A 141576-nucleotide genomic window follows, 5' to 3' on the forward strand; every position below is an offset into this window, starting at 1 on the left:
TGGTGTCAGGTGGAGAGTACATGAAGTGGCTACTAAGAAGCTTCAATGAAAAAAATGGCAATGCCTATGGCATTATTACCAGTTACTGTATTTTGCAGCCCTAAAATTTCAACTTGATTCTCCTGTCTCCTAGTTTTTGATGAATTTCTACTACTTCACTGAGATTTTTTGAATTTTACATTTGTTTCATGCTCCTAAATGCTCATACTAATTTTTAAAATTTTATTTTTATGAGGTTGTTTTGATTACATTCAATATTTCAACACCAATCCCACCACCATTATTCCTTCCCATCACCATTATTTTGAACTTTCTCACCACCATTCCAGCCTGCCTGCCAGGGGCAGATGCTAGAAAATTTATTTTCTATTGCCTATTATGAATGTCATAAGAGGTTGTGTAGCTGCAAAAGTGGCCATGAGCTTCTGGAATTCTAAAATTGTAAATGATTGGGGTCCAGAGATATCTCTATAGGGAGCTAGTCCATTTTGAGATTCATTTGTGAGGCTCTGAATCAAGGCTGTAAATGATGGCGCCCAGAGGCAGTTCATGGGCGTGACAGACAGGACCCCAAGCAGACAGGGAGATGGGAAGGGATGGGCCTGTCCTTGGTGCCACAATGGGGCCTGGAGACTTAGTCCCTGATCCAGCATATCTGGGTTTTTCTTCTGGAAGCTAGTGGCCACTGGGATTTCATCTGGAGTGGGCGGAGCTGGAACACCTGCTCCATCTGAGGTGACTGACTCACTTATTTTTATGTTGGATACCTTAAAATGTTTACCAGTGGTGGGGGGCTGGAGCGATAGCACAGCGGGTAGGGTGTTTGCCTTGCACGTGGTCAAGCCGGGTTCAATTCCCAGCATCCCATATGGTCTCCTGAGCACCGCCAGGAGTGATTCCTGAGTGTATGAGCCAGGAGTCACCCCTGTGCATCGCCAGGTGAGACCCAAAAAGCAAAAAAATTTTTTTTATCAATGGGGGCTGAAGAGATACCTCAGCAGGTAGGGTGTTTGCCTTGCACAGGGTCAACCAGGTTCGATCCCCAGCATCCCATATGGTCCCCTGAGCACCGCCAGGAGTAATTTCTGAGTGCAGACCCCTGTGCATTGCCGGGTGTGACCCAAAAAGCAAAAAAAAAATCTTTATCAAGGCTTGCTTTTTCAAGCTAATTCCCCTTATCCCCCTGCAACCCGCTACCCTCTCTCCCCCTACCCCCACGGAGATGCTCTGGCTCTACACTCAGGAATTACTCCTGGAGTTGCTAGCAGGACCATATGGGATGCCAAAGATGGAACTTGGGTCAACAGCATGTAAGGCAAGTGCCCTACCTGCTGTACTATTGTTCTGGCTCTAAATTTCTTTCAATTAAAACTATTTTGTGTCACACACACAGTCCTTGTTAATTCTAATTATCTTTCTAATCTTGGTGTTGCTGTTTGTCGATGTTTTTCTTTCAAGTTGGAATACTCATAGTTTATGGAATGATTATTTTTATTGTCTCTTGAATTTTTAAAAAATAAATCTAGACACTATTGTGTAATCAAAAACAATCCAAAATCACGGTGCTCTCTCAACGCCTGCGTCTGGTGGTCTTGGGCCGCTTCCCACACGTGGGATGGCTGATGGCAATGGGTGAGGAAGGAGGAAATGAGAGCCAGCAGGCCGGTTGGTGACCAGTTGCCGTTTATTCCATTCTCCCCACACACCTGTTCCAGTCCCACTATGCGCCCATTCCAGTCTCACACGGCCCCTCATTCCCGTGCTAGTCTCTCTGCACTCTGTCTCTCCGAGTCAGTCTTTCCCCCAACCTCCAAGTATTCTAGTAGCAACTACACCTACTTCTGGAAGCACCATCAACATATGAAAGTCCTTCCTTCCCAGGGAAGCTCTTCTAAAATAAGACACAAATCTCCAGCATCTAGAAGATCCGCTTAAAGACAAAACACCATCTAGGGGTGTGTTTCTCCTTGGTACAATAACCATTTAAACATTCATCTTAACTCTACTTCTTAATATTAGTCATTTTGCATGGACACAGTAAGAGATGCATTAAGCTTGTAGGGCGGCTCTCCTGGGGACATCTCACTATAGCTCCCAGACTACAGTGTCTAGGCCAGAGTAGTCTTTCCTAACCCTAGCAGGGTCCTAATCCAGTTGCTACTCTTTGGATCATGATAGAATTTGTCCATGACCATGCTGTTCACTTAAGTATCATGGCACTTGGCCTCGCCCGCTTTGATGCCAGAGTTGCTCATAGCTTGCCTAGGGTCCATCGAGTCCCTCGGCTGGACCCTGCCTTGGGGTGCTAGGAAGTAAGGGCAACTGAGGCTTAAGTCAGGTAAACAGATGTCCAGGAGTGAATATTATTTGGAGTCAATTAGCTCCCAAGTTACAAAAGCAAGTTACAAGTTACATTAGCTGTCTTCCTTTCTATACAAAAAAGGACATTGCTCTAAAGTAAACTATGCAGAAGGACATAAGGGAAGGAGAAAAGCGGTATCTCATTTACAAACACCAATGCAGAGATTTCTGAGTAATTTGACTTTACAAGTCACTGCTTAGGGAAAAATGAGTGATTAACTGGTTGGGGAAGAAAGCACAGAGAAATTAAAGATAAACAGAGAGGAATGCGGGCGCCTTGGGAGAACTGTGAATGGTGTAACCCAATACACCTAAGCTCCTGTGGCCAGGGAGAAACGACAAACCAATGTTATCCTATAATTATGATACTTTTGATCTTAAGATATGTTTTAAGTATTTTCCTCTGATATTAACCAACAGAACTATTAAAAAATTGATGTTAAAAGATCTCCAGCCCAATAACTGGGCGTTGAAAGTAGGTAAAGAGATACACATGATAACCTTTAGTACCTGTATTGGAAACCATCATGCCCAAAAAGGAGGGGGGGCAGGAGGGGTGCACAAGGCAAAAATGACTTTGGGGAGAAATTCCTCAGGAATTTAGGTAACAGACTTTTCGGCCAGGCTACAGGGGCACGTCACTAGTAGATTTAAGAAATATTTGTTAGCAGCTGTGTGCAAGGCACGGGGAAGGCGGTAAAAATAGAACATGGTGAAGCTGACCGAGTGCAGAGGGCTCAGCATCAGCAAAACGGGGAGGGCTGCAGGGCCAGCTCAGGGTCTGGCGCCCAGGAGACATCAGCAGGCGCTGGCTGAGGGGACTGGCCAGTGTGGAAGCGCGGGCACCCCAGTGGGTCGGACCCTGTCTCTTCCATGCAGCCCCCACAAGCCTCCTCTCCGTGAGCCGCTTCCCCAGGAGTCACCTTCTTGCAGGTGACAGGTAATTCGGCTCACCCAGACTCTACTGGGAACAGACAGCAGGGGATGGACAGTGGTGAATTAGACCCCGGGCAGGGTTTCCGCGTCGGCAAGGGCTCCAGGGGGGCTTCCATTCAGTGAGGAACTAGCGCCCACTTCCACAGGTGAGACGGGAGTCACTGCGAGAATATTCCTTCTGCCATGGCTTCTCTGGTGCTGGACGAGGTACGAGGTCCGGGTGAAGGCCTCGCCGCAGGCCCCGCACTGATGGGGCTTCTCGCCCGTGTGGATTTTCTGGTGCTCCCGGAGGCTGCTGTCCTGCCTGAAGCTTCTCCCACAGACACTACACTTGTAGGTCACGGGCGCCTCCAGGGTGGTTCCCCACGGGCTTTCCCTCGTCCCCTGGCTCTGCCCTGCCTCGCCGGGCTTGGGCTTCTGGGCGTTTCTCTGCCCGTGGACGCGCTGGTGCCGGAGGAGATGGGAGTTGCGCCGGAAGGTTTTCCCGCACGCGCCGCAGCCGTACGGCCTCTCCCCGGTGTGGATGCGGTGATGCTCCAGCAGGCTGCAGCTCTGGCTGAACGTCTTCCCGCAGCTGCTGCACGCGTAGGGCCGCTCACCCGTGTGGGTCCGCTGGTGCTTGATGAGGTCGGAGCTGTGGCCGAAGGCCTTGCCGCACGCCCCGCACTCGTACGGCCTCTCCCCCGTGTGCACGCGCTGGTGGATGATGAGGGCCGAGCTGCCCACGAACGCTTTCCCGCAGTGCTCGCACTCGAACGGCTTCTCCCCCGAGTGGATCCTCCGGTGCTTGCTCAGGCCTGAGCTCTGGGCGAAACTCTTCCCGCACTCGCGACAGCAGTGCCTCCTGCTCCCTGGGGCGTTTCTCTGCCCCCTCTGGAGCCCGCGCCCTGGCTCCCCGGCCTCCGTGCAGGGAGCACCCTGGCCCGCTGCCCGCGCATCCTCCGGCTCTGGAACTTCCTCCTCCAGGGCCACGTCTCTGACCTCGGCCAGCGTCACGCCACCTGCAACACAGACGGCGACAACTGTCACTCACGTCCTGCCACAAGAGAGAGCTCGGCAATGTGCCCCAGGGAGGCAAGAGTCAGAGGCCTCCAGCAGCTGGGTGAGGGTTTGGGTGAACACACGAGGCTGGGGCTAGAGGGGGACCTCAGGGGTGCCGGGGAAGGGGCCCTGAGAAAGGAAACAGGGTGAGAGGCAGGAGGGCTCACACTGGGAGTGGAGGAAGTGGCGGGACGGAGGTGAGGACCGAGGACAGTGCTGGGGAGACGCGGAGAGACCAGGGCCGGCGGGCACCTGGGATTCCACACCAAAGGAGGGGCAGGAGGGGACACTGTTCAGGGTAAACAGGGTCTGCGAGGGGTTTCTGGAATATTCTGTAAGAAACAGGGACCATAGGACTCAGAAGCGGATCTCTCCAGTGACCGGGGCGGTCACTCTTCTCTGGCAGAGGTGGAGTCCCCAACACGCTGCCTTCAACCCTGGGACACGGGGGTTGGGGTCCCAGTGCCAGTAATGGGCTGTGGAACTCAGACTGCCGGGCCGTCCTGTGTCCCCGTACCCTCACGGGCCAGGCCCTGTTGTCCTCCCCGGGTCCCATGTAGCTCTCACACGCTTTCCAATTCCCGGAAGAGACCCCGCAGCTTCGCTCCTGTCAGGGTGGCTCAGGTGGGGACTCCGCATGTCCTGAGCCTGACCAGGAGCCAGACCTTCCTGGGGCTGCCCCTGCTTCAGCCCACTGAGCCGCACCGGAAGCTGGACACGTGCGAAAGCCAGTCGGAGAGGTAAGAAGTGGTCAGCCCCCGGGCAGACACGGGATGCCGTTAACCTCTCTACAACGACAAATCCCCCCGCAGGTGAGGGATCAAACCCAGGCAGGCCTGCCCTCCAGTGTGGGGCCTCTACTCTGGCCTCTAGGACAGCGACTGAATCCGGACATAATGGGACCGACAGCCTCCAAAGGCCCAGAAGGTTCTTAAACACAAAGGAAGCCAAGAACCTTCTGGAAAAGCAGCGTCCCTGGCTGGAGTGATAGCACTGCGGGTAGGGCATTTGCCTTGCATGTGGCCGACCTGAGTTCGATTTCCAGCATCCCATATGGTCCCCTGAGCACCACCAGGAGTAATTCCTGAGTGCAGAGCCAGGAGTAACCCCTGTGCATTGCCAGGTGTGACCCCAAAAAAGGAAAAAAGAAAAGGCTAATGAAAAGCAGCGTCCCTTACCTGGGGAGGCGAGACTGCCGTGCTTCTGTCTCTCCTCTTGGGCGTCCACCTGAGACGGCTCCTGCTGCCTCTGTCCAGGGGAGAGGGTCCAGGCCACGGCTTCCACTTTCAGCCCCTGAAAGGACAGTGACCAGACCTAGAGACTCTTGTGAAGGACCGAATTCCAGTGAGGAGTGAGAACAGCGATGGAGTCACTCTATAGGGCTCTGCAAACACAGCCCATGTGGTACTCTTGGGCCAACTCCACCCTGTCTTGTTTTTTTTTTGTGTGTGTGTGTGTGGGGGCCACACTCTGCAGTGCTCAGGAGTGCCCCCGGGTGGTGTTTAGAAGACTTCGGTGCCTGGATCTGAACTGGAATCAGCAGCATGCAAGGCAAGTACCTTAACCACTATACTATCTCTCTGGCCCTTCACCCCATCTCTTAGACAACCTCTTTCTGAACCAGCAGCCAGAGGCAGAAATAAAGGTTATATCAGGATAAGTATTTTCATGCAACTATACGGTGTAGAAAGAAAGGATATGGAAAATAAAGGTGAGCACAGCGAAAGGAATGGAGCCCACCCAGAACTTCACAGATAGCTGCTCCTGGGGCATACCAGACTCATGGGCTCATTTACGGCAACAGTGATCAAGGTAAAACAAAATTTAGGATGAAGGTAAGAAAAATCAGAAAAGAAAATGAACATCAAGAACTGGGTAGAAAACTAAAATCTAGGCGCCAGAGAGATAGTATAGAGGGTAAGGTGTTTGCCTTGCATGCAGCCAGCCAGGTTTGATCGCTGGAGCCCCCCAAGGTCCCCCAAGCACTGTCAGGAGTGATTCCTGAGTGCAGAGACAGGAGGAACCCCCGAGCATCACAAACAAAACAAGAAAACTAAATCTAGTCTAATACAGATTGCTGTGATTAAATAATTAGTTTTGATAGAAGGACATGTTTTGTGGGTCCCCTCAAGTAAGTTCCTCAGGGGCAGAGACTTTATTTCCCTACTAATAGGAGATTCAGGGAAACTTGAAAAATGAAACTAGGGCCAGAGAAATAGCATGAAAGGGGTTAAAGCTCTTGCCTTGCATGATGCTGACCCAGTTCAATCCTGGCACCTCACAGGATCCACCAGCACTGCCAGGGGTGACCCCTGAGCACTGTAATTCGTGGCCCAAATCACAACCCCCTACTTCACAAAATGAAATGGAACCAAAGCTTTGGTCTGTATTTGCTCACGTGCCCCTCTTCCAGATGACAACTGTGAGAAGGAGCTGACCAAGAGACAGGGCAGGGACAACGAGGGGTGCACAGACAGCCCCAGGCTAGGAAGCAAGCTGGGAGGGGCTCTGAAGAACAAATAACCTGGGCGAGAATGAGACATTTCCAATCCCAGTGGGAGGGATGTACCATAATAGTAAAAGGGCTGGCTGCAGAGCCCCCAGGGTCTCTGTCTCTCTCTGTCTCTGTCCCTCCTCTTTCCTCTCTCCCTCCCTCTCTTCATCTCTCCTATCTCCCTCTCTTTCTCTCCCTCTCTCCTCTCTCCCTCTCTCCTCTCTCCCTCTCTATGTTGGGGAGGAGGCTCCAGCTCACCTGGAACTACGGGGCTCCCCACCCCCTCCTGCATCTTTTCTGTCGGGCAAAGGCCCTGAACAGACTTTCTGACATCCATCGTCCCTCTCCTGTGGACTCGAAACTCCAAATTCCACTCATGAACTCCAGTGAGAACTGGATATAGAGCGCATTGTCTCAAATACACTGGACCCCCACCAGCTCCAAACTCTGCTTGCAGACACAAAACCACACACCAGGGGCAGGATCCTGGGTGACAGGGGGTCCTGAAGGCCACGGACACGAGCTTTTCATCCAATGACCCTGAATCTTGTCAGGGAAAGAATAGGGCCGGGGAGCCTGATTGGGTCCAAATGGCATTAGTGGCAGGCAGGGGGCTTTATGCTTCAGTTTTGAAAAACAGAAAAACCAGATGGCAGGGGATGTGGGAATGGGAGAGCACAGGCCTTGCGTGGGGAAGGCCCTGGGTAAATTCTGAGCCCTCCTGGCCCCAATGACAGGGTAGCTAGCAAAATTGAAGGGAAAAAAGTTAGCTAACAGATGAGGCCAGGTTTGGAACAGCATGGATTCTGGTTATGGAAAATCTGCTTTGATTCAAGAGAGAGAAAATAGAGAGAAATGAAAAATCTCATGTTCCTCAAGAAGAAGCAGACTTGATTTTGATTCTAACACTCTGGCTCTCACTATTTTACTATTCATTTATTTCTTTTTAGTGTTTGCGCCACACCTATGGTGTTCAAGGCCTACTTCTGGCGCTGAGCTCAGAGATCACTCATGCTGGTGCTCAGAAGACCATATGAGGTGTTGGGGATTGAACCGAGGTCAGTCACATACAAGGCAAGCGCCCTAACTGCTATGCTGTCTCTGCCTCCCCCAACCCCCAGGATTTTAGTAACAGATCTGAGGTTGAGAAGATGAACGCTCTTTACCGTGTAGGGCCCCTACACTCCGGCAGAGTGTGACCTTAGAGGCTATCCTGCTCCTTCTTGGCACTTCCTGCAGTCTGGAACCATGTGATTAATGTGCTGATCTGCCTCTCCCGGGGAGAAGGTTAAACTCCATGTGGCAATGACTCCCTCACACCCAAATTTTAGTTAACGTTGATTTATTATGTTCGGGCTTGGCGGAGAAAATTTTCCCGTGGCCTGAAACTCGCCCTGAAGAGAGTCAGCGGGCTCGGGCCGGGTTGAGGCGCTCGCCTTGCATCCCACCCACTGGTTCAAACCCCAGTACCACAGACCAACTCCGACCACACACCATGGGGCCCCCTGAGCACTGCACGGTGTGGTGGGACATGCAGATGTTCCCACATCATATTACAACCAGGAAGACACCGTTCAAGCTGCTCATCGCCCCTTGCAAACTAGAACCGGTTCTTGCGTCTGGGCCCGGGCTGTTCTGGGCCTCACTGGAGAATCCCCATCTCACAAACTGGCTGCGCGCTCTGTTAACCCTTTCAGCAGCGCCGCGTTCCTTCACACCCCGAGCATTTCCTTCCCGCGAGTCAAAATACTCTTTATTATGAGGAGGGGCCCAGGGTCCTCGCCTCACTGCCCAGGGCGTTCTGGGGACAGAAAGCGCCCGCGACCTTCCGGATCCTCAAGAGACCCGAGCCCGAGCCCCGCGAGCCCACCCGGCCCTGGCACCTGCGGCCTCGGCGCGTCCAGCTGCCCCTCCAGGGCCTCCAGCAGCCGCACCGCGTCCTCCCCGCTGGCCGGCTGCCGCGCCCGCACCCAGGCCTGCAGCTCGGCGGGCAGGATGGCGAGGAACTGCTCCAGCACCAGCAGCTCCAGCATCTGCTCCTTGCTGTGCACGTCGGGGCGCAGCCAGCGCCGGCAGAGCTCGCGGAGCCGCCCCAGCGCCTGGCGGGGCCCCCGGGCGTCGGGGTAGCGGAAGGCTCGGAAGCGCCGGCGGCAGTGCTCGGGGCCGGGCCCGGGGCAGCGGGGCGCGATGGCCGCCTCCAGGCCCGAGCCCTCCTCCGGCTCCACCTTCACGCGCAGGATGCCCGTGCCATCGTCTGCGGATCGGGCGCCCAGCGCGGTGCCCTCCTGGGGGTCTCTCGCCATCCTGGGACCCGGCCGTCCAGGGCTGTGCGCTGGCTGGGGGCTGTGTCTGTAGAAGCGCCTGAAAATGGAAACCGCTCTTAGGCAGTGCAATCGCGAGTGTGTAAGATCACCCCTGTGACGCCCAGGCGCAGCAGGAACGTGGACACACACACACACACACACACACACACACACACACACACACACACACCACTGAGGAGCCGTGTAAGAGTGTAAGATTACCCCTGTGACACCCAGGCTCAGCAGGAACGTGGACACACACACACACACATACACACCACTGAGGAGCCATGTAATAGTGTAAGATTACCCCTGTGACACTCAGGTTCAGCAGGAACGTGTACACACACACACACACACACATACACACCACTGAGGAGCCATGTAAGAGTGTAAGATTACCCCTGTGACACTCAGGCTCAGCAGGAACGTGGACACACACACACATACACACACACACACACACACACACCACTGAGGAGCCTGCAAGATCTCTAGGGCTGACAGAGGTGGGGTGGGGGGAGGGGGATGGGGAGGGGGGAGGGATACTGGGAACATTGGTGGAGGGGACTGGGCACTGGTGGAGGGATATAAACAAAATGCAAAACATGAAAGTTCACAAGTTTAAAACTGTAACTCATGGTGATTCACTAATAAAAAAATAAAAAATAAAAAAAATGCTGGAATAGAAAAAAAAAAAAGATCTCCAGGGCTGACCTGTGGTGGGAACCTTAGCTATTCAGACTACAAAAACCCCAGTCTTGGACTGGAACTCACCAAAATGACCCCAGATTCCTGTACTGACCTAGACCTTTGAACAGGAGGGAGCTAGCTTTGACTTCATGAGGAACAACAACAACAAAACTGTAGACCCTCAAGCCTCAGTTGCCCGGGTTTGCAGTCACCTGCTAGGCGACCTTGCTGAGTCGCTCACTACCCCTGTGCCTCAGTTCCCCATTTGGCACAGGCTATGTCTAGGGATGTGCTGAGCATAAGTAAGCACGTTTATAAAGTCTTTTCCGAAGTTCCTGGCTCATGGGAATTACTATACTTTTATGAAAATACATTTATACACATGGAGTCACTCACTAGCCTTTCTCTTTCTTTTTTCCTTTTGGGGCACACATGGCTGCACTCAGGACATCCTCCTGGCTCTGTGCTCAGGGGACACTGCAGGTGGGCTCAGGGGACCACAAGGGATTCTGGGGAATCACGCTGTGTTGGCTGTGTGAAAGGCAGGAACTGCACTATCTCCCCGGCTTCCCTGCTTTCGTCGTCCCTGTGTCCTGCCATGTAATCGCCTCAGTGAAAGGACAAATGCACGCAAAGCTCTTCCTCTAACGCCAGGCTTCTCTCAGCTCTGATGACTTTTGGGTGGGTCCAGTTCCATGTCAGGGGGGCACTGGTCCACTACTTGTCCATTACTGAGCAATTCAAAGCCTTTGGTACTGACCTTGTGTCCAGGCAGAGCACAAAGGCAATGGCTGCTGTTTTCAAGCCTTGTCTGTGGGTGCGACACAAGAATCCCCAGTGTGCAAATACCATGTGGCATGGGTCGTACACCCGGGCACCAGTGAGGACCCCTACTCGGGACCCTTGGACCCACCAGGTCTGGCGACAACCCTCACAGCCTCTCCCAGGGATTTCCCACCTCCGTCAGGGAGGGACTTGTACCCATTCACAGACAGACACGGGACGAAAAGGACGGCCGGGCAGGGGGAGGAGAGCCACCAAAGGGGACCTAAGCCACACTGGGATCTGAGAAACAAGCATGAGCCCCCGCTCACCCCGTACTCACAGTCTCCGAAACTAGCAAATCACCCAAGGCCGGGCGCGGGGCCACTTCCGGCCGCTCTAGCCGCCGCCCCGACACTCTATGGTTCACTGGCGCCCCGGCCACGCCCCCTTCGCCTGTATAGGCCGTCAAAGATGACGTTTGTAGGGTCGCTGAGGGCAGGAGGGGAAGGGGGGCACCTGTCTTGGTCTGCAGTTTGTTACACTTACTACTAGACTGATGAAAGGAATTTTAATTATATTTTCTAGTAAAGTCATATAATAGTGGGAACCAGAGAAAGGAAGTGTCAGAGAGTACCGGTTGACATGAAGAATATTCCTGTACGCATCTTAATATATTTTGATTTAAACTTTAGAGCTGATTGTATTATCTAATTAAAACAATTATGAAAATATGGTTATATTAAGGAGAAAGCTGAATTGTTTACAGCTTTCTAAAATAATGATTAGTGAGTTGAGCAAAGTTGTAGAGTTCATATAAATTTTTACTCACAATTGCATTTCTCATGATTAATACAGGTAAGAAAATGTATGTAGTTTTTTAAAAAACAGCAATTAGAGAAGCAGATAAATACACAAGATATTTGAATAGAAACATACTAAGCATTTAAAAACATTAAGACTAGATTATGGAGACACATCACATGTCTATGTGTAGAAACCCAAATCTTAAATATGTTCTTACTTCCTGTGTTAATATACAAATTAAGTGAGAAACCTTTTAGTATCCAAAAAAAATCTCACAGAACTTAAAAAGCTGATTCTAAATTTATATGAAATAAATTTATCTGGAATAATAAAAGTGAGGTAGATCCAAGTAATATTTTGAACAATATTTGAGCCTTCTAGCAGGGTTATTATATGAATAACATTTAAGACATATTAGGGGTTGGAGAGATAGCACAGCGGGTAGGGCTTTTGCCTTGCACGTGGCTGACCAAGGTTGAATTTCTAGCATCCCATATGGTCCCCTGAGCATCCGCCAGGAGTGATTCCTGAGTGCATGAGCCAGGAGTAACCCTTGTGCATCGCTGGGTGTGACCCAAAAAACAAACAAAAAAAGACATCATATTATTGGCAGAATTGCAGACAAATAGGTAAATGGAGCAGAATATTGGAGGACAGAAGTGTGCATACGTGAATCTTTGATATCAGACAGATGTTGCATTAGAAATCTGGAGGAAGAAGGGGCTGCTTGACAAATAATCACTGTGGCGACTGGATATCCAAATGGAAAAATAAAATGAAATTAAAAAATCAATTCGACCTTATTAACAGTATATAAAACGACACCAGAACTAGTGGGAAAACAGGAAAAGGAGCAGGAGAAGATATTTATAATAAATAAACTAAACATATGATAAACATGTATCTTAAAAGAGAAAAAATATTCATGTAAACAGGAAAAAGTGGCAAAAAATACACACAGAGACGTCATATAGAAGCAGTCTTTTTTTTTTTTTGCTTTTTGGGTCACACCCAGCGATGCTCAGGGGTTACTCCTGGCTTTGCACTCAGGAACTACTCCTGGCGGTGCTTGGGGGACCATATGGGATGCCGGGGATCGAACCCGGGTCGGCCACGTGAAAGGCAAACGCCCTACCCGCTGTGCTATCGCTCCGGCCCCTATAGAAGCAGTCTTAAATAACCAACAAATATAATCATTAATAATCACTTGTAATCTAAGAAAGGCCAGTCTTATACACTTATAATTTTTAAGTTGAGATAGCAGCTTACAGTTGGATCAAGATAGTTGTCCTGCATCTATCCTGCATCTTATACTTGTCCTATATCTACCCCATCCCTCCTCCAGTGTGTCGCTAACCCATTACCATCTTCCCATGGCTCCACCTCCAAGCCTCCTAGCTTTCTCACTTCACAGTTCTGTTGATTATGTCTCAGATTTATTTACATTGGGATTGTCGGATCCCTTTCTTTATACTTTGTATATGAACAAAATCATCTGGCATTTGTCATTTACTTTCTCACTTCCCTTGGCAAGACACCTTCCAAAGACAGCCAATTTTGGGAAAAAAAGCCAACTTTCATCTTTTCTCATGGCTGAGTAGTTTATATAAACTGTTTTTTTTAATCCAGCCATCCATCGTTGGGCACTTCGGTTACTTCCAGATCTTTGCTCTAGTAAATAATATTGTGTTTCGCATAGATGTGCAAATTTCCTTTTGAAAAATGCTTTGTGTTTTTTTAATTAAATTTTTTTTTATTGAATCACCATGTGGAAAGTTACAAAGCTTTCAGGCTTAAGTGTCAGTTACACAATGCTCAAACACCTATCCCTTCACCAGTGCACATATTCCACCACCAAGAAAAAAATGTTTTGTGTTTTTGGAATAGATGCCCTGGAGTGGAATTTCTGAGTCAAATGGAAGTTCTATTCATCATCTTTTGAGAAGTCTGCAAACAGGTTTCCAAAGAAGCTGAACCAGGCAAAAGTAGATAAGTGGTTAAAAAAAAGCACAACAATTTAAAGAGATTTCATACCCACACCTCAGTAATAACATGTGTGAAACTCAACTCTCATACACAAATGTGAGCATAACTTATTTTGCTTATCTTGAAAGAAGAGATGACGATATTATACACATAAATGCAGCAAATTCATCCCCTCACGATAAGATCCCAGGTTGAGGACTCAATATTCTTTTCTGTAGCCAGTAATTTGAGCTTTCAATAGTACCATTTCACCTTTGATAAGTCAATGCTCTTGGGCTTAAGGATACCCTTCCTTTCTATCACATCTGCCCCATTCATGATTCTTTTGTGCTAATTTTGGGGTGGTCAACTGTTATTGGTAGATAATTTCTAGTTCAGTTTGTGCATTGCCTCTTCCCCAATGAATATTTTGTGATGGCTTTAAAATATCTACTGCAAAGATTTTCTGGTTCTGTGCTTAGAGGAGCATTTCTTTCGGACGGGGAGTGATGCAGGTGAGGCGGAAGCAGTGGTGGTGAGGCTCTGTGTTCGTTCACAATTCCCCGGTTCTTAATATTTTCAGAATAAAAATATTAAATAATAAAAATGCTCAGAGTTGAAAAGTAGCAAAGTTTATTGGAAAGTAAGAAGAGCAAAGAAAAGGAGGTCCCCAAGTGGGGAGGAACTTAGTATAGGGCTAAGTTAACTGTGGCTCTTTTTTGTGAGTTTTTATAGGGAAACGGGGTCTTTGTGTTACAGAGAATGCAGGGACTACATTCTGACACTCTGACTACAGCGTGGTCTGGCTGGTTTGTCTTCCTGGCCATCTGCCTCAGGTATTTTCCATTAACTTAGACTCCCAGTGACCCTAAGCTCTGGGGCAGGATTTTATGATTGATGTCGGTGGGCCCCACGGATGGCTTATGTGAAGCAGGGAGGAGAAAGATGGTCGAAGTTTATTGCCATAATGTGTGTGTGGGGGGGTCTTTCCTAACCCACCTACCTGCCTGCATCATGAACAAGTGTTAACTCCCTGTTTATGAGGAAAAAGTCCAGGAATTTTCAGAAAACCAAAAATGTAGGATGGGCCAGCCAACAGCGGGGCTGCTCACAGAGGCTGGCAAGGGTAAACTGAGGCTTCCTCTTTCAGGATCGTGAAGGCCAGAGTCGAGTGGACAGAGGCTGAGGGGAAAAAATAAGTCACCACCACAACAAAACCTTGGTTTTCTCTCGCCCTCTACCCTTCTCTCTTTTGTGGCGTCAAAAAGACGAGGGGGAAGAGGTCGGACGCAGGAGATCAAGGACGATGAGATGCCAGGCGCCACGAAGACTCTTCCGCCCTCGCGCTGAGCGTATATCCAACTCCCAGGGGGCGGGAATCCCCTCTGATGGCTCCACCTCGCCCCCAACGGGGCTGGATTTGGGACTCCGAGCCCAGAAACGGGGCATCACCAAGACGCGAAGCTTGCGCGGCTCCTAGAGGGGCCGGGACAGGCCGCTGAGCCTCCCCGACGGACGCACTTCCGGTCTGACGCACTTCCTGTCGGACGCACTTCCGGCCTGGAGGCTTCCCCCGTTGGCTGCCGCTTCTCCGCCGGGAGCTGACGCGATCCTGGGCCCCGTAGCTGAGTAGCAGCTCTTGAGCGCGACCCGCCGGGCTCGCGAGAGATCAGTTTGAGTCTCAGAGTTGGCAGGGAAGGGACGTCGGTGCCTCCCTCCTCGCGGTGGCCGAACGCAGTGGCCTGAAGTGTTCACGGAGGAGGTGGAGGAGCCCGGCTTTGCTGGCTCCGGAGATAGGCGTCTCGTTCAGGGTCCAAAGACGAACCCTTTTTATTCCCATCGTTTCCATGTCGCATCTGTTGTTTTCTTTAGATGTATTAAAAATCGCCTGCAGGTAGCATGGCTTGTCACTTGTAAAAAATTCCATGTATACGTCTCTAAAAATTAGGGACATTTACACAGTCATAATCACGAAACCACTGAGAGTGGTAGAAACATTCCTTGCTATCACTTAACAGTTTATATGCGTTTTGCTTTTGGTTTGTACCAACTAGAATTTAAATTCTAGTTATTTAGAATTTAGAATTTAGTTAAATTCTAGTATCATCTCTCGAGCCTGCTAGGAATGATTCCTGAGTGCTGAGCCAGGAATAATCCCAGAGCACCTCTGAGTGTGACTCAAAAAACAAACAAACAAACAAACAAACAAACAAAAGTAACAAAAATAAAACCCATAAATTAAAATATATATATATATATATATATGATCAGGAGAGATATCAGACTGACTGACACATATAGGAGAATGGTAAATAAATTATTAGCACAAATGACAGCATAGTATTCATATTCTTATACTGGAATTTCCCCTTCATTACTGTTCTACTTCTGTTAACATATAATATTTTGTCATCAGGTATATTCTGATGAGACTGAAGTCAGAGGGAATTCGAAATCACCCTGAGCTGGAGTAATAAGCTTTCTAAGGTTATCCCAGGATGGTTTCAATAAGAGTATGAAGGTAGAGGAAGATTTTTTTCTGAGACCAAGAAACATACGTTCAAGGTAGTTTCATTAGTGGCCAGGAGGCTGCTGACAACTTTTTGGCACTTTTGTTATCAGATTTCTGGTCCCTGAGAAGCCCTGAGTGGCGAAGCCCTAGGAACTGCCACAATGGTTACAGCCAGAGACCCACACCAAGGAACAAATCTTGGAGGTGCTGGTGCTGGAGCAATTCCTGACCATCCTGTCCCATTAACTGCAGGCCTGGGTGTGGGAGCGTCACCCAGAGAGTGGGGGAAAGGCGATGGCTGTGGTTGAAGATCTGGAGCGAGAGCTGAATGAGAAAGAGAACAAGGTGAGTGGGAGGATAGCACTAGCCCACTGAGTACTAAATGAAGGCTATAGCCACCAGCCTTCATTTTCTCACTGCATAGCAGACGCGGCCCAAATCTTAAAGCCAGACTAATCCCGGAAGCCTAGACTGAGCCTGGAGATCCCCTTCCAGGATGACTCACTCCCAGGGTTGTTGTTAGCGGGCCTCAGTGCTGCTTACTGGCGTGAGGTCTTGCGAGGTCTTAGTTCTTTGGCTTCAAAATTTCTGCCTGGGACTCATTGTGAGTTCTTTAACTTTTCCAAGCTTCTTCCTCTGGCTTCTCCAAGAGAAAGTACAGAAAGAATGATGGAGTCACAGTGCTTTTCATGACTATCAGAAGTTATCTATCCTTACTTCTGACCCACATTCTGTTTAGGAGAAAGGAACTGTTCAGGGTTGGAGAGAGAGTATAAAATGTGTTGCATGTGTCCAAACCTGCTTCAAATCCCTGTGCCATGTATGATTTCCCCAAACACTGTCAGGGGTTACTCTTGAACATGAAATAGCCCCTGAGCATCCATGTGGCCAAAACAACTTCCCAATGTTTGGTCCATTTCCATTCTAGGTGGTGAAAGTGAAAACCTAAAGTTGGCAGCAACACAAGAAGTTTTAAAAGAAATGGAGCACTTTGGAAAAAACAGACTCCAAAGAGATGTTCTAGATTCTCAGTCCAGAGAAACTTGTAAAGGGGAGAGTAGAGTAGAAAAGCTGAGAAGATGCAGTCCTGGAGAGCAATGTCACCAGAGCAGTGCATATGTGGGAAAAGCTTTACTCAGAGTTCACTCCTCAGCAGCGAAGACTCCACACTGGGAGGAGCCATATGAATGTGAGGAATGTGGGAAGACCTTCAGCCAGAGATCGGGTTTGACTGATAACTGGAGAGATACAGTGGAGCCACACTGGAGAGAAACCCTCTGACTGTAAGGGGTGTGGGAAAGCCTTCAGTGCCAGCAGTGCTGTCATTAGACAAAGAAGAATCCACACTACAGAGAAACCTTACAAATGTGAAGAGTATGGGAAAGCCTTCCACCTGCACTCGTACCTTATTCAGCACCAGAGGACACACACTGGAGAGAAGGGCTATTTCTGTCACTCTGTCATGAGTGTGGGAAAGCCTTCAGTCAGAATACAGGAATCTTCCAGAACCTCTGGATCCACACTGGGAAGAAGCTCAATGAAGTGTGGTCAGTGCAGTATAAGTTTCAGTAGGCAAATACTCTTCATCAAGCATCTGAGAAGCCACCCTGGACAGAGACTGTATGTGTGTGACTAGTGTGGGAAAACCTTCAGTCATCATTACAACCTCATTAGGCATTTTCAAACCCATACTGTGGCCACACTGGACTAATTCCATGGATACCCCCTGCCAAGAAAGCTAAGTGGGACCATCTTGGAAAATAAGATTTCCAAGTAGCTTACTTTGCTCTTACCTAAGTTTTTTGCTTTGGAATGAATTAGCTTGTCTATACACCAGATTTTGGCCCCCAGGAGAGTTGAGATGGGTAGTTGCTCAGTTGCCTCAGTCTACCTCCTTTGGCTCATTTTCTAATGATTTCCCTTGAAAGGCACAAATCTTAATGGGAAATAAATTGGTATGAAGGGGCTATTCTTGAATAATACCGAGTATTGAACAGCTCTACCAGGCTAGTAGCTGACTATGCTTTTTTTTTTTTCCAAGTTGGGGTAAGTTCAAAGGAAATATTAGAATGAGGGATTATTTTTTCTGTAAAAACTGCATGTAAAAACAGTTCATCTTTGGGGGACCAAGAATCATTCACGTGTTCATAGGAAATCATATCTTTGAATATGATGATCTCAGGTTCTTCATCGGAAGGGGTGGCACACTCATTAGTTCAGAGTATGGCCATGATGTAAACCTGAAGTCCTTTTTCTTTTTTTTGCTTTTTGGGTCACACCCAGTGATGCTCAGGGGTTAGTCCTGGCTCTGCACTCAGGAATTACTCCTGGCAGTACTTAGGGGCCGGGGATTGAACCCGGGTCGGCCGCGTGCAAGGCAAACGCCCTACCCGCTGTGCTATCGCTTCGGCCCCAAGCCTGAAGTCTTAATTTGCTAAACAGGTTTAGAAATCTCTGGCCCGCGTGTGTAGATTTTTTTGCCCTCAAGTTCTAAATTTGCAGTGCAGGCCTACACTAATTATATTAAAAGGTTTCCATTGCATGTGCTAGTCTGAGTAAGACAGGGTCTTGCCACGTACCTCTTGTGCGTAGCCTTTTCTGTAAGCATTATTCCTCTGCACTGCCTTTAAATGGGATAGTTCAGTTTTGAACTGCTGAGGTTCTAAGGAGAAAAGAAGCCTCTGATCATAGTAGCTGCTTCACTGGGGAGACCAGCATGCTTGGGCCCTTCACTGTTGGATTAAACACATCAGACCACACAGGTTCAAATCATGCCTCTCCATATGTGAGCGCTGAAACTTCAGGCATCTACTTTAAATGTCCTTTCCCTATATAGTGGTGCCATTCTCATAGGGTAAGGTTAAATTAATTCAGACTTTAAGGGACTGAAAACTTATTTCTTAATAAGTGTGCAGTTATTGGGCCAGAGCAAAAGTACAGTGGATAGGGTGTTTGCCTTGCACGCGGATTACCTGGGTTCGATCCCTGGCATCATCCCATATGGTACCCTGAACACTGCCAGGAGTAATTCCTGAGCCCAGAGCCCAGAGTAAGCCCTGAGAATCACTGGGTGTGGTACCCCACTCCCCATCCCCTAAGAAGAATACCATTTAATGATGGTATGTGGAATTTTAAGTACGAAGTTCAAATTGAATAGGGTATTAAACCTCTGCTGATTTTTTCATTACATTTTTCTCAAAGTCTAAATGGGAATTTTCAGAGAGGAAATAAAGTTCTGCCAAAGAACAACAATTAAAAATATATTGCCTTGCACGCGGCCGACTCGGGTTCGATTCCCAGTACCCCATATGGTCCCCTGAGCACCGCCAGGAGTAATTCCTAAGTGCAGAGCCAGGAATAACCCTTGCGCATCGCCAGGTGTGACCCAAAAAGAAAAAAACCCAAAATAAATAAATTATATATTGCGATAAAGGCTGGAGAGATAGTTCAGTTGAGTAAGGAACTTGCCTTTCATGTGGCTGATCCTGGTTCAACTCCTGGCATCTCATATGGTCCCCCCGAACCCTGCCAGGAGTGATCCTAGAGCTGAGTGCCAGGAATAAGACCTGAGCATTGTTTGGTATGGTCCAAAAACCAAAGGGAGACAAAACAAAATATATTAAATCTTTATTTTCTTTCTTTTACCTTGAACTTCCAGTCTACTTCTGGTTCATAGTAGTTCACATCATTTACATCATTCATTGTTTTCAAGTATTTCTCCTTGTTAGCTTAGCTATCTCAACGATTTTGAATCTAAATACATCTATTTATCTCCACAGATTTAACATGGAGTTAAGGTCAACTCAACTGCTACCTTTTCTTTTGCATAATTCTGTTGGTATTCAGTTTTCTTAACTTCTGACTTCTGCCACCAATTCTTAATCACAATAGGTCACAGCTTTCATTTCAGTATTCAAAGGTATTGCTTATCTCCATGTTTTTTTTTTTTAATATCCTCTCCTCAATATTCCTGTCTGGCCAGTCTCAGCTACACTCAGAGCTGATGTAGTTCTGCTCCAAAGTTGAAGTCTTCAGCCTCTTCACACCTACATTCTGTCTAGATCATCCTTACCTCACTGTCTCAACTTTTGCCAAAGGATACAGTACCATTTTATGCTTAACTATAAAACTTCCTACATTTAAGAAAAATGGCATTATTCAGAAAAAAATTACCAAAACCAAAGGGAGAGGATTTCTTTGTTAATAGAAAGCAATTCAACAAAATGACTTTCATATGCATGACACCAAAGTTAGATATTAAAAAAGTATTGCTGGAGTTCAGATATTTTCAACATTGTTCAGGTATTTTCAACATTGTTATAATGATCTTGAAATTATGTATGATTAAAACACTACCTGTTTCATTTCATTACAAATATCAGCTTTGCTGGGCTGGACGGATAGCACAGCGGGTGGGGGGGGGGGGCGTTCGCCTTGCACGTGGCCGACCCAGGTTTGATTCCTCCACCTCTCTCGGAGAGCCCGGCAAGCTACCGAGAGTATCTCGCCCCCATGGCAGTGCCTGGCAAGCTACCTGTGGCGTATTCAATATGCCAAAAACAATAACAACAAGTCTCACATGGAGACATTACTGGTGCCTGCTCGAGCAAATCGATGAGCAACGGGATGACAGTGACAATGACAGTGACCAGCTTTGCTTAGGGAGGGTACAATCTGATGTGCAATTGTGATGTGTCTTCTTAAAATCTGCATTATGTCCATTTTATCTGCCTTAATCTTAATCTTAGCATGGTGCTCCAGGTAGAAATGTGCAACATTTCGGGGCTGGAGTGATAGCACAGCGGGTAGGGCGTTTGCCTTGCACGCAGCCAACCCAGGTTCGAATCCCAGCATCCCATATGGTCCCCTGAGCACTGCCAGGAGTAACCCCTGTGCATTGCCGGGTGTGACCCAAAAAGCAAAAAAAAAAAAAGAAATGTGCAACATTTCTCTGAAAATCCATGAGTTCTAGAGAGGCACCTGGGTTACAAGCTCTGTATAGCTGCCATGCATTGTTCATGGCTGTATCAATCATGCAGTTCACCAATGTTAAATACCACTTCTTGCTTCTTATCCTCACTCTATATTTGGAAATGATTTGCTCCATTTTAGTGATACCTTCTCTGCATTCATTATACAATCTCACTAACAATAGTTGATTTATCTGAGGGATCTCATCACTGTAGGCATAACAACTTAGTTCATTCATTGGTTCTATGCCAACAGCATTGGCGCAAAGGCTGATAATTCCATACCCAATAATTGACAGAAATTTATTTTGTTTTCTTCTATTTGGAAATCAAAAGATCCTCTTTTCATATGTTCCTCATTCTTTTTTTTTTTCTTTTTGGGTCACACCTGGCGATGCACAGGGGTTACTCCTGGCTTTGCACTCAGGAATTACTCCTGGCGGAGCTCAGGGGACCGTATGGGATGCTGGGATTTGAACCCGGGTTGGCCGCATGCAAGGCAAACGCCCTACCCGCTATGCTATCGCTCCAGCCCCCATATGTTCCTCATTCTTAAGGGAACATTTTTTCATTCTGTTCTCCTGAATTATTTCTGTTGCCCTCACCCCTTTCTACTTCAAGGCTGAGACCAATTTGACACTTGCAAAGGAGCTATCAAAGCATAGATGACAGGGAAATCAACCTCTTTCTAAAAGAACATCAGCAAAATTCATCATGAGATTTCCACCTAAACCAAAACCTTATCTGCTATAATCGTTGTTTCTTGATAGGGTTCAAACCAAACCAGATAACCCTGTGTAGTAGTACCACCAAATTTTATAGAAAATTTGAATAATTTCACACTCAGAAATTGATCACTATCAAAGCATTCACACATTGTCTTATCAAAATAATACTCTTCTAGGGGAGGATACAGGAGGAAATTTTTACTTATTTGTTTTATGAGAGGCCTCACTTTTGTAAGCTTATCTTTTTGGTCTAGTTGAGTAATATCTGTAAAATGCAGGTAAGAGAAAATCAATTCAAATATGCCCCTCCTGATAGCTATCTCCAACCTGATTCTTCCTGGTATCAGAAACTTCCCAATACATTGCCCTTTTGGGATGCCTCAAAATTCCACTGAAAAGCGAGGCACCAAACACACACCTTATTTCTTGAGCTGTGACTTCCAAGTTGACATTTTTCAGAGAAGAAATTTATTATTTGTTTCACTGACAATCAATCTGAATATTTCATCAGTGAAAAAATAATTCAAGAACTCTACAAGATTCAACTTTTCACTCTTGAGATTCAAAAGTCCGGAATCCAAAGCTGACCAGTTTGGGAAGCTGGGCTTAATGTCTCTGTTGGTCCTCTTCTTTGCTGGAACATGTGACATCTTTAGCATTTTTTTTTTTTTTGAGCAAGCTGGGTCTCAGTCTCATTATGTTCTCCCACATCTGAGTCACCAAAAAGGCAAGACCTTGGGGCAGTTCACTCATTTGGGCTTTGTCCCTTTTTCTCCTTTTTCTGGTAATGTCTCCTGCAGCATATTCCAATGATGAGATGTGCATATGGGCTCATGAGTCACCCTGGTGATGGTCGTTTAGGTTGTTCAAATGTGCCACTGTCCTTTTAGGAGACAGTACTACTACAAGGGACCTGAGATGCATGAGCTCTGAGAAAGGAAAAGAACATTTGTGATGGAAATTTGCAATTTTATTAGTACACAATAAATCCACTAACACATGATTCTTTTAAGGATTATTTTAGCTTTCCATGGGAGGGAAGACCTATGGCTAGAACTAACATTTCTGCCTTCTTCCCACATCACTCATCTGTTGTGATTTTACTGTTGAATCTAAGAGATTCAAGGCCTCTTTAGTTCTTCACTCATGTGGCAGACATAGCGGAGTGAAACAAAACAGAAAATAAGTATTACCCTTGAATCCATTTTTATGGATTTTACAAAAAAGTTAGTTATCAAATGAAAAGTGCTATTTCATAGCTGGGGGCAAGTTCAGTGGTAGAACAGATGCTTTAAAAATGTGAGACCCTGGGATTTATTCGGGCACTTTCCCCTCCAAAATGTATTATGTTATAGATTCCTCTTTTGGGGTGTTAGATAGTCTAGTGGATAAGGCACTTGCCTTGCATATGGCTGACCCAGGTTTGATCCCTGGCATCCTAGATGGTTCCTGAGCCCCACCAGGAACTGTGCACCATCAGGTTTGGCCTCCCTACCCCCACAAAAAAATAAACAAGAGATACCTCCCTTTTAATTTTAGAAACTTGCATTTCATTGCATACCGTCCTTTAGACAGAGTTATGAAGATGCATGTTATATAAGAATGTGTGTAAACTCAAATACACTTATTTGAATTTAACTTGAAATACTCATGCTATTGATATGTGGTAAGACAAGCAAATGTGAATAAAACGGGAAGAAAAAGGACAGGGGAACAAAAGCAACCTGTGCTGGCGTGGATGCGGGGGAAAAAGGGACTCTCTTTCACTATTGGTGACAATGCCGACTGGTCTAGCCTTTCTTGACAACAATGTGGACATTCTTCCAAAAACTAGAAACTGAACTTCCATATAACCCTGTAATGCCATTTCTGGGACCATATCAAAAGGGTGCAAAAAAGCACAGTAGAAATAACACCTGCATCTGTATGTTCATTGCAGTACTGTTCACAATAGCGAGAATTTGGGAACAATCCAAGTGCCCAAGGACAGACGACTGGCTCAAGAAACTTTGGTACATCTGCACAATGGAATACTATGCAGATGTTAGGAGAGATGAAGTCATGAAATTTACTTATAAGTGGATAGACATGGAGAGTATCATGCTAAGTGAAATGAGTCAGGAAGAGAGGGACAGACATAGGAGGATTCACTCATTTGTGGAATATATAATAACATGAGCCTGACATCCAAGGACAGTAGGAAGCCTGTCTTATGAGCTGGGGGGGAGAAGGCAGCCAGAATAGAGAGGGACCACTAAGACAATGACAATTGGAGGAATCGTTTGGGATAGGTGATATGTGCTGAAAGTAGATAAAAGACCAAACATAGTGATCTCTTAGTATTTGTATTGCAAACCACAATGCCCAAAAGTAGAGAGTGAGTATGGGGGAAATTGTCTGCCATGGAGGCAGGGGGAGGATTGGAAAGGGGGGTATACTGGGGACATTAATGGTGGGGAATGTGCACTGGTGGAGAGGTAGGTGTTTGATCATTATATGATTGTTTTTTTTTTTTTTTTTTTTTTTTTGCTTTTGGGTCACACCCGGCGATGCACAGGGGTCACTCCTGGCTCTGCACTCAGGAATTACCCCTGGCTGAGCTCAGGAGACCATATGGGATGCTGGGAATCGAACCCGGGTCCGCCGCGTGCAAGGCAAACGCCCTACCCGCTGTGCTATCACTCCAGCCCCAGATCATTATATGATTGTAACTCAAACACATGAAAACTTGTAATTATATCTCATGGTGATTCAATTAAAAAACAAAGAGAAGAAAAAAAAAAAGAAAAAGGACAGGGAATAAGAAAGTCTATATGTACAAACTTATAGACTTATGGGCTGGAGCGATAGCACAGCAGGTAGGGTGTTTGCCTTGCACACAGCCGACCCGGGTTCAATTCCTCTGTCCCTCTCGGAAAGCCCGGCAAGCTACTGAGAGTATCCTGCCCGCACGGCAGAGCCTAGCAAGCTACCCGTGGCATATTCGATATGCCCAAACAGTAACAACAAGTCTCACAATGGAGACATTACTGGTGCCCACTCGAGCAAATCGATGAACAACGGGATGACAGTGCTACAGTGCTATATGTACAGAGAGTATACACATGGCCCAGTAACACTTACAATTTTCAGGATTTTGTATTTCTTTAGCATTTTTTCAAGAAGTCTGATGAAATTTTTGTACCGTGTACTGTAACCTTTAATTTTGCTCAAGAATTCATGGAATCATTTTCCAGTCTTTATCATTTTTATTGTCACCATCACTGTCACTGTCAATTGTAATTATAACAAACATGGAAACAATATTTTCTTAAATTTTGGAACATTGTGGTTTGAATTATTATATTTTACAATATTATTTTTTTCTCATTATGAAATGTTATTTGAGGATTTGCTACTTTAAACTTCTTATTAGTTGCTTTCCTTTTGATTCTTGTTCAGGCTACTTTTTAAAAAAAATTGGGGGGGCCATACCCGGCATTGCTCAGGACTTACTCTGACTCTGCACTCAGGAATTATTCTTGGCAGTGCTGGCGGACCGTATGGGATGTGGGAGATGAACCCCAGGTTGGCTGTATGCAGCGCAAGTGTCCTATCCGCTGTACTATCTCTGCAGCTCTTGTTCAGGAAACTCTGGAGGTTGAAAATTCCCATTTGTTCTACATGTCATGCAGCTCTGAGAGTTCTTTCTTAATTACAATGGCACCTCTCCTGTAGTCTCTCACTAAATCCTTTCAACTGTCTTCTTTTGCCTCTATTGACTTCATAACTTAATTATAGGTCCACAAAGACATAAGGGAATACGGGGAAGAGTGAGCAGGCAGAGCAGACTAGATCAGGATGGATTCTCAGTGGCAACTGAACACACTGAAGGTTTTCTAATCACTTTATTTGCCTGAGGCCTGTTAGGATCACAGGAGTGAGTAGTACTCTTCCTGTAATATCCCAGGGGAATAGTTTGGGGACAACCAGTTCTCTGTGTCCAATCCAATTTTCCTATCAGTAGGCTTGTTCCACTTAGGATCAAAATCACTTACCTACTGGGTACTTCTGAGGCCTCAGAGACCTGATGCATTTCTTCAGATTCTTGCTTTGCATTAAACAATTCATCTTTAGTGTTAGCTTTCTCAGCTAAAATAAAATAATAATTTAAATGACATTTGTTACCTGAATTTAGAAACAAGATACTCCACAGTAGAAAATGGAATGTTCAAATTTCAAACAAAATCAAAGGTGTCCCCAAAATGTTGCTCACTAATCACACAAAATGGACAGTATGGGAAGAAAATAAGGAAGATCAAATAGCAAGATTATGAAAGGATGTTTCAAAATGGCAAACTACCATTGTCTTACAATTTTAGGATTTTAGCTTTACTCATGTAGCGATAGAACAGCAGGTAGGGTGTTTGCCTTGCATGCAGTCGACACAGGTTCGATTCCTCTGTCCATCTTGGAGAGCCCGGCAAGCTACCGAGAATATCTTCCCTGCACGGCAGAGCCTGGCAAGCTACCCGTGGCGTTTCCGATATGCCAAAAATAGTAACAACAAGTTTCACAATGGAGACGTTACTGGTGCCCGCTCGAGCAAATTGATGAGCAACGGGATGACAGTGACAGAGACATGTACATGTATATGTGTCACCAACTCATGAATAAAAAGGAAAAGAATCTCATCTGAGATATAACAAAACATAGTAAGGGAAAGACAAATGGTCAAAGCCATTGGAAGTTGAAATTTTGTCTCCAGAGCTGAGATTATAATCTAAGAGACTGGGGAGGGCTGGCTGGTAAGGGCCCTTAGGCTAATGGTAGAGGGAAGCGTTGGACTGACAGAGGCATGGAAAGTATAACTGTATTGTATGTCACGGTATATCTATAAAAGTGTTTTTAAAAACATAAAACTAAATGACAAAGAGCACCATGAATAGATGAGTGCAAAATCACAACTGAAGGGTTCGGGGAATATGAAGGAGTAGCGAGATAACTGGAATTAGCAAGTGATAAGCAGCAGAAGATAATGACCCAAACCCACCACCCCAAAAGAAGTCTGGAGGCCGAAGCCAGAAGAGGAAAGAGGGGGTTGAGGGCCTATGAGAAATGTGATCCAAGGACCAACCTTGGGTTAAAGATGGGAAAATGTGAGCCAAGACATGACCAGCTGAGTCTCCTTACATACAGGCGGCGGTATGGAGCCTTCTCAGCTGAGCTCAAAGAAGTTCCTCTGGGCCAGACTTATTTGTGGCCACTCCTCTGGGACAAGAGCCTGGGATGCTTCATTTTCAGTCTTCAGTGGTGTCTAAAAAGGGTAACATACAGCCTCTTAGATTTCACCCTGTGATGAATAGGGCTACAGTTGTGAAGTGGGTTGAAACCCATACTGTAAAACAGTAGTTACAGCCCCTTGGCAGGACCACAAACTTTTTAAGGCCTGGGAAGAGGGGAGTGGACAGTCCGTGCATCTCACCCAGCTCCGGGGGGCTGTCACTAGTCCACAAGATTCCTTGATCTGCAGAGGCAGTTCTCCAACCTCAGGCTCTACTGTCACTGGGCTTTCTCTCTGTGTGCCTGTCTTCACGCAGTATTCCAATAAGGACACTAACCGCTGAATTTAGGCCCCACCAGAAACCATATTCTCATTTTATTTTTATTTTTGGAAGCCTCCCAAGCGGTACTCAGGAAACCTGGGGGCCCCATTTGTGATTCTTGGCTATTGGCCAAGGGTTCAATGCAAGGGCCCCGGAATGTGCTGCTGCTTGGATTCCACAGTGCTGAAGGACTCCACATGACCAGAAACCAAAACCAGGTTGGACATATGCTAGGTAAAACCCTAACTGCCTAACTGCTGTATTAGCTCCTGGCTTCCAATATAATTTTGCACTCCAAATTTACCTTCTTGCAAATCAAATTTAACGTACTGACAATCAAAACTTTCCCATAAAATTTTTCTCATTTTTAAGCTTTGTAATACAAATAAATCTGATGTAATTATTAAAATAAAATATTTTATTGCATATATATAACAAACAAAATACTTATTTAACATAAGAAATATTTACTTATAGTCTCAACTATAAAGGTTCACTTGCCACTGCTCACAGTAATTTTATTTACATACATTCATAATTACGACAACCTGTAGATATATTAGTTGCCACAGAATGATTAATAACATCTACTATGTTTGTGGTTTGAAGGTCAACCAAAATATTCCTCATGCAAAGCTTAATTTTTGAATAAACTTCTTCAGTGGGGGTCAACTCTGGAGAGTATGGAGGTAGAAGTAATAAAGCATGTCTTGTCTAACCAACAAGATCACAAACTTCCTGGGTTTTATGGAAGTTTACATTGTCCACAACCAATCATACATACTCCAGACTACCAACATTCAATTTCCAAGGCAATTTCCAAAGAAATTCACAAAAATATATTTTAAAGTAACAGCAGAATGTGCAATTTCTTCACACCACATCATTCCTTAAATGTTTATTACCAAAACTAGAGACACGGATTGCCCTCTAATTGTTGGCATAGTCACGAGTTGGTGTATTAGCTTTGGATCATGCCTTAATTAAATGGCAATTAAACCACAATAAATAAATATTAGTTTTGCCTTGCTTTAGGGCATTTAAAGAAAAATTCATCTCTTACATTCTAGGAGTATATCTCAATTGTTCATTCTGGGTTTTGATGATGAACCTGTTAAGATATACAACTTACTGTAACCGTTTCAGTCCATTTCTAATAGAACTTGTGCTTAATTCGGTATGTTCAGATTCAATAATCTTGTCACGAATTCCCTTTAAAGTTATGCGTGGATTTTCTTCAATTATTTGGCCAATTCTGTTTAATATTGAAGCATTTAATTTGATATTCCTCTTGCCACCTCGTTTTTTTTCTATTAAAACACCACCATTCTTGTTATATCGCTTAATGATGGATTTTGCAGTATTTTTATTAATGCCAGAGATTTTAGCTGATTCGTTCACTGTTCTACCATCTTCATAACATTTGATTAAAATGCTTTTTTTATCATGACTGATACGATCATATTTAGGTGGATTATTACATCGAATAACTGAATTTCTTGATGATGTCGATGATGTGGCTCGCATTCGCCCACACAAATGTGTTGGACATGGACTCCCAGAGCTTGATTCAGTGTGTGATGCTGTCTCCATTTTCAGGATCTGAAAAAAAATCCTGGATTTATATAAAAATCTCTCAATGGAATCAAAATATGTAAAATGCTGACTAACATCACAAAGTTAAAGATCAGGTTAAAATGAAAATATGCTGATATGATACAGTATTTTTCTCTTTGTACTCAGAATGTAAAATTAAGTAAAACTGAAGTAATTTTATTTCTCCCTAAACAGATATACTCTAGACTGATTAGTTATGTACACATCCTTACGAATTTTTTTTTTCTTTTTGGGTCACACCTTGTAGGATGACATTACTTTGCCCTTTCCCTCCTTGCCACAAGTAGCTTGTCCCGTTTTACCCAGAGTTTAGGCTTACCCCAGTCTCAACCATCAAGGTGTTCCCGAATCTCTCCCATCCCTTTGTTTAGCTATAATCACTTCTCCATGTTCTCTTCCCCAAAACAGTTAATCCGCGGCTTTCCCTTAATCTGACTGCTAATTTGCAAGGTCAGACCTTCCTAGGATACTGAATTTATATTATATAAGTTAATATTGCCTTTCTCCTCTTCTTGTGCCTTTTGAATAATTTACTTTAAAGCTATGTCTGTTTTGTATAGACACAAGAAGACAATATTATGTTTTTATAACTTGGGAATTAATTGGCCTCGAATATTATTCCCTCCCGGGCCTCTGCTTTCTCCACTTAAGCCTCAGTTGCCCTCAGTTCCTAGCACCCCAAAGTAGGGTCCCCGACGTGGGACGGGAAGGATCCAGGGTGAGTTATGTGCTACCCTGGCATCAAGATGGGCCTGGCCAAAGTGTCTAATTCTTAACTATAAGTTAAGAGCTTGATCATAGACAAATGCTGTCATGATCCAATAGTAATTATGAGACTGGGACCCTGCCAGGATAGGAAAGACTGATCTGGCCTGAGCACTGTAGTCTGAGATTGAGATGGCCCCAGGAGAGCAATTCTATAAGCTTTAATGCATCTCTTATTGTGTCCATACAAAATAATTAATATTATGAATTCTTATATGTTTGCTGGCTGAGGAGAAGAGAAACACATTCATGGGACTCTGCCCTTGGGTGGATCCTCCTGCTGAAAGAGAATTAAGTCCTAGGAGAAGCATCCCCTAAGGGAAAGGAACCTTACCCTATTGATGGGGACCACACCTATGTGTATGCCCCAACCCCCTCATGCTGTGGAGATTTAACTAGGCTGTAAGAGTGGGTTGGTGGGCCAGATCCACGGGGCAGATCCATGGGGAGAGATCCAGGAGAGCGGGAGAGAAGCGGAGGGAGAGAATGAAATAAACGGATCGAGAAACCAGTTTGGCCTTCTTCCTTCTTCCTTCCATTGCCTGCCCTCGACTGACAGCACACACAGCGGTTCTAGGGCACCGGACGCGGGCAGTGAGACAGAGCCGCCTAGAGAGCCCGAGAGTGCACTCGCCCCTCGGCGAGCTTTAGTTTTTTACAACACCTAGCAATGCTGAGGGGTTACTCCTGGCTCTGCACTCAGGAATTACTCCTGGCGGTGTTGGGGGACAATAGGGGATGCTGAGGATCTAACCTGGGTTGGCCGCATGCAAGGCAAATGCCCTACCTGCTGTACTATCACTTTGGCCCCCCATATGAACATTTAACTCATCTGGAATTTGTACAATTTATAGGAAAGAAAATTTTTGTAATTATTTCAAGGTTTAAAGTCATGATAGTCTTCCTGTTGGATAACATTGATCAGTCTTTTCTCCTCCACCAACCAGAAGTTGAGGTTTACTGAGTAACACCCATCACAATGCTCCCAAAGCACTCCCATCTCAATATTCATCTTTAATTTCTCCTTTGTGCTCTGCTTTCCCTTTCTGTTAATTACTCATTTCCCCTAATCAGAACCTGTAATGTACAAAGTCAGATTGAATTTTGTATTTGGAAGTGAAATGCTGCTTTTCTCTTTACTTTATGTCCTTTGCAGTTTACTTTAGAGCAATGTCCTTTTTGTATAGACACAGGAAGACAGTTAATGCTATGCTTTTGTAACTTGGAAGTTAATTTTTTCCAAATTATATTTACTCCTGGGCATTTGTCCTAATTATTAGACTTAAGCCTCAGTTGCCCTTGTTCCTAGCACCCCAAATGCAGAGTCCTAACAAAGGGACTTGGATGGACTCAGGGCAAGTTGTGAGCTACACTGGCATCGAAAAGGGAACAGGCCAAGTGTCATAAAACTTGGTCATGAACAAATTCTGTCGTGACCCAAAGAGAAGTGACTGCTGGGGTTAGAAAGGACTAATCTGGTCTGAGGACTAGGATTTACAGCGAGATGTCCCCAGGAGAGCCAGCCTATAAGCCAGCCTATGTATCTCTTACTGTGTTCATACAAAATGACTTGAAACATTGTTAAGAAGTAAGTTTAAGATGATTGTTCAAATGGATATGAACTAAGGAAAGGAGAAATATGCCCTAAGATGAAATTCCGTCCTTGAGTGGATCTCATAGCAGGATGAGATCTTAGTCTTAGAAGAAGCTTCCCAGGAAGGAAGGGCTTTACATATGTTGACTGTGCTCTCACCTATGTGTAATTGCTACCCACAACCCTGTTCTCTATAACTAGGCTGTGAGACTGGCTGAGGGGGAGAAAGGAATAGGAGACTGAAGGAGATTAGCATGAGGGACAGGCAGAGTCTGGAATGAGAGGCACAGTGAGTTTGGAACAGGGATGGAGATGGGAATAAAAGGAGACTGATCACTAAACATCTTGGCATCCCTGTTCCCTCCTTCATGAGTCCGGAAGCTGCAGGCTGGGGTTTGGAAGCAGCTCATGGTCACAGAATGCACGAGGCGAGAGCACCCATACACTTTTGTGAATACACATATTTTCCAATTAACAATAATATGTTTATAATATAGATTAATGTATATACTTGCCAAATGATTGGCTGTGAAGTGCTAGTCAGAACAGATGTTTGACTGCATGAGTTAACTAATAATGTCAATAATAATGTCAAATTAAAAAATTACCTTATACTTACTTCACCAAAAAAATGACATTATTACTCATTTCAAGTATTGAACCCAATGTGGATGATTTACAAAAGAATGATTTTACTTTGCAAAAAGAGTGAACCTGGAGTTAAAACTTGCACATCCTCATTTTAACATAATTACATCACAGAGAGGCTATTTCCAAATCATCACATTCATACTTCTACATATCTTTTTTTGTGTAATACAGTTCAACCCACATCATCTTAGCCTAATTTCAATTAAGGCTATTTCTCTATTACTATCTGGTCTTTTATTATTTAATACTAGTCTTTATTTTACTGTCCACCTAAGCACTGTCCTTTCTTTTCTTTAAACTTGTTCCTCCACAAATCAAGATATTGAATATACATGGGTGCGAGTATTTAGCTATACTGTTACCTTTCCTGGTATAATCATGTCCATAAATTTTCATTAGAAAAATATACTTTTGGGGCTGGAGCAGGCAGGGCTGTTGCCTTGCACACGGCCAAACCGGGTTTGATTCCCAGCATCCCCTATGGTCCCCTTAGCACCACCAGGAGTAATTCCTGAGTGCAGAGCCAGGAGTAACCCCTGTGTACTGCCAGGTATGACTCAAAAGCAATATATATGTATATATACTTTTATTTATAGAGGTAACACCCAGAGCCACTCCTGATGCTTGGCCTGGTGGAGTCATGAAGGATTGACGCTAGGAACCTGTGGTGCCCAGGAGTCATCAGATCACTCTAAGGGCGCTGGGGGGTCATTCATACTAGGCACCAAACTAAAGGCCACACACATGCTGGTTACATGCTCTTTACACTTGACCTATCTCCCCAGGCCACGTACTACATTTTTTGAATTGTTTTTTCTTTGTTTCTCCATTAGAGTACACAATAGAAAATTATGCTGATTAAAAAGTATGTATAGGCAAGTTTTATTTTTAATACCTTGTTGAGAGCAGAAGGAATTGGATCCATAAGGTTAAGGACCATTTAGAGGGGCCCAGTAGATTGGCTTAGTGGCTAGCTGATGGTCTAGAGTTCAAGCCCAGGGCTGCCACGTGCACCCGGCACAATCATAGCAGCTCCTCCCTGTGAGCCTCGAATCACTGCTGTGTGGATTTCCAGCACAAGTGATTTGCAGCTATACTGCAGCCAGGTGTGTGTAAGGACCACAAGGGGGTATGATCCTAGTGAGGACCCAAATTAAAAGATAGCCAGGAAGTACGACCACTGCTGGGCGTAAGAGACAATCAGAATGTCCATGAGTACAATTAAGGACTGTGACCTGCGGTAAGCAGCACAGCAAGTGTGCAAGCACAGTGAGCTGATAAGCAACACCAGCGAGTACATCCAGATGCAAGAGCACCAAGTTGGCATGTGTGAGACCCCAGTTATGGCAGCAACATCAGCAGCGCGAGGAAGGGAGGTGAGATGGAGAGAATGGTAGGGAGGGGAAAGGAACCAATAAGAAGCAACAGGACAGGACTGAGAAGTCCATGAAAACTACACTGAGACAGCTGATGTGACTGCAGAGGGCTGAAATGGGAGTCACACCCAGCCAAAGGCACTCGAAGAGCCAGGAGCCACTCTCATCAGCTTGACCCACTGATACAAGCCTGAAGGGTCAGCACTTGGACCCAAAAGGATAGTGCTTGGGGGCCATCTGGGCCACACCTGGGGGCAATTCAGGGAGGCCATGTAGCTCTCAGGACTGAATTTAAAGCTCTGTACATCCTAGGCATAGATTTTACCACTTGAATTATCTCCCTGGTTCAAGACTTTCATATATATTGTTTTTCTTTGGGGCCACAGTATTGCTCAGGTACTTCCAGCTGGGTGCTTGAGAGTTCACCTGGCAGTGTTTGACAACTCATGCAGTGCGCAAGATAGAACCCAGGACTCTCACATGCAAAGCTTGCATTTCGGCCTTTTGAGCCATCACCTAGCCCCAAAGTGATTAAAAAAATAAACACCAAAAACTAAAAAACAAAGCACTAGGCAAAATCCTAAATCGCGGTAAGAATAAGGGTCAGGGAGATCAGAGGGGTGGGGGTGGCATCAGGGCCCATTTTGTGAGAAAGAGATAAATTTTTGTCTTATATATGCTGAATTTTTATCAATATTAGCAACCAATATTAATTGGCTATGTGCCAAAAAAGAAACTATGAAAGAACAGATGGTAGTCCTGGTTCTCAGGCTGGGGAGGAAAAAAATAGAGGATTCCCCTACCCCCAAAGATAAAAGATCAGTCACCAAGCATCAAATAATCAAACTGGTGGAGGCAATTTATGGACCCAAAGGCAGAAACCCAACCTCTCACTCCCACACAAGATCTAGATGTGCTCCTAAGAGAGACCAGGAATGAAGCAGTAGCCTGCCATTAACATGAGCTCCTTGGATGGGGCACATGTGATCACGATATTCTGAACCAGGCGGAGGCAGGGGAACATTCCTGCTACTGAAACACTCCCAAGTTTCTTGCTCTGCTGCTTCTTATTGTGCCACCAAAACACTCCCAAGGATGAGGAGTCCAGGAGTAGGTGGTGAGGGAGGAGGAGCCTGGGGAAGCTGCTCACCTGGCACCTGGCCGAGTTCAACTCCGCCCCTACAGCCCAGTCTGTAAGGTTTTCTTCCTGAAGAGGGGCTGGTCCCAGGCTGGCAGGCCCTGAGGAGAGAGAGTCCTGATTAAGATACCACAGCCTTTAGGAGTGCCCTCTGGGGGAACCCAGGCCCGGACTCTTACACTCATTAAACATCTAAAAGCTATGACAGATTTCACTCTCTGAGACAAAACATCACACTCTAAGTGCTGGACAATTCTCAACGTTTGGGTCCCCCACCCACAAAACTGAGAAGTGTTTATGAATTAACGAAACATGCTTATAGTGTGATCTGATCAAACTAACATAAAGAAAACATTTTGAATCATTGATGAAAATAAAGAGAAGGAAAGAAGCAGCTGGTGATAAATCACAGGTCAAAGAAGAGAACTGGAGGACTGAGACAAAGCAAAGAAGACACAGGAGGTGAAAAAAGAAAATAAAGATACAAAAAAATGAGAGTTGGGCCAGAGATATACTACAGCAGGCAGGATGCTTGTTTTGCATATGGCCAACTTGAGTTCGTCCCCAACAGCACATCTAGTCTCTGAAGCACCACCAAGAGCGACCCTGAACACAGAGGAATAAGTCCTGAACACTACAGGGTATGGCAGTTAAAAAAAATAGGTAATAGGGAGCCTTTGTGGGGATACAGGAAATCTCTGTGTCTTTCTTTAAAATTTTCTGTAAAACTATTAAAAAAAAACATACTCAGTAGGGACATACTTAATAGGGCTAAAGAGATAGTGCAGTGAGTAGGACACTTGCCTTGCATGCGGCTGACCCAGGTTGGATCCCTGGCATCCTATAGGGTTGCCCGAGCACCACCTGGGATAATTCCTCAGAGCAGACCCGGGAGTAATCCCTGAGCACTGTGGACAGATGGCCCAAAAACTTAAAAAACAAAGCAAAACAAACACAAACAAACCAAAACAACCACACATAGACAAGATATTGGTTGGAGAATGGGCCATTGTTGGAAGCTGGTGGTCCTATGGGAACTAACAATGATCACCCATCCCCCCCAAAGCTACTGTGTAGAAAAAGATAGATTTGAGTACAGCTACTAAGGAAATATCTGAAACATGCACAAGTGTAAAATTAGAAAAGTAGAACAGAGATACAGGGGAAGGAGAGAAGTGAGTGAGACCGCAGGTGACTATAGCTCAAAGCTTCTCTTCCTGGATAAGCCATTTAAAGTTGAGTTTTGTTCCTTTCCAACTCTTAACTGCTCGATAAAAGAATCTCAGAATTATGAGACTGACGGTTTCCAGTCTCTTAAGAATACTAAGATACGGGGTTAGAGAAACAAAACAAACTTGAGGCCCTTATTAACATGAACATGCTTTTACTGAAAGATCGGGCACTTGTCTGGGATCTGCACCTACTGTCCTCACTAAACTCATCCTCTGGCACTCACCACTCACTACGTGGGGCTTTTCCTCAGGAAGCTCTGGGGGTTCACACTTCAGGGTGGTCACCCTAGGCAGGAGTTGGAGGTTCTGATTTGCCAAAGAGGCTCCTTGATATTTGTTCACCACTAGGTGCATCACCTGTTCCTGGTTACAGTTAGAGACCTGAAGACAAAAGATCCATTTTGAAAAGGCGTCCTAATAGGGATTGGAGCAAACAGCCAAGACACATGCTCCAGGGACTGCCAGACTAGCAGCAGTAACACGAGGAGCAAGACTCCTACTCACTGTGCAAACACAGACAGCATGCCTACGAGGCAGGCTCTGGGTCGTGTGCCGGGAAGAGATGGCAAAAAGGGAGAAGAGACAAACACAGAACTGCCGCTTCGAGAATCAAACAGACACACACCTGCTGTTTTGTGTCTCCCGTGTCTGGCACCTCGAGATTCTCCAGCACAGTCACCACCTCGTCCCCACTCTGCATCGGGTAAGCGGGCACCCGGGCCTGCAGCTCCCCGGGCAGGATGGTGAGGAACTGCTCCAGCACCAGCAGCTCCAGGATCTGCTCCTTGGTGTGGGTGTCTGGCCGCAGCCAGCGATGGCAAAGCTGTCGAAGTTGGGCCAGAGCCTCACGGGGCCCGGCTACCTCCTGATAGCAGAACTGTCGGAAACACAGGCGGCAAAGCTCCGGAGTATGGGTGCCGGTCTCCTGGGCGCTGCGTGTCTGCTCCCATGTGGCCTCCTCCTCCTTCACTTTCCCAAAGCCAACTTCCTTTTCAGGCTGGGGGCGCGGCTGAGCTTCATCCATGTTGTGCTTAAAGCCTAGGGAGAAGTTCACATGTGCTTTGGGGACTGGAATGTTTTTGGAAATGTTTTTACAAATGTACATGGAGGCTGAAGAATCGATCAGTAAAGGAGGTAAAGGGATATATATGATAACCATGATACTTTGGGCTGGATCGATAGCACAGCGGTTGGGCATTCGCTTTTCACGAGGCTGACCCGAGTTCGATTCCTCCGCCCCTCTCGGAGAGCCCGGCAAGCTACCGAGAGTATGGAGCCCACGTGGCAGAGCCTGGCAAGCTACCCGTGCGTATTGGATATGCCAAAAACAGTAACAATAAATCTCTCAATGAGAGATGTTACTGGTGCCCGCTCGAACAAATCGATGAGCAATGAGATGACAGTGACAGTGATGATACTTTCAGAACCTGTATTGCAAAGCATAATGCCCAAAAGGAAAGAAAGTGAGGATGAGAGCATGAGAGGAAGGGAGGCAGAGCAGGAAGGAGAGGGGGGGGAGAGAGAGAGAGAGAAAGAGAGAGAGAGAGAGAGAGAGAGAGAGAGAGAGAGAGAGAGAGAGAGAGAGAGAGAGAGAGAGAGAGAGAAGTAGTATCTGTCATAGAGGCAGTCTGGGAGAGGTTATATTGTGGTGGGAGTAAAACTCAGGACACTGGTGGTGGGAAATGTACACTGGTGAAGGGATGGGTATTGGGACACTGTATAACTGAAACCCAATCATGAACAACTTTGCAAAATAAAAAAAAAGAACTGCTCAGTAATCTGAAAATAATGAGAGCCTCAGAAGTCTATGTAACATACTGACATGTTTTGTCCAGACCTCCACAATAGTCAAAAACTGAGACAACTGCTCATACCACCAGAACAATCAATCAGAAGAATGTAGTGAACCCAAAGTGGGTGCAGCACAGGAGGAAGGGATGTAAAGAATATGAAGGAAGGATTAGCAGTTATACTAAGCTGGGGAGGAGGGATAATGGTACGAGAGTGAAGCCAGACCGCCGCCTTCATAGACAGGTAAGACACTCTCAAAAGGAATTTCTGTGTTTCTCTCATTGAAGATTTCCCCTTCAACATAGGTGAGGTAGACCGTTTCCAGTCTCCTATTCCCAACTCCCTTTTCTGATGAGATTTTGCCCTTCTCCTCACCAACAGATGGGGTCTATCAGGCCTTCCCTGGAATCTGCGCTGGCCTATAGTTTGCTTTAATCAACAGAGAAAGGAGAAATGATAGCAAGCATGCCTATGGACCTTGGCGGCTGCCAGGAAACTGCCATGCTGTGAGGAAGCTCAAACTCCTCACCCAGCAAGGGACGAGGGTGAGCACCAGAGGCCCCAGCTAAGGACGAACTCGGGTCCACCTGCTGGATGCAGGGATATGGGTCACTGCGGCGAATAGCAGCACCGAACGGCTGGGTCAACCCTCAGAATCGTCAGCAAATAAAAAGTCCCGTTGGTTTTAAGGCTGTTTCGAGTTTGCGTGTCTTTTTTCATGAATGGAACAACAGATAAAGGGGGCGGCAGACGCGGTTCACATCCTCCGGGTTCCCTCGCGCCGGCATCCCCGTTCCCGGGCTCTCTGGCTCGGGTGGGCCTTTCGCGTCCCCTGCACGTCATTCCCCACCCCCCTTGCCCCCACTGGAACCCGCGCCCGGCCAAGCGGCACCAAACCCGGACCGCGCCGCTCCCAGGCGCGGTTTCAACGGCTCCGGGTCGCACCAAGATCCGATTTCCCGGGCTCTCCTCGTCCCCGATCAGTCACTCGAGTCACCGTGCGCGCGGGCGCGTCCTTCTTTCCGGCCTGAACGCACGAACCTCGGGACACACAGGAGACACCAAGCGGCCGGTCTCGTCTTCTCGTTGGGGGGGTTGGGGGTCCTTGTTGGCGAGCTGGGCGCCAAACGCCTCCCACAAACTGTTTCCCCCCATCGGGGTCAATCCCCAAGGCCCAGGGCCCGGCCCCCTCGGACGTCAACACCTGGGAGAAAACGGTCCACGCGGGAGGCCGCGGGAGGTGGGCGCCCCGCTTCCCCGTCACCCGCGCCCCGTACCTGAAGCCAACAAGCCCGGCCCGCGTCCCACAAAGCCGGGGCCGAGCCCGCACAGAGACGCCTCGGACGGCGCCGCCCGGCCCCAACAGGTGAGCGCCGCTGCCCCGTCCGAGGCCCGCGAGTCTCGCGAGCTCTGCGCGCCGCGGGGCTGGCCTCGAGGCCTCTCTTCCAGCCGCCAGGGCAGCCGAGTGCGGCCCCTCGGCGCCTCTCTAGGAACGCGGCCCCCAGTCTCTGTGGTGCGCTGGCCAGATTCCCCCACCTCACCCCAATCCCCGCCCAACTGTCATCGCCCGCCTCAACCATTCCTGTCGCCGACCCCTACGCCCACGACGCGTCTATCTCTTTCGGTGCCTACAGGTGGTGGATGAATAATTACAGTGGATGAATATTCCCAGATAAGTGTAGATTAAAATCAACACATTAATTGCATTTAATGAGATGATATATGCACTCAAGTTGCGTAGAGACTATAAAATGAAGTGCTACCTATGTTACAACCTGCCACATAGTAGCACTCGATAAACATTTGTTTCATTGAATGACTATGTATCCACTCTTAGTGACTGACAGGATGACAAATCCAAGCTCTCAGCTTTTTCAGTGAGGAAAGCTTGAAGATCTGTTCATATCTCGTTTTTTTTTTTTTTTTCCCACCCCGGGTCCGCTTGGCAGTATTCAGAGCTTGCTTCTGGCTCAGTGTTCAGAAGTCACTTCTGGTAGTGCTCAGGGGAACTTATGCGGTACTGGGCGTAGAACCCAGGTTGACCTGTGCAAATTTGTACTATCTCTCCAACCCCTAGCTGATTCTTCAACAGCTAACAGGACTCCACTGTACAGACGAAATGTACAGTGGAATGTACTACTTATCGATGTCTATTAGGTTGTTTATCTTTTTTTGGATATTGTGCCATGCCTGAAGGTGCTCAGAGCTTGCTCCTGGCTCTGAGCTCAGGACTCACTCCCAGCAGTGCTTGCGTTTCCATATGCAGTACCAGGGACCAAAATTTAGTGCCTAGGATCAAAACAGGGTTGGTCACAAGCAAGGTAAGTACCTGCTGTAGTTTTTCTCCGGTCCCAGAAGTCTCTTAAGAGTCATTACTTTTTAAGAATAAAGGTAACATTCTATGTTCCTTCTTCATATAATAGACCCATGTATATACAATCTATAAACATGGAGCTGGATGTTTAAGTGCTGACCTTACTGCTTCGGGTTCAGCCTTCAAACCTGGGGGAAATCCTTGTGATACACTTAATTGTACTCAAAAACAGAATAAAAGATGGGGCTGGAGCAATAGCACAGCAGGTAGGGCATTTGCCTTGCACGCGGCCAACCCAGGTTCGATTCCCAGCATCTCATATGGTCCCCTGAGGAATCGCCAGGGGTGATTCCTGAGTACAAAGCCAGGAGTAACCCTGTGCATCGCCGGGTGTGACCCAAAAAGCAAAGAAAAAGAAAAAGCTTTCTGGCTTCCTCAGTGATAGAATATGGCTGACTTCTTATGAGCTTCTTTTTTTTTTTTTTTTGCTTTTTGGGTCACACCCAGCGATGCTTAGGGGTTACTCCTGGCTTTGTACTCAGGAATTACTCCTGGCAGTGCTCAGGGGACCATATGGGATGCCGGGGATCGAACCCGGGTCGGCTGTGTGCAAGGCAAACGCCCCACCCGCTGTGCTATCGCTCTGGTCCCCTCTTATGAGCTTCTTTAGGAACTTAAAAAGTTACAGCTCTTTCTCATATTTAGTTTTCCTCTAGAAAGAGTTATTAATTTGCATCTGGTTGGCTTGTACTGAGTCAGAGTAGGAAGGAATAAGTGGGTTAAAGACTGCTAAGTGCCTATCTGAGCCTTCATTCTCTTTATTCTTGTGACAGAAAGATTTTCAGCTGCAATCCAAAGGTATACTTTCTCGTCTCCCTTGTTAAGGTTTGGGTCTAAAATGTATGTATAGAAGAAACTTACAGGAAGGCTGCTCAAAAGGAACTGACTAAACATTTGCTCTTCTGCCTACTCTTTTGCATGTGATGGCTGGAGCTTTAGCAGCCATGGAGAACCACATGGCCTCAAGAACTGGTGGTATGGAGTAGGGTGGTGGGAAGCTGAAAGGAACAAGCCAAGGTCACTTGTGATGTCGTGGAACCACCTTACTAGACTACTACTCATTTCTGGCCTTTCCGGTTTCCTATAACTTTGTTTTAAAATGATATGCAGTTGAGCCAAATCCTTTGGAAAACCATGAGTCTTTTTTGGGTAGAGGGGTCACATCTAGCAATGCTCATGGGTTACTCCTAGCTCTGTACCCCAAAACAAGGGTCTTTACCAGCCTTTATACTCCCATGGTGGACTGAGAAGCCTGGTTTAGGTAGAAGCAATTTCCACCAGTAAGAAAACGGCACTGTTTGGGGATGGACACTCTAGCCCAGTGCTCTTCATCATTGGCATATTTGGCATATTCATGATATAAAGATACACATTCACAATCTCTGCAAAGCTAGCTTTAATGGCTTTCAAACAATTCCCAAACAAGAAACAACTTAAAATTAACTTTCAGGACTGAAGCGCAAGTTTGAATTTCTTTCCTTGGGTGTTCACTGAAGAGGGTCAGACAGCAGCCATGGCACTGTCCCAGGAGTTATCAGGAGTGTTGCTCTGTGGGTAAGCTTGACAACAACATTCAAATGACATAAGTCTCTTTCATAGTCCAAATAAAACTTTAATTTACATCTTGAGTCAAAGAGGTCGATTGTTGAGAATGGGGTGGGAAATGTCAAAATAGATTTTTTTTTTCCAAAATGCTTCTGTTCACTGAAGGTGGGAGTGGGTGGGGATTACACGAGTTGGGGCGTGGCTAGGTTAACACAGCGGGGAGTAATGCTCAGCACTGACCTGCACATCTAGACCCTTTAAGTGTATTTCCATACCTCATTAGTTGGATTGTATAGGAAAGACTGTTGCGGGGTCCAAAGCAATAGTATTGTGGCAGAGCAGTGCCTTGCACTCAGCCAAACTGAGTTCTATTTCCAGCACCCTATAAGCACCCCAAGCCTGCCAGGAGTAAACCCTGAGTGCAGAGCCAGGAGTAAGCCCTGTGCATGGGTGTGGCCCCAAAACAAAACACAACAGCAACAAAAATGTCTGTTGTATAGCATAGAAAAAATATCAACCTATTCATACTTGACTTTGGCTTGTAAATCTGTGCAAAACCCTCACTCCCCAAGATGCTAATATTTAGAGAGGCAAAACCCGCATTCATCATATTACAGGTTCTAGAATTCCACAAAGAATGCGGTTTCCCTTTGATCCCACAGTATGTTCTAGAACCAGATTGTTATGATCAGAAGTTGGCTTCAAGAAAAATAAGGAAGAGAGGGTGGAGGGGGCAGATGGCTTCCAGCATGACCCCCATGAGCTCTCTCAGGCCAGAGTTCTAAAGTGCTGCTCGTCTGTTAGTGTCCTGTCTTGGACCCCCCCTCAAGCCAGTTTGTCTTTGTGGTGATAGCCTTGATATTGAAAAAGACCCGACTCCTGCCTGACGGTCTTCCCACATTCAATACACTCATAGGGTTTTTCCTTGTTGTGAATCTTTCCATGCTGAGCGAGGTATGAAATCCACCAGAAGGCCTTCTGGCGTATGCCACACTTGAACAGGTTTTCTCCAGTGTGAACCTGGTGATGTTAAATGAGATTGGAGGTCAGGCTGAAGGCTTTCCCACACTCGTTATTCAGATGGCTGTTTTTTCTTTTGACTTTTTTTGGGTCACACCCCGTGATGTACATTGATTACTCCTGGCTCATGCACTCAGGAATTATTCTGGGCAGTGGTGCTCGGGGACCGTATGGGATGCTGGGAATCAAACCCAGGTCGGGAGCGTGCAAGGCAAATGCCCTACCTACTGTGCTATTGCTCCAGCCCCCACAGGTGGCTTTTGGAGTGACTGTGGATGCTCTGATGGTACGTGAGAAAAAGGGCATGACTGAAAATTTTCCCATGCTGCTTGCACTCACAGGCTCCCCCTGACTGAATTCTCTGGTGGTGATTAAGGTGAGACCTGCGTTGAAAGTTCTTTCCATGGTGGATACACAGAAAAGGTTTCCCTCCAGTATGGATTCTCAGGTGTTCCAGAAGGCCAGTATTCCGGCTAAAGACTTTCCCACACTCCTTGCACTGATACAGCTTCTGACAACGTCTCTGAAAAGCCTTCCCACACTCTTGATACTGAAGACCTTTCTCTCTAGTGGACTTCCAGATGTCCGGTCAGAGGGCTCTGATGGACTTGAGGCTCAGAGCTTTCCCTCCGTGTGTACACCTTCCTGTTTAGTCAGGTCTCGGTGCTGAATGAAATTTCCTCCACCTTGTGAGCACTGAAATTCAGTCTTCTCCTGGGGCTTGGTTGGCTGCCTTTCCAAGCTGGAGCCCTCACAAGGAGCCTCCCTGGGTTCCGGGACACTCCCTGATACTTCCACTCCTCCGAAAGAATCCATGTCCATAGCAAGTTTCCCATTTTCAGTCCTTGTCCCTTCACCTGAAACATTGAATTAACACTATAAACCAATAATTTTTGATATCTGAGGAAAATGATGGGCAATTAAGAGGGAAATTTTACATCAAGTCATGTGTGCAAAGTGGAAATACTATGGATGCTTGTTTTTCACAGAATATATATGGTCTGACACAAAAGACTGCCAATAGTGGTGGCCTTTGGTGAGTGATGGGGGAAAATAGTGGGAGGAGATGAATTTGAAGTTTGTGAGATCATACATACATACATACATATAGTCAGCAAGCAGGCAAACTGTCTTTTCACAGGGCATGGCTGGATACTCTTTAAAAATGCTGAGCCACAGAAAAATGAAAGGCTGGGTTATTTGAGAACTCTGGACAAATGAGAAAGGGACAGAGGAACAACATTTTAACTAGAAATTGAGAAATGTGGGAAGGTTTTATCATTAACTAGTTGTGGAGACTTAGAAAGGAACTCTCCAGGCTCTGAGCTCCATGTCCTCAAATAAATTAATTTTGTCTGGTGGGCCACACTCAGTGATAACCTAGGCTTACTCTTGGCTCTGAGCTCAAGGATCTCTCCTGGCAGTGCGCAGGGAGCCATACAGGGTGCCAGGGATCAAACCCAGGTTGGCCACATACAAGGCACATGCCTCCCCCCCTCCTGGCCACTGTACTACCACAAGGCCCTTCAAATAAATGTAAAGCATTGAATATCAGACCCTTCCTGGTCTCCTTCCCACAGAGCTATTTATTTTGACATGACACTAATTCTCTTGTGAGCACAGGCACAGCCCAGCTGGACTTGGATTGTTCTAATGCCCCGTACAGACAATGCAATGGACAATGCAGAATAAAACTTAAAGTCCAGACACACAGGACGAAGGGAAGGCCAGGTGCATGGCTGGAGATGAATGCCATTTTAAGAGCACAAACGGTGGAATGGTTAGAGAAGAAAGAAGGCCGAGAACCTAGGAAACATATTTGTTATGATGGGGGGCACACTCCTGGCTCTGTGTTCAGTGGTGACCCCTGGGCATACTCAAAGGACCATACGCAGTGGTAGGGATTGAACCAGGCCTGATCGCATGTAAGACACATGCCATTTAACACCTGTACTCTCTTTTTCTGGTGTCTGTAAGCAACATTAATAACAAATAAGTAAGGGTTACTAGGTGTGGGCGAGATAAAAGTTACAAAGAAGAGACTCTGGCGCGATAGTACAGTGGGTGAGGCAATTGCCTGGCACCTGGCCAACCCGGATTCAATCCCCTGCATTCCAGATGGTCCCCAAAGCACTTTGGGATGCTGCCACCGCCAGTATTGCTCACGGAGCCACCCCAGTGCCTCTCCAGGTCCTGGGGTCTCTTCATGGCGCAAATGCCGGAACTGTTTGCACCGTAGCTCCTGGCCGGGGTCCGCACTGATTCCAGGCAGCCTAAAGCCCAGCCTCCCAGTAGGGCAGGGTCCCTCCACGACCTGAAGCCTCTCCCTCTTCAGATTCAGAGGAGCTGGCCAGTGAGGGCTCGCCCACGCAGTCACCTTGCCAGCCACAAGACAACTTTTTCTGGGGACGCTCCTGAAAATGCAATAGCAAGACTCACAAGCACAGTGAAATAGTTGTGTAAGGGGCACCATAGTGAAAGAGCAATATCCCTTTGTAGGTTTTGTTCGTTTCCAATACTAAATCTCTGTCCCAAACCACTCTCCTTTAAAAAAAATACACATGCAAAAGAAGAAAGCAGGGGCCAGAGAGAGAGAGAGAGAGAGAGAGAGAGAGAGAGAGAGAGAGAGAGGGAGAGGGAGAGAGAGGGGGAAAGGGAAAGGGAGAGAGAGAGGGAAAGGGAAAGGGAGAGAGAGAGGGAGGGAGAGAGAGAGAGAGAGAGAGAGAGAGAGAGAGAGAATAATGGGTAGGCGCTTCCCTTGCACATGACTGGCAACCGGGTTCGATTTCCCGCAGCCACGTGATCCCTGAACCAGCCAGAAGTGATCCCTGGGCCCCGCTTCCGGTGGGTGCCTCCCCAAAATGAAATCATTTGCCTCACGTCCCAAAAAGAAAAACAAAATCATTTAGCCCAAACCCTTCTGAGTAGTGCACTGTTTAATACACTTCTCTACACTGTCTTGTCCTTGGCTGTTCCAGCACCCTCATTCCCCTGAGACCCAAGGGTTGGCCTCAACACCTCCTGGGCCTCTCCTTTCGAGGCGTGTCTGTGCCTCCAGGCAACCAGCTCAGCTCACTCTCGCCACTCACCTGGCCAAGGACCTGCAACTAGGAGTCCCAAGCGCTCCAATACTTGGGAGCCCTGTGCATAGCTGCCAGGCCCCTCTCAGGTCACCAGTGTTGCCACTCTAGGAATGCGGGAGGACCAGCTCGATGGTTTCCTCGGTGGTCCCTTGGACTAAACCCACTTCTGAGTGGGAGGGGCATCTCGGGGACAGCTAAAGACTTTTTCTTTTTTTGAGTCACACTCAGCAATGCTCAGGGGTTCCTCCTGGCACTCTGCTCTCAGTTCCTCCTCTGCACTCAGGAGTTACTAATGGCAGTGCTCAGGGGACCATATGGGGTAGTGGGGATTGAACCCAGGTCAGCCAAGTACAAGGCAAATGATACCCGCCATACTACCACTCTGGCCTGTTTTTTTTTTTTTTTTTGCTTTTTGGGTCACACCCTGCGATGCACAGAGTTTACTCCTGGCTCATGCACTCAGAAATTACTCCTGGCGGTGCTTGGGAGACCATATGGGATGCTGGGAATCAAACCAGGTCGGCCGTGTGCAAGGCAAATGCCCTATCTGCTGTGCTATTACTCCAGCCCCAGCTTTTTCTTTTCATTTTTTTCCTTTTTTTTTTTTTTTGTTAAATCACCATGTGAAAAGTTACAAAGCTTTCAGGCTTAAGTCTCAGTTATATAATGATCAAACACCCATCCCTTCACCAATGCACATGATGCTCCACCACCAAGAACCCCAGTATACTTCCCATCCCACGTCCACTCCCCCCACCCTCCACCCTCTGCCTGTGTGGCTATAATTTTCACTTTACTTTCTCTTTACTTTGATTACATCAATATTTCAATGGAAAACTCACTACTATTATTTGGAATTTCCCCCCAACAATCAGACCTGCCAAAAAGGCATCATTTGATAATTTGTTTTACATTGCTGAGAATGAAGAGCATGTGCTGTTGTGGCCATGTGGTTTTGGATTTCTGGTATTTTAGTAATTAAGTCCAGAGAAATTTCTGCCAGAAATCTCATTATTGTAAGCTCGTACCTCTGTTTAGTGGCCTTAAAAGATGGCAGTCGCCACGCTGCCGCCGGGGAAAGCAAAGGCCGAGAGAGAAGAACCTTTCCCCTCCCGAGGCAGCATGGGGCCGTAGCTTAGTTCACAGTCGAGGCATTTCTGCAAGAAGATGCTGGGTGCCGAAAGTAGTTAGTGGGCCTCCAGAATCATGGGCATTCAGGAACCCAGATTTTTCATTTTTAAGCTTTACGATATCCAAATAAAAATGGCCCCACTCAATTTATGATTGTTGCTTACTGCCAGCAGCTCAATCACATAAAACACACACAGACTTCTCAATCTCTCTCTCTCTCTCTCTCTCTCTCTCTCTCTCTCTCTCACACACACACACACACACACACACACACACACATACACATTCTCCCTAATGTAGAGTCAATCAGCTCAATGAGGGGTGGCCATGTGGATTGAAGATTAAATTGAGCAATGAACTGCTCAATTTACATGAATTGAGTAACATTGAATTATTAAATGAATAACATTGGGTAAAAAGATCACTTTGCAGAGGTTATTTTCAGTCAACCAAATAGAGAAAAGTCCTTTCCTTTTAGTGAGGACCAGCTGCCTTGCCTATATCCTAGGGCACCATGTTGCAAATCAAGGAGCCAAACTGACCATTTAGCTATAAAGGGCAAGACCAATGTCCGTCTAACCAAAAATTTTGTGAATTTTTATGTAACTTGCCTCAAATTTAGAATGACTTCTGACTCAGAGATAATCTCAAATTAAAAAACACACATTTTCTTGAAAGTCAGTTGATTCTTATAAGCATTAATAAATGGTCTGACTTTAATGTAATTTTCCCCTCTGTTAAAAGGAGACTATTGTCCCAACTGCATTTTAAGTTGGAGCCTGTCCTAGGGCAATGGGGACGCACCTATCCATAACTCTTCCTCTGGGCTGTCAGAAGAGGTTAAAGTTACATTTTAACTCTGTAAAACAAAGGTTTTTTCCCCTCTGTGCAGTATTATCTTATTATAGTTAATAGACATGCATTTAAATAGTTTAATGTAATAGAAAATTAAGTCTAGGAGTGTGAGAGAGAATCATCAAGCCAGACTTGCAATATAGCTTTAGGAAGCAAACAAGCACTGGTTATCACTTTTGTAAAATCATTTCTACTGAAGAAAACAGTAGTATTCCTACTTTTGGTCATCCCATTGAAAACTATTTTTACAGATTTTGAATAAAATAAACCTTTATCGATCTGAATCAGTTTAAGTTTTGAGTCATTAAATAGCACACCAACCATTCTTTTGCAAGAAAATGTACTTTATTGTGTTTCAAGCACTGAGATTATCATTGTAGAAAAGGAAAAACCAAGGAAAACAAGTTTCATTATCACAGGAGAATTTTCTCGTGGGGTATCAGAGCTTTAAAATACCTTCCAAAAGTAAAAATAAAATATATTTTGTCTTGAAACTTTTCCTTAGGCTAACAAATCCAATCAAAGTAATTATTTTATTAATTAGAAGTTAGTCATCTGTCTTTAAAGGAAAACTGCATAAATGATTTTATCTATTTCTAAAGAAGGATTCCCCCACCCCCACCATAACATACCTCAGCATGTCTGAGGTCCTGAATTTAATCATGGCTGAATTTTCATGATTCAGTCACCCCCATGACTGATTTCTTAAATGTGGCTCAGACAAAAATTGGCATTGTATTGATTACCCATTGAAAAATGAGATGAAGCTTAGCAAATAAATGTTTTTCTAAAATTGAAGATGTACATTTTAAATTTAAGTGTTATTTCACTTTAGACTAGTTTATTTTTTAATGTAAAATACTACACAATGGTAGCAGGAATTGCCTAACTTATACCTTAGTTTATTTTCAACACCTGCCACAATGACTAGTACACAAAAGTGCCTAATACTTCCTCTTTGACTTAATCTATTTCTAAAGTGAACTTTTAGATAACACAATTTCTTTTTCATTCAACAATATTTCTTGATGAATATGTTTCAGATAAAATACACACCTACAAAGATTTTCACTACAGTATCGAGTAACAGCAAAATATAGGAAACATCTTAAACATACAATAAAATACAGTCCTTCCATACAATAGAATGAAAGAGGAACTCAGAATAGGGTAGTGCAGGTTAGGCACTTGTCTTGCATGTGGCTGACCCAGGTTCAATTCCTGGCACTCCCAATTGTCCCCTGAGCCTGCCAGGAGTGATTCCTCAGCCCAGAGCCAGGAGTAAGTCCTGAGCACAGCTGGGAAATCTAAAATAAAAAATCGAAACAAAAGTCATTTAAAAAGACCAAGGTAGGTAGGGGGGCTGAGCTGGTGCCTTGTACATGACCAACCCAGGTTCTATCCCAGCATCCCCTGCCAGGAGTGATCCCTGAGCATAAAGAGCTGGACAAGTCCTGAGCACCACTGGGTGTGGCCCAAAAACCAAAACAGAGAAAAGCAAGGAGGTAGCATAGAAACATCTCCAAGTTAGTAAATAAATAAATAAATAAAAGTGTAGAGTCATGTGATAATGCGGTGAGGTTTGCTCTTTTTAATGCAATTCTACATATGTAATAACAACATATTTTACCAGTGTTCTTTGATCCTCTTTGGAGGAAATGTCGAGGTTTTGGCTATCCTTAAGGATTCAGTGTCAATCAAGAAACATACTGAGGTAGGGGGCCAGAGTACTGCACACTCACTGCAGAGGCTTCAGTTTTATGGGGCTCCTTACCATGGTCTTGAACCTTGAAAAGGAGCTTATCCAAATGAGATTGGTTGGTGTTAAACTTGAAGTTTCAGGGTTCAGATAGGTATCACCAGAAATTACCAACGCCTTATCGTAGATCATGAGTGGAGTCCATTCTAGGGTTCTGTCCCCAACACTCACTGGTGCTAGCCATTCTCTTAACACTCTTGTCCAAGTGTTCCCTTCTAATCTGATCTCATCACCACTACCAAATGTCTCCTTTATAGTTTCTCAGTTTTGTTCTAGTCAGGCACACCGGTTATATAACGTATTATTTTCATATCAGTTTTTGGGGGAGGGGGATCTGGATCACACTTTCAAAGTGCTCAGGGCTATTCCTGGCTCTGCTCAGGAGTAACCCTGGCTGAGCTGGGGGGAAAAGGATACAACCATATGCAGTGCCAGATATTAAACTGGGGAGCACCGCATGCAAGGAGAAGTGCCTTATCTCCTGTACAATCTTTCCAGCTCTTCATGTCAATTTTTGTGGATAAGTTCAATGCTTCCCTCAATTTAGCTTTTTGATAGGTAAAACTTTATTTTCAAAAAATCCTTTTTGGTTTTCAGAAGTCTTAATTCTGTTTTTAAATTATTCAAAACCAAAGTAGTCAATTTTGTTGTTGCCTCTTCCCTCTTCCCATCATCCTGGAATTTTATTTAGGTGCCTGCTTTCCCCTGTAGCACATGGGCAGACTGAACCTACAGCTCCAACTCATTGTATATCCCTGGCTTGAACTTTTGGGAGACAGGGAGTGGGCAGGGGTTTGGGCCAAACCCCACTGCATTCAGGGTATACTCCTGGTGGGTTTATTTTGTTTTGCTTTGTTTTGTTTTACCTGTGCTATCTCTCCTCCTGGTACATGTGTATGACCTAAACTATTCCAATTAGGCTAAATCTAAGGATTCTTGTTTGGAACGCCAAAACAGTCTCTTCACTTGTGGATCAGGAAATATACAATCAAATTCAGGAGACTGGGTAGCTCTTTTGTTCTATGGAAGAAGATTCACAATTTTGGGCACAAAAAAATGAATTTTCAGAGGTTTCAAGTCATCCACGGGAAAAATCAAAATAAGTCTTTCCCTTTTGACTGTAAAAAACCCTCTGGCTGCTGCTGCAACAAAATGAAATAACCTTCCAAAGCAGCCATAAAGACTGTCAAAATATTTCTTTACTAGATTTTTCTCTTCATCTGCATATCCTCCCAACCAGAATGGCTTCTGCCTTAGAGATACCGATCTCCAGAGTTCAAAATATGTACCTTGCTTCTGAGTTTAGGATATTTAGAATTACCACATGCCATCAGAACAAATTAAAATGCAAAAAGTATGGCACTTGCTGCCAACCCTGTTGATCAGGGCACTGCATATGCCCCCGCTCCCCCAGACCCTGCAATCAAGCACTGCCAGTGGTCACTCCTAAGCACAAAACCAGGAACAGCGCCTGAGTATGGCAGATGTGTGACCCAAACTCCCCATCTACTGCCAATAATGTAAATACTGGAGCCAATGAGATGACACAGGGGGCAGGAGCATACATATGCCTTTACATGCCGAGACAAGTGTTTGCCCCAAATCCAAAAAATAATAGTAAGTGAAGCAGATAAAATATTGATATGGTAAAACGTCCCTCCATTGAGACTGACCCATTTATATGGCAGATGTGTGACCCAAACTCTCCATCTACTGCCAATAATGTAAATACTGGAGCCAAGGAGATGACACAGGGGGCAGGAGCATACATATGCCTTTACATGCCGAGACAAGTGTTTGCCCCAAATCCAAAAAATAATAGTAAGTGAAGCAGATAAAATATTGATATGGTAAAACGTCCCTCCATTGAGACTGCCCCATCCATTTCAACGGTATATTAAATGGAACTTACTTGCGGAGGGAGCAGCTAATTAGAGCTCTGGAGTGTCTTTCCCTCAAGGCTGGCCCTCAGTCTTAACTCTGAAAGATAAAGTTCCTCCATACACTGGTGACTATTTTAGGCAACAATGACTTAAGGGAAATAAACCTGAAGAAGAAAATTGCTTATAAATAAACCAAAGTTCTATTAAAAGGGCCAGATAGATAGTAGAGTGGATAAGTTGCTTGCCTTGCACACAGCAGACTGGAGTTTCATCCTCAGCATCCCATATGGTTCCTCAAGCCCACCAGCAATGATAGCTGAGCATGGACCCAGTACAGTGAGGAGTGGGCAAAATTAAAAAGCAAAATACTGTATAGGAAAATTGCCTATAAATAAGCCAAAGTTCTATGTTAAATAGCCAGGCACAAAGCCCAGTTATAAACACTACAACCCTTTTTTCCCCTACTCGGTTAAGTGCAACCAGAGTATATTTTCTGTTTTGTTTGTTGTTGTTGTTGTTGTTATTATTGCTCTCCCTGGGGTAAATAATGGTCCCCATGAAGAAATGAAGTCCTCAGAGAGGGACAAAAGTCTGGGAAACAGTGATTTAAAAAATAAAAACAACTTCAAGTTAGTATCTTCAACCTTTATCCTGAAACATATATGCTTGCGATACATAAATTAATGACAGATATAGAAAATGCCAAAAATATTTCTTTGGGGATAAGGAAGACTTACATTTCACAGTTTAGCACTTTGACTATTTTAAGGGCTACGTGTGCTTACTACTAAGCTTTTTAAAAAAAAAAACTGAATCAGTTATCTTGAGACGCCAAGACACTGTATAGTCAATGGAAAAAAGAGGACAGGCACGTTGTGAAGATCAGAGGAGTTTTCAGTTCTTTAAAGGGAACAACTTAACTGTTTCAAACCTTAGTTGAGGCAAAGTCTCCCAAGAATTCACAGACAAAATATCAAGCCCGTGCTAAATCTTGAATTAAGGAATAAATTCAGCAACACTACCCTCAAGCCGCTCTTTCTCTGCTTCTTCAAGAGACTACACTATGCCCTTTATAAGGGCGGAATGTTTACACATAGACACGCACAGGACAGGAAGTAGGGGGTGGGGCCATCTATTTTCCCCCAACACTGACTCCTGTTCCACAGCTCTCGTTCCTTTGAACAAAGTTGCATGTGATGTATTAATCTTTATTGTAGTATCCTCAAATCCTGGGTGAAGGAGGATCAGACAGAACAGTTTCAGTGCATTATGGTGTCAATAGGAAAGCAAGAATATAAACTTGTCAAACCTGCGCTGGAGCAATAGTATGGTGTGTAGGGTGTTTGGCTGGCACCCAGAAGACCTAGGTTTGATTCCTGGCATGTTATCAGTCTCCTGAGCCTACTAGGAGTGATTCCTGAGTGCAGAGCCATGTGTAAGCTCTGAGCACTGCTAGGTGTGGCCCCAAAGCAAACAAAAATATTTTTAAATAAAAAATTAACTTGGCAATTCTTCTATCTGGTACCAGGCTGAAGTTGGCATTGAGTGGATCAATGTTTGTATATCAGTTCGTCAATATCCCTTTCCACTCAACAAGGAAAAATCTATTGCTATTGGTCCAGATAGCTGCAAAGAGAGTGCAATACTACAACATGTATATGATTTTCTTGAATAATTCATGGATTGTTCTTATACTGGACTCTGATAATTACAAGCTACCATATGAAGCAGAATTACAGGAAAAACTAGGGCATAATTTTACTATTCAGAAACTTTTCTTCAACTAGCCAGTTATAAGGATTATTTTAAGAGTTTCAAATCTTGCCACTGCTAAGCCGTATTGAATCAAACAGAATAAAAACCTTTCTATGAAGCATATCTTAGAGGCAATTATCACCATACCTGCACCACCAGAAGCTGCTAAGATCCATTGTAAGAGTTTGTGAAGCAGGGACAACTCTATGCCACATATTGTGACATCCTTAGCGGTTGTTAATAACTGGCAATGAGTAATTGAACCCATCATCTTTTTAAAAAGTTGCTAAAGATATGTCAAAAAGCAGCTTTTTTTTTTTGAGACATTAACACAGTAGGCATAGTAGCACCTATAAAGCCTTTTAGATACTATTTTGGTTATATCAAACTGTTAAAACTCATGCTCCAAAAGTCGTTATTTGTCATCTTTTCCTTTTGTTTTTCTGTACACCATCTCTCGGAAGCTGGCTAGGATCTTATTCTCTCTCTTCCGCCTTTCTTCTTGGTTGAAGGACGCAAGAGCTCTCTTCTCGTCAGCACTATAGATTTGATTTTCCTTTCGCAGTCGGACAGCCTCCATTCGGCGATGCCTGCTACCACTCATAACATAACCTGAGCATTCAAAGGAAGCAATCTCTTCACTTGTCAGCCCAATTTCCCCTCTCCGTGGAATACGCTTACCGGCTTTGACATACTCAGCCATAGCAGCACCTTCACCTGGGAGCAGAGCATGGCCATAGTTCAAAGGTTTCTCATCTTGGGAAATATGGATGATGGGTGCTTCTGGGCCTATTAGATCCATGGTATCTGCAACTTTGGATTGGCCAATCCAGATATCTTCTGGCAACTCCCCTTCTGAGTCCTTAGAGCTTGAGTCACTAGATTCCTCTTTAGTCTTCCTATTCTTCTTTTTCTTGTTCTTTTTATCCCTGTGTTTCTTTTTCTTCTTGACCTTCTTGACCTTCTTGGCTCTCCGTTTATCATCGAAGTTATAATCAGCGTCAGAGTCTGAATCACTGTCACTGTTATCAGAACATCTCCTATATTTCCGTTTGGGTTTTTTCTTTCTTTTCTTCTTGTTCTTGGAATGGCTGGTCTTCTTCTTCCTCTTTTCTTCCGAGCTGGAATTGGAGCTGCTGCTCTTCTGGGCCTTTACCTCTGCATACTCAACTGGGCTGTACTCATCAGAATCGGGCTCTGGAAACCTTGGAGACAGTCCCCACACCTCAGGAGCACCCAACTCCCCGATCCTTTCCCTCTCCTTCAACCTCCTCTGCCGATAGCTCTCTTGCTTCTCCTTCTCATAGTCCTCCGCCCAGTCCCGGTCGCCTGCGTGGTGGTGGTGATGGTATCTGTATCCACCATAGTAGACAGACGCGGACGTGAAGCGGTAGTTGCGGGACACGGGGGGCCGTGCTCGCGACCCAGAGGAGCTAAGTGAGTAACCAGCACCGAGCACCGACCCACCCCATGGAGGTCTGAGGCCCTCGCGGCAGTGGGAGTGGGAACGGGACCGCGAATGGCCACCCCAGGAGGAATGTCTGTCCTGTGTGGAGGGCGGGCTCTCTGACGAGCTGCTGTGGCGCTTTCTCCGCGAGTACGAGGTGTCTGGATAGCGGGACCGCGACACTGGTGCCATGAGATGTGCTTGCACAGGCGACTGAACCGCCACAGGCTGGCAGTTACTCAAGGACCGTTTGATGACTGATGGCGGCCACTCCTGTCTCGCGCAGGCGCACTGCAACGGTCAACGACCCAACTTCCGCTTCCGGCCTGACACAGTTTCTGTTTCCGGGGGAGACCCAGCCGCTTGTGGCTGCTGGACACACTTGCCCTGACTGGGAGGAATAGGTAAAGGAACGTGACCCGGCCACTGTGCGCCTTTAGGTCAGAAGAAGAATTTGCACCCCAGAATTCTTCCACTGTTCAAAAAACTGCTTCTGTGCTTGCAAGTTTGCTGTTCCCCTACTTCATTGCTTTCATTCACACTTTTGTGCAAACTTATCTTCGCCCCTTGGTGAAGGTTTCCTGTTGCCCATGTTCCTCTTGTTTTTCTCTTAGAAAGTGGAGTGTTCATCATCTCAGTAGAAATGTATTTATTAATGGCATTTATATCCCATTTTCTACTGGAATTTGGAACCAAAATTTCTTTTGAAATCGATGTTTAGGTCCACTTTTACTTTTTTTTTTCTTTTTGGAGTAGCCCTGGCGATGCTCAGGGGTTACTCCTGGCTCTGCACTCAAGAATCACTCCTGGCAGTGGTCAGGGGACCATATGGGATGCTGGGAATCAAGCCCGGGTTGGCCACGTGCAGGCAAATGCCCTACCTGCTGTGCTATGGCTACAGCCCCCCTTTTCCATCTTTTACTGGATGTAAAAGGGCTAACTCTTGGCCAAGCCTAAGTTTCGCAGCTTCTGAGGTTCAGAAACTAATAAGTAGTTAGTTAAGGTAGCAGGAACTAATAAGTGGTACAACAATGAGCCGGTGAGAATTAAAACAAAAGCCTCCTACCCCCCTACTTCCTTTTCCTTTTTTGATAGGGCTCACAGACAGTGCTAAGGGTGGTGCATGCGGTGCTTTGAACCAACTCAGGGTCTTTCACGTGCTAGGAATGTGACCTATTTGACAATTTTCCTTTCCCCACCCAACCTTTAAGATTTATTTTTTAAAAGTTTTTCACAGTAATTTATTGCATTTAATATTACACCAATCCCACCATCATTACACCTTCCCACCCCCTATTTAGAATGTTTTCACCCCAAACCCCAGACCCTACCCCCAAGCAGAACCTGAAATTATTTTGTGTTGTTACGAATAATCCGTTAAAAATGATCCAAAAAGGTTTCCTTAGGGGAAAGTGTGTGAATATTGCTGTATTTCACCCTGGAGCCATTAAGCCCTTCTATAAAATATTACTAACATGTTGTTAAAGTTTGAGCATGTATACATATATATACGAAATATATATTATATATGTATGTATGTATTCCCCCTGAGAGTGATTGCTTTCTACTTTAAACCCCATCAAGTGGTGTGCTACTCTTGGTACATCGGTGGTGTAAAGTATGAGATATTGCATGGCTGCATTTGTGGCCGTGCATTCCAGGAATTCTAAAATTTAAAATATGGTTATAAAGTAGATTTACTCATGGGTGAGGCTTGTCGGAGCCTGTGGAGAGTGGCTGAGAGCATGGCAGTGATTGCGTTCTGGAGTTTTCAGCTGCTGGCAATCTTTTGTCCTGGGGAGAGGAACTCACCTGCCCACCTCTGGGTTGCCCCAATGGGGTAGGCTGGCATGGCATCTGGAGGCATCTCTGCGGCATGTTGTTCTATGTTGCTCTCTTCCAAGAGTTTTATTTCTGTGTCTCTCCCACCTTTAAGATTTTTAAGAAAATAGTCATAGCTTCCAGAGCTGTGAGAAAATTATTTAAGTTATTAAAAAGAGGAGCTGGAGTGATAGTACAGTTTTGGTAAGTGTTTACCTTGCACATGGCCAATCTGAATTCAATTCCATATGGGCCCCCTGAGAATCACCAGAAGTGATCCCTGAGTGCAGAGCCAGGAGTAAGCCCTGAGTATTGCCGGGTATAGCCCAAAGCAAAACAAAAATTTTAAAGAAAGAATGAAAGAGAATGGGGTTCATGGAGCCAGAGTGAAGAGTTTGTGTTAGCAGGGAGCCTGTTTCTTATGGTCTAGAAGAGACCCTGGAAAACAAAGAGGTAACTGTTGTGGAGGTAAAATCTGCATAATCCTAATGGCCTCCCTGCCCTGTGTGAAGTGCATGGAAGGTGTGTGGAATGAGTTGAGTGCAATGTGATGGCCAGAGCAAGAGGTAGAAGAGTTTCCCTTTTCTTTCATTTTTGACCTCAGGGGAGGAGTGGGTGGCAATCAAGGAGACAAAACCCAAGAGCTGCCACTGTTCTCTCCAAGCCATTCCTCCTGAACTTTCCTGTTGTTACAGATGGCGGCTCAACACCCACCCACCCCCCACCCCAAACCAGTTAAGGGGTAGGGTTTCCCCTCTATTGTGTAAGGGAAGTGGGAAGGAGGGAGATAGAAGACTCAAAAAAGAAATCTATGGCTTCCCTCTACCCGCCTCTGTTGCCCTGCGAAGTGTCTGGGAAATCTAGGACAGACAAAAGTCTGTGATGAGTCTGCATGAAACAAATGCTCCCATTTCATGAGGTAGCAGTCAAACTGTGCCTGGGTTCTGCTTGCTCTGCATAATGTGGGACATGATCCCTGCTGAAAAAAGGAAGCCTCAGTTTCCCCTTGTCAACTGCTGCAAGTAGTCCCATATTAGGTTTTCATTCCACACCGGAAAATATTCCTGCAAAAGTGCTGGCTCTTCCTAAGAAGGGAAGTTGGCAGTTTCCCAAAACCACGATTTCTGCCCCGGAGCTTAGGTGCAGGGAGACTAGAGATAGTGGGCAATACCTAAGGCAAAATGGTCAAATAGAGAACCCAAAAAATCTAGACCAGCCAGACCAGTAAGATCCCTGCATTCTCTGGACAATTAACATAAAGACCCAATACTCATAAAGTCCCACAAAATGAGCTATATTTAACTTAGTCCTATACAAAGTTACTGCATAAGTGGAGAGTTCTTTTCCTTTCTCATCTACTTTCCAATAAACATTTCTGTTTTCTAACTGAGCATGTCTCAGCATCTTTAGCTGAAAATATTGACAAACCTGGGCACTGTGGACGGACACAGAGACCTGCCATTACCACTGCTGCATCACTGCCACCCTGTCCTGTCATCTGCAAGCTGGACTCAGTTGAGAGCAAGGAATTATTGTGGCAGGAAAGGAAAGTCAGTCCAAAATCTTACCCAGGCTGTTCTGGTCCAGCACCTCTCCCCCACAGAAAGGAACTTCAGGAAGTGACACCAAATAGATTTATTGAGAAGTAAAAATACTTCTCAATATAATGAGGGAAATATAAGGAGGGAGGTAGAGCTAAAGATAAGTGCTCAGGAGAGAACATGGGAGCTGGAGTGAGGTAGGACAGCCAATCCAGGCTGGACACCTGGAACCCCATATGGTTCATGGAACCCTGTATGGTTCCCAAGCCCTGCCAGGAGTAATCCCTGAACTATAGACAGAAATAAGTCCTGAGCAGTGCAGGATGTACAACCCCTCAACTCCCCCCCCCAAAAAAAAAAGAGCATAAGGGAGGTTAAGTAAGGATTTGTCTCAAATTCTTTTCTAAAAAGTTTTTTTACAAAATATTTTGGCATATTGAATACACCACAGGTAACTTGCCAGGCTCTGCTGGTGGGATACTCTTGATAGCTTGCCAGGGTCTCCGAGAGAGATGGAGGAATAGAACCCATGTTGGCTGGGTGCAAGGCAAACACCCTATCCATTGTGCTATTGAACAGTAACAACAAGTCTCACAATGAGACATTACTGGTACCCACTCGAGCAAATCGATGAACAATGGAATGATAGTGCTACAGTGCTACAAAATACTTTGGGCTGTGGATTATGCCTCTGAACTCAGGATTACTCCTGGCAGTGCTCATGGGATCACGTGGGGTGCTAGAAAATCTAACTCCATTGATTGTGTGTAAGGCAAAAAGCCATACCTACTGTACTGTGGCTCAGCCCCAGTCCCAAATTCTTTACACAACTAGCAGTTAAAGGGGCTCCTGGGCAATGCACTGACTACCCATGGTCCTTTCTTGTGCTCCTTTACAACCTTAGTCTGTTAGAAGCCAGAATCCAGAATGCTGGAATTCAGATATGAAAAGCTGCCCTGGAATGCTGACTCCCGTGGGGTTCCTGTCTGCTCTAACTCTGTCCACCCCTCCTGGATGAATTTCCCCTTAAGAAAGCACTTTACATTTATGTTTATCCTGAGAAACTAATGCCCTGAATATGTAATAGTCAAACCTGGATAGATCAAGATTGTTAGGTGCCTGATCAAAGAATGTTATTCTTCCCCTTTTAATGATTATTACTTCTAAGCAATAAATATTGTTCTTGGAGGACAGCTGGGGCTCTTAGTCCAAGAGGCCATTAGCCCCCTGATCCCACGCTTTTCCTCTTATTTCTGTCTCTCTTTTCTTTTTTTTTATGGTCATCCATAATTCATTTATTTTTACTTGCTTCCACACAAAAATTTGTTTGAATCTCTCTTTTTATTTTAACTATACATATGAATAAAATTCCAGTATCATTTAATAACAACACTAAAACTGTATGGAAATATATTATTTTACCTTATTAATGAACCATTTTTAAAATTTTTTTATTGAAAAAATAATTTTTTTATTGAATTACCGTGAGATAGAGCATTACAAATTGTACATAATTGCGTTTCAGTCATACGATGTTCCAATACCCAATCCCCAACCCGTGTAATTTCCCAGCACCAGTGTCCCCAGTTTTCCTCCCATCCCTTCAAGTCACCCCCACCCCAGCCTGCCTCTATGGCAGACACCTCTCTCCTCTCGCTCTCTTTCTCTCTTATTGTAGGCATTACGGTTTACGAGACTGATGCTGAAAGACCACCATGTACATCCTTTCACCTGCTTTCAACACTTTGCAGAATGATCATTTCCAACTAGTGTTATTATCATGGATGTCTCTCTATCTTAACTACACTTTCGAGATGCTGAAAAATAAGTGCAAAGGAGATATAATATGGTCTGTCTCTGTGTCCTCGAGGTACCCCCGCCTCAGGCCTGTCCAGGGGGAGCCTGTCCCCGGGCATTTGTCCTAGCATTCTATTCTCAGTGACTTTCAGGGGTCCTGAGATGGTCTTTTTTTTGTTGGTTTGTGTTGGTTTGGGGCCACCCCCGGCGTTGTCAGGGCTAACTCCAGACTGCGCACAGGGCGGTGCTCAGAGGAGCTAGCGCCCTACCGGGGTACCCATCCCGAGCTGGCTCTTTTGTGTCAAAGGCTCCCACGCCTTCGCCTCGGGCTGGTTTAGGTTCCAAAAGTGTACCCCAACTTAACTCTATCAGCCCCTTGCGCCCCCCGCAACCTGATAACATGAAGCCTGCAGCTAGGGACGCTGACATCAGAGATGCGAGGCCGCGGCAGCATCGGTCCAGGACGAGACATTTCGGTCGTTTCTTCCGTGGGGGCCGGACCCCCTTCCTTCCTCCTCCCCTGAACTGCCGGGCCCGGAGGGCTTGCTCGGGGTGGCTAAAGGGTTAACTCGTGGCGACCACCGAGTGGTGCTTCCTAGAGAGCCAAGGAAGTCGCTCGGATTCCCGTGGCGGCTCGGGGTGGGCGCGCCTGGGCGGCGGGGGCACGGACGCGCGCACCCAGGGGAGACTCGGCCCGGGGCTCCCGGGGCTGCCGAGGGACCCCTGCAACGGGCACGGGCTGTCGCGAAACCCCCCCCCCCTCCCTTACTGGCAAGTAGGCATTTGCCACCTTTCGAGAATTTTCTGTAGAAACGCAGCCCCCCCGGCCGCCTCGCGTGCTCCGTCCGGGCACGGTCGGCCTCGGCCCGGCCCAGGATGGCGAGAGACCCCCAGGAGGGCACCGCGCTGGGCGCCCGATCCGCGGACGATGGCACGGGCATCCTGCGCGTGAAGGTGGAGCCGGAGGAGGGCTCGGGCCTGGAGGCGGCCATCGCGCCCCGCTGCCCCGGGCCCGGCCCCGAGCACTCCCGCCGGCGCTTCCGAGCCTTCCGCTACCCCGACGCCCGGGGGCCCCGCCAGGCGCTGGGGCGGCTCCGCGAGCTCTGCCGGCGCTGGCTGCGCCCCGACGTGCACAGCAAGGAGCAGATGCTGGAGCTGCTGGTGCTGGAGCAGTTCCTCGCCATCCTGCCCGCCGAGCTGCAGGCCCGGGTGCGGGCGCGGCAGCCGGCCAGCGGGGAGGACGCGGTGCGGCTGCTGGAGGCCCTGGAGGGGCAGCTGGACGCGCCGAGGCCGCAGGTGCCAGGGCCGGGTGGGCTCGCGGGGCTCGGGCTCGGGTCTCTTGAGAATCCGGAAGGTCGCGGGCGCTTTCTGTCCCCAGAACGCCCTGGGCAGTGAGGCGAGGACCCTGGGCCCCTCCTCATAATAAAGATATTTTGACTCGCGGGAAGGAAATGCTCGGGGTGTGAAGGAACGCGGCGCCGCTGAAAGGGTTAACAGAGCGCGCAGCCAGTTTGTGAGACGGGGATTCTCCAGTGAGGCCCAGAACAGTCCGGGCCCAGACGCAAGAACCGGTTCTAGTTTGCGAGGGGCGATGAGCAGCTTGAACGGTGTCTTCCTGGTTGTAAAGTGATGTGGGAACATCTGCGTGTCCCACCACACCGTGCAGTGCTCAGCGGGACCCCGTGGTGTGTGGTCGGGGTTGGTCTGTGGTGCTGGGCTTTGAACCAGTCGGTGGGGTGCAAGGCGAGCACCTCAACCCGCTTCCAAGTTCGGTGACTCTCTTCAAGGTGAGTTTCAGGCCACTGGGGAAAATTTTCTCCGCCAAGCCCGAACATAATAAATCAATGTTAACTAAAATTTGGGTGTGAGGGAGTCATTGCCACATGGAGCTTAACCTTCTCCTGGGGAGAGGCAGATCAGCACATTAATCACACGGTTCCAGACTGCAGGAAGTGCCTAGAAAGAACAGGATAGCCCGTAAAGTCACACTCTGCCAGAGTGTAGGGGCCCTACACGGTAAAGAGCGTTCATCTTCTCAACCTCAGATCTGTTACTAAACTCATGGGAGTTGGGGGAGACAGAGAGAGCATAGCGGTCAGGGCGCTTGCCTTGCACGTGGCTGACCTGGGTATTTAACCCCCAGCACCCCATATGGTCCCCTGAGCACCACCAGGATCCAGGAGTGATCCACGTGTGCAGAGTCCGAAGTAAGCCTTGAGCACTGCAAGGAATAGTTCAAGTCTGGGGCTAAGCCTAAGAACTGGTTATACAGTTTGCAAGTGGTGGCGGATAACTAAGATCATCTACTTAGTACACCCCTTGGTACTCAGGACTTATTCCTGGCAGGGCTCATGGGACCGTATGTGGGACGCCCTACCCACGGTACTATTGCTCCGGTCCCTGATAGAAATGATGAATAAATGAATGGTTTGTAGGTCCCAGGTGGTGACCAGGAGCAAGAACTACTCTGTTGCAAGATGGCCATGTGGAAGCCAGCTCAGAGGTCACGAAGTAGCCAGCTGCAGCCAGGGAAGGCCCTGCCCAAGCGTGAACGTCTGGAGACGCAACTCCTACCAGACAGAGGTGAGGTTTTCCTTCCATGAGTAGCCTTCATTCTGTCTCACAGAGACGTCACCTAAAAGCCAGGTCTGTGGAAATGGCCTTTATAGTCATCAAATGTTCTGATTTACTTTGAGGCTGAGACTGAAAGGCAAATTTTATTTATTTTGTATTTGGGCCACACCTAGCGGTGCTCAGGGCCCACTCTTGGTTCTGCGCTCAGGGATCTCTCCTGGCAGGCTTCGGGGGAGACCATATGGGGTGCTGGGGATGGAACCCGTGTCAGCTCCCTAACCACTGTACTATCGCTCCGGCCCCTGTGTGACTTTCTTGACTAGATTCCCACAGAGGATTCTGTCTTTTTGTGTGGTTTACTCCACATCTCCTCAGGCCCTGGAATTTGGAGCTGGTCGCAATTCGGCATTTTTTGAGAAAGGAACACTCTGTACATTTGTGTACATTTATGAGACCAGTTTTTATTTGGGGGGGCAGGGTGGGAGTGGGGCACTGCCATGCTGTTTCCAGCTGTGAATTCAGGCCTTCCCTATGCAAAGCATTGCTCCAGCCCTAGGAACCATCGTCCTGGCTCTTTCTTGTTTTTTTTTTTTTTTTTTTTTTTTTTTAGAAAAAATGTTAGCATAGACAAAAGCCACAACTGTGATACAGCTTCTAGAGTTGAAATTGATTAGATAACAAAAGCTTCAATATTAAAATCATTAAATTCAAAACATCAAACTTTTTAATGTGAAAATTGTTATATGTCATCACGGGGCAGTTAAGTCCGTGTCTAAGGGTTTACTAAGCCGCTCGCTGCTAGTCCAGCCTTCTGAGTTTGTGCTGCTGTTTACTGAGGCATCTAGTTTTTGAGCAGGGCACGCCGAATGCCGGGATGGTCTCATCCAGAGCTTTTGTCTTCTCAGGCCTCCAGGCTCCTGGACTTGCCCCAGAAGGACGCAGAGATGTGGGGGTTGCTGCCAGGCCCAGCCCAGAGTCCCAGGTGAGCTGGAGCTCCTCACTATGGGGGCTCTCCTGAAAATATCTCTCCCTGCTCCTCCACCACCCTCATTCCTTGATCCAGGTGGGTTTGGAGTTACGGTCTATCCTGACATAGTTTCTCCTTGCTGGTCTGCTTTTGGTTCTCACTATTTCCCTCCTCCTGGTCACCTGTGTGTGCTTCCCACATATTACCCACCATCGGGTCAGCTCCGTCATACAAATGAAAGAATTAGCTGTCATGGTGGTTGTGTTCTGTTTGCCTGTAGCACTGTAGCACTGTCATCCCGTTGTTCATCGATTTGCGAGAGCAGGCACCAGTAACATCTCCATTATGAGACTTGTTGTTACTGTTTTTGGCATATTGAATACGCCACGGGGAGCTTGCCAGGCTCTGCTGTGCGGGCAGGATACTCTCCGTAGCTTGCCGGGCTCTCTGATAGGGACGGAGGAATCGAACCTGGGTCAGCCACCTGCAAGGCAAATGCCTTACCCACTGTGCTATCGCTCCAGCCCTTTGTTTTCCTAAGTATCAGAAAGTCCTGTGATCGCCTGCCCTTGGGGACCTTAAAAGGGAAGAGACAGATGAGATGGGGCCTTATACAATACTTTGAAGTTTTTTATATTTAATTTTAGTTTTTTGGTTGTTTTGGTTTGGGGGCCATACCTGGCAGTGCTGAGGGCTTGCTCCTGGCTCTGCATTCAGGAATCACTCCTGGCTGGGCTCATGGGGAGGGTTATATGTGTTGCCAGGGATCGAACCCAGGTGAGCTGCGTAAAAGGCAAGCACCCTCCCTGCTGTACAGTCGCTCCAGCCCTAGGGTAAAGTTTAGGGTTACAATCTGAACAATAGTTCTATTGTCTGGATTTTACTTGGGGAGCGGGGGTGTTCTCCCAAGCCCCATTCAGGAGGTCGCAGGGAGCAGACCCGGTGAATCTCAGTCTCTTAGGCTGGCAGTTGAATGTTAGGGTCAGAGGGTGTGGTGCTGCTTGGGAGGCCACCAGGGCCATACCCAGCAGTGCTAGGGGTGGGGGGACGGGACATGTGTTGCCAGGGGTCTAACTGGGAGCTGGCACTAACTGCTGTAATATCTCTCTGATCCAGGTGAGTTTCGAGTTTCTGGTCTATCCCGAGATAGTTTCTCCTTGCTGGCCCTTTAATTTCTTTTCTTCTTCTTTTTTCCTTTTTGGGCCATTTCCGGAGATACTCAGGGGTTACTCCTGGCTCTGCACTCAGGAATCACTCCTGGCGGTACTCGGGGAACCATATGAGATGCCGGGAATCAAATCCAGGTTGGCCTCGTGCAAAGCAAATGCCCTCCTTGCTGTACTATTGCTCTGGCCCCTAGATTTTAATTTCTTATCTTCCATGCCTTGATGCATTTCTCAATGTTTAAATCTGTAGTATCTGTTTTCCCTTAGTTTTGCTCACCTCCAACCTAAATTTCTTTATATTTAAAAGTTATTCACATAGGGGGGACCGTACCTATAGTACAGCGGGTAGGGTGCTTGCCTTGTAGGAGGCTGAACTACATTTGATTCCCAGCATCCCATATGGTCCCCCTAGCACCACCAAATGTGGCCTAAAAAGGCAAAAGAAAATTATTTTTTAGTTATACAAGCTTGAACTGCATATATGACCATTTGAGCTATATATTGGAGAGAAAATGAAAAACAGGTTAAAGTCATTTAGGGCTGGAGCGATAACACAGTGGGTAGGGCATTTTTCTTGCATGCGGCTGACCTGGGTTTGATTCCCCTGACCCTCTGGGAGAGCCCAGCAAGCTACTGAGAGTATCTCACCTGCACAGAGCCTGGCAAGCTACCTGTGGAGTATTCAATGTGCCAAAAACAGTAACAAGTCTCACAATGGAGACGTTACTGGTGCCCGTTCGAGCAAATCAAAGAGCAATGGGATGACAGTGACAGTGATACAGTGATATTGATATAAATTAGTTTCTACCCACACCTCCAGCTTTGATCAAGCTCAGAACTAATTGAACACATTTGCTGTGATTCTGTTCTTTTCATTTCAACTTTTCTTGGTTTGACCACACCCAGTGGTGTTCAGAGCTTACCCCTGCTCGGTGTTCAGGAATCACTCCTGGTAGTTCTTGGGATACCAGGATTCAAACTCAGGTCCACGTGTAAGGCAAGCACCCTACCACTGTAGCGCTGCTCTGACCCCTTAGCCTCGTAATATGCATCTCTTTATCTTCCTTTACTGCAAGGAACGTACACATTATAGTGTGATTCAGATTTTCTCCTAATTTCAGTTCTGTGGACAGTGATGTTAGCATAGGAGTGAGTGGGTCAAAGTGTCCCACGTTCCTGTTTAGCCCCTACATTTGGCAGTCATTTGGGACATGAGGGTCTAGATGGGGGTCACTGTCCTTTCAGGGGCTGAAAGTGGAAGCCGTGACCCGGACCCTCTCCCCTGGATGGAAGCAGCAGGAGCCATCTCAGGTGAACGCCCGAGAAGAGAGGCAGAAGCGCGGCATTCTCACCTTCCCAGGTAAGGGACGCTGCTTTTCCAGAAGGTTCTTGGCTTCCTTTGTGTTTAAGAACCTCCTGGGCCTTTAGAGGCCATCGGTGCCTGTTATGTCTGAATTCAGTCACTGTCCTAAGGGCCAGAGCTGCGGCCCTGCGCTGGGGAGCAGGACTGGGTTCGATCCCTGACCTGCAAGGGGAAATTTGTCGTTGCAGAGGGGTTAACAGAATCTCGTTTCTATGCCTGGTGGCTAACCACTTCTTAACCCTCTGATTGGCTTTCTCACATGTCCTGCTTCTGGTGCTGCTCAGTGGGTTGAAGCAGGCGCAGCCCCTGGGAAGGTCTGGCTCCTGGTCAGGCTCAGTACATGTGGATTCCCCACCTGAGGTCACCCTGACAGGAGCGAAGCTGAGGGGTCTCTTCCGGAAAGTGGAAAGAGTGTGAGAGCTAAATGGGACCCAGGGAGGACAACAGGGCCTGACCTGCTGACTTCACTCAGCCTGATATCATCTAGTTCCATCTATGTCACAGCAAATTGCATGATTTTGTTCATTCTTAGAGTTGCTTAGTATTCCATTGTGTTTATACATTCACCACAACTTCTTTAAAATTCTTTTTTTGTTTGTTCTTTTGTGTCACACTGGCAATGATTGGGAATTACTCCTGGTGGTGCTCAGGAAACCATATGGGATGCCAGGGATCTAATCCAGGTCAGCTGTATGTAACACAAATGCCCTCCCTGCCGTACTATCTCTCCAGCCCCCCCCCCCACACACACACTACAACTTCTTGATCCATTCATCCTCAATTGGGTTATTTCTATATCTTGGCTGTTCTACTTATTGAACTCTTATTGTACTCTGGCCACTGCAATGAATTATAGGTGTGCGTATATCCTTTATCCAATTAACATTTTTGTGTTTCGGCGACAGATGCCAAGAACTGATATCATTGGGTCATATGGGAGTTCTATTCCTGTGTTGGGGGTAGATATTGCTGTCTATAGAGGCTGGAACAGATGACAGTGCCACCAACAAGTGGATGAGGGTTTCTTTCTCACCACATCCCCACCAATTCTCAGACTTTCTGATGTGTGCCATTCTCACTGGCATGCAGTGGTATCTCATTGTTTCATTTGCATTTCGCTAATCATGAGTGATGATGAGCACTTTCTCCAGATGCTTGTTAGCCATCTGTATGTCTTCTTTCCCATCTCAGTCTTGCACCTGTGCCCTCACGGATGTGGCCAACAGGCCTCTGTGATTCGGTGTGCGTTTGTGTGTGGTTTTAGGCCACACCTGGCAATACTCAGGGCTTACACATGGCTCTGTGCCCAGGGATCACTCCTGCCAAGCTCAGGGGAACCATCTGGGGTTTTGAGAATCAAACCTGGGTCATCTACATACACAACAAATGCCCTTCCACTGTTCTATCACTCTGGCACACTTCTGTGATTCTTGCCTCCCTGGTGGACGCTGCAGAGCTCTCCTGTGGCAGGGCGTGAGTGACAGTTGCCGACCATTTGTGTTGCAGGTGGAGTAATGCTGACTGGGATCAGGGACATGCCCCTGGATGAGGAACTTCCAGAACTGGAGAATGTGCAGGCAGCAGGCCACCTGGGTGAAGACACTGTCCAGATTTCTCCCTGCTTAGAGGGTGGGGAACTAGAGAACAGATTACAAAGAAAGCAGAGAAATACCACAGGGAGTAGAAGGTACTTTTGTCATGAATGTGGAAAGAGTTTTGCTCAGAGTTCAGGCCTAACTAAGCACAAACGAATCCATTCAGGGGAAAAACCCTATGAATGTGAAGACTGTGGCAAGACTTTCATTGGGAGCTCGGCCCTCGTCATCCACCAGCGAGTCCATACAGGGGAGAAACCGTATGAATGTGAAGAGTGTGGCAAGGTCTTCAGTCACAGTTCAAATCTTATCAAACACCAGAGAACTCACACTGGCGAGAGGCCCTACGAGTGTGATAACTGTGGGAAGACTTTCAGCCAGAGCTGCAGCCTCCTTGAACACCACAAAATCCACACCGGGGAGAAGCCATATCGTTGCAGCATGTGTGGGAAAGCCTTCCGGCGGAATTCCCATCTCCTCAGGCACCAGCGGGTCCATGGGGATAAAAATGCCCAGAATCCTAAACCTGGAGAGACCGGGCAGAGCCAGGGGAGGAGGGAAAGCCAGTGGGAAAACTTCGAGCTACCCATGACCTACAAGTGTAGCTTCTGTGAGAGAAGCTTCAGGCAGAACAGTAGCCTTCTGGAACACCAGAAAATCCACACGGGCGAGAAGCCCTATCAGTGTGATGCCTGTGGAAAGGGCTTCACCCGGACTTCGTACCTTGTCCAACATCAGAGAAGTCACATTGGAAAAAAATTTCTTTCTCAGTGACTCACGTCTTACCTATCAAGAGTTGACACTCGTTCTTCCTGAAACAGAAGCCCGCCTGGAGCCCTTGCTGATGCAGAAATCATGTCTGGGGTCTAATTTACTACTCTTCACCATCAGGTTTTTGTTACACATCTGGATTATCTCCTCCTTCTAGAATGTTATTGGAAAACAACTCGTTGATAGGAGGCTGTTGGGCCTGGAGGGGTAGGACCTGAAACCATTTGTTTTACCCATGGGACTTCCATGGGCTTCCAGACTGGCTGATCTGCTCAGCCAGCAAGTTGTAACATCTCTGGGCAAGGTACCAGATGGCTGTGTTGTGGGTGCTGCAGCTTTGACCGTTCATTTTACCTCCAGTGAATCCTGCACCATTTTACTGTACTGATGGATCTTATACATGCCACCTCCACCCCTACCGTGCCTTCCATACAGGTGCTGTAAACACTTATTAAATATACCACTGTCATGATCTTCATTGCTCTGCAAATATGTCCTCCAGACTTTTGTCTGGAGGGTTTTTGCTTGTTTGGGACATACCCAGTGGTGCTTAGAGATCGCTCCTGATGGTGTGATCACTCCTGAATGCACAACCATATGGGCTGCTGGGGATTGAACCCCAGGTGGCTGCATGTAAGGCAAATGCCCTTCTCTGTACTAGCTCTTTGGCGCCTATGTTCTGCAAACTTTGAGGTATTTCTTTGTTTTTTTTTTCTTTTTGGGTGACACCCAGCAATGCACAGGGGTTACTCCTGGCTCTGCACTCAAGAATTACCGTTGGCAGTGCTCAGGGGACCATATGGGATGCTGGGATTCGAACCCGGGTTGGCTGCGTGCAAGGCAAACGCCCTACCTGCTGTGCTATCACTCCAGCCCCCTTTGAGGTATTTCTAATTAAAGCCACTTGTATTTCTAATTCTCTCAGAATTTTAGATTTTGGCTTAGTCCATGTGTTTATTGCCAAGTATGTAGGATTGCTAGAGTTTAGATGGAGGAATCCATATTTCTTAACCAGCAGGTGTTCTTTAATGTAAGAATGCCTTAATTATCTTTATCATTAAGACACTGTGAGACTGCTTCACCCGTTGAATTCCTTGTTGATCAACAATAATTATGATAGCTTTGTGACACCAAATCAGGCAACCTTTCATTGTTAGGTAAATAAAAATCAGTTTTAATTATAAGTACGGAGGTGATAGGATAATAGTTAGGGTACTTACCTGAGTTCTATCCCCAGTACCACATATGGTCTCCTAGTCCCACCAGGAGTAATCCCTGAGCACAAACGCAGAAGTAAGCCCTGAGCACTGCTGGGAGTGGCCCCAAACAACCACTCCCAGCAGTGGTTGGATATATAATTATATATATTGGATATATATATGTGTGAAAAAATATAGATATATATACCCTCCCACCAGGAGTGATTCCTTAGTGCAGAGCCAGAAGTAACCCCTGAACATTGCTGGGTGTGGCCCCCAAATTAAAAAACAAAGAAGCTGGAGTGATACTACAGTGGGTGTTGGCTTTGCCTGCAGCTGGCCCAGGTTCGATCCCCAGCATCCCATATGGTCCCCTGAGCACTGCCAGAAATGATTTCTGAGTGCAGAGAACCAGAAGTATCCCCTGAGCATCTTCAGGTTGAACCCCTAAGCATCTTCAGGTTGTGCCCCAAAACAAAAATTCAGAAAAGTTTGCTTTCTCTGGGGCCGAAAAGATAGTAAGGGGGAAGTGGTTTGCCTTGCATTCCACACACCAGGGTTTGATCCTAGGCACCCCATATGTCCCCCCAATACCACCAGGAGTGATACCTAAGCCAGTCAGGAGTAAGTTCTGAGCACCACTGGTTTTGCTCCTGTGCACTACCCCCCCATACACACATAATAAGAATTTGCTTTTTCTTCCCCCACAAAGAAGTCCCTTGAGCATGAAATAAGACAGCAGCCACTTACAAGTCTCAGAAAGAACTCCCTTGCCAGGTACTTTGGTCATGACCAAATATCACATTTCTTCAGAAATGTGAACTGTGAGGAATAAATTCCAGTTGAGTAAGTTCCTGTGGTCTTTTGTTACCACATCTAGAGCAAAGATAGAGTAGGGTGGGCAGGGAGGGAAAGAAGTTGGTATAGGAAAACTTGTGTATTGATTTTGATAAAGAATAAATGTATATGGATTGGAGCTATAGTACAGCAGGTAGGGCATTTTGCCTTGCACGCGATTGACCTGGGTTTGACTTCCAGCATCCCATATGGTCCCCTGAGCACTGCCAGGAGTTAATTCCTGAGTGCAGAGCCAGGAGTAACCCCTGTGCATCGCTGGGTGTGTCTCAAAAAAGCAAAAAAAAAAAAAAGAATGTATAAACTGAGGGGCTGGAGCGATAGCACAACGGGTAGGGCATTTGCCTTGCACACGGCCAACCCGGGTTCAATTCCCAGCATCCCATATGGTTCCCCGAGCACCACCAGGAGTAATTTCTTGAGTGCATGAATCAGGAGTAACCCCTGTGCATTGCTGGGTGTGAACCCCCCCCCCCAAAAAAAGCAAAAAAAATGTATAAACTGAATTGTGATCTCAGACTTCAGAGATAAATACAGAAAACAATTTCAGTCAATGCTTTGATTTTTACTATTTATTTTTAACCCCCCTGTAAAGATGTGTTTACTCGTATTCTTGGAGGGGTATTTGGCCTCACTGTGGTACTCAGGATCCCACGTGTTGCTGAAGATTGAGCTCTAACCTGTCCCACATGTCCATAGGCTGGATCTTGTAATATGACTTTTTAAAATTAATTTTTCTATTTAGGCACTGTGATTTATAAAATTATTCATAGTTGACTTTTTTTTATAGTTGACTTTCAGGTATACAGTTTTCCAGCATCTGTCCACAAAAGCTAGATAGAAATAAAACACAAACACAGATCTTTCAAGCATGTTGGCATCAGAAGTATCATTTATTACAATCAAAAGTGTAGCAGCTAAGTGGGTGAATAAATAGTAAGAATGGGGGTGGTATAAGACAATAGGGGTGGAGGAGGCAAAGGTAAAGTAGCAGCTTAAAAATAACAAATCTTCCTTTAGGATATTTGTTCCCAAACACAGAAAGACAGCAGCTAGTCCGACAAGATCCCATTCATACTGTTTTTCCCCCCTGGGGTGGGGATCATACCTAACTCATTTCTGCTACTGGATTAATTCAGTTAATCCATGCACAACCTGAAATCAACTCTCACAGCACCCTGATCTTGGGTTTCTGTTGTTTTGGGCAATACTCAGTAAGCAGGGCTTACTCCTGGCTCTGTGCTGAGAGATCACTCCTCGTAGACTCAGGGAACCATATGGGATGCTGGTGATTGAACCTGGGGTTGAAACATATGGGATGCAAGTGAAGTGTCCTACCCTTTATACTATCTCTCCGGCCCACACATTCCAGCAGGTAACTGAGAAGGCTTGCACACAGCGAGGATTAGACCACGTTGCTCACTTTGTGGATCTTCTGGTGGCGGATGAGGTTGCAGTGGCGATTAAAGCTTTTTCCACACTCAGGGCACTGATGAGGTCGTTCTCCTGTGTGGCTTCTCTGGTGCTCAATGAGAAATGAACGCAGACCGTAGCTTTTCTCACACTGGTTGCACCCATAGGGCTTTTCTCCTTTATGGGTTCTTTGGTGCTGATTCAGCCCCGCACTCTGACTAAAGGCCTTCCCACACTCCTGACAATGATACCGTTTCTGTATATTGTGGATGCCGCGGTGATTAAACAGCCCGGAACTCCGGCTGAAGGTTTTCCCACACTCGTTACACTCATAGGGTCTTTCTCCAGTGTGAATTCTTTGATGTTGAGTAAGAGCTGAGCTCTGAGCAAAGCTCTTCCCACATTCCTCACATTTGTGGGATCCCTCTATTGCTTGGGGGGTTTCCAGTGGGTCTCTCCATGACCAGCTTCTCCACATTGGGGATCCTGATGGGGCAGCATCCAGCTCTGTCCAGACCATGTTTTCCCATGTGGCTCCACTCCTTTAGGACATTCCTTCCTTAGCACTGATTCCCTGTCCTCAATCTTGGTCATTCCATCTGAAACAAAATCATCAGGTCATCCCATCAGCACACAGCAACACTACTGATCTGATGTGACCTTAATCAGAGTAGGAGAACGGTCCAGTGTGGAAACATCTTCCTCTAAGCCGGTATTCTTCAACCTTTTCCACCGTGGACTGGCACCTGTCCTGTATTCCTACCACAGACCAACCCTTCTAGCCAAGGTAGTGGACCAATGGTGTGCAGTTTTTCTATTCCTACCAACTGGCATCAGATCTATGGACCAGTAAGTGAAAAATATTGCCTCTAGGTGGCACTAAAAGTGAACTAAAGTCCTCTGAAGAGGAGACACTAGAACTTCTTTTCCCTCCCTTGAACGGTGCACAAAAGCATGCTGTTCATGAGAGATGACAAAAAAACACAGTGATCTCCACTCTAGGAAGAGACACAAACAAAATCCAACTCTGATGACAGGCTGATTTTGGATTTTTTATGGCCACATTTAGTAGTGCTCAGGGCTTACTTCTAGCTCTGTGCTCAGGGATCACTCAGAGCACCACAGGTGGTGCCCAGGGTTGGCTGCATGTAAGGGACAGACCTTAATCTCTGTGTTATCTCCCCAGCCCCAATTTTGGCTTTCTAAGACCTGAAACAGAAAATTAACTTCTGTTGTTTAAACCACCCATTCTGGTATTGTTATGGCAGCCTGAGTCAACTCTGACAATACTATCAGTCCCACGTTGCAGGTGAGGAAAGGAAGATCAAGAGGCTGAGAGAAACCCACCCAGCTACAAAAAACTGAGTCAGGATTTGAAGCCCACCCTTTAGAAGTTCTCCACAGCAATTCCTGAAAGTGTCCCTAAAATAACTTAAATGCCAGGACCAGAGAATTTCCAGGAGTGTTTTCAGGGGCATCTCTAAGCATTGCTTCTCTTAGTTGTCTTCTCATCCATTTCCTACTTTTGAATTTCTGGGTTTTTTTTTGGGGGGGGGAAGGGGACAAAGGTGGGATATGTTCAACAACACATAAATCCCGTCCCTCACCTGTCTCGTGAGTGGGATGGGGTTCCCAGGCAGGGTCATGTGAGAGCTGGGGCTCCTTACGCTGGAACTGAAGGTTTAGGAATTTTTGTTCTCCCACAGCCACTTTATCTTTACAGAAAATTACTTGTCCATGTCTGTGGGTTACCATCTGGGGACAAAGAAACAAGACTTGACTTCTGAAGATATGAATGGTGTTTCTGGGGGGAAGGGAAAAGCCACACATGGAGTGCTCAGGAATCACTCCTGGTGAGGCTTGGGGACCACATGTGGTACTGGGGATCAAGCCAGTCTCTGTTGCATACAAGGCGAGCGCCTTACCCTCCGTACTATCTCTCTAGATCCAGAAATGAGTAGATTTTCCCAGAGAAAGCCGGAAGGGTTATATTTAATCACAGGTATTAAGCAAAGCTAAGGCAACAGATGTCCTTTGTGGCCACTGTCCACCTTTTCCCCTTGCAAACTTTCCATCCTACCTCCTGGTGTGGCTCATCAAGTTCTCTTTCCAGGTCTTCCAGTAGAACCACGGCCTCTTCCCCACTCTCTGGACAGTGTTCCTGCAGCCAGCCCTGCAGTTCCTTGGGCAGGATGGACAGGAATTGCTCCAGTACCAGCAGATCCAAAATCTGTTCCTTTGTACTCACATGTGGCTTCAGCCACTGGTAGCAGTGCTCCCGGAGCTGGGCAAGTGCCTCCCTTGGTCCAGGGGTCTCCTGATAGCAGAGTTGCCGAAAGCGCCTCTGGAAGATTTCCCTGGCCAGTGGGTAACTGCATTTCGGTATGGGCTCCTGCATTTGGAGGTGACCTGCAACCTCTACTTTCTTGCTAAGTTCTTCTAGTACCTCCGGAGCTGGCATGTCTAGGGATAAAGCCCCCTTGGCATCTGTATTCATCTTGACTTTGAAAGCTTTAAAGGTATCTGCCAGCCACCACTAGAAGTTCCTTCCTAAGCAGAAAGAAAATCACTTTTTATAAAGGAAAATGACAATAGCTGAACTGATAATAGAAGCAACTACAACCCTACATTCAAAGGACAGTGACTCAGTGACACAAGAATGGGAGAAATGGGAACAGTAATTCCCATGCAGAAAGCACAAACTTTCAAGTCCCTAAATCTGCTTTGTATTCTGGTTCCACTATGTACTGATTATTGGACTTTGCACCAATTTTTCTTCTTTCTATTTGAATTTATTTAATTATTTATTGGCTTTTGAGCCACACCCAGCAATGTTCAGGAGGTACTCCTCGCTCTGCACACAGGAATTACTCTTTGTAGTTCTTGGGGTACCACCCGGGATTGAACCGGGTCTGCCAAGTGCACAGCAAATGCCCTACCCACTTATACAATGGCTTTGACCCCTGAATTTCTTTCTTTTTTTAAGGTGGGGTACATTCCAGTCCTTTGAGCTATCTCCCTAGCCCTCAATTTCTGTTTCCGAACATGAAAAAGAAATAGCAATAATACTGTTCAGGGTTCGTGGAGGTATGAGAGGCCACACAGCTCACACAGGAAATTAAGACAATATCTAAAAATCAATTATGATTTTAAGAAAATATCTAAAAATCAATCTAGAGAAAGAAGGAATACCTTATTCCATCTTTGACTAAATAGAGTAACTTTTATTGAAATCTTCACCTGAGGTTGTAAAATAAGGCTTCACAACAACCACTTAGGATATGGTAACATTTTCACTCAACTTACAGGAGAGAAAAACTTTAGACTGATTCCAAGTCCTAAAGACTTTCTACAAAGTTTCGCGGCTCCCAAAAATAGAACCATCAACACTTTCCACGTCAGACACAGACAGCATTTATCTTACTACTGTATCATTCATTACTTGACTAGGTAACGTAGTTAGAATACAGTGAACGCTTACAGACAAGACTATATTTAAACCTAACGGTTACTCTCTGACACTTGATTACCCATCACTGTGAGGCCGGGGAAGATAGTAAGTCAGTTGGCCGAGGTCGGATTATTTGTGAGGGCAGCGCTAGGGACCCACAGAGGTCTCAGGAAGAAGCTTTCGTTTCTGACCACGCAGGACGCGGGGACTGTGTCTCTGAAATGTCAAAGGCAGCTCGATCCTGTTTTCCAGATCCTGTGGCAGGCTGCCAGGGAACTGGAATCCGAGAATTGGGGTGAACAGGGACCCCCTGCGCCCCCCGCCCAACAGGCATCTTTAACAGGCTCGCAGTCTGGGCCTGAGGACCGAGGAGTGAAAAGGAATCGGAAACTCACGTTCTACACTGGCCAACTAGGTCCATTCCTTGCCTCTCGGTCCGCTTTGAGAAGCTCCCGATTAAAAGGATCCCCAGGTTCTGCAGAGCGGCGCAGACGCTCAAACGCGCCGGTAACCCCCACCCGGGAGCCTGTTTCCCCGGAGACCCCCGGCCAGCAGCCCGAGCCGCAGTTCCGAGGTCGTCAGGCAACGCAGGGACGCTTCAGTGCCGCAATCTCCACAGCCCGACGGGTCGGCCAGCCAGGAGGGCCTCGGCGCCGGGGCACAGCCCACCGCCCCTGCCCTCCGCTGCCTCCCCTCCCGCACCCCTTCCCCAGTCGCACGCACCCGACCCCTGCTCCGGGGCCGACTCACGAGGCGTTAAAGGCGAGGAGCGAGAGGGCGCGATTGGTTCCGACCGGGCTGACAGCGCCAGCCACAGCATCGACTCGCGGAAGTCCCGCCCCCGCGCCGCCTGGCGAGCAGAGGCACTTCCGGCCTCTCTAGGGCTCCTCACCTCGTTCTCTATGGGCGCCGGCCTCTACTAGGGACCAACGCCTGATTTCCGGCTCATTGAGTTTTTACCTGAGATTCGCGGGGTTGGGGGCGGGGGGTATAGGGACGGGACTTCGTTGGTTCTAGTTTGAAAACGCAGATTAAACAAAAACCTTGAAAGTATTGAAAATGCTCATGCCAACAGTAAAGTATGAAACACTATCCTATCCCTTCTTAACGCCATTGTCCTGAGGAGCCACTATTAGCTTGTAATTTGTGTGTATCATTGTATAGATCATAGCGTTTTAATCGCAGCGTGTATAGCTGTGTGTATCTATGTATTTTTATATTTAGTTTTTTCTCCACTTGTTTTAGCGTTTGCATCTCATCTTAGACATCTATCGGTCACATAAACCTCACGCATTTAAAGGCTGCATAATGGTACATAAAGAATATGTATGACCACTTATCCTGGCTTATCATCTGAATAAGCACAGGCATAACTGTATAGAAAAGAGGGGTTATGGAGCTTGTATTGGCATGCGCATGGGTCAAAGCAAAGTGCGTAGGATGCTTGCCTTGTCTGTGGACAACGCAGGTTGGATCTCCAGCATCCCTTATGGTTCCCAGAGCACCACCAGAAGTAATTCCTGAGTGTAGAGGCAGAAGTAACCTCTGAGCATTGCCGATGTGGCCATCCTCCCCACCCCCAAACAGTTACAACTTGTCTCAGAGTCAAGAGACTGTAAGAGAACAGCTTCTCACAGAGAGAAGTTATCACACTACAAACCTCAGTCCTGTCTGTTTTGATTTTTCCTGCCTCAGAGAGTCCTTCTAAGATTTCAGGGGGAAAAGAGAAGAGGTAAAGTTGTAGAACGTTTTGACACCCTACATATTGATAGATATCTTCCTTCTTCTCTCCCACTCTCCTTCTCTCCATCTCTACTTCTCTTCCTTTTTTCCCTCCTTTAGTTCTTCGTGCATAAAAGCTGTATGATTTTTTTCCTGATTTTGTTTGGGGACTGTTCTCAGGTTACTCCTAGCTCTCAATTCAGGGATCACTCCTGGCATGTCCTAGGGACCATATTGGGTGCCCAGGATAGAAACTGGGTCAGCCACTTGTGAAGAAAGTGCCCTAGCTGCTCTGCTATCTCTCCTGCCCAAAGTCTTTCCCCCCCAATCATCGAGTAGTATTTTATTGTTTTTTATTTATTTTTTATTTTTAAATTAAAAAAAATTTTTAAATTTATTTTTCAATTGAGTCACCGTGAGAACAGTTACAGGGCTTTTAGGATCGAGTCTCAGTCATACTATGCTCAAACACCCATCCCTTCACCAGTGCACATGTTCCACCACCAAAAACCCCAGCATACCCCCTTCCCACTCCCTCTCTGCATGTGTGGCAGATGATTTTCACTTTACTCTTTCCTTACATTGATTACATTCAATTTTTCAACAGGAAACTCACTATCATTATTTGGAGTTTTTCCTCCAACAGTCAGACCTGTCGGAAAGGCATCATTAGATTGTATGTTTTCTGTTGTTGGTAACAAAGAGAATATGATGTTGCACAGTTGTGAAAGCAGCCGCCCGGATTTGGAATTCTGGTGTTGAGTCCAAAGGTATTTCTGCCAGCAGCTGCTGCATTCCAAGATTGGTTTCTGTGGTGCTGGGATCCTGGCTGTTCAGGAGCGGAGGAGCTGTTCATGGGCGACTGTTTGGGGTCTCATTTGGGCAGGTGGCAGGGCCGGTTCTGTCTCCCCATTACAAGATGCATCCCATCCCATCCCATCACTGCAAACTCCTACCTCTCTGTCAAGTTGGTTCTGAACGGTGGTGGTTGCCATGCTGTCCAGGGGGGAAAAGGCCAAGGGACAGAAACCCTTTCCCTCCCAGGGATACATGGGGCTGTAGCTTAGTTCAGAATCCAGGAGTATATCTGCCAGCAGCCGCTGCATTCTGAGATTGGTTTCTGTGCCTCTGGGATAATGGACGCTCAAGGGTGGTGGAGCCATTCCTGAGCATAGTTTTTTGTATATCAGGAAAGGTTTGGAGATGTCCCAGTACCGCATACTGGAGTCATGTTAGTAGAAGCTCAATGTTGCCGGGGCTCCATCTGGAGAAGGCGTGCTGGCTGTACCTTCTCCATCTGGCAACCTGCCCAAAGTCTTAAGAGGTATTTTTTTGCATAATCTAGATGCAAGTGTTTTCATCAGATGTGCAATTTTCCGAGATTTTCTCCCAGTCTGAGACTTGCTCTTTCATTTTAACCAGTCTTACAAAGAACAGACTTTTAATTTAAGTAAAGTCCACTTTATCTACTTGTCTTTCATGGTTTATGTTTTGGTGTCTTAAAAGTACATAACTAATTCAAAGAAATAAAGGTTTTTCTCTTAGATATTTATTGTGTGTGTGCCGGAATGGAAGTTAGGTCTCTGAATGCAAAGCAGGTGCTTTACTGATGAACCATCTTTCCTACTATCTCAAATTTTCTTTTAGACAATTTACACTGACAATTTACATTGACTCCTAGGTTTGAGGCTGTGGGTTCAACTCCAGCAGCACAAAACTAAATGAAATGGAAAATTTTGAAGTTTGAGGTTTCACTGGAATTGATGAGTCATTGTAAGTTTGTGTGTGGAGCAATCGGAATGAAGATCCATCCCCTTTTCCCACCCCCCACAGCTATATCTGGTTGTGGCAACAACACTTAGAGGAAGACTCTTCTCCCCTTCAGGAGATGCATTGAATTCTTTGGTGTTTGTGTGGCCAGTCAGCCCAATCCTGTATGTGTGGGTCTATATGTGCAAGTGTGACATTTAGTGTTTTTCAAACTGTGCTCTGGACCTGTACTAGAGGGTCAGTCCTGGGAGGGGCGGGGCAGGAGCAACCATATGTGCTGGGGGAGGGGGGCTGAGGGAGATCAACCCATGGCAGTCTTAAGCAAGGCAAGCTCCTTAACCCCTGTACTATCTCTCCAGCCTCCAAGCTCTTGAATCCCAAGAGATGCCACTCACAGCTGGTCACAATACTAAGAGTAAAGAATTTTGAAACAAAGGCATTTCTGGTCTTATTGAATGTCTCTTCTGTGATAAAAAAAAAAATAGGCTGGGCCTTGGAGAACTCAGAGATGACCTTTAACCCTTTGCATGATGTGAGGTACTGGGGGAACGCTAGAGGGAGGGCACCCCACCACTGGCCTCCCATCCTGTGTGCGGGAATTCTCCTCCTCCCCATCCCCCTGCCCTGAACCCCACAGCTCAGTTTGCCAAACTCATTTGTAAAAAAAATATTTGTTCATCCTGTGAAACATCAGTTGTCATCTGACAAATCCTACCACCCCAGGAGTCGGAGGTTGTGGAGCCAATTCATTTTGCTACTTTTCTTTATGGCGGGAGGAAACACACCTGCGACGCTCAGGGGTCACTCCTGACTCTGCACTCAGGAATCCCTCCTGGGATGCTCCTCCAGGGACCACATGGGACATCCAGGATCAAACCCAGCTCCGCGGTATGGAAGGCAAGTGCCCTCCCCGCCGAACTATCTCTCCAGCATATATTTTTATTTCTTAAAAAGGGAAAAAATATTGGGCAGGGGGTTCGCAAACAGTGCTGGATGGGGAGCCACCCTGCATTCTTGCTCTTAACACCTCGAGGATTAGTGCTCAGATCCCGTGTTCCGGGACTCAGACCCTGGTCGGCTCTGGCACCTAATCCAGGACAGAAAGTTCAGGGGTGCACCCAAGCGAGGCTCTAAGGTTACTCTGGGGGTGCTAAGGATCCAGGCGGCGTTCGGCCAGCCGCTGCGCGGATCCTGTCACACCCCAGCTCCCGCCCGAGCCGGGACACACCCCCACACCCCGAAACTCGCGCTTGCAGGACCCCGAAAGCGCGATTCCTCCCGGCAGTAGGGGTGGGGGACGAAGCGCCCAGTGTGGACGGGGTGCCCGGGGGGCCGGGGTGCTAGAGTCTGGGGTGAGTGCTAGTGCAGAGCGGCTGTCCTCGGAATCGGGGGTGTTAACGACGCAGCTAAGCCCCCGGCTCGGTACTGGAACGGTCCCCAACAGTGACCGCACAAGGATCGAGCGACGCGGCCTCCAGGCCCCCGGTGGCGCCCATCAGGGATGGGGGATACTCCAACCGGCCCTCGCTCGGCGGAGACCCAAACAGCCACCAGCCGAGCGTTCGGGTCCTTAGCAGAGTCACTTCTCTACAGACCGGGGCTTCTGGGGGAAGGGAAGCGGGGAGGGATGGGCTGGGGACAGGACTCTGGGCAAACGCTGTCTGCAGGTCACCTGTCGCCAACAGGGTCCTGACCCGCGGTGCTTCAAATGCAATGAAAAATATATAGTTAGATACATAATTTAAAACATCTGTACACACACACACACACACACACACACACACACACACACACACACACACACACACCACATTTCCCGGTGACTCTGCAGTATATCCTGGCACTGCATTGATCCAGCAAACCGCTTTTACGTTTGGCCACTGCCTGCAGTTCTCTTTAGCGTGCCCAGCGCCCAGCTCTGAGCAGCACCCCGCGGGGTGGGCGCCCCATGCACCAGGGCGAAGCCGGGCCGACCAGCGTCCCTGGGACGTTGCCCACCGCGAGGGACCCGCCGGCGGGATGGACGGAGCCGAGGCTGATCTAGTCCCGAAACAAAACGAAACACAGCTGGAGAGCCGCTTCAAACTTCGGCCGGCCGGCCGGCCGGAGTCGGGATTATCTGAAGAGCTTTTAATGAATTTTATTCTGCCCTTTTGGGTTTGGGATCACACGGGCAGAGGCGCCGGGACTGCGGAGCGTTTGCGCTCAGCGGGTTCGGCTTTCTCTCCACCCAGAGCTCTGTGAAGCGCCCTGGGTTGGGCCTGAGCCCTAAAGTTCTAGTCCCCCTACTTTTTTTTTTTTTTTAAAGAAGAATGTTATTTCGTTCGGGTTTCCGGGTGATGCCTTGGTATTGCTCGGGGAAACTATAAACCAGAGCAACCTATTTCTTGCACGAGGACTAACAATGCTTTGGACCCAGGGATTTAACCTCTCGGCTGCTTTAGATACTGACAATGTGCAAATTCAGAATAAACGAGGTTTTAGCCTCAAAAGCATAAAATTTCAGGCATCTTTAAAATCCATGAAATCTTTTAAATAAACCAGTTTAGGAACTGGGAAAACTGTGTGGAGAGCACTTTTCAACTTAGTCATATTTATAAGAGACAACATATGGCTTATTATAAAAATAAGGATCCTTGGACAATAATGTTTGCCTTTATCGTAGGGGGGGAGGGGATGCACCCCCAACAGTGCTTAGGGCTTACTCCTGGCATAGAGATCTCTCCTGGTGGACGCAGGACCATAGAGAGTGCCTGGGGATTGAACCTGGGGTGGACAGTGTGCAAGGCAAGTGCCTTACCCCTGTACTACCTATCTGGCCCCAGTGTTTGCTTTACACAATTGCATAAAGTATAGATTAAAATTACAGTTGAAATACAATTACCCTAAACAATCTTTTAAATAAACCATAAGGTTCCGTGTCCTTTACTTTGTGTATTGTACTTACTTGATAGTGTTTTTTAATTAAATTCTTTAAATTTGTTAGACAATAATTATCTGCCATCTCCAACTAGTTTTCCATTGTCTGTGAACAAATTTAACTGACACATACCTTCAGCTTCCGAGAAATCAGAGCCGGAGGAGTAGAGGAGCTCACACCAAGGGATGGTAGGTAAGGAAGGCACCCAACCTCTTAGCAATGTTGACCGCAGAGCCAGGAGGTTTCATTGGAAGGCGGGGAAGCTTTCGGTTCTTTTGTCATTTATTGTCAGGGCTCAAAGGGCCGCTGGGGTGACCCAATTCTGGAGTCCCAAGTACAGGTTGCAGTGAGTAGTGGTGTGGCTTAGCAGAGTCCCAGCTTGGACCTGCACCCCGAGTTCTGTATCAGGATGCTGAGTACCGAGAGCAGTAACTCGAGCCCATCTGGCTCTGGAATACAAACTTCCCCTCGGGTCTCCGGTGCTTCTCGACTTTTCGCCAAACTCTCCTAAACGTTGCTAATTCCGCGTACGGATCAACGGCGAGTCTGAGAAAAGATGTGAAGGGGGACTCCAGGGCGTCTCCTTGCTCTTGGGCCTATTTCACAAGGAAAAGGAATCGCAAAACCAGTTTTCTGGTTGCATTTAGGAAATAGAAATCCCTGGAGGGCGGGGCAGAGGGCGGCTCTTGGGCGAAAGTGGGATCCAAGTTACCGCCCCTCCCCCCGGCGGTGCAGGACCGCGCAGGTTGGCCTGAGCCCAAAGGATTTGCCAAGTCACTTAAGCTCTCCCTTGTCAGGTTTGTGCCGGCTGAGAGACAAATTTAAGGATACCTGACTCAGGCTATGATTAAAACGATTAGGACAGGGAAAGACTCTGCTACGAAACGCCCAGGATTCCTGCAGGGAGGAGGAAGTTGCAGGAAAACAAAATACTGTGTGACGAGGTGGCCGAGTGGTTAAGGCGATGGACTGCTAATCCATTGTGCTCTGCACGCGTGGGTTCGAATCCCATCCTCGTCGACATCAGCTTTTGTTCCAGGCTTCGTCATCCTCATAAAATACTTTTATGAAGAGTCTACACTTTGGTTTCCCACGTCATTTTCAAAGGATTACTATGAATGTGTATCTATTATGGCTTTTAAAAAGTATTTTTCTTTTTAAGGATTAACCAATGGCTTTTTTTTATATACCCCCTACCCTGTCATTTTATTTTATTATTTTTTTACCCTGTCATTTTAATAAGATGTTTGTTTTTATATCTTGAGAATGAAGTCAAACATGATATTTTTTGCAATTCTGAAAAGATCGATGTGAAAAATTAAAATCCTCAAGGATGCATACCAATTGTTAGAAGTTGTTAACCAAATTTTTTTAGCTTTCTGTGTTGTTAAACATATTTTTCAAGATTTTTTTTCTTTACCACAATTATGTTTTACATAGTAACTCAGTTTTCAAAAGAAGATAGAGCTAAACAAAAAAAAAACTAGAAGTTAAGGAAAGGACATCAGTATGAAATGAAGAAATGGCTACCAACTCTTACAATGTTTATCTATTACAGGGCAGAGTTTCGTCTTACCATCTTTATAAACCAAGTGGACAGATATTGCTGAGAAGATGTCTGATTTCAAGTAGATCATGCCAGTGGAAAGTTTCAGTGATAATAATATAATGAACTATAAAATAGTGTGGAGTTGGGAGGGAGAATTGACAATATCTGCGTGATTGGGAAACACGTCTTGGAAGAGACACCCTTTGGATGAGGAGGCGGATGCCTGGTGTCATTTTCCTTTTCGCCCCTTTCTCAGGGGATTGGGGGGGGGGAACTGTGAGGGAGCTGGAGAGTTCTGGAGAGTTCTGAAGAGCTAGTGGGGGCCCCAGAGGCTGAGCAAATCAAAAGGCACCGAACCGCATGTCCGGGATTTGAAATCTCAATTGCAATCGAAATCTAGTGAGGCTTTGTTAGTAGGGGGGAGTGGATCCGTTCACATCTTTGGGCGGTCCTGGCAGGACAGATGTGCGCAGAGCACAGTTGGGGAGCCCAGGGGGGTTCGGTCAGCTGGGGCGGGGCTGGGGAGGTGGGGGCAGAGTGCCTGCGGGAGGGGAGGATGGGATCGGAGGGCTGTTCTCAAAGCCGTTGAGACCCCTTCGTTGCGATCTGAAGGTGATTCGGAGACACTGGGAGGGACAGGTCGTAGGGTGTGACTCGTCCACCGCCACCTTAGACGTCGTTCTCGGGAACGCGCAGGAGATTCCATCCGCGCACAGCGGGGCGCACGCTGCTGGCGCGGCCCCTAAACCAGACGTGGCTCCTCGGGGTCGGATCTCTAGTTTAATCTAGTTTACCGTCCAGAATCCCCAGGGCTGAGTCCTCCTGAAGCCCCGCAGCCAGCGCTCTTTCTCCGCTCTCCGTTGAGGAAAGCGTGAATTTGATCACCAACGGCGGTCTCAAACGGGCAACGCTTGCTCGTTCTTAATTTGCACAGAATATTCCCAATGTTCCCGCCCTCAAGTTCTTTGGTGGCGACGCTTTGGCCTTTGAGGGGGTTGTCTAAGGCTTGCGGGTTGCAGCGGGAGGGAGGAGAGGGCGAGTCACCCTCTGTCCCCGCTTCTGGAACCCAGAGTCAGCAGTGTCCGGGAAGAAGGGTCCTACAGGGAGATGGCAGGGATTTTGGAGATGGGGTTTCGTTGAGCCGAATACAGAACCCAGAAAACCGGACGAATCTTCCCTCCCCTGCATCCCTCACATTCTTTCTGTAGCCTGTCACACGGAGAGGAGAGGGCTACCCTAAACAGAGAAAGCCAAGTGAAAATAGAAAAAGGAGTGTGTTAGGGTGGGGCACTTAGGGGGTTCCAACATACCCTTGGGTTAAGATCTAGATCCTAGAAACACTTGTAAAAAAAAAAGGAAAAAAAAAAAGAAACTGGATCTGTATCTCATGCTATACACAAAAATTATTTCAAGTGAATTAAAGACTCAGAGATTAGACCAGCAACTATAAAATGCTTTATGAGTGCTGGATGATTTATGCAAGCAACATTACCACGAGTCGTATTTTAAGCCACGATGCTGAAAATAAAAGTTAAAAACAAACAAAAAAAGACATCGAAGAAAATGTAGGCAGAAAGCTTCAGGATCTGGACATCAAAATTCCACTGGCAAAGATAACAAAAACAAAAACTAAGCAAGTGGGACTTTTGTAAAATAAAAAAGTTTCTCTGTAGCAAAGAGACTGGCTAAACCGTAAAAAAAAAAAAAGGCCATATAATTAGCATATAATGCTTCAGATAAAGAATTCAGAATCTGTAAGGTACCCACTAAGCTTAGCAACAAAACCCCTCCAGTTACCCCATCAAAATTGGGGAGGAGTGATAGATAGGTATTGCCGCAAAGAAGACATATGATAATACTTATATATTTGCCAATATGCAAATGAGTCACACAGTATCAAGGAAAGTCAAATCAAAACAACACCCAGGTCACATCTCATGCCTCCTAGCAAAATAAATAAATAAATAAATAAATAAATAAAATTGAAAATAGCAAGTGTTAGTACGGGTTAGTAGGGGTGTAGTGAAAAGTGGAACCGCCATTCACTGCTATTGGGACTGTCACCTGGTCCAACTTCCAATATACCTATTTTATAGAATTAAAATTTTTCACTTAAAATTTTCTCTGGGGAAAGCCGCCGCTAGTGAGAAAAGTTTAAGCCTAAAGTCAACCTACAACCCCTTTCATTCCAACGGGATCGCTAGCTAGTTGAAAGCAAATTCACCAGCTTCGTGGACTCCCCCTCCCCCCAAATTTAGAGCGAATTTGCCGCACAAAATATCCCCCCACCTCCGCGACCCCAGAACTTAGAGTTCTGAAGATCGAACTTGTAGGAGAGGCAAAGTCTGGGATCACGGTCGGAAAAAAACCCTTTATCCTTGGGCCAACGCAGCCTGAGATACCGCTGGGATGCCCCAGCGCCAAGCGCTCCCGTTCCTTTCACGCGCCACTCCCCAGGACCCTTGAACCCGGCCCGCTACCCTACTCCGCTGGCCGCCTCGGGACCCTTTGTCTCTCCCCAAGCGCGGCTCCCCTGGGAGGGAGCGGTGCTCGAACCCGAAACCCGAGCGCCCCGGAACCCCGAACCGCCGCATCTCCGCCCCCTTCCCGCACTCCCAACCGCCGCTGTCCAGTTGTCGTTCTGGCAGTTGAAGCCCAGCGCGGGCACAAACTGCGGTGACAGGTAAGGAGAAAGGCGGTGCCCGAGCCGCAGCCGGGGACCCTGGGGACGAGGCTGGGAGATGAAGCCTCTTTCTTATGTCAGTAACGAACCTTTTCCCTTTCTCAGTGCCAGTTGTTACAGTCGTCTCTGAGGGGCTGTCTGCTCATCTCTGCATTGCTGGTATGGGATGGTTTCATTTGTATGGAGCTTTGAGAAGAACGTCTGATTCGCCCTCTGATGTGTGATGTTTTGGATCATTTCTCCCAGTCAGCGGCCTTTGTAGTGCAGAAGCCTTTTAGTTGGATGTATAGCTGAGATGGGAAAAGTCCAGTTGTCCCACAGATAGTGGACAAAGTCACTGTGTTATATACATCTATGTGCGCATCTGGGCACACACACACACACACACACACACACAATGGGATACTACTCAGAATTAAGGAAATAAATATTTTGGATTGCTCTGACTTAGAATTTTTTTTTTCTTTTTGGGTCACACCCAGCGATGCACAGGGGTCACTCCTGGCTCTGCACTCAGGAATTATCCCTGGCGGTGCTCAGGGGACCATATGGGATGCTGGGAATCGAACCCGGGTCGGTCTCGTGCAAGGCAAAGCCCTCCCCGCTGTGTTATCACTCCAGCCCTGACTTAGAAAGAATTGAAGGGAGTCAAACTAAGTGAAATGGGTCTGAAAGAAAAAGATTCAGTAGCAGATGATCTTGTCTGGAGAGTGTAAGGGAGGAAAGGAAGCCAGGGGTTAGACAACCTGGAGACAGTCAACAGCACTGTGATCTGAGGATGCTGGGAGAAGTGGGGGTGGGGGTCTAGGGGGTGGGTGAATAGGACCTAGGAATAAAGGTGGGGTGACCCAGGCTCTTTGGTGGGAGACGTGGTGTAGCAGTGCTATTGTTGAAATCAGTTAAAACTGTAAGCAAAAGTCTTTTTCCCCACCAGTCTCCCAGGGCTGATTCCCTCCACTCCCCACCCCCTCATCAAGGATCTGATCGTCTTAAATCTGGTAAGACTTTCTTTTTTTTAATTTTTATTTTATCACCATGTGGAAAGTTACAAAGTTTTCAGGTTTATGTCTCAGTTATACAATATTCAAACACCAAATCTGGTAAGACTTTGAATTTAAAGGACAGAGAAAAAATTCAATAGTTTTCTGTAGGCCCTTGAGTCAGTTCATTTCTTCCCCTCAGGAGCCCGGGGATCTTGCTCTGGACGAAGTTCCCTCTTCCCCTCACCCGACCGGGACCCTCCTCCACAGCACAAGCTCTCCAGGTCCGTGACTGTAGCTCTTCTTTCAGTTTTCTAATTCAAGTTTCAGCCTCTTCGTGGCCTTCAGGGTCCAACGGTTTCTCAACTCAAGATTAGCGCGTTTTGCAGAGGTTGTTTCCCCAGCGGGGTCCACAGCACGGCCCAGCACAAAGGTCAGTGGCTAATTTGACATCTTTGCCACCAAGGCTGCTGCTGCTTGTTTTTGTTTGGGGGCGGGGGGGGGGTGCGGTTCAAGACATAGCAAGCCGTGCTCAGGGTCTACTCTCTGCTCTGCACTCAGGGATCATTGCTGGAGGGGCTCAGGGCACCCTTTGTGGTGCGGGGGTGGAAGGGGGGGAGGTTGAATCTAGGGTGGCCGGATGCCTGGCAGTGCCCTAGCCCCTGGATTATCTCTCCAGCCCACACCGAGATTTCTTTCCCCCAGCCTGAGAACTTCCTGGAGGTTTGTATGATCCAGCCTTACTCCACATATTATTCTTCTGCAAAGTCTGTGCCTTCCTTCAGTTTCCTGGTTGATTTGCAATTAGTTGGGGACAGAACCCAGACATCCTGGCTATAATCTGAAAGTGCCCCCCGCCTGCCTCCCCAGCCCCACCAGCAGCGACTCCAGATTGGCAGGCAGCCATTTCTAGAGAAAATGACACAGGAGTCATTGTTGGGGGCAAGCAATGAGTTACCCACCCGACTCCCAGCAAAATCTCAAAGTGTTGCAGAGAAATTAATTGCATTCAACTCCAAGCCATTCCCCATGATTCCACTGCAGTTTTTGTGCAAGTGGGTGGGGGGAGATAGCTCTGGCTCTCTAGGCATTTCCAGAGGATGGAGCTAAGGCAGGGCCCAGCTGGAGGGGTCCATGGGGCCCATGTGGTTTCGATGGCCCTCCCCCATTAGAAGAGCTGCCAGTAATGGCTGCCCCCTTGCATCCCGCAGTTCCCGGAAGTGGGCCCTGTGCAGTTGGCAGGTCAGTAGCACACCCTCCCGTTTCTCTTGTCCTTCCCAGGGACACCTCCTTTCTCCTCTGCCCTCTTGAAACACTTCCTTTCCCCCCCAGGAACAAGCGTGACTAGGCTTGAGGATTCCGGTGTGGCTTCTCTCAGGTTGTTTGCTTGTCACATTTCCCATGGCAGGAAGAAGACTTGCTTTCCCCTCTTGTTTGCTCCTTCACACGAAGTTCTGAGGACTCTGATGAAAGAAGGTAGATCTTAGTCACATTTCTTTTTCCTGGCCCTGTTTAGACTACTGCCTCCATTATATTCTAAGCATAGTGTTAGAAACAAGAAATAAGAATCGTATATACTTGTCTGTAAAATATCGTATAATTTATCATTAAAAACAAACAGTTGGGGGGGCCAGTGGACAGTATAGTGGGTAGGGCTTAGCCCTTGCATGTGACCAACCCAGCAATCCCTGGCATCTCAGGTGGTCCCCTGAGCGCCATCAGGAGTAATTATTGAGTATACAGCCAGGAGTAACCCCTGGGCATTGCCAGGTGTGCCCCCCAAACAAAACAATCCCCCCAACCCAAAAATGACCAATAGCATTTGAAATGTTTAGCTTTTCTAGATCTCTTACTTTTGGTCCCATATAATGAAATTTCACTTGGTTTAGACAGGAGGATGCTAAACTACTAATTTATAAATGGTTAAGGAAAAAGCATTTTGTTTGTCAGTAATATTGGTAGTAATAATGTTACAGATCACACCAATTCAGGGACTTGCAATAAGGATTTCTTCACAGGCAGTGGATATGTTTTTGCTGATTCACAATGTATTAGGCTGAGTATTAGGGTTTCGGGGATAATCAGCCCGCAGTCCACTTTAACAGTAGGTCCTTGCTCTTCTGCTTGACTTGTGAGCACTAAGGTGGAGCAATGTATCTTGACTTTAAGGCAATTCCTTCTGCTGGTAGAGCACAAGATCCAAGGTATGTAAGTCAAGGTTTAGTTGGAGTAGGGAAACATTGGAAACACTAGGTAATGGATTCGTTACAGAAATTTGACATTATATAGTTGTGGGAGCTGGCTCAAGCCAGACATCAACGGAGCAGAAGTCGGGAAGATACGATGGAAGATAAAGTGAGACAAAGACAAGTTACAGGATAGAAAACATCTGTCCGCACCTCCGGCACTGCAACTTGGATAATGAGGGGTGGCTAATAGGAGAATTCAGACCCCTTCGTGGCTAAACCAATGCTTAACCCTGAAACCAGAAAAGCTGAAGATATAACGAGGAAGTCAGTAGATCAAAGGCATGTGAGCTGCCACAGGGCTCCATGTCCTGCATTCCTCCTTCACTTGTCCTATAAATCTCGAATGTCTCTTGCTATCCACATTAATAATAAATACTTGAAAATTGAGCTGGGCCTTAGCAAAGTTGACAAATACAAATTTAAGCACCTTAAAGACTACTACTGTCCCTATTTCACAATGGCCTCAAATCAGCATGGAAACATATTGTGTTCCGAGGGACGAGAAGTGAAAATTCATTGTACAATAATCACACTCCCACATTTCCACATAACTAATGAAAGACATAATATTCTGAAGTAGGAGTATTCATATATGTAACAGCTACGTTCTCCTGCCTAGCACAAAGAGATCTGTATGAGATTGAGGCTGAGATGAGGAAGCTGTCCCTAGGGCTCAGGGATAAAGCCACAGCTATGGTCAAAGACTATGATTACTTGACAGACAAGAGGAATAAGGGAGCTGGAGATGGAGTGCTGGAGTACAAGGGTAAAGACACTCACCTTGCATGTGGCCACGCCTGGTTTAATCCCTGGCACCACATTTGGCCCTCGAAAGCACTGCCAAGAGTCACCCCTGAACACACAGCTAGAGGTAGCCTGAGCATCACCAGAAGTAGCCCCAACTCCCTCCTAAAAGGAATACTGCCAACCTAATGCAGGCTTGAGGAAGGCAGCAAGAGGAAGGTCTTCATGGCTTCACTCTCTTCCCATGGTCTCCAATGTCCTTCATCTTTTACTGGTTGTGGGTCTGTTTCTGTGGAAGCTGGTAGTGGTGGAGCAGAAGGGACAAAAGCTTAGAGAAAGTAAGAGATTCCTGGAGGATACCCTAGTGGACATTTCCATCACTTGTAAACACAGGGTTGGTCAGTGGAAAAGGGTAGGAGCTAGACAATGTGAATGCAGGTGTAAACTACACAAAGATAAGACATGAAATGGCCGAAGTATGAAAGAAATGGACGGCATTGAGATGGAATTTTGAGTCCCTGGGAAGGAAATGTGCACACACAGGGGACACAGATTACAATCGCAGGGTTTAAGGAGGGCAGTGGCATCTGGTGGGAGTCATGCTAACACTCAGCTAGGAAAGAATTGTGACCCTTTTATCATTGGTCTTCTGATAAGAAGCTCGGGCAATTACCCAACAGTCCAAAGCGCTCTTTACTGACAAAGGAAGACAAGAAATTCTAATACTAGGATATGTCAAAGAGGCGGGGTTGGGGGAGGTGGGTAAATCAAATTCCAAATAAAAGGAAGTTGAATTTTCCTCTAACAGTTTTAAGACACCTGGTAAATGACAGTAACGGTTTTCTAACAATGTTATACAGAGTAATTTGTGCTTTTTACATTTTCAGATTTTCCAGCAATCAATCTTCATGGAATCGTTTCGTATGGTATCACTGACATTGAATGAATACTAGGGGCATTCTGTCTCTCAGAGAAGACCCCTTAGGTCATAGTTGAATTTTACAGTTGTTGCCAGGCACCTCCCCAGATTGGTTCCTGGCCTGATTCGTAGCAGATTCCCGGCCTGAACTTCCGCTGATTTCCTCCCAGTCACTCATTGAATGTGATGGAAGTTGTTCCGTACACGAGGTCTTCCGAAATAGTCTTCACTTTTGGAGGGCTTTTGAGTAAATGCTCATGTTCACCTGACCTAATTTTTAGTTAAGCACTGGAACAAAAATGCTCAAATTCTTCTCCAGTGTGGATTCTCACGTGGGGATTTAAACTTGTCTCTGCCCAAACAAAGGGTTTGCTACACTCTACACTAATAAAGCCTTTTCTTGCCATGAAGTCACTGGCACTGTGTACATGGGGTGTGAGGAGGGTTTGTTCCATATCTTGTACATGGGGTGTGAGGAGGGTTTGTTCCATATCTTGTACATGGGTGGGGAGTATTTCCCTGTAGAGTATATGCACTTTAGGCTATAAGCAGCATTTCCCCATAATCATATTTATGCTGTCTCAGTAACTATATTGATTTTCAAATTCCAGTCAGATTAGATCATTCTGGCCCCATATCCTTTTTTATGAGCCACACCCGGTGGTACTCAGGGCTTACTCCTAGTTCTGAGCTCAGAGATTACATCTGGTGGGACTCAGGGGACCACAGGGATGCCAGGGACTGAACCTGGGTCGGGTTGGTTGTGTGCAAGACAAATGCTGTACTATTGCTCTTGCCCCTGCCACATTTTTATGTAACTTTTCTCCATGATGATTTCTCTGATGAGATCTGGGTTTACACTGAAAAGCTTTGCAGGTTAAGGATACTTGGAGGCTTTCCTCCAGTTGGAAACACTTGTTTAGTCAGGAGAGCCTCCTGCCAGTTCTTTTTCCCCCTGGGGTTTTTGGGGCACACTCCTGGTGATGCTCAGGCATTACTCCTGGCTTTTACCTAACACTCTTTATTCATGCCCCTATGCTAGGCCTTACTCAGGAGGAATATTTTTGGACCAGTGACTTTCCCGTTCACTTCATATTGAGGGGAAATGAAGGATAAAATCATGAACTGTGACAGGACTAAACTCAGGGTATATTTTATTAGATGTCTGAGGTCCTTTTATTAGAGCGATATTCTCTGAGGCTTGATGCAACAAAAGTTGTGTTGCAGACCCCTTCCTCACTTGGGTTAGTGATTCAGAAGCTCATCACACTGTCCAGCTCGAAGTCCGTAAGAATGCTCCCATTTTGATCTCTGGGCATCTTCCTCTGTGTTGAACTTCTAGAAAACTCTGCTGCATATAGACTCCTGCTCAGGACTCACCATCTGCAAGAACAGGTTGGTCATGCAATTAGCATCATTTGCCCAAATGCAACGTGAGAGTATCCTATAAAGAGACACTAGCTAGACACTGTCAAAGTAGCAAGACACACTTGTTCTTTCAGAAATTTCTGCTCTCCAGTAATTTCTTGCTTGTTTTTGCCTTTCTTTCAAAATTTCTCACATGAAAATACCTAGAAGAGTAGTCTTAATGCATAGAAGGAAATAGGAGTAGTAGTAGTAGTAATAATAATAATAATAGTATCACTAAACTAAAGCTGAAAATATAAGGGACTGAGATCTCCTGTAAACAAAACATATAAAGTGGCAGATTTAAAAAGACACTATCAAGGGACGCAGAACAGAACCTGCCTCCTGCCCAAATGAGACCCCAAGCGGTCGCCCATGAACAGCAACTCCGCTCCTGAACAGCCAGGATCCCAGCACCACAGAAACCAATCTTGGAATGCAGCGGCTGCTGGCAGAAATACCTCTGGACTCAATACCAGAATTCCAAATCCGGGCGGCCGCTTTCGTGATCGTGCAACATCATACCCTCTTTGTTACCAAAAATAGAAAACATACAATCTAATGATGCCTTTCCGACACGTCTGACTGTTGGAGGAAAAACTCCAAATAATGATTGTGAGTTTCCTGTCTAAAATTGAATGTAATCAAAGTAAGGAAAGAGTAAAGTGAAAATCATCTGCCACACAGGCAGAGGGGTAGTGGAGGTGGGGTATGCTGGGGTTTTTGGTGGTGGAACATGTGCACTGGTGAAGGGATAATATGATAGTTTGAGCACAGTATGACTGGGACCCGATCCTAAAAGCCCTGTAACTGTTCTCACGGTGACTCAATTAAAAACTAAATAAAAATAAAAATAAAAAGACACCATCGCATCAACAAAGCTTTTTACTGTCTACTTAAAAAGCTATAAAAAATCTCAAAGCTGAAAAGGATGTCAGTGAATATCTGGTCTGCATCCCCTGTTTATTTAGTTTTGTTTTTTGGGCCGCCCCTGGCACGTGCCGTCCGCCTTCCCGCTTTACTATCTCTCTGGTCCCTCCCCTATTTTTAAGAATGTACATACTTGGCCAGAGAGATAGCACAGCGTGTAGGGCACTTGCCTTGCACATGACCAATCCCACCTGGTACCCAGGCCCCAGCCAGGAATGATCTTTAAGTGATCCCTAAGTGCAGGAATTAGCCCTGAGTGCCACTGGGTGTGGCCCCCAAATAAAAACATTTGATCCTGGGCTGGAGCGATAGCACAGCGGGTAGGGAGTTTGCCTTGCATGCCGCCGACCCGGGTTCGAATCCCAGCACCCCATATGGTCCCCTGAGCACCGCCAGGAGTAATTCCTGAGTGTAGAGCCAGGAATAACCCCTGTGCATCGCCAAGTGTGACCCAAAAAGCAAAAAAAAAAAAAAAAAAAAAAACCCTAAAAAAAAAGCACATCTGATCCTATTAACCAAAACAAACTCCTTTATGATATGATTTCTTTTCCTTCTTGGAGGGGGGGTCACACTAGGTGGCACTCAGGGCTTCTTCCAACTTGATGCTCGGGGTTCACTCCTAATGGCACCAGGGCCCCATGCACTCCAGCCCTTTCAGCTGTCTCTACTGCGCTCTGATGTTTAAACGGCTTTACCTTACAGACGTCAGAGAACTGCATCCTCGGAAGGAGATGGGATTTCAGACCCTTGGCCAGTCCTTAGGCTGATGGAGCAATTTTCATTGACTTGTCACATCTTACATTCCAAGGGACACACATCAATTTAAAACAGTAACGTTTTCTACCCCCTTCTTTCGGTGCTAACTTGTGACACACATAAAAAGTCCTCTCTGGTCTAACTGCCCCACTGGGGTCACTGCTGACACTTCTCTTTGGCGTGGACTTTCTGGTGCTTCGTAAGATTTGAGCTGCCTCGGAATGCTTTTCCACACTCGTCACACTCGTACGGTTTCTCTCCCGTGTGGATTCTCTGGTGGTGGATGAGGGTGGATATCTGGCTGAACGCTTTCCTGCATTCTCCACACTCGTAGGGCTTTTCTCCGGAGTGAATCCTCTGGTGGTTAACCAGGGCGGAGTTCACGTAGAAGGCCTTCCCGCACTCCTTGCACTCATACGGCTTCTCTCCCGTGTGGATTCTCTGGTGTTTGATGAGGGCGGAGCTCACGCTGAAGGCTTTCCCGCACGCGTCGCACGCGTAGGGCTTCTCTCCAGAGTGGATTCTGTGGTGTTTGATCAGGTCCGAGCTCACGCTAAACGCTTTGCCGCACTCGTTACACTCGTAGGGCTTCTCGCCGTTGTGGATCCGCTGGTGGATGATGAGGTGCGCCCTCACGCTGAAGGCCTTCCGACACTCGTGGCAGGTATAGGGCTTCTCGCCAGTGTGGATTCTCTCGTGCACGGTGAGGGTGGAGCGCACGCTGAAGGCTTTCCCGCAGTAGTCGCACTCGTAGGGCTTCTCGCCCGTGTGGATTCTCCGATGCCGCACAAGGCCCGAGCTCTGGGCAAACGTCTTCCCGCATTCGCTGCATTTGTACCGTCTTTCTCTGGAGGGTGCGTCCTGATGGCCTCCCAGCTGGCCCACTGACCCAGGAATCTGCAAAGGGTCCCCATCGTACATGCAGGGAACCTTGCCTTGTGGCTCCATCCTTACAAATACCTCCCCTTCAGAACGGATGCTTGTTCATCCCTCTGGCCTCAATTCCTGGGGGAGAATAAAAATAAGATCTCTCAACTGTTATTTCCTGCCGCCTAAGCCATCTGATGTCGCAGAGACTTACCTGCCACTCACACACTTGCAGCCACTCCAGGACACCCCTATCATGTGTCAGCCAGGTCAAATGTTTGGATTCAGTCTGGACCAAAGCAACCTCGCAAATGTCCCTAACTTGAATGGGAACTTAAATCTACTTTTTGTTGTTTTTAGGCCACACCTGGCAGTGTTTGGGCCTTATTCCTGCACTGGCTCTTCACTCAGGATCACTTCTGGTGGGCTCAGGGGACCATATGGGGACTAGGGACAAATCTGGATTAGCTGCATGCAAGGCAGTGCCTTAGGCACTGTTTTATGGCTCCTGGGCCCCTACATCCCGAATACAGAATCCAGGATACAAATGTATACAAAAATAATATATAGTTGCAACTTTACACAGCCTGGGGGGGGGGGGGAAGAAAAAGAAACCCTGCCTCTTGCTATGATAGTATCTGGGCAACAGGGCTGAAAACTCAATGGAATAAACCGCCTCCCCACCAGAGGGTCCCACCAGCCCATTCCAGCTTTAGAGTTGAGATCAGCACATGGATGAATTGTGGGTCATTGTCACTTTCTTATCCCTGGGGAACAAAATCAATTTCTGCCTGCAAACTTGATGAAACTTTTGCTCCAGACTCAAATTACATATAATATCCTCCTCTCATTTAAACATCCCACTATGTCTACAGAGTGATAAGTGAAGTTGACAATATATCTCTGGATATGGTAAGGCTGGACTGGAGCGATAGCACAGCAGGTAGGGCGTTTGTTTTGTACGTGGCCGACCCGGGTTCAATTCCTCCATCCCTCTCGGAGAGCCTGGTAAGCTACTGAGAGTATCCCGCCCGCACGGCAGAGCCTGGCAAGCTCCCCGTGGAGTATTCAATATGCCAAAAACAGTAACAACAAGCCTTACAATGGAGACGTTACTGGTGCCCGCTCAAGCAAATCGATGAACAACGGGACAACAGTGCTACAGTGCAGTGCATAGTAAGGCTTCCTCCCTGTGGCTGTCCTCCCAAATCCTGGAGCCTCAGTATAATAATATAGAAGCATTAATTACATCACCGAAGTGACAGTCTAAAAAAAACCCTGACAAATATTCCTCAAAAGGGTTATGGTTAACAAAAACAAGTGTCGAAGCCAATTCACAGGGAGCAGGGAAGCCTCGATGGGCTCCTGGCATTAGGCATTAGGGGGAAAGTGACGACCACAGGAATGAAGTATGGCCCTGAATAATAAGTACTAATAAATGTGACACATTAGAACCGGGCAAACCAGATTATGGAGTAAATATGACCTTGGGGTTTGAGCTTTACAAACTCTGTATACAATTCTGAGCCCAGAACCTATTCAAGAAATTTCATTTGAAATCTTGTCTACAGGGCTTAATGGCTTAATGATAGCCTTGCAGGGGGAGCCCTGGGCTGGATCCCGGCCACCCACACACACACACACACACACACACACACACACACACACACACACACACAAAACTGTGGAGGGGGAGGAAGGCGATGTCTGTTTCGTGTAGGTCATAAGCATTCAGAAGTCAGTGAGCAAAAAAGAGAAGGTGGGCAGACAGAGAGCTTGGACAGTTCCTGCCTCGCGTGCTTCCGACTGGGTTCAATCCCGGCACCTGATAAGGTCCCCTGAGCATGACAGGAATGCCAACTCCCCCCACTCCCCAAAAGAGATACAGAGGGACTGGAGTGATAGCACAGCGGGTAGGGCGTTTGCCTTGCACGCGGCTGACCCGGGTTCGATCCCCGGCATCCCATATGGTCCCCCAGCACCGCCAGGAGTAATTCCTGAGTGCAAAGCCAGGAGTAACCCCTGAGCATCGCTGGGTGTGACCCAAAAAGCAAAAAAAAAAAAAAAAAAAGAGAGAGATACAGAGAAGTCCTGCTCCCAGCAGACCGCCCCCCTCCCCCCAGGTTTCCCACCTCGACAGGAAGCTCTTCTAGCTCTTGTGATTGTAGAAACAAACTGAGTGCAGCCACTTATGTCAGGAACAAAATGAAAAGAGTCCCTGTAGATGCACAAAGACGGAGGCGAGAGCACTGTGACCCATCCCCAGAGGGGTCCAGTCAACTCCAGACACCACCTGTCCCCGTCCCTAACTCAGCTACGTGGGTCCAAGGAAGATCTTGGCGGCACTCAGTGCGCCGGACACACATTCATGAATTCTTGCTCAGAGCCCAGAAACCGTCACCAACGGATTCAGGGGCCACACCTGGAAGTTCTGAGGGGCTACTCTTGGCTCTGTGCTCAGGAGTGACCCGGGGCACATGCCGTGGCCAGGATTTGGACAGGGTCACGGTGTCGCAGCTGCATGTCGGTGCCTGCCCTCCTGCGTGCTATCTCCGCAGTCCAGACACATGTGCATTTTTAGTTTTTGTTTTTGCTCTTGGGCCACACTTAGCTGTGCTCAGGGCCTACTCCTGGCTCTGCCAGGCTCAGGGATCCATCGGACCAAGTGGGGACAGCACAGTGGGGAGGGCGGTTACCTCGCATGGGGCCTGACCCAGGTCCATCCCCGGCATCCCATATACATCCCGCCAAGCGTAACTCCTGAGGGCAGAGCCAGGAGTAACCCCGGAGCATCGACCGGGTGTGATTTAAAAAAAAAGGAAAAAAAATCTATCTTTGGCTTAACATTTTCACTCTTTAACCGCGCTGGGCAGCGCAGGGGGAGCGAAGTCTGGGAGTGAAGCCTGGGCTGGGCGGGGTGGCTCTCTCCCGCCCCGGCTGGGCTGCCGTTTGTTTAAGTCACAAACGTTTAAAGATAAAGAAGCGCTGTAGCCCTCGGCGGGGCGGCGGCCACCGCAGCGCAGACCCCAGAGAAAGGATGGGGCGTAACGGTGGCTTCCCCGGTGGGGCAAAGAAGCACCCTCAAAAGATCTGTGGGTCGACACAAAAGAGGCCGAGCACGCCCCTCCTCCCGTGGGGCCCAGCCCTGTCCCCCAGGGTCGGACGTGGGTCTGCACGACGGGGAAGGGGCGAGGACAGCTGAGGCCGTGGGGGGTAGGCAGGGGTGAGTGGTGGGGAGGAAGGGTGCAGAGCGCGGAGATCGGGGTGCCCTTCTCCCTCCCCTACCGCCGATCCCCTCCAAACCTCATCGAAAAGACCAGAACAAAAGGGGGGGACTCACCCCAAAAGGTGACCAGGCGAACCCACAGACCTGGGCAGGCCAGCTCGGGGCCCCGGAGGTCAACTTCCGGGGAAGCACCCTTGGGACACTGCGGGGAGGGGGGGGGGGGCCGGAGGGAGGGACGCTCTAGGATCTTGGAGGCTTCCCTCTCAGTGGTTTGGAGGGGACAAGGCAAGGATTCTATTTACTCCCAAGGCAAATGGTATCTATTTTTACTCTTTTTTCCCCCTCCAGCGACTTATCACTGGTTTACGATATGGAATTTCAAGGGCTTAGCATCCCACCTCTACATGGGTGTCATTGTCACCAAGGCACCAAGTTCCAGGGCTATGTACGCCCCCCACCAAAGAGAGCTCTATGCTCCTTCCACACACTGGGGCTGTCAGCTTTCCTGGAAGTTAGGACCGAGCGTTGCTGTTTCTTGCCAGTGTTCGCTGTGGTCAATGAGATCTCACCTAAGAGTGAAATCACTTGCTAATTGTCTTGCATTTCCTTTTTCCTTTCGCCTACCCTCCTGAAGAGCCTTTGCTGTTTTTGAACCGCACCTGACAGCCAGTGCTCAGGGCTTGCTCCTGACAGCTCAGGGATCACTCCTGGCAGTACTGGGAACCAAAAGGAGTGGGGCTTAGAACCACGTCAGTGCCTTACCTCCTGCACTATCTCTCTGGCTCCGAGAGCCACTACAGAGCTCCACGTATGGGAAGGGTTAGAAAATATAGAAAATGATGTCAAGTAATTTTTAAGGTGTGGACCAACACGAGAGCAGTCTAGTTCTTCAGCCTATACATATCAAAATCGATCAAGTCTAGGGTTGTTCCTTTTAAATCTGTTTAAGTACCACTGAACTATGAATCAGTTTTTTGCTTTTTAAATAAAACAGGTTTTAAGAAAAATAGAAATCACTTTTCCTCCCCCTATTTTTATCTGGCAAAGTACGATATGGAATCGTACTTCATACTTTGTACAGAGTACGAAAAGTACTCTGGCTTGTGGTTTCCTTGGGGAGTTATTATTTCTGTCTACTGGCTGCCCAACAAAGCTGAGTGTCACGGGTCATTTCCCTAAAGTAAAAAATCTACCTTCCCCCCCTCCCGGCTTTCCCCTAGAGCCAAAAATCTTTGATATGCTACAGGATTCCTTTTAAAGGGACAACCTTCTTCTTCCCAGTGTCCAATCTTTGACTCTATGCGCAGAACCAAAATACAGTAGTATAAGGATGTAGTTGGGATACTGAAATCAGCCATTCTTCACCATCACCCTGACATGTACGCTGCTGCCAATTCCAACATTAAAGCTTTTTCTTATGTACTATAAGACATCTACACACCCTCTCAGGATTTGCTGAAAGTTTGGCGCTAGTAATTCTTGTTAGACCAGGGCTCTTCAGTCTCAGCCCCACAAAGCATTTCTTGTCATGGGGCCATTGTGGGCAGATGTGTAGCAACACGCCTTGCTTCTACCCACGAGATGCCAGCATCATCCCAGCCATCCACTCATGGCACATCTGAACACCTCCATCAGCTTCCAACCCATCTCATATGGATACAAAAAGCTGCTCTCAAGCACGTTTGAAATGGTAATTTTAACACAAGAATATCTGCAGTTCCCTATGCTATTATCCAACAAAGCTGGCCAAAAGGATGGAATAGAAGGTTTGTATTTTAACTTTCTACAACCCCTCTTGAGTTAGACTTGGAGGGTAGGGCTCTTTACCTTGGGCATTTACTCAGGACCTATGGAAAAGGTCTGTGTACAAGTGGTAGAAAATCTTTCTATAATGGGCCAGGAATGTGGCTCAGTGGCAGAACCTGTGAGGACCTGGGTTCAATCCCTGGCACAGCAAATACACACACACAGACACAGACACACACACACACATATATATATATATATAGAGACACATATACACACATACATATGTATATAATGTATACCACCAGTAACACACAACGATTTGACAAACATTTATTAAATGCCTACTGTGTGCTCAGCACTGTACTAGGCACTAAGGGGTGTAGAGACACGACCGTTATTCCTGCCCCCAAGGAGCTTACAATTTAATCTTGGAAATAAATACAAATGTGGAACTACAATGCAGAGTGCAAAAAAATAATCGCAAAGCAATGTAGTAGCAAAAGGTTCGGGGCACAGTACAAACACAAAGTGCTGGGGCAGCATGAAGCTGGGGTGGCCTCTGGGGTTCACTCAGGAGGCGTGCAGGAAGCCAGGTGCGGGGGGCGGGGGCGCAGAGTGGTCTGAAAAGCAGACAAAGGCACCGAGGAGGGGGCATGGCGTTGGCCAGGAAAGGCAACAGGCAGGTGGGGGGGTTGTGGAACAGGGAGGGTGAGGTGCTGGACCCAGGGAGACTGATGGCACCCTAGGAAGGTCATCTTGAAAGCATCGAGATGGGGATCTAGAGAGAGCGGGGAGCCCCGGGGTTGGGATCTGCATAGCAAGTTTCCAGAGAAATGGCAGAAGTGTAAGATCCAGCTTGCAGCAGACGGACAGCTTGGAACAATTTTGGAATGACGTGATGAGGGAAGGATGGAAAGACCACTCCAAACTGGGCTAAGACAATGCAGTGAGTTGGCAGCAGGGACAGGTAAACAACAGAACTTATTGGTAAGAACGGGGCTGAGGGGCTGGAGTGATAGCACAGCAGGCAGGGCGTTTGCTTTGCATGCTGCTGACCCGGATTTGATTCCCAGCACCCCATATGGTCCCCCAATCACTGCCAGGAGTAATTCCTGAGTGCAAAGCCAGGAGTAACCCCTGAGCATCGCTGGGTGTGACCCCAAAAGGGGAAAAAATTAAATAAATAAATTAAAAGAACAATGGGGCTGGAAGTTCTGAGGGCTGTTTCCAGATTGAGTTTTGTAGAAGACGCCCACAAGTCAAAAGATGACCAGAGGATGGGAAAAAAGTATCAAGTTTCTAAACGAGTGTAAATGATAAAATATGTATATATGCAAGAGCTCAGGGGGAAAAGGGTGATTAAAATGAGGACATGAGGATCATCAGAGGGAAAAAAACGACCAATACAGAAAAGCTAGAAATAAGGCAAAAAGTCTCATAGGTCAAAAGAAGACAATTCCTGAGATGTAGGGCAAATACAAGAGTCTGAATGAAACACAGGAAGGAGGGCAAGAATATGGCAAGGTCTCGATATTTATGGATGATTGGAGGGCACTTCACTGGTGTGCCAGAGACAGTAGCCAGTATTTTTAATAACAGCTTGTGAGGAACTGGGGCTGAACAACAGACATCTTGTTTGCAAGCCCGGCAACGCCAGGGGAGAACAGCACCGCAGCTGGAAGTGGGCAGGAGACTGAGTGGTCCTCACATTTCACGCTGGAGAAGAACCAGCTCAGTGCTGTCATTCTAACTGGCCAGCTGCTACCCTGCTCTATGGATATTTTATTTGTCTTCATGATTCTAATTTTCTTGGGACAGTGTAGCGAGAAAGGCATTTGAATCTGTCATTATCCTCCCAGTTCCTCTCTTAGATGTGTTCCACATGCATGATTTAGTTCTTTTCCTCTACAAAGCATCAGTATAAAAAGTATCAACATCGGAAGTTGATGTAACTATAAACCAAAATGGTACCTGCAAGCAAATGCAACTACAAACCAAAATGGGATCTGCAACCAAATTTCATGGATTTACAGTATCTTCCAGTCCCGTTCCCGGAGGCCTCTTATGACCTCCTTATGTGTTCTTTTCAAACAGCTGGCCAGGGCTGTTTGTTGGAGGGCGACAGTGTTAGTATGGGCTGGAGGAGCAGAGTAAAAGCTGCATCACTTTCACTGTGTTACTCCTGCGAACAGCTTGTGAGGAACTAGGGCTGAACAATAGACATCTTGTTTGCAAGCCTGGCAACGCCAGGGGAGAACAGCACCGCAGCTGGAAGTGGGCAGGAGACTGAGTGGTCCTCACATCAACATCAACTTCAGCTGCCTAAGCCTGCTTTCCTCTGAAGAGCTCTCACAAGCGTGAGAAACGCTTAAGGGTCTGGCACACAGTGAGTGCTCAGTAGATGTCAATGATTATGCTCTAGAACCACAGAACTAAGAGTAAAGCAAGAACTGCTCCCTCTGGGAGCCAACTAACATTCCAGCACTGCCACTGGGCTGCTTGGTGAAACCTTTGACACCTCACGTGCCCCATTACGTAGCATGGCAACAGCTACGGAAGAACCACCGGAACCCATCAGCTTTGGATCCAAGAGGCTGAAAGCTGGGATAAAAATGCACTGAACGTTTCACTTCAGAGTGAGAACAGCCACACGGGACCTGTGGGCTAGAGAGGACAGCGGGCAGAGCTTGCTTTACACACACATCGCTGGCCCTGGTTTGATCCCCAGCATCCTATATGGTCACCCAGGGCCCACCAGGAATGAGCCCTGAGTTCAGAGCCAGGAATAAGTCCTAAGCACAGGCAGGTGTGCGCTCCTCCCCACCCACCCCCCAACGAACATAAAAACAGAACCTGCAGGATAAAGAAGCGTTGTGCAAACGTTGCAGTTAGGAGGGTCCTAAGGCTCATCAACAATATTCTAAAGCTAAGAAAACTGTTGACCAAGAACGGACATCTATTGCCCTCCAAAACCAACTCTCCTGTTATATTTTTCCTGTTCTACAGTTTATGTGACTTGGATGCTTGCACAAGAGTGCTGCACCAGCCATGAGTTTGTTCAGTTCAATCTCTTCTCACTTTCATCCTAAAGTAACTGGTCGTGTGTATATTTGCTTTTGGACCACACCTGGCGCTGCTCAGGGCTTACTCCAGGTCCTACTCAGGGATCACTCCTGGCTGTGCTCAGGGGACCATATGGGGTGCTGGGGATCACACCTGGGTTGGTCACATACAAAGCAAACATTCTTCCTTCTGTAGTATTGCTCCGGCCCCCACACTGGTCATATATTCTTCTACTTGCTTGATCTTAGTAATTCTGAGATTTAAATATTCTGGCTATGAAGCTGTCAGCTGGCAGGCCTGGACTTATTTAAGTGTGCTGCCCACATTGGTACAGGGACATGTGTAATGTCCAGACACGGTGCTGCTTGGGCAGGATCAGCATGTGACAGACAGGAAGAAATGACAGAAGCAGGGAGCAAGATCCAGAGACAACCAAATTTGTTTCTAGTTTAAGGGAATTAAAGTGAGAATCTATACACCTAGGGGAGGGGCACACGATGTGAATAAGAAAAAAAAAAGGCACACTGGAAAGACTGGAAAAGTAAAGCAAGGAAACCAGGATGACAATGACAGGTGGGCAGGATGACAAGGACAGAATGGCTCAGGGAAAAGGGGAGAGATAATCTTGATGTCGTTGATGAGGATTACACAGAGGGCACTGACATACCCGACAAAGGGGTAGAGAAGGGATATTCGAAAGAGGGAGGGAAATTACGATCCAGAAGGTCGGCCCCTAAATGCTGGAGACAGCTCAATGGGCTGAGCCCACGCCTGGCATATGGGGGGGGGCTCAGGTTCTATCCCAGGCACCCCATGGTCCCAGAGCCAGACGCAGCCCTGAGCACCGAGAGGTGTGAGCACCCCCAACCCCCCGGCAAAGTACTTGGGGGGTTACTTTAAAAACATCATAGAATCATCTCAGTGTGTGCCTCTGGGGACAGTCACAGTGTGAAGGTGTGCAACTGCTCTTGGAGTTTCCTATAAAAATATACATCACATTCCTAGGCCAGAATCAACTTCGCCTTTGAAAGCTGATGTTGAAATGAAGCAAATGGTTACGCAGACCAAGGGTTACAAGTGGGCAGCCGAATGGCGAGGCTGAGATGTGAGCCACCATGGTTTCTTCTCTGCTGAATGACCTGATACTTCAGAGAGCAGCCTCGGTGTCTGTGGCAGCGACAGCAACGGCAGCATTCCTGGAGCAGTGGCACGAGCTAGAAACGACCAACCGCAAAAACAGCCCGTGTTTAGGTAGGTAAACCGCGGTGAGTTACTGCAAGCCAGACTCATCAGACGTGTCCTGGGATTCTGCAATCTCAAATATGAACTATGGGACCTGGTGAGGCTGAGCTGAATGTGGGGTCTTCGCTGGATTACAAATGTAGTGGACCAGAATTCGGAGAATGAGGAGTTGTGAGGGGCTGAGCAGATTAGGACTGTGGGTATTACAGCTACCTGAGTGGCCAGCAGGACACGGATGGAGAATGCAAGGGAAGTGCTGAAGTCATCGATGGAGATGAGCAGACTGACAGACCGCTTAGAGGGAGGGAAAGCTGAGGCTCAGGCCCCGAATGGGCGTGCCTGCTCTCCGGAAGGCATTCTGATGACGTCTTAAAGCACCCTGTATCCAATTCCTCACGCGTGCTGCCTGACCCAGTGGAGACCCCTCCTGTGCCAGAGTCCAGCTGGCCAGCGGAAAGGAGACCAGAAGCCACTGAAAGGCCTAAGCGCGCGCAGGAGTGGCTAGGCCGCGTCTGCACTCATTCTCTGCATCATTCCCGCAATCACCGTGAACACAGCCACTTTCTCTGCTGACGCAGCTTCTGGGACTGGGATGCTGAAGGACACATAAGGAGGCTCAATGGCTCAGGGGGGTCAGTGAATGTGGTAAGTGGAGAAAAACGCAGGGCTGCTGTTGAAGATACTGCACTCGAGTCTGTGCGGGATCAGGGATTGCCACCGACTCTAGGGGTATTCAAGGGAAACGCACGCTTCAGCGTCAACACGTTGTGTGGAGACTCCCTTGCGCTAGGATCCCAGGAAGCGAAATCCAAGTGTCTCACGCAGAGGCCGCTCCAAACTCTACAGCAACTTCTATGATCGGATCAGGAGCACACGCCCCGCCACGGAGGTAAACGGGAGACAACTCGCAGGAGAGGGGGAGGAGCAGGGAATGAGAAGCCCCTCTCAGATCTGCAGCGAGACTCACTGCGAATACGAACCCAAGTGCCCCGAGCCCCAGTGAGCAACGTGGTCTAAGGCTATTCTAAACAGCAACAGGAGCGCTCTCCCTCTACTCTGCCTCACGAGACTCTTGGTAAGCACCCTGGGGCCCAAACTACCGCCTCGCTAGTCTAACTGTGACAGAGGCTGCCTGTGACACTAGACAAGGTTGGAATGGTGACGATCTTTCTGCATTTTCACTTCACTGAAAAAAGCCTTCTCACCGGCCCGCGCCGGGTGTGTTGAGTAACGCCCAAGGACAGCCGAAGCTTTTCCACTACACGACTATGGGTGCGGATTTCTCTCCACTATGGATTCTCTGATGCCGAATGAGACTGGACCTCTGAATGAAGGCTTTGCCACACTCGTTGCACTGATAGGGCTTCTCCCCTGTGTGAATCCTCAGGTGCTGAATGAGGCCGGTGTTGCCATTGAACGCTTTCCCACACTCTTTACATTTGTAAGGTCTTTCTCCCGTGTGGATTCGCTGATGCTCAATGAGGCCTGACTTCTGACTGAAGGCCCTCCCACACTCCGTGCATTTGTAGGGCTTCTCCCCGGTGTGGCTTCTCTGGTGGCCAATGAGGTGTGAGCTCCGCCTGAAGGTTTTCCCACACTCATCGCACTCATAGGGCTTCTCCCCTGTGTGGATTCTCTGGTGGCCAATGAGGTGCGAGCTATGACTGAAGGCCTTCCCACACTCGCTACATTCATACGGCCGCTCCCCACTGTGGATCCGCTGGTGCAGGATGAGGCCTGCGCTCTGGCTGAACGCCTTCCCACACTGACTGCACTGGTACGGCTTCTCCCCAGTGTGGATTCTCTGGTGCAGGATCAGGCCCGTGTTCTGGCTGAAGGCCTTCCCGCACTCCTTGCAGTGGTAACGCTTGACTTTGTTGTGAATATCCTGATGGGACAGCAGGGCCGACCTGTAACTGAAGGCTTTCCCGCACACGCTGCACTGGTAGGGCTTCTCCCCAGTGTGGATTCTCCAGTGGCGGACGAGGCCTGAGCTCTGGGCAAAGGTTTTCCCACATTCATCACATTTATGCCGTCTCTCCTGGGCGGGGTCTCCCTGCTGCTTCTCGGCTTTGCTCAGAAGGCCGGGGGCTTCTCCGTGCTCAAGACCCCTGACAAGATCCCCATTGCAGTTGGCAGCTGTCCCTCCAGGTGGCTGGATTCCGGCAGCTATTACCTGTTTTGATGCCATCTCCCTGTTCTCATTCCTGGCCTCACCACCTGAAATGAAAATGCAGCAAGTAAATATCAGCCCACTGTCACTTCCTACTCTCGAGGGAAACAACCAAAGGAAAGGACACAACAGGCCTCCACAAGGAACCCTGAAGGCTTTATGGGAACTGAGAGCAGGAGAAAAGTGGGGAAGAGTTCACTTTCCAACTGGCCAATTGATGACCCCTTTTATATTAATATTCAATATGCCTCCTTGTATTTATAAGATGCCACAGTCAGTAGCACTCACAGGGCCCAGGGCCACTCCCAGCAATGCTCAACCAGGCACTGTGGCATGATGGTGTGGTTCTCTGGAGTCACATGGGCCACAACAGTGGGGTAGGGACAGCTGGGGGGGTGCACTGTGGTGGCAGGACCGAGCCTCTTACACACTAAGCACATGTTCTACCATGAGCTGTCTCCTTAGCCTGAGGTTTCATTTTAGAGCTTACGAAGTGTCAACACTATATTTCTCCTTGGGATACTGTGTTCATCCCATTTTGTAGTTCCTGGAATCACCCAGCAGTGCTCAGGGGTTACTCCCAGCTTTAAGTCTGAAGGACCATGTGGTGCTGGAAACTGAACCTGGGCCTCCAAAGCATGTGTCTGGCCTCTTCAGCTACTTCTCTGGCCCTTGGTACTTGTGTTTATTTTCACTATTATTTTAAATATTTAAATTGTTTTTATTTTTGGTTTTGGGGACACACTTGGTAATTCTCAGGCACTACTCCTGTCTGGAATCACTCCTGGTGGGCTCAGAGGACATAGGATACTGGGGACTGAACCTGGCTTGGTCATGTGCAAGGCAAATGCCTTAGCTGCTGTACTATTTCTCCAGCCCAATTTTTAAAAATATTATTATTAAAAAAATTGTTCTTATTTTTTGGGCCACCCACACTTGGCTTTGCTCAGGGCATACTACTGTCTCTGTCTCAGGGATCGCCATTGGCAGGCTTGAGGCCACCAGGGGTTCCGGAAATTGAATCTGGGCTGGCCACATGCACAGCGAGCAGCTTCCCCTCTGGACTACTGCTCTGGCCCCTGGGTGCATGTGTTTAAAGTAAATGACTTTTCCCGGAAGTTCACAGCTATCATACACATGAAAAATGAATTAGAAACCCAGACCTGTCCTTACCCAGGGAGAACATGCTTCTGTGATTCTCTGGTCTGCCATCTCTGTTCAGAGACTTCTGTGGCGGATCAAGAAGCCATTCCTCTTGAATCAGGGACACAGCCATGTCTTCAATCTTCTCTAAAGTCTGAGAACAAGCAAGCAAACAAGCAAGACCCACATCTGGGGACCGGGTCTGTTCCACAGTGCCAGCCCAGACTGTCAGAGAGGTTCAACTTTGTTGAAAAGGACCAAAAGGGGGAGCATTCCAGGGTTCAGAGCAATAGTACACTTGAGGTGCATGTGGCCAACAGGGGTTCGATCCCTGGCATCCCAGATGGTCCCCCAAGCCCCACCAGGAGTGATCCCTGAGTGCAGAGCCAGGAGTAGGTCCTGAGCACAGCTGCCTGTGGCTCAAAAATAAAAAGAGTGGGGACATACTTTGTAAATGAAGCTGAATAGGTGGAAAGGGGAAACCACACCAGACATTTAGTGGGAGAAAAATCTTTCTATATAGAAGAACGCGAGGTAAGTTCCTGAGTGACTACTGTCACTAATAGCCCGGGGCAAATGCCACCAGCACTGCCAAGCAGAGCTTAGGGAAGTTGAGATTTCAACTCACTTGGAATCCTGCTGTAAGAAGTGTAGCTGTCACCTCCTGGTCTCCGGGAGTCCTTTTCTGGGGAGAGGTAGAACTCTGAGGAGCAGGTATGGCTGAGGAAGGAGAAAGGAGCTAGTGGATGAAACCAGCCCTGTCCCACGGTTCTCAGAGCAGCACTGAACCATTCTAAAACTTTGGTTCAAGTTTTTCAAATAAATAAGCCATGTTTATTTGAAAATCCAAATCTTAAAGTTGACAGTAACTTCCTTTTAATTACATTTTTATATTGTCTAATAAGCAAATTAAAGCCGACACTTTGGAAAAATTAGAAAACAGACTGACGAAAGTTTGACTTTGGGTTCTTCTTTTTTAAAATCTACTACAATGAAAACAAGTTATTATCCTCTTACTTTCCATGTTACCTGAAAAAATTATTTTCCAGGATACTTTTCTTCATTTATATTTTACTTTAGTAACATGTATGTGCTGTTTTAAGTTGAGCTAACTTTAATGAACTTTTGTCTTGTTTTTTTGGGGGGGGTCACGCCCAGCGATTCACAGGCGTTATTCCTGGCTCATGCACTCAGGAATTACTCCTGGCAGTGCTCGGGGGACCATATGGGATGCTGGGAATCGAACCCGGGTCGGCCGTGTGTAAGGCAAACGCCCTACCTGCTGTGCTATTGCTCCAGCCCAATTTTTGTTTTGTTTTAAGAAAAAAAAAATCTACTGGTTCACTTTAGAAAATTTGCACATAACTTGCTGATGCCTTAGGCCGAGTGAATAATTCAGGTTGCCCACAAAATACCTACACTCAGATATCCTGCTCGGTGTGGAGTTACACTTCAAAAACATAAAATTCGGGAGCCGGAGAGATAGGTGCATGGGCCAGCTTACATTTTGCATGCAGGAGGCCCAGGTTCAGCCTGGCATGAAATGGTCAGGCGCCAAGCTGGCTGTAGCCAAGCACCACCAGATGTGGTCCAAAAAATCCACCACCACCACCACCAATGTACTTGTTTGCTATCAGATGGCTTTACAATGTTCTCACAACTGCCAAACCTTCCATCCATCCAGGTGCAGGAATTCCTTGAGCCCCTAGCTCTGGGTGAGCGGGACGTGACTGCAATATTTCTCTGCGTCCTCCAGCTCCCCGAGAGTTGACTGCCCAAACCGGCAGGGTCCATGTGACTGTTCTTGGCTAATAACTATAGTCATTGCTCACAACAATGTTTTGGTCAACAAGGGCAAAGTTCACATATGACAGTGAGCCCGCTATGTGCAAGAAAGACTATGCCATTGGGTTTGTGTAAGTATCTTTTATAAAGTGTGCATAAGACAAAAATATCCTGATGACTCATTTCTCAGTGAGCACTCCTATTACCGGGGAATTAAAGAAGATAATATCACTGAAAACATTTATGTCTCTTTCTCTTTTTTTTTTTTTCGGGAGACCACACTGGGCGGTGCTCAGGGACCACTTCAGGTGGCTCAGGGGACCATATGGGATGGTGCAGATGGCTCTGGTCCACATTCTTGTTTCTTTAGAAGAATCCATTTCTACAGAACAAGCTACTTGTAAACCATGTAAGTGAAAAAAAAATGAAATGTGAGGCAAGTAGGAGGTAAAATGCGACTATCTTATTATACAAGCAAGTGAGTAAATTCTAAAAAAAGAAAAATGTCAAAAATTCATAGGAGTCAAGACTGAAAGGGCCTTCACTGACCAAATCTGAGAAAATTTAAACTAAAAACATAGTAACACTATAATAACTTTTCAATCTCCACTAATAAAAAGGTAAATGGAGAGAAGGGAACACTTGCTACAGTAACTAATATAGAAGAAATGATAAAAAATATCATCACTCTGTAGTTGGCCAAATGACAGTCAAAGCAGTGCTAGGGTACAGATATGGTGCCTGAGGAGTTTGCCTTGCATGTGGCCGGCCCAGGTTATTTCCCTAGACCTAATACGGTTCCCCAAGTGTGCCAGGACTGATCCCTGAGTGTGGAGCCAGCAGGAAGTCCTGAGCACAGCTGGGTGTGGCCCAAAGTCCAAACAAACAAAAACACATAAAAAAGCAAAATCTGAACGATGGTCCACATATGTGTTCTATACATGTAATGCTCCTAAGCAGTGATAATGTTATTGTGGCTATGTAAAAGAGAGCCCTTGTTCAAGGAAATATATACTGAAATATTTACAAATAAAGTGCCATGATAATACCAGCACAACCTCTTAATGACTATAAATGTACTGGGGGTAGTAGAAATGTGTGAAAAAAGTAAAAACCAATCCAAACTCTCTTATTTGCTTCTGATTCTAGCATGGGGAAGAGCTAGTATTTGAAGCTCAGACAAATGCTTAAACTCAGAATCCAGATCTTAGAACTGATCCATAAAGAGTCATCATATTCCTGGTTAAATTTATTTTGTTTTTTGGTTTGGGGGCTACACCCAGCAGTGCTCAGGGCTTATTTCTGGCTCTGAGCTCAGGGTTATTTTTGGTGGGGCTCGGGGGAACCATACGGATACTGGGGATTGAACCCAGGTTGGCTGTGTGCAAGGCAAGTGCCTTACCCACTGTATTATCTCTCCAGCCCCTCAAATTCCTGGTTCTCTAGAAGATTCCAAAACCTCTCTGGATGTTCAAAGCCTACTGTCTTTCTTTTCTCTCTCCCTCCCCACCCCTCAATTCCCACCATCCTCTCTCCCTGCCAAACAAATCTGACTCCTCACCTCTCCCTTGAGGTCCTCGGAGAGCGGGAGAGTCCTGCTGTGTCGCCGCAGGTTGGTGCTGTGGCCCCTGAGGTTCTGGGCCTTCCTCCCAGAGCATCCCGTGTCTGTGTGCGAGAGCTGGGACCTAGGAACAATGGGACAGTCACAGGACCAGGAACCCTCTGGGAAATGAAATGTACCCCACCAGAACGTATCTACAGGGACCCATGCTTGGCAAAGGAAGTGAATCCCACTGACTTCTGAGGGGCAGTTAGGACCCCAGGCGTGCTCTTGGGCACTCTGGAGAGACAGCACTTTGCTGTCACTTCTCTACGGCACGGATTTCTGCTGACGCTGGCCTTGGGGCACAAATCACCCAGATTCTGCCCTAGCGGGGCGGGGGCAGAATGAGTTCAAGCCCTGATAAAGATGGGGTGAATAGCTCAGGGGTCAAGGCACTCGCTTTGCATGCAGCCCACCCTGATTCGCTGCCTAGCACTGCAGATGATCCCCCGAGCACTGCCGGATGTGGCCCAAACCTCACCCCAACTCTCCCCGGTGACAGATATGAAGAAATAGAGAGGCTGCGTTCTGGTCACAGATCTTACTCATGTAGGAGCCCTGTGACAGGCATTTCAGTCCACCATGGCTAACTTTCCATTTACTACAGTTGCGAGGGTACGGTGGAGTAAAAGGCCCCCAGGAACACTGGTGAGAATAAAACACCACTGACTGACCTGAAATGAAAGGACTTAATTCAAGGCTGTGGTTCCTTATATATTTCACTTAATAGTCATGGTTCCAGGAACCTATTAATGATGTTCAATGAGGACTTACTAATGCTTATTGTTCCACAAAACAAAACCAAAACAGATCTCTACACATAAAACCATTTCTACGCTACAATCAGTTCTACCTTCATGCAACAGGAACTGGTGCTCAGCAGTTCTGCTCCCTCTGAAGGGCCAACGCCCCTCCCCGCGTTTCCGGGCCTCTGCGCCACTCCGCTACTCACAGGCCGTCCGAGGATATCAATCTGCCGCTCCAAGTCTTCCAGCAGAGTCACCACCTCTTCTGCACCCTCCAGCTGGTGCTCGGTCACCAGCGCCTGCAGCTCGGCGGGCAGGATGGTGAGGAACTGCTCCAGCACCAGCAGCTCCAGCATCTGCTCCTTGGTGTTCAAGTCTGGCCGCAGCCACTGGTGGCAAAGTGCCCGGAGCTGGATCAGAGCCTCCCGGGGGCCGGGCGTCTCCTGGTAGCACAGCTTCCTGAAGCACAGGCGGAAGTGCTCTTGGCCCGGAGGGTTATTTTCGTGCAGACCAGATTCCTGGTCCCATCCAGGATCTTCCTCTACTTTGACGATTATCAGGTCCTCTTCAGGGGCATGGCCTGGTGGGAAAGGGACCGAGGAATTTCTCGATTCTGAAGCCATTGAGCGCCAGGAAAGCTAAGAGGCCTGTTTCTACCACCTTCTTGAGAACCCTGCGGGGGGGAAAAATGACAAAGGTTTCAATAATTTACTAAGACGCTGCAATCCGCTCCTTAGCACAGCATGGCCTTCAGGGCTCTCACTGAAGCGCTAATCGTCTCCTTCCAGAAATGACTCCTTTCCACCTTAACCTTCTGTTACGTCAAACGTACCGGGAACACTCCCTGCCTATTTTCTCTGCTAGGGGATGTGAAATATGGTTCAACTATCTCAGGAAACCGTGGAGAATGGGTGTCACTGAAATTCTGTGCTGGATCTCGGCTGCTCTCAGTGCTGCTCATATAAGTCACTCGTTACAGAGTTTGCTACCCAGCCGTTGGGTTTCCGTGGGCTTCTCCTTACCAAACTGTTCCTCCGTCTCTACAGGCAGGGCTCATGTCCACGTAATCTCGCTCAAGGTACTGTTAAGAACTATTCCAATACTTCCTCTTCTCCCTCTGACACTCATCATCCTGCCTGACTCAGATTCTCCTCCTGTCTCAAGGATAACTTCAACAATGGATCTTATTTCAAGATCGAGAACTTTCTTTGAAGCACTTGTCCCTTATTCCCAGGAAACGTAGCTGCCCTGTCAGTACCTGCAACTCCAGAATCTACAGCCTTGCTGTTTATGCCTATGAATTTTCTTAAAGAAAAGCGACCAATTCCCAAACAATAGGCCACCTTCTCTTATCATCAATTCTCATGAATCCTAACTATAAAATATTTCAATGTTATGTGTTCACCGTCCAAGAACTTCATATTAAAGTCTCAATAGTGAAACCGAGGAAAGTCATCTAATTATCAGATGTTCATATTTAAATCAAATCAGTCAAGTCGTTCCCGTTGCCCATCTCGATGATCTCTACTGGCTATTTTTCCATTTTAATAACTTCCTCTTCCAATGTCCATTTTTCTCAATTATGACCTATAACTAACCAAGCATAAAGACATACTAGAACATCTGTTCACTATGTTCCTTTCTTTCAATTTTGCACAGGCAGAAGTGTATTATGTATACAGACTGTTATTCACATTCTTGATTTTGGGGGGTGGGGTGATAGTGGAGCACTCAGGCTGGTGCTCCCACACCCTCCCTGCCCTCGGAACCCCCACCCAGGCCTTCTTACATCCTGGCTTTTAAGAATGTCCCCTCTGAGGTCAGAGCAATGGTACAGCTGGTAAGGTGTTTGCCTTGCACAAAGTCAACACAGGGTTCGGTCCCTGGTCCTCTGAGGACTGCAAGTAGTGGTTTCTGCGGGGAAAGCCCTGAGTGTGTGGGCCAAGACCAAAAAAAAAAATTAAAAAAGGGGCAGGGCATGCAAGAGAACGTTTTATTGATATAGAAAGTTATTCCATCCTAAGGCTGATTGTTACCTCATAAATCCTGTAAAGACACAATTCGGCCCAGGTGGTTAAAAATAAAACGAAACACAACAGAACAGTTTCTGTCGTACCGTTATCCCACGAACGCGCTTGTATTCTCTGAATACACTGCAAACGGCAGACGAGACTGCGAAACTAAGTTTCCGTGACTAAGTGGGGGCCGCGCAAAACACACCTTTTCACAAACTACCTGAAATGCACAATCGCTCAATTAAAACAAAACCCAAATAATGCCCGCGGCCAGGCCGGCGCCGAGGCGAGGCGGGTCCCCCAGGTGAGAGCCAGGCGGGCTGCGGTAACGTCGCAAACCCATGGCGCCCCCCACCCCCTCCTCGGGAGGGTCCCTCGCCAGAGAGTCTGGGGACGCGGGCGTGGTCCCCACGCGCGACGCCGGTGGGCCCGAGGGGGGGTCTCGGGGCGCCCCCTGCGCCGCCGCAGCCCCCCGCCGCGGCCCGCTCTGGCCGCAAAGCGCGTCCGTTCGCCACCTGGCGCGCGACGCCGACTCACCGCGAGTGTCCACGGCGGCGCCGGGCGGCTGCGATGCGCGGCCAGGCCCGGAGCGAGGACAAGGACAACGGGCCGCGGCGGGAACGGGCCCAGCCCCGCCAGCCCCAGCTGCCCAGCCCGCCGCGGCACAACACGGGCCAAGGCGCATCTTGCCCCGAAGGCACTTCCGGAAGCTCTCTAGGAATCCTGGAGGTCTGAGCGCTCTATGGTCGGTGCTCGGAGGGCCGCAGCGTCGCGGCGTCCCCCGGGGCGCGGGCCGGGGGTCGCGGGCTTCCCCGAGGCGGCTCGGAGCTGGGGCCCACCCCCGCACCCGCACGCTGCTGGGAGAGGATAACGGTTTTCCCCGCCGGTGCCAGCTGGAGGGGGAGCTGGGAGAGCGGTGGAAGTGGCCGCCTTTGGCGGACCCTCGACGTGGGAGTTCACTGCGCTCGCGCTGCCCGGGTCCGGCCCTTGGCCTCGGTGCCCCTCAAAGCAGGGCCCGCCTGCCCACTGCCACGGCCGGATTCCGCAGGAATTCCTCTTAACTCCACTCCGTTTTTTAAAGTAACTTTTTGAATGTTACTTCATAGAGCACACTCGAATATCTGTCAAAGATTGAGTAATACTCTCCATGTCCTTAAAAACAAATATGTATTCAATATGCCGAAAACAGGAGCAAGTCTCACAATGGAGACGTTACTGGTGCCCGCTCGAGCAAATCGATGAACAACGGACAACAGTGCTTATTTTGGGGCAGGATAAATAGTAGAGCAGGTAAGGCACTTGTCTTTCATTCAGATGACCGGGTTCAGTTCAAGGCACGACATAGTCCCCTGAGTACCCACCTGATGTCGCCCCCAAACCACACAAATAATTGAAGATTTGTTTCAGCCAGGAGTAAGCGGTGAACACAACTGGTGTCCCCCACACCCTAAAAGGTTCAGGGCCAGAAAGATAAAATAGTGGTTAAGGCACTTGCCTTGCACGCACTTGTGGCTGCAGCAGTGGTTTGAATCCTGACACCACAATTTGTTCCCCAGCACTGTCAAGTGTGGCCCTTTCCATCCCCCCTCAAAAGACTTGGTTCAGTGGCCAGAATACCAATGCACGAGAGGCCTAGGCTTGATCATTGGCACTGTTTGGTTCCCCAAACACTGCCAGATATGGCTCCCCCGTAACAACGAAACAAAAGAACTTTGTTCAGATGTTGAAATATTGTGCAGATGAGTCATAAAGAACAAGTATGAGGGACCAGAGAAATAGTACAGTGGGTAAGTTGCTTGCCTTGCATGCGGGTGATCCAGGTTTGATCCCCAGCACCCCCATATGGTCCCCTGAGCATCACCGGGAATGATTTCTGAGTGCAGAGCCAGGAGTATGCCCTGAGCACAACCAGAAGGGCCCAAAAACCGGGGGGAAAAAAAGTATGGGTATGAAACTTGAGGTTTTAATTTTTTTTTTTTAAAGCCACATCCGGGGGCTTACTCCTGGCTCTGCACTCAGGAATCTCTCCTGGAAGTGCTCAGGGGACCATATGGAACTTCAGGGATTGAACTCGGGTTGGCCTCCTGCAGGGCAAGTGCCCTACCTACCGTACTATTTCTTTGGCCCAGGTTTTAACTTTTTGTTTCAGTTGATGTGAACATTCAAAGTAAACTTTTCGTGGTTGGAGAATTGTGTTCAAAAGACTCTAAAGTGACATTCCACCTCTGCTGATCATCATGGCTCATCTCTCGGCCCAACTTCAGAAACTCATGATTAAGTTTCGAAAGAGATCAACTAGCTGCAAAACCAGTCCCTCGCTGAAAACTTTGGGTAATTTCAGGAGAGTGTGGGCCAAGTCCTTGCTCTGGGGCAGCTGCATTCACACCCCAACAGCTGCCATCATGCCTACAGCTGGACTGCACTGCCTCACAGCCGAGCTCTGCAAGGATGCTAAACTGCTGACAATTTCAGGTACACCGGGCTTTTTCTCTTTTGGCTGAGAACTCTGGGCCTTCTCCAAGTGGGGGTGGGCCACCTCCCCAAGCCCATACTTCCAGAAGCCTTGGTAGCCACACCCACATTCCACCAACACCACCATGTAAACTTACTTAAATACTAAGCCCAGTTAAATATTTCTGTCCACATTTGACACCTCCAAAGTCTACAATACTATATCCCAGTAGAAACGCACCAAATTGGGTGGGATTGTAATGTAGGAGCCAACTAAGCTCAGTTAACAAAAACATTAACACAGATGTAGGCTCGACTAGCACCAACAGCTCAGTAAATCCTCAGGCAAGGGCTTGATGTCCCCATGGTGAGATATAACAATTTCTACCAATTTTCTTTTACCGAAGTATATTTTGATAACTCCGTTAACTATTTAGTGGTAACAAACAATATAAAATTAATTATTTGGGGTCTGCGACAGGAGCAGACTTGAGGGGTGGTTGGGAAAATGGGGATGGTGGTCACAGCGGTGGTGGGGTTGAGGGGGAATAATGACAAATGCATCAGGAACAACTGTGGAAACTATGGTGTTTAAATAAAGTGGAATAAAAATACCCCCAAAGACTCAGAAATTCAGGTTAGAGGGGGGGCATGAGAGGGGACCCTGAGACAAAGGCAGAGGAAGGGGGAACGTTGGATGCCAGAAAGCCTATCCTTAGCAGCACTGTAAATCATGATGCCGCAAAGAATATATCCATTTCTTAAAAAAAGCTCAGTTGACTTTTATGGGACTAGGAGGAATGATTTCAAACACGTTTCTGGCCAGGGAGGATAACACAGAGCGCTGCAGCACGGGGGGCCAACCCCAGCACCATTTGGTGTGACCCCCAAACCCAAAAGGAACAAAACCAAAACCCCACGGAGCTAAGTTCCGTGACGGTTCCAGTCTGTGACCGTTTCTCAGGCCCCAGCGTGGCGTCAGTAGAACTGATTGGCCGTGTGGATTCTCTGGTGCCTGATCAGGGCCGAGCTCACTCGGAAGGGCCGCCCGCACTCCTCACACTCGTACGGCTTCTCCCCCGTGTGGATTCTCTGGTGCCGGATCAGGCCCGAGCTGACGCGGAAGGGTCGCCCACACTCGTGGCACTCATAGGGCTTCTCCCCGGTGTGGATTCTCTGGTGCTGGACCAGCCCGGTGCGCCCGCTGAACTCCCTCCCGCAGTCCTTGCATTTGTAGGGTTTCACGCCGCTGTGGACCCGCTGGTGGCCGATGAGGTGGCAGCGCTGGATGAAGGATTTCCCACACTCGTGGCACTTGTAGGGCTTCTCGCCCGTGTGGGTTCTCCGGTGCTTACTGAGGTCCGAGCTGTGGCCGAAACTCTTGCCACAGTCCTCGCACGTGTAGCGTCTTTTGCCTCTCGGCGGCCACTTTCCTCTGCCGTCACTTTCTGCAGCTTCTCTGGGTTCGGGGTGCGGAGGGGGGCCTTCACTCAGCCTGCCCTTTAGCGCCCCCACGGATTCCGAGTCTTCGGGCCTGTCTTCCTTCTGGAACGGCTCTTCGTTCTTCGTCCTCGTTTTCTCACCTGTAACAAACAGTACACCAGCAGGTCCTATTATTAGGTTCCGGAATCCAAAAGCCCAAGGGAGAAAAATGCCGTGTTACACACTTATTAAAAAATAAAGTCAAATATAGTCCGTAATTTAAATTATCTGCTATCATGGAAACACAGTGACATGATAGGGAAGAAATGAAAAAGTCAGTCAAGGTGATATTTTATTTGGATATATTATTTGCAAAGAGATGAAGAAGAGAGAAAAAAAGGCAAATGGGGATATATATGTATATATATAAATAGGACATGGAAAGTTAAGGGGGAAATTAGGGATGAGAGATGGCAAGAGAGGTGAAGGCGTGGGGCTAGGGGCCAGGAGCGGTAGGTGGAGATGTAGGTGACATGCTGTGGGCAGTGCATGCAGGCCCTTGAAGGGTTGGCGTTAAAGTGGGAACAGACTCAGGTGTGAAACTGGAAAAGATAATGGGATTTCAGACCTGAGAGCACTAGCCTGAGTAGGCGCCTTTAAGGAGTAAGGTGTGCATGAAGTAGATGAGCTCCAAGCAGAGAGAGAGCTCATAACTCAGGAGAAGGATAAGCAGGAGGGCCAGATAAGACCGCTGGTAATGCACTTGCCTTTCATGTAGTGACCTGGGTTCGATTCCCAGCACACGCGGAGTGCTCTGAGCACCACCAGGAATGATCCCTGAGCTCGGAGCCAGAGTAAGTGCTAAGCACAGCTGGGTGTGCCCTCCTCCCACCCCAATAAATTAAAACAATATTTTAATTAAAAGAAAAAGAAAGATAAACAGGAAATGGTAGTGCCCTGGATTTGACCCCTGGTACCACATGATCTCCCAACACTGTTGGGAATGACTCAAGAGCACCAAGCTAGGAGTAGCCCCAAGAACAGTTAGGTGTGGCCCCTGCAAACAAAAAGACTAATTTTGTGAGGTTGGAAAGATTTAAATCTAAGAATTGGCATTTTAAACAAGATGCTGTTTATATGATTCAGAAACCCTACTTGGAGAGCCATTTTATTATATCAAAAGAGACAGTACAGCGGGTAAGGGGCTTGTCTTGGATACACAGACCCAGGTCCATTGTGGCGCCACATATGGTTCCCCACTGAACTCCACCAGGAATGAGCAAAGAGCCAAGAGTAAATCTGGGCATTGTTGCGAATGGCACCCCCCCCCCCGCCCCCGCAAAAGAAAAAAAACCCAAAAAAACCCAAAACCCAAAAAACAACAACAACAAAACCAAACCCCCAAAATAGGCCGGAGTGAAAGTACAGAGGGTAAGGTGTTTGCCTTGCACGCAGCTGGCCTGTGTTTGCTCCTCAGCATCCCATATGCTCTTCTGAGCACCACCAGGAGTAATTCCTGAGTGCAGAGCCAGGAGTAACCTAAAAAGCACCCCTCACCCCCCAAAAAAGAAACACGCTAAAATAAAAACCAAAATTAACAAAAATATCAAAGTCAGCACTTGCTGTTCTTAGAATGTGCATGCCCTCACATTTTGGGGGGCTACGCTGGGTTATGTTCAAGGCTCGTTCCTGGCTCTGCGCTCAGGGACCACTCCTGGCAGGGCTTGGGACCATATGGCGTGCCACGGATCGAACCCTGGTGCAGCCCCAGCAAGAGCCCTACCCACTGTACTGTCTCTCTGGCCCTGCACTTAAAGACAAATGCCACTGTTTTCTCAACCTGAATGGTCACCTTCTCCAGTTCTCATCCATGGGACCACCCTAAGGTGATGATTTAGGGCAAAGCACCCTCAGTGCAGCACCTACTCTGACCCCTCCTCTTCGCCGGCCTCCCCGGGACAGCTCTCCTTCACTGTGACTGCGCATGTCTCAGGGAAGAATGTGTCCAACAAGTAGGCTCAAGAGGGATAAATGAATAGAAAGGGGCGTCAGCCTCCCCTGCAGCAATAACCAACACTCACTCAGGAAGCGAAGTGAAAAGCACACTACTCTGGCCGGTCCCTCTCTCTTCCCAACTTCTTCCCTCCCGAGGCTATGCTCTGGGCCGGACTGTGTCTGTTCTCTCCCAATTCATGTGCTCAAACCTTCAACCTTCAAAAAGCCTTGAGACAGGAAATTAAGTTTCCATGAGGTCACAGGGCTCGGGTCCTAATCCAGTGTGACTGATGCCCTTTATTTATTCATTTTGGTTTTGGGGCCACACCCAGTACTGCTCAGGGCTTAGTGCTGGCTCTGAGCTCAGGGATCACTCCTGGAAGACTGGGGCCCATGAGGGCTGCTGTCGCTGCAGCGTGGTGGATGTCCTTTTAGAAAGAGAGCGGGAATGGCGAGGACAGAAGACAGCAAACCTACAGGCCGAGGGGAGAGTGTCCACAGAAATCAATACTGTGAGCACCTTCGTCTCACTTTCGGCCTCCAGAACTGTGAGAAAATAACCTTCTACTGTTTAAGCCATCCAATTTGTGAATCTCTTTAGGCAGCTCTAGCAGACATTGAGTCAAATTCTCCTGTTCAAAAGGGAAAGGGAAAGGGAAAGGGAAAGGAATTTGGAACCAAAAGCATCAGATAGCAACAGAGGAAAGTATAAACTACCGTTAATTTGAATGTGTATTTATAGCCCACCGCTCACCCCTTGGGCCAAATGGTAACTTTTTTTTTGGGGGGGGTGTCATTGTTAGCACTGTTGTCCCATTGTTCATCGATTTGCTCAAGCTGGCACCAGTAATGTCTCCATTGTGAGACTTGTTACTGTTTTTGGCATATCAAATACACCACGGGGAGCTTGCCAGGCTCTGCCGTGCGGGTGGGATACTCTCGGTAGCTTGCCGGGCTCTCTGGCAGAGAGATGGAGGAATCGAACCTGGGTGGGCCGCGTGCAAGGCAAATGCCCTACTCACTATACTATCGCTCCAGCTCCCCACCCCCCCATGGTAACTTTTTAGTCTAATGGGTAGCTAAAATTCTTTCTGTGATTGAGCAAGGATAGGACGGGGTGGAGAATCTTCCAGTGAGGTGGTGGTCAAGCAGGAAAACTTGAAATCAAGAACAAGAACGAAAGGAGGGCTGGAGGGATAGTACAGCAGGGAGGGTGTTTGACTTGTGCGTGACTGAGCTGGGTTCGTCCCCGGCATCCCATAGGGTTTCCTGAGCACCACCAGGAGAATTTCCAGAGTGCAGAGCCAGGAGGAACCCCTGAGCAGGCCCCAAGAGCCAAAAAAAAAAGAACAAAAGGAAAGGAAGCAGCTCTCTCCTCACGCGGCTGTCCACTGCTCCTTACCGTTACTCAAGGGCTTCCCACATTCCTGCTCCTGCTGGGTGTGGCTGGGATGGCACTGCACTGGCAGGGACTCAGGCAGCCTTCCTGAGGCCGTCAACTTGTCCAGGAGTGTCTCCTGTCTTTCTGAACTGGCTGAAACCTGGGAACAAAAGGGTGTGAGTAAACTGGTAAAGGAGATTTTGTAGAACAGAAACATTTGAGAGACAGATCAAAAGAGGCATCTGCAAGAGACTCAGCAAAGGGGAACACTCTTTATTCAACTGCAAATAGCAGTTGTGCAGTTGAGTCAGGCTAATCTTGACTGTTCAGGACACTGGCTCGAAATCCACTCTCTGCTGCAGTAATCTGCAGAAATCCACTCTCTGCTGCAGTAATCTGCAGAAATCCACTCTCTGCTGCAGTAATCTGCAGAAGTCCAGAATCACACAGGCTTTGGGATTTACAAGGACCATATTTCTGGTGGGGAGCCACACTCAAGCAGTGCCCAAGCTTTCTCCTAGCTCTGGGCTCAGGGATCACTCCTGGCAGAGTTCAGGGGATGGAACCAGGTCAGCTGCGTGCAAGGAAAGTGACTTAGCTGCTGTGCTATTGCTCTGGCCCCTATAAGGTACTTTTTTTTTTTCCTTTTTGGGTCACACCCAGTGATGCACAGGGGTTACTCTTAGCTCTGCACTCAGGAATTACTTCTAGCGGTGCTAGGGCGGCCATGTGGGATGCCGGGGATTGAACCTGGGTCAGCCGAGTGCAAGGCAAATGCTCTATCTGCTGTACTATCGCTCCAGCCCCTAGAAGTTACTTTTAAAATCATCCAGGCCCACTTTCCCACAAAGGGGCATTTCTTGGGTAACTGTAATTTCCAGTAAGGTTGCAACTAGCAAATGTGGTTTCTGTGCACTTAAAAGGTGACTATGACAAACTGAGATTAAACAAAGTGTAAAAATAAAATATAAAACAAATTTGAAAGTCACATGGGCAAATACCCCACCTCATTTTTATACTGTTTGCCTAACAATATAGGTTGAATTAAATAACATTTTATTTGTTTTGATTTTTAACATGTGGCCATTAGGGTCAGAGAGATAGCTCAGGGGTTAAGCCTGTTGCCTTGCAATGCTGCTAATTCCAGCACCACCTCTGAGCACAAAGCCAGGAACAGCCCCTGCACATGGTTTGATGTGACTTGAGGTCCCCCCTTCTCCCAGTCGCCAAATGAATGTCTGAGGCTATTAGAGATTTTCAGTTACACAGGATCCAGCCCATTTCTTTTTACTTCTCTGTTGAATAACCATGAGATATAGTTACAAATCTTTCATGTTTGAGCTTTAGTCATACAATCGAATACCCATCCCTCCGCCAATGCACATTTCCATCACCAATGTTGCTTGGGCTGGAGCGATAGCACAGCGGTTGGGCGTTCGCCTTTCTTGAGGCCGACCTGAGTTCGATTCCTCCGCCCCTCTCAGAGAGCCTGGCAAGCTACCGAGAGTATCAAGCCTGCGTGGCAGAGCCTGGCAAGCTACCCGTGCGTATTGAATATGCCCAAAACAGTAACAATAAGTCTCTCAATGAGAGACGTTACTGGTGCCCACTCGAACAAATCGTTGAGCAATGGGATGACAGTGACAGTGAATGTCTCCAGGATTCCCCCAATCCAAGCCCTTCCTCTGCCTCGATTTCCCCCATACTCTCTCTCTCCTTTTGATCTGGCCCATTTCTGTCGGGCTAGTGCTATTCTGTAATATCCACGGCAGCAAACTCCCAACAGTGCTGTACAAGGTAGCCCATTTTATTGACAGGGAGCTGCGAATGGTAGAGAATTCTTTGTGTTTCTCTGATACCTACTTGCCATCCTGTAACTTCTCACTGGTCCCGACTTTTCAAACTGGCGGGATCAATCTTGAGGTTCTGTTTACTTAGCCACCTTTGGCTGAGCACTGGCTGTGAGGCTCCTCCCTAGGCTGTCTGTCCTTCTCTGGGGAAGCACCAAACACCTCCCTGTGTCCTTTCATTGCCTTCTGCTGGGTCTCCATCCTCCCCCCCACCCCCGAAGCTGACTGTCCGTCCCACCTGCTTTGTTGGCGCATCCAGTTCCCTCTCCAGGCTCTCCAGCACAGCCACGGCCTCCTCTCCAGTCTCCGGGTGCTGCGCCTGCACCCATGCTTGCAGGTCCCTCGGGAGAATGCTCAGGAACTGTTCCAGCACCAGGCGATCTAAGATCTGCTCCTTGGTGTGGCATTCGGGCCGCAGCCACTGGCGGCACAGCTCCCCAAGCTGGCTAAGTGCTTCCCGAGGTCCCGGTGCGTCCTGATAGCAGAGGCCCCTAAAGTGCTGCCTGCACAGTTCCCTCCTGTGAGCACCGTCGTGGTGCGAGCCGGAGTCGGGTTCCCAGCAGTGCTCTTCTGCCTTAACTCTCCCAAGGCCCGTTGGCGGCTCAGGCTTCAGGGGTGCGGTCATTCTGTGCTGCGGGCAGATCAATTCTCAGTGTGAGACTGATACGGGGAGAATCTCTTAACCAATTTCACGGGGAAACGCCAACAATTGCTGTGAACACACACGTGTGCATGAGGGCAAGCCAACAGGATAGGAAAACAGTGTCGGGAGGCTGTAAGAAAGGACATCGCTAACGCCATGCACTCAAAACTGAGCTCTCCTGCACAGTTTATTTAGTTAGGTCTTTGGGCCACTCCTGGCAGCACTCAGGGGTGATTCCTGGCTCTGCACTCAGGGCTCACTCCTGGCAGGATGGAAGCCGGGCAGGCCGCGTGCAAGGCAAACGCCCTGCCCGGTGTCCTAACGCTCCCGGCCTCTGTCCCGTGCAGCGGGGAGCACTACACGGGGGCTCCAGAGCGCCAGCTGTCAAAGCCTCCCGGTGCAGATGTGTACATTAAATGAGATCTGGCAGCTGCCACCCGGAAGCACGGAACACACTCCAGGTACTCTAAAGGCGTCAAAAGGGGCGTTCACTCCACCCTCCCTGGGATGGGCTACCGGCGAGGGAGGTGACAGGGGTGGACCAGGCAGCGCCGCTGCAGCCCGCGTCCCTTTCACTCTGGGCGACTTGGTCCAAATCCTCTCTGGCAGGAGACGGGCAGCGCCGGGCAGGGGCGGGGGAGGGGGTGCTGCTGACCCCCTCACCCCCCGTGGCCTGCCCGAGCCCCCTCAGCACCCTTGGAGTCCCGCTACTCACCTCACACTCGGCGTGGAACAGGTGTGACAGAAGCGTTCTTAAGGCGGCCCCAACAAAGCTGGGCTGCAAGGGACCAATCAGCGCCCAGCCTTCCGGGCCGCTCTAGGAAGCGTCGCCTCGGTGGCAGCGGCTGGCAGCAGCGGGGCTTCTCGTCTCCCCTCTAGCCCGTGGAGGACTGAGTTTCCTTGTTGGGTGGGCCGTGGCCCGGCTAGTGGGTCTGGGATGCCTTTTTTCTTGGTTTTAGGGCCACACCTGGCTTTGGGCTTACTCCTGGCTCTAGGGCTCAGGGGTCACTCCTCCTGGCTGTGCTCGGAGGACCATATGCAGGGTCGGGGTCGGATCAGGTGCTTGGCAAGCGCCTTATGCCGCCAGAAGCTCTTTTTGAAAGGTTTCCCCTGCCCCCTCCCCCCCTCCCCCGCCGGTAGACGCTTAGCGGGCTGGAGAACGGGATGATCGGGTGGCATCCCTGGCAGTGATGGTCCCCAAGCATCTTCTGTGCACTGCCAGGTGTAACCTAACTCACCTCCCCTGCTCCCAACAAATAATAAGAGGCCCCAATATGTTTAATGATTACGTTATCTAATGATGCATCTGCAAGAGGACTGATACTTAAAAAACATAAATGGTCTCCAACATCTAGCTTTGCCAGTGTTTGATGCACCACATCTAATGTCCATAGTGTCGTGTGCGTGTACAGAATTAATTTAGCCTTGCGCCACCCCAACATGGTAACATCTCTGCACCTTGCGTATTTGCTCCTTGGACTGGTTGTTGGTTGTTAAGTTTGTATATAAAGGGTTCCCCCTACTGTGGGTTTTTTTATTTAAAGTTTTTTTTGCCATACCCCGCGGTGCTCAGGGCCTACTCCTGGATCTTCTCTCAGGATCACTTTTGCCAGTGCTCTGGGGTGGACTGCGCTGCATGCAACCCCCCTGCCCGCTGTACTATTGTTCGGGCCCCTCGTGTGTGTATGTGTTTTTTCTTTTTGGGTCACACCCGGCGATGCACAGGGGTTACTCCTGGCTCTGCACTCAGGAATTACTCCTGGCGGTGCTCGGGACCATATGGGATGCTGAGATTTGAACCCGGGTCGGCCGCTTGCAAGGCAAACACCCTACCCGCTGTGCTATCACTCCAGCCCCTAGTGTGTTCTTTTTAAGAGATAAAACTACATAGTGTCCAACTGCTTATAAGTGCTATAAGTTAGGAGGTTGTTTCCAGTCTTTTGCAAAGACTGCTGAAATAAAATATTGTGAACACATCATTTCTCATGTGCGAGGACAAACTACACATATTCCTAGAAATATCATTACCAGCTCCCAGAATAGTGGCATTTGTCCTTTTGTTAGTACCAAGTTACTAGAGAACCTGCTAGCTGATTTTTGTTTACAGTTGTCATTCAATGCTGTAAAATGATTTCATCTTTGCCAACTTGGTGAGAAATGCTTTAAGGTTTCATTTCCTTTTTTCTTTCTTTCCCCACCTCCCTTATTCCCTACTGACTTAGGATCCCACCACCATTCTGGAAACTATGTGATACTCTTGGGCATGTGCATGCGTGCCTAGGTGCTGTGTACACCTGTCATAGCAGAAAGAAAACTGTGACGTTTCCAGTGGGAATGAAGTAACGCAATTTAAAATAGGGCTGTCACCATGAACCTCACTAGGAAAATGACATTCTTTTTTGGGAAAATGACATTTGAACAGAGATGTGTGAGTGAACTATCAGGGGTAAGATAAGTTTAGGGAGAGTACCAAATGCAAAGGACTAGTTTGTTTGAAATATTACAGGCACACAAAAAAAGAAAAAAAAACACATTCCAGGTATAGAAAGGAAGTTTGGGGCCCAAGAGTACAGAGGGTATGGTGCTTGCCTTGCATGTGGCCAACCCACATTCTATCCCTGGCATTGCATAGGATTCCTGAGCCCCATCAGGAGTGATCCCTGAGCACAGAGCCAGGACTAAGTTCTAAGCACCACTCAAATACCTGCCCCTCCTCCCCCAAATGGGATGCTCTAAAAGTACTGCATCAGCCATTCACTCCCCACTCCCGGGCTTAGCTGACCTTCTCTTGTGGAGAGTCATTAATTAGGGCTGGTGAGCAATCTCTTTAGTTGAATATTCTTCCCCTCCTCACCCCTACCACTGCCCCAAGAGTACCTTTCCCCCTATTTCAACTTCCCCAACTCTGCTCTTCTGATTTGATATTAATAGTCAGTGAAAGAAGGCCAGAGTGATAGTACAGAGAGTTAAGGTGTTTGCCTTGTATGGAGCTGATCTAATCCCTAAGTGCAAAGCCAGGAGTAGTAAGCCCTGAGCACTGAAACCAAAACAGTCAATGAAGAGTCACAACTCAGGCTCAAATACTACCCCCTCCTCACCCCCCCCCCCCAATATACAAAACAGCAGGCCCGAGAACAAGAGGAAAAAAGAAGACACGCTGATCTTTCATTCATCGCAGTCAGTTACTTTTTTAATTCAGTGTTTTCACATTTTTCTCTTACATCAGTAGGTTTTCCCGCTTGTGAATTCTCTGATGTTGACTAAGGTGTGAGCTCTGACTGAAGGCTCTCCCACACTCACTGCACCGATAGGGTTTCTCTCCAGTGTGGACTCTCAAGTGCCGAATCAGGTGTGAGCTAACTCGGAAGGTTTTCCCACATTCACTGCATTCGTAGGGTTTCTCTCTGGTGTGGATTCTTTGATGCAGGATAAGGTGTGAGTTCAGGCTAAATGCTCTCCCACACTCTTTGCATTGAAAGGGTCTTTCTCCAGTGTGAACTCTCTGGTGTCTAATGAGATCTGAGCTCCCTCCAAAGCCCTTCCCACACTCAGTACATTCATAGGGTCTCTCTCCAGTGTGGATGCGCTGATGCCTAGTAAGTTTGGAGCTGTGTCGGAAAGCCTTCCCACATTCCTTACATTGATGGGCTTTCTCCCCACTGAAAATAGTTGTATGTTTAATAAGGTTTGGGTTCTTGAGAGATTTTCCATATTGATAAATGTTTTCTCCAGCATAAGTTTTTTGATGCTTAATGAAATTTGAATTCCATTTGAAACTTTGATCACAAGCACTGTGTTTATAAGAGTTCTGGGATGTAAATTCATTTGAGCTGACAGTGAAGCTTCTCTCACATCCTTCATGATTTATGTCAGCTGTGAGTGTATTTTTGTGGGTAAGGATTTTACTGTAACCTCCATCCTGAGCACATGTTTTTCGAGTCTCCCCTGCTCCTTCCCCGCAGTGCTTCTTAATTTTGCTCGTGGACTTACAGATGTCTTGAGGTTCAGCAGATCCTTCTGATTTGAATCCCGAGATTCTTCCTGACACAATTCCCTGTGACTCTATTTTTTCATAAATGTCTAGTTTTGGCAGGGATCCAGTGTTTTCACTCTCATGATCTAAAGTAATCAAAAAAAGAAAAAAGAAAACCTGTTTTCTGAGCTAGGAGAAGTTTGTGGTCTGTTCAAGATAGTTATACTGATACTTCGGTTGGCTATTTAAATAATAACTTTCTCATGAGGTATCATCAAATAGTGTTATTTAAAAGAATATTATTTCTTAAATGAACAAAAGCTGTATTATTAATTTTGTCCCGTATGCTCTACAGTGTCTGATTTACCACATTCTATAAAAGCAACCGTTCTCTGAAGCATCGGTCCATGCTATGGAAGCTGCAAAGCTGTACTACACATGCGCAATTTCACCTTCCATCAAGCAAATCCTGAAAGCAAGCATATCCTGGTGTCTGCGTCCCAGATCGGCATGATTCCTAAGGGCACTTGCTTCTGTGTCATATTGCTGAGAAATAAAGGGCATATTTACTTAAAAAGAAAAAAAGTAATCCTGGGCCAAAGAGAGTACAGTGAGAAAGGCACTTGCCTTACACGTGGCTGACCTGGGTTCAATCTCCAATACCCCACAGGGCTCCCTGAACCTGCCTGGAGTGATCCCTGAGCACAGAGCTAGGAGTAAGCCCTGAGCACTACTGGGTGTGGCCCAAAACTCAAAAAAAATATATAAATTGATGAGTCTATCAATGATGATGTAACTGATGTATATAGCATCATGTATCTGCATTTCTTCTCACTGTATGTACTTTTCTATCACGTTTTATGTCCACGTGTTTCTTTTTTGCTTTTTCCCCCCCGTGTCCTGATATTTTCTCAAGATATCACTTTCCTCACTTACCACAGTCTAGGAGGAGGAGGGTTTCTGAAGAACCATGAAGGACCTTTGAGTCCATTGGCTGAAACTGGGCACTGAGTCCTGATCCAGGAGGCAGAACCTTTTTCTTGAATATTTCCTGTCCATGTCCATGTACTGGAACCTGAGAAAAACAAGGTTCATTAGTGCTCATTGGAATTAAACATCTTCGCCCAAACAATGAACCTCTAGTAGAACCATAAAGGAGGGGAGGGAAGAGCTAAGAATGGCTCAACTGTAAAACATACAGACACACAGAGAGGAAGGGAGCCAGAAATGAGTCCCTAACGCTGAACTACTAGCGCCCACAGTTTGCTCTCACCGAGCGACTCAATCTGAGACCATCTCTAACTCAGCTCAATCTAAGGGCCTCTCCTCTCACAGTGGGGCTTCCGCCGTTCCGGAGCTCCGAGATCTCTGATCCCCTTTATACCTGGAGAACCACTTCATGCGCGCCTTTCTCCAAATCTTCCACGATGGCCACGGCCTCCTCTCCACTCTTGGGGTAATGCTCCTGGACCCAGGCCTGCAGGTTCCCGGGCAGGATGGTCAGGAACTGCTCCAGGACCAGCAGTTCCAGAATCTGCTCCTTGGTGTGGCTCTCGGGCCTGAGCCACTGGCAGCAGAGCTCCCGGAGGCGGCCCAGGGCCTCTCGCGGTCCAGGCGAGTCCTGGTAGCAGAACTGCCTAAAGAGCTGCCGGCAAAGCTCCTGTCTCAGGGGGTCGCTTTTCAGAAAGCACGTTTCCTGCCTCCAGATAAAGTCTTCCTCTTCGATCTTTACGATGATAAATCCGTCATCATCCTGAAGGGTTTGAGCCGCCGTTTTCTTTGATTCTGTGGTCATCTTAGGGTATAGTATGTAATCAAAAACTCCACTTCTGTTTTGTGAAGAGTCCTATTTGGTTTCAAGAGCTCTCTTGAGAGTTAAAAAAAAAAAAGTTACTAAGATGATGAAACATTACAACATAGAAATAGCTATTCTCCATCACACAGAAAACTACTGACCAGGTGTCAGGGAAAACCTACTCTGTGGATTGTTACATAACATCTACCTCAAAGGTGCTTAAAATGGAATAAAAACAAGATTTATCAGACTAATGGAATGGATCTGGAAATCCAGAGATAAACCTTATATTATACAAACAGAAATAAACCTTTGCTATATAATAAGAACTTTTATAATACACAGTAATATTGATATAATACATATATAACGTATGATATGTTCGTCACTGTCACTGTCACTGTCATCCCGTTGCTCATCGATTTGTTCGAGCGGGCACCAGTAACGTCTCTCATTGTGAGACTCATTTTTACTGTTTTTGGCATATCCAATACACCACGGGTAGCTTGCCAGGCTTTGCCGTGCGGGCTCGATACTCTCAGTAGCTTGCTGTGCTCTCTGAGAGGGGCGGAGGAATGGAACACGAGTCAGCTGTGTGAAAGGCGAATGCCCTACCGCTGTGCTATCACTCTAGCCCGAAATGTTCATATATAATATATATCAAAGGAGCTAAGAAAGTCTCAGATAATGTTAGGAGAATTGGTTAGTCACATGCAAAAGTATATATATATTTTTTCCCTGGATCCCTATTTCATATCATTTGTAAAAGTTAGTTAACAAATGGGTCATTTTTTTGTTTAGCTTTGAGTTTTTGGGTGACACCCATTTATGATGAGGGCTTACTCCTGGCTCTGTGCCCAGGGGTCACTGTTGGCAGTGCCAGGCATCAAACTGGGATGGGTCACATAAGTGACTTATCTTTTGTACTATCTCTCTGACCCCCAAATAGATCAACTTTCTCAGGTGGCTTTGATTTTGATCCAAATTTGTTATGTAAATTGAGAAAACGACAGGCAGAACTCTCCTTGATATTTATTACAGAGGTACCTTTAATGATGTCATGCCACTGATTTAGAAAAGGTGCAGAAATAAATCTACATTAAACTAAATTTTCACTGTCACTGTCATCCGGTTGTTCATTGATTTACTCAAGCGGGTACCAGTAACGTCTCTATTCCTCCCAGCCCTGAGATTTTAGCAGCCTCTTCTTACTCATCTTTCCCGATGATTGGAGGCTCTTTCAGGGTCAGGGGAATGAGACCTATCGTTACTGTTTTTGGCATATCGAATATGCCGTGGGTAGCTTGCCAGGTTATCAATCTTAAAAAATGATAGCTAATACAAAAGGAAATGATGCTTACAGGTCCGGAGAGATAGTGCAGTAGGCAGGGTTTTGCCTTGCAAGCATCCACCCTGGTTCAATACCTCACACCCCATATGGTACCCAGAGCCCTGCCAGGAGTGAGACTGGAAAAGAGCAGGCACTAAACTCAACAAAAATTCCCACCCAGATTTGGTAAGGGGAATTAAGGTTTCCCAAATGAAGACACACAAATGGCCAACAGGAGTATGAGAAAATGCTTATCACCACTGATTATTAGGGAAATGCATATCAAAAATATTACTTCTACCAATGAGAACAGCCTACCTCAGGAAGTCTAGAAACATCCAGTGCTGACTTGTGGCAAATAGACAAGACAGAAGTTACAGTAAAATCTTATCCACAAAAATACACTCACAGCTGACATAAATCATGAAGGATGTGAGAGAAGCTTCACTGTCAGCTCAAATGAATTTACATCCCAGAACTCTTATAAACACAGTGCTTGTGATCAAAGTTTCAAATGGAATTCAAATTTCATTAAGCATCAAAAAACTTATGCTGGAGAAAACATTTATCAATATGGAAAATCTCTCAAGAACCCAAACCTTATTAAACATACAACTATTTTCAGTGGGGAGAAAGCCCATCAATGTAAGGAATGTGGGAAGGCTTTCCGACACAGCTCCAAACTTATTAGGCATCAGCGCACCCACACTGGAGAGAGACCCTATGAATGTACTGAGTGTGGGAAGGGCTTTGGAGGGAGCTCAGATCTCATTAGACACCAGAGAGTTCACACTGGAGAAAGACCTGGGAGGGAGAAACAGGAAACCACAAAGAAAGAACCTGAACTGGTAACCGGCTGGAAAGCAAAGTGCAATAGATTTGTACAAAGCATTTTAGTTTCTTTCTTTTTTTTTTTTTTAAAGCGTTTTAGTTTATTTTTGAACCACACCCCCTATTGCTTGGGGGCTACTCCAGCCTCTGGTCTTAGGGGTTGCTTCCAATTGTGCTAGGGGGGGGTCCATACGGTATTACTGGGCCACAAACACAGACCTCCTGCACGCAACTGTCTCTCTGGACCGCTATGAGGATATTATTGAGGCAAAATCGCTTACTGCACAAAGTCTCAATTAGCAAATTTATGGATTCAGAATTTATCTTTTGAACCTCGAGGAGCCAAGTAACCTGACAAATGCCCTGTTCCTGGGGGTCTCATGCAGGCGGAACTGCAATATGAAAATACAGAAACACAGGCTGTGTGAAAACACCAACCTAGAACCTAAGAGGTAGCTATTCAAAATCTCCAGCTAGGATTGCTAATAAGTATCTTAAGTAACAAAACAAGGTAACTTTTCTGAAGAGCCAGAGATGAATAATTTCGGTCAGTGACTAGCTCCTCTTCAGAGTCTCAGGGAGCTTTTTCTCTCGCCCTCAGCAATTCCCTCCCTGCCTTTCTGGTCTCTTGGTTCAGTTCATGAGGTCTATCATTTCACCAGTGAAACATAACAAGCACCTGCTTGCTTATCACCCTTCTCTAAGCCATGCTACTGTATCGGTTTGTCAAATATTGTCTCCATGTGTGTGGATCTGGTTTCAGAACTGAAAAACTAAGTTTTAATACATTAGAAGTGAAAGATACAATAGAAAACGAAAATATCAATTTTTTAGATTCTTCCACTCAACATTTCACCAGCTGGCTACAGTTTTGTTGCACTAACAAGTGCCTCCTTAAGAATCATAACATAGGGGCTGGAGTGATAGCACAGTGGGTAGGGTGTTTGCTTTGCACGCTGCCGACCCAGGTTCTATTCCCAGCATCCCGTATGGTCCTTGGAGCATCGCCAGGAGTTATTCCTGAGTGCATGAGCCAGGAGTAACCCCTGTGCATTGCTGGGTGTGACCCAAAAAGCAAAAAACAAAAACAAAAACAAAACAGGAGTAACCCCTGAGCATCAATGCTAGGAATGTGAGAGCATCACTGGGCGTGGCCTAAAAAAGGAAAAAAAAATCGTAACATAAATAGGGTAATACAGCAGGTAGGGGACTTGCTTTGCACCTGCCAACCTGGGTTCGATCCCCAGCACCGCCTGTAGTTCCCTGAGCCCCCAAGGACTAATCTCTGAGTGCAGAGCCAGGATTAAGCCCTGAGCATCATTGGGTGTGATCCCTCTCTCCCCCAAACAAACAAAAATTAATAACACAAAGCAAACAAGCGATGGACTAGAAGTTGTATGGCACTGGTTTCCAAAAAAGTCTGAGTGTAGGATAGGTTCAGTGCCTAATCATTATGTGGTACTTCATTAGAAACAGAATCCTGAGGACTTCCCTGGAAAGTTAACTCAGTTAATACAGAGATCCGCCTGAAAAATCTGTATTTTCATGTGCAGATGAAAGAAAGATTATGCTGACTTTGCAAAACAGCGGAAATGACAAAAATATACGTGCAGAAAACATTAAATAATAAAGAAATATTTCATATGGAACACATTGAAAATGCCTCACAGATGTTGCAAGCTAACGTGCTTTTATGGCAGAGACACTGAAATCTCTGAGATAGGGAGAGAATATATGTCATGTGTGCAAAGCAGCGAATATTTTCTAGGGATGCGGGGGCTCAAACTGGTAAATAAAGATGATACGACCAGGGAACAGAAGACGTGAGGAAACGGGGAGGACAGGCAGACACATGACGAGCAGCTCTCGGTGTGGCTGAGAATTCCACTACCGCCTGCAGCGCCAACTCTGAGTTCGCCCGGTTCCCCCCACAACGCCTGACTCCACACTGCGCGCGTGCCCACCCGAGCCGGCGCAGAAGCAGGCAGGGCGCTGTGACTCGGGGGCGTGCTGTTTATTGCTGCCCACCCCGCGCCCCCAACAAAGACCAAGAGCTCTGTGTGACTGCCCGCTGGTGGGGGCAGGGCACCGGGGGGGCAGGACGCACAGCAGCAGGACCGGCCAGGCCTGTCGCTGACCCGCCTCAAGGCCACGAACACCTTTGGGGGGGGGGGGGAGCGTTTTGAGGTTACCAAGGTCACGAGGTGAGTCAGGACCATCTCGAGGGCATCCAGGAATGTGCTCCCTAGTTGGGTCAACCCGCCCAGGGGCACCACCGACCCTGCGCTCAGGGCTCACCCCGGGCAAGGCTGGAGGTGGGGCGCACACTGGGTGCCCGGAGATAACACCCAGGTGGGCCGAGGCACGGCAAGCGCCCTCTCCGCCCTCCTAAGGCCCCAGGCCCTGGGGTGAGGGGCTCCCGCTGTCCTACACGTCCAGCCCCTGAGGGGAGGCACCCCACTATCCGACGGCTCCAGCTCCTGGGGTGCGGGGCTCCCCACTGTCCGTGGGCTCCAGTCCGGGTACGGGGCTCCCCACTGTCCGTGGGCTCCAGTCTGGGTGCGGGGCTCCCCACTGTCCTAGGGCTCCAGTCCTGGGGTGCGGGGCTCCCCACTGTCCTAGGGCTCCAGTCCTGGGGTGCGGGGCTCCCCACTGTCCTAGGGCTCCAGTCCTGGGGTGCGGGGCTCCCCACTGTCCTAGGGCTCCAGTCCTGGGGTGCGGGGCTCCCCACTGTCCTAGGGCTCCAGTCCTGGGGTGAGGCCCCCCCCACTGTCCTACGGTTCCAGCCCCTGGGGGGAGGGGGCTCCGCACGGCCACTGTGCCTGTCGTGCGTAACGCGGGGCAGCGGCGCAGGAGGGGCGTGGCAGCTACCAGTAAGACCCAGGGCAGATCGGGGGGCTTCAGGGCGCATCCCAGGCGGGGAACGACCTCCAGCACCCCTTTCTCTCTCCCATGAAGCCACTCTCCAGACTCCCCTGGCTCTTGAATGAGGACGGGGGGGCGTTCGGCGTTGGTTCCCCGGCACCCCCAGGCCCCAGGCACGCACGAATCTACGGCTTGGGAACTTTGCTCCCAGGCTGCTTCCCCTGCAAAGAAGCGGGTCCCAGGAGGCGCAGGCTCCGGGGTGGCGCCCGGCCATCCAGGTGGGACGCTCCGTGTCCCCCACCCCGGCTGGCGACCTAGGTCGGCAGCGCCCACACGCCGCAGGCGCCGCGAGACCCCCCCAGCCACGGCCCCCGAGCCCCGGGCGCGAACGTCACACGCAGCGGGGGTTGCCATGGCAACGCCGCCCGGCTCCGGAGGCGGCGCGAGAGCCGTCCGCGTCCTCCCCGGCCCACCCGGCACCGGACCTGGTTCTCCCTCTCCTGGAGTTTCCCGAGGCTCCGGATCCAGGTCGCCGCATAAGCGTCTCAGTCGCCCACAGGGCGGACTCAGGGCTGGGCGTCTCACGGGGACAAAGGAGCGGACACCTGGGGCCCCGAACCCGGACTCACCTCTCCCGCAGGGCTGGTTCCGAACGGGCACTTCCGGTCGAGGACGGCAAGGCAGTCTTTCAAGGCTTCATCTGAGTCTGCGCGCCTGCGGAGCGGCAGCCGTGGACTACAGCTCCCAGAAGCCTTTGCGGCTACCACGGCGACCAGACTCCATTTCCCAGGTGTCTTTGGGGCGGCACCAAGGAGGTGGAGCCGTTTATTTTATTTAATTAATTAATTAATTAATTTATTTACAACACGCAGTAAAAATTTATTCATATTAATAACTCCATTTGTCATGGGGGTTGTTGCTTAGATGTATGGGATGGCACATGCATGCTGGCTCTCTGAGGTTACACAGGTGCTGTCTCTCTGAGGTTACACAGATGCTGGCTCTCGGAGGTTACGTAGGTGCTGACTCTCTGAGGTTACACCGGTGCTGGCTCTCGGAGGTTACACAGGGCTGGCTCTCTGAGGTTACTCAGGTGCTGGCTCTCTGAGGTTACGCAGGGCTGGCTCTCTGAGGTTACGCAGGGCTGGCTCTCTGAGGTTGTGCTGGTGCTGGCTCTCTGAGGTTGCGCAGGGCTGACTCTCTGAGGTTACTCAGGTGCTGGCTCTTGGAGGTTGCACAGGTGCTGTGGAGCCGTTTTTTTTGGCATCACGGGCTCTCTGGGAACCTCCTGTGAGCATTTTTGGGATGGTGGACCTCCAGGCTAAATGGACGTGCTCGCACTCCATCGTTGCAAAATCCTTCTGAACTCCTAGCCAGCCTTTTTCCGATCTGACCTTGGTGGTACGCAGATTCGTGAAAGATTAATTGAACGTCAGGATGTCCAATGCCTGGCCCTGAAGTGTTAACTGTCTTGAATGGATCCTACTGGACAGGCACTAGAGCAGTGACAATGATTTCATTTTCTTGCACTTTTCCGTACCCCCACTCATCTGCGATAGAATTAAAAGTCATGCGTTTATAGTTCCTGATGTAGGTGGATTTCGCAGGTGGCTCCCATGTGTCAAGGAGAGAAAGACAGGCACTTTCTCCCAATCCACCTCTGCCACCCTGACCCGCTGGAAGACTAGGACTGGTAAAGTCTGTGATGAGCCTCCGCCCCGCCAGCCCCATCAGGTGGCTCTCATGCCACACCTGAAGTCTGCTTGGTCTTCCAGGCACGGGAGTTGATTCCCAACACCCAATTTCTCCGGGAGCCATGGACTCAGGCTGGAGCGAGGATTTGCTCTTTGCAGGAAAGGAGAGTCAGTCTTAGGCCTTACCCAGGATTTTCGGGATTCTTGTCTTGCTTTGCAGAAAAGAATTTCAGGAGTAGATGAGCAGTGAGGTGAAACATTTTACTCAGAGGATTTGAAGGGGAGGAGGAAGAGAAGGTAGGCGATAGTGGAGAGTATGTGCTCAAGGAGAAGGCCCCTACACACATTAGACACGAAAGCATGAAAGCACACATCTCAAGAGGAGATGCGGGCGCCACATGGGCTCGGGCAGCATGTGCATGCGCCCCCTTTGGTCAAGGTGGCTTTTATAGGATTTTTCCAACCTACTGGTGTGACACATCATAAGACACTCCCCAGTTTCCATAATTACCACACCATATTTGATGGGTTCTGACAGTAGGCAACAAATCATAGAGGGAAATATATATAAATATATGTATATATAAATAAATATATGGCTCACAATGGAGACGTTACTGGTGCCCGCTTGAGCAAATTGATGAGCAACAGGATGACAGTAACAGTGACTAATATATGCCTCTCAGAGAGCCCAGCAAGCTACTGAGAGTATCCCGCCCGCATGGCAAAGCCTGGCAAGCTACCTGTGACGTATTCTATATGCCAAAAACAGTAACAATGGGTCTCATTCCCCTGACCCTTAAAGAGCCTCCAATACGGCAGCGTTGGGAAAGATGAGTAAGGAGAGGCTGCTAAAATCTCAGGGCTAGGACAATGGAGACTTGATTGGTGCCTGCTTGAGTAAATTGATGAACAATGGGATGACAGTGATGACAGTGACAGTGATACAGTGATACCCCCACATGGGGCTTCTACCTAGATAAGAGTCTATTGCTAAGAGGGTAGAATTGGGTGCAGCCTCTGAAACTCCTTATCTTGACCTTTGGTCCTGCTGGGTCTTCTCTGGACTGAATCACTAAAGTTAATCAGGTTAAGGGAGAGGTCTGAGGTATTCGAGGGATTTCTTTCATAAGGAGGATTCAAAGTCCTCAGGGTCCGCTGTGGAAGGTCTTGCTTTCTGTGTCCGCAAGGTAGGTCAGCCTTAGAACTTTCCTTGCCTGAAATTTTCATTGGCCTAGGCTGCATTGCTGAGGGCCTTTCCCTGTCTATGTCATGTTCCCCTCTAGAGATTTCACCACTTTAAATCTTTAAGGGGAAAATGGTTGAAGTTCTAACTTCTGGAGCTGCTTCCTGCTGACAAATGGGCGCTGACCCTGCCTGCACAAAGGGTGAAGTCTCATGCTTCCTTAGTGTATAATGGGCCCCAGGCAATGAATTGGTCGAGTTTCTGAAGCTATCACCGTCTGAAAGAAAAAAATCAAATCAATTAGACTGAGGAATGCCATTTTGAAATGATTAGACCTTGGAGCAGTTAAAGGTCCTCTTTGACCGACTAAGAGCAGTGAGCACAAAAGTTAAAACAACAGAAAGGGAAGCAACACAATGCCATACCCATTTCTATAACAAAAATGGAAAGGAATAACTTCTTCACCTATGGGTTTGTTTGATAGAAAATTGTTTCCTGTGTCCATATTTTTCTAATGGACACAAACACCAAGCCACCTCTCTGGCTTTCTCAGTACAGATTGGAAAAGCATCTGCCCATCCTCTGAAGCTATCAATAAGAACCAATAGATATTAATACCTTGAACATTTGAGCATTGGATCATTTATATGAAGCCAAGTTGCCAATTCTCCTCTGGATAAGTTTTTCTATGTTTTTTTTTTACTTTTTTCGGGGGGAGGGTCACACCCGGCGATGCACAGGGGTTACTCCTGGCTCTGCACTCAGGAATTACTCCTGGCAGTGCTCGGGGAACCATATGGGATGCTGGGAATTGAAGCTGGGTTGGCCGCATGCAAGGCAGTCGCCTTCCCCACTGTGCTATCGTTCCATCCCCAGTTCTTCTATGTCGAACAGGTGGTGTTATGAGAGGGGGCCCAAGATTTCCACGAGGTTCATTAATGGCACAGAAAGAACAGTTCTGAGTTACTTCTCTTACTGTCCTGTTCAGTCCCTTCCCATGGAAGACGGTTTTCACTAGTGTTATGAAAGCATCTCTTCCCATGTGGAAAGCTTTGTGTAACCCTTTAATAATCTTCTACTGCATCAGTCCAGCGATTAGCAATTTTTCTTGTTTGATAAACCATTAACTTCCTTTTGGAAACCTCATTCCAATGTCCATTTTTCCTCTTTTGCAGATTATTCTGGCTTAGAGGAAATATTCTCTGGATAGGGTGCCACATCTACCAGCCTTGCAAGTGTGACAAGGTCCATGCACAGTGGAAGGACATTCAAGGAATGTTTCTTCCTGGAACAAGATAACCTGCCCACCTCCCCTGCTTCTCGAAATCAGTATACTCATAACGTGTACTGTGGTTAACCTGTATGTCTGGTCTTGGGAGTTCTAGGAAACATGATGACTGGAGACTCAGCCCACGTAAAACACGCAGCAGGAGATAACCAGTTAGGTCAGTAAGGAAATTTATGAATGGCTTACAGCAATGTAAAGTAATAGATACGCAGAAACCCCAAATATATTAAGCAATTTGAATACAAAAGATAAAATAGAAACTAAAAGGACCCCTATGGCCCCCGAATTAGGAGTAGTGTAGTGCCCACCATATGACTAAATATTGAACCTCTGGCAAAAAATAAGGCACAGTAAGCCATTGTGGTGTTGGTTAAATATAAAATAAAAGGTTGATCTTATAAGGCAAATTAGAACCTGGAATCATTGGTGGGGAAAGAGTCAGTTACAGTTTAACAAGAAAGAACGAAGGGATCCGGATATCCTGAAAGCCTTAACTGACCCAATAAAGGGTCCTAGGATATGGAACAAAAAATACTATTGAAAATATAGTTAGATATAACTCAATGTCTAATGAACACTTTGTGAAAATTTGACACCATTTATGAATTGTATTTGTGAACCTTGCATGCTATGCTTGAGCAACTATTTTTTTTTTTTTGGGTCACACCTGGCACAGGGATTACTCCTGGCTCTGCACTCAGGAAGTACTCCTGGCGGTGCTCAGGGCTGGGAATCAAATTCGGGTCAGTCGTGTGCAAGACAAACGCCCTGCACACTGTGCTATTGCTCCAGCCCTAATTTTAATTAAAAAAAATTTTGAATTAATTCACCGAGACTATTAAACAACGCTCCTGGAAGAGAGCGATGCAGAGTCTCTTGTCCCTGCGCCTTGCTCTCTTCACCTCAGAGTGGACAGGTTGAGTTTCCCTCCCTGCATCAAGCAGAGCTCTGGCAGCCAAAGACCTCCAGAACCCAGCCACAGCCACACTCAAGGCCTCTCTCCACACGTTCCTTCGAGCCTTATGCATGAAGGAACTGGCAGAGAAACCCAGGTGTGCGGGACACGGGGCTGAGATCTCTAAGCCTGCTCGGATCGCGACTGGGCCTCCTCCACCCAGATCCCCCAATTTCGAGTAGCTTGGCAGCCACACCTACAAACTGCACCCCCCCCCGCCCCCGCATAATTTCATCAATGGCCAAGATCCAGAGACTATAAAACAATGCTCCCGGAAGCGAGCGATGCAGAGGTCTCTTGCCCCCTGCGCCGGGCTGTGTTCACCTGGGCCCCTCAAAGTGGGGCGGGTTGAGTTTCCCTCTCCACCCCGAGCAGAGCCCTGGCAGCCCAAGACTTCCGGAACCCAGTCACAGCTATGCTCAAGGCCCCTCTCCACATGTTTGGATGAGCCTCACGCCTGAAGGAAAAAGCAGAGGAACCCAGGTATGTGTGACCCGGGGCTGAAATCTCCAAGCCTGCCTTGGATTGGGACCGAACCCTCTCCACCAAGATCCCCCATTTTCAAGTAGCTTGGCAGCCACATCCACAAACTACACCCCTCCCCCCCCCCCCGCCCCATGCCGTTAATCCCATCAATGGCCAAGATCCAGAGACTGTAAAACAACGCTCCTGCAAGTGCGTGGCCACAAATGTGGCCTCGAGACCTCTTATAGCCTAGTTCTCCCTCTCAGGGAACCTGGCAAGGTACCAAGAGCATCCTGCCCACACGGCAGAGCCTGGCGAGCTCTCCATGGTCTGGATTTATGCAAACCACGAAGCATCAGAAACATACTGAAGGTACAAAGGAGAGAAAAGCAAACATTTCACTTTACTCACAATGAGATGTAATACACCTGTTTGCTGTGGGTCCTAGTCAAAAGAAGCTAAGAACTGTAGAGATAAAACATGCAGTTTAACACCATGTTTAACTCATTCAATCCTATGTTGAAAATCTTGACTTCCCATGATCTGAGAGCATGGTATTAGGAGTCCAGTGTACAGATTTAACACCCTAGTTCATTTAATCCCATGTTGGAAAACCTTGACTTCCTGTTTCTTTTAAAGAATTCCACTATCTGAGAGCACTGTAACAGGAATCCAATATTTTTCCATAGAGCTTACCAAAAAAGGTACTAGAGCAATTCCATAGATATAATTTAAAGAGTTCTCATAATAATACATGTTTGGTGCCCAACGACTGTTAGGATGAGCCTGTGGAGACTGACTCGCAAGCAGGCAGAAACACAGGCACCATGAAATTGGGTGAGCCGTGACTCGTGTGTCCGGACTGGTCTGGACAGGGTTAACATCTCTTTCTTCAGCCCCCTTTTAGCTCTTAGTATTAGATAGAAGCAATCTTCCCTTTGGAATGCAGACACTCTCTCACTTCCCCTTATCACTCCAGGTGCAAAGGGCTGTAGCTCATGGTGCCAGGCTGCTGGCCTTGCATTCCTCCTTGGAGGCTGCAACCCTTGGTGACAGAACAATGTAGCCTTGATGTCTTGATGTCCCTCCTGTAACCCCTTTCTCCTCCCCCCAACGCTTTTTTTGTACTGAGTGCATTAGATGTGTGTACGTAGGAGAGTAAATAAAAGAGGCTGTGGGGCACTTCCTCGCTGCTTTGCTGCCGGAAAAGAGCAAGGAGCCTCTCCAGCAAATCTCATTTTTCTTGTGTCTCATCTCAGTGTCCCCCACTGAAAGAATATTCACACAACAAATACAGTTTGATCAATTCCTGTCCTTAAAACACAATTTCAAACTTCTACACATTCCTTTACACTCATTCTGTCCTGTAAACTCCTCATTCCAAATGAACTTCACTTTAGCAGGATTACTTTCCCTTCCCCACTGATGATAATCTCTGTGCATTATTTTCCTGGCTTAAGATGTACATCTGGGCTGGAGCGATAGCACGGCGTGTAGGGCATTTGCCTTGCACGCGGCCGACCTGGGTTTGATTCCCAGCATCCCATATGGTCCCCTGAGCACCGCCAGGAGTAATTCCTGAGTGCAGAGCCAGGAGTAACCCCTGTGCGTTGCCAGGTATGACCCAAAAAGCAAAAAATAATAAAATAAAGATGTACATCTATATTCCTTAGAGCCATCTCACAGGTTTAATCTCCTTATTTTACTGAACTTGGTACAACATGATCTCCCAAGTTTGGATGACAAAACCATACTCAAACCAGTTCCATAGATATTCAAAAAAGGTTTACAGTGCTCACAATTAAAGTTCTTATAACAGGGGCTGGAGCCATAGCACAGTGGGTAGGGCGTCTGCCTTGCATGCAGCCAACCTGGGTTCGGTTCCCAGCATCCCATATGGTCCCTTGAGCACTGACAGAGGTAATTCCTGAGTAGAGAGCCAGGAGTGACCCCTGTGCATCACCGGGTGTGACCCCCCCCCAAAAAAAGCAAAGAAAAAGCAAAAAAAAGTAAAGTTCTTATAACATATATTCACTTAGCAAAACCTCACTTCACATTAGATTTTTTTTTCTTTTTGGGTCACACCTGGCGATGCACAGGGGTTGCTCCTGGCTCTGCACTCAGGAATCACTCCTGGCGGTGCTCAGGGGACCATATGGGATGCTGGGAATCGAACCCAGGTCAGCCGCGTGCAAGGCAAATGCCCTACCCGCTGTGCTATTGCTCCAGCTCCTCACTTCACATTAGAAATGGTCCAGGAGACATCTTTAAAGTTCTGATTTGGGGGGTGGAGTGATAGTACAGTGAATTGGGCATTTGCCTTGCATGCAGCCAACCCTGGTTCCATCCCTGGCATCCAATATGGTCCCTCCCAGCACTGCCAGGAGTACTTCCTGAGTGCAGAGCTAGGGGTAACCCCTGAGCATTGCCGGATGTGGCCCCAAAAGCAAAATAAATAAATAAATAAATAAATAAATAAATAAATAAATAAATAAAAGAAAGGCGCCCTGAAGAAGAGTCAGTGA

At 47.5% G+C, this 141576-nt stretch overlaps 7 protein-coding genes and 1 non-coding gene across 18 annotated transcripts; 2 read left to right on the forward strand and 6 right to left on the reverse strand.

The window, feature by feature from the left end:
* Positions 1-3006: 3006 nt before the first annotated feature.
* Positions 3007-38788, reverse strand: LOC101538233 (uncharacterized). The gene is made up of 9 exons (XM_055129199.1): positions 38599-38788; positions 36156-36568; positions 35755-35911; positions 34311-34399; positions 28290-28759; positions 10589-10768; positions 8716-9193; positions 5517-5631; positions 3007-4298 (listed from the first exon to the last, which is right to left on the reverse strand). Exons 2-9 carry the CDS (start codon positions 36552-36554, stop codon positions 3361-3363), a joined length of 2826 nt encoding a protein of 941 aa, XP_054985174.1. The 5' UTR covers positions 36555-36568; positions 38599-38788; the 3' UTR covers positions 3007-3360.
* Positions 38789-42065: 3277 nt separating this feature from the next.
* On the reverse strand, positions 42066-45716 carry ZSCAN26 (zinc finger and SCAN domain containing 26). The gene is given in 5 exon segments (XM_055129206.1): positions 42066-42315; positions 42509-42832; positions 42834-42878; positions 42880-43117; positions 45710-45716. Coding segments are annotated over 5 exon segments (864 nt in total).
* A 7425-nt stretch (positions 45717-53141) lies between these two features.
* Positions 53142-54365, reverse strand: NKAPL (NFKB activating protein like). The gene has a single exon (XM_004621841.2). The coding sequence runs from the start codon at positions 54363-54365 to the stop codon at positions 53142-53144; it is 1224 nt and encodes a 407-aa protein (XP_004621898.2).
* Positions 54366-60000: 5635 nt separating this feature from the next.
* ZKSCAN4 (zinc finger with KRAB and SCAN domains 4) lies at positions 60001-68246 on the forward strand. 2 transcript variants are annotated; one of them, XM_004621840.2, is made up of 5 exons: positions 60001-60628; positions 61768-61915; positions 62812-62888; positions 65285-65399; positions 66909-68246. In XM_004621840.2, exons 1-5 carry the CDS (start codon positions 60209-60211, stop codon positions 67769-67771), a joined length of 1623 nt encoding a protein of 540 aa, XP_004621897.2. In that variant the 5' UTR covers positions 60001-60208; the 3' UTR covers positions 67772-68246. The 2 variants fall into 2 exon arrangements, with proteins under 2 accessions (XP_004621897.2, XP_054984864.1); XM_055128889.1 differs by lacking the exons at positions 61768-61915; positions 62812-62888.
* A 2435-nt stretch (positions 68247-70681) lies between these two features.
* On the reverse strand, positions 70682-74773 carry LOC101559281 (zinc finger and SCAN domain-containing protein 9). Its single transcript, XM_004621839.2, is given in 4 exon segments — positions 70682-71694; positions 71697-71834; positions 72843-72990; positions 73316-74773. Coding segments are annotated over 4 exon segments (1170 nt in total). The 5' UTR covers positions 73733-74773; the 3' UTR covers positions 70682-71227.
* Positions 74774-82036: 7263 nt separating this feature from the next.
* On the forward strand, positions 82037-82118 carry TRNAS-GCU (transfer RNA serine (anticodon GCU)). The gene has a single exon. It is a non-coding gene; the product is annotated as a tRNA-Ser (tRNA).
* Positions 82119-86355: 4237 nt separating this feature from the next.
* Positions 86356-113694, reverse strand: ZKSCAN8 (zinc finger with KRAB and SCAN domains 8). 9 transcript variants are annotated; one of them, XM_055128886.1, is made up of 8 exons: positions 113465-113694; positions 111020-111585; positions 110125-110248; positions 107407-107498; positions 106809-106932; positions 97523-105682; positions 91463-91605; positions 86356-87773 (listed from the first exon to the last, which is right to left on the reverse strand). In XM_055128886.1, the coding sequence occupies exons 2-6, from the start codon at positions 111533-111535 to the stop codon at positions 104721-104723; spliced, it is 1818 nt and encodes a 605-aa protein (XP_054984861.1). In that variant the 5' UTR covers positions 111536-111585; positions 113465-113694; the 3' UTR covers positions 86356-87773; positions 91463-91605; positions 97523-104720. The 9 variants fall into 9 exon arrangements, with proteins under 9 accessions (XP_054984861.1, XP_054984859.1, XP_054984856.1 ...); XM_055128884.1 differs by having other exon boundaries at positions 90183-91605; XM_055128881.1 differs by having other exon boundaries at positions 86356-89601; positions 90183-91605.
* Positions 113695-125848: 12154 nt separating this feature from the next.
* On the reverse strand, positions 125849-134174 carry ZNF165 (zinc finger protein 165). 2 transcript variants are annotated; one of them, XM_055128895.1, is made up of 4 exons: positions 134093-134174; positions 128027-128509; positions 127579-127717; positions 125849-126788 (listed from the first exon to the last, which is right to left on the reverse strand). In XM_055128895.1, the coding sequence occupies exons 2-4, from the start codon at positions 128435-128437 to the stop codon at positions 125887-125889; spliced, it is 1452 nt and encodes a 483-aa protein (XP_054984870.1). In that variant the 5' UTR covers positions 128438-128509; positions 134093-134174; the 3' UTR covers positions 125849-125886. The 2 variants fall into 2 exon arrangements, with proteins under 2 accessions (XP_054984870.1, XP_004621895.2); XM_004621838.2 differs by lacking the exon at positions 134093-134174 and adding an exon at positions 133949-134086.
* Positions 134175-141576: the final 7402 nt, after the last annotated feature.

The sequence above is a fragment of the Sorex araneus genome, chromosome 2 (genome assembly GCF_027595985.1).
Source record: "Sorex araneus isolate mSorAra2 chromosome 2, mSorAra2.pri, whole genome shotgun sequence".
Taxonomy (NCBI): Eukaryota; Metazoa; Chordata; class Mammalia; order Eulipotyphla; family Soricidae; genus Sorex; species Sorex araneus.

Coding starts and splice junctions, on each gene's coding strand:
- ZKSCAN4 (XM_004621840.2), top strand. CDS start 60,209: ATGGCGAGAGACCCCCAGGAGGGCACCGCGCTGGGCGCCCGATCCGCG. Junction 60,629..61,767: donor TGGACGCGCCGAGGCCGCAG/GTGCCAGGGCCG, acceptor AATGGTTTGTAG/GTCCCAGGTGGTGACCAGGA. Junction 61,916..62,811: donor GCAACTCCTACCAGACAGAG/GTGAGGTTTTCC, acceptor TTGTCTTCTCAG/GCCTCCAGGCTCCTGGACTT.
- ZKSCAN8 (XM_055128888.1), bottom strand. CDS start 111,535: ATGGCTTCAGAATCGAGAAATTCCTCGGTCCCTTTCCCACCAGGCCAT. Junction 106,933..107,406: donor TTCTTACAGCAGGATTCCAA/GTGAGTTGAAAT, acceptor GCTTGTTCTCAG/ACTTTAGAGAAGATTGAAGA. Junction 105,683..106,808: donor CAGAAGCATGTTCTCCCTGG/GTAAGGACAGGT, acceptor TTTTCATTTCAG/GTGGTGAGGCCAGGAATGAG.
- NKAPL (XM_004621841.2), bottom strand. CDS start 54,365: ATGGCACCAGTGTCGCGGTCCCGCTATCCAGACACCTCGTACTCGCGG.
- LOC101538233 (XM_055129199.1), bottom strand. CDS start 36,554: ATGGATGAAGCTCAGCCGCGCCCCCAGCCTGAAAAGGAAGTTGGCTTT. Junction 28,760..34,310: donor TGAACTCGGCCAGGTGCCAG/GTGAGCAGCTTC, acceptor ATTTTTTTTCAG/ATCCTGAAAATGGAGACAGC. Junction 9,194..10,588: donor GTGCTCTGCCTGGACACAAG/GTCAGTACCAAA, acceptor TTCCATTTTCAG/GCGCTTCTACAGACACAGCC.
- ZNF165 (XM_055128895.1), bottom strand. CDS start 128,437: ATGACCACAGAATCAAAGAAAACGGCGGCTCAAACCCTTCAGGATGAT. Junction 127,718..128,026: donor CGCATGAAGTGGTTCTCCAG/GTATAAAGGGGA, acceptor TGTTTTTCTCAG/GTTCCAGTACATGGACATGG. Junction 126,789..127,578: donor CCTCCTCCTCCTAGACTGTG/GTAAGTGAGGAA, acceptor TGATTACTTTAG/ATCATGAGAGTGAAAACACT.